A 121,896-nucleotide genomic window follows, 5' to 3' on the forward strand; every position below is an offset into this window, starting at 1 on the left:
TATGAAGTCACGCAGTCGGACTACTTACCCATTATAGAAGTGAGAAATAATAGAGAACGGGAACGTAAAGATTGTAATGGCTAAGTCAGCTGCCGCCAAATTTGCGATGAAGATGTTGGCAGTGGTTCGTAGTTTTTGGAATCGACAAATGACCACAATGGTAATTCCATTTCCAATCAGTGATAAAATCCCTGGAAAAAAAGTGCTGAATCAATAAAGGAAATGTATGTTTTTTTTCTCATGTCAAAAAATACTCCTTCAGAGAGAAGAAATCGTTAATTAAAAATAAAATATACAAGGTCAGGACATCTAATTTCAAAACATTACTTATGACATAACCATTCTTGGATTTAAGCATCGTAGAAGTCAAAACTACGTGGTCTGGTCAAAAACTTCGATATACTCTGTTACGTTGAACATGTAAAACTGACATTATTTTCAGTGCCATGTTAACTCGCAGGCAACCTTGTGTCAAGCATGATTTGTAATGTTTCTGCATGACAAAGTATCAGCCCTGACAATTTTACACTTCTAAACCCCCTGACATTAACCTTATCCAGATGACGTTTTTATAGTCCCCTATCGGTAAAGCCGGTGAGCTTTCCTCATCATCTGTCTGACTATCTGTCGCTCTGTCTATTGGTCAGTGGTGTTCCAGACTTTTTTTTACTAGACGTTTGCATATGTTGAGTTGGTTTTTTTGGTATGTGAGTCTATCTTGATAAGTAAAAGATCGAGTTTGTATTTCGTTCCGCTTTTCCCTCTTAAATCTTTCCTCCAGAAAAAATGGCTCTAGAATAGGACTTCCCGTGGGAAAAAAGTCTCTAATGTAGGATTTCCCCCATGGAAAAATGACTTAACCCCCCCCCCCCCGGGAAATTCGAAGGAGGGTGTGTATGTGAAAAGTGATTCTTTTATCACAGCGGCATCCATGAAATACCTAGTAAAATTTAGCAGATTTTAATCATAGGTTAGACAATAGATTAAGAAATTCAGAATTCGGATCATATCAATTTTTAATTATAAAACGAAATTATCATCGTACAGTCTACCTTCAGTAGTTTTCCCCGTTTCCTTTAATATTGCCACATGGGGGGGGGGGGGGGGAATACTGGTATATGTTTCTCAAGCCTTCTTGTTTGAAGAATGTTTTAAAAGTGTCGAAGAACTATTATTTTTCTTGACACCGGATAAGAGAAAGATTGATATATTGACTTCCAAGGTATTTTTTCCGAGATTGATCATAGGGGCTTGTCTCCCTAATTGTTAAACGTAAAATATTTTTTTTTAAAAATTTTGAATCTACTTTAAATACACTTAAAAGTTGTAACAATAAAGATTCTGACACTTTTAGTCAAGAAAAAAACCACGTTTAAAAAACACGTACCACACCTATATACATAAACTCTACAAGGGACGAAATACCCCTACCCATTTCAGCGCCTATTTCTGGACTCTAAAGCATTAATTTATTTCGTTGTCATGGTTCTGTACAGTGATGATTTTCCTAAATGTTGATGCGTTTGTCAGTCGTCAACACGCGTTTAATCAACAGAAAACGGATACAATTTCTTCGACTTGGGGCTCATTTTTCTACATCGACCTGGGGAGAACGGAAGTTTACATGGTTGCATGGTAACGATGCAAGGGCGATAATCGTGGTATAACATATAGCTTGTATAGCAAGTGTCCTGTAAATAATGTAACAAATTAGTTATACATTAAATGGAATGAGTCTTCCCGGTGCCGCCTTAGCCCGTGAAAACCAAACTTTAGCCAGTATGTATCATTTTCACTGCCTTTTCTTCTCGGTAAACATTTTTTTCCGCGAAGCTGGACCTCCTTGGGTGTTACCATTCGCTTTCGATTACCCTCTGAGTTTTCCCTATACATTGATTACCTGCCCTTGCGATTTTGTAAGCTTCCGTTCTTCCGAGGTCGATGAGCTTTCGTCCTTGTAGAGTTTATTGCTAGCGCTCTCGAGCGTTAGCAACTACGTTAGTCTATATTTCTGGAATACGCATGCTCGACTTCACGGTCGGGTATATTCTGGGAAAACTACTGAAGATAGACTGTACGATGATAATTTCGTTTTATAATTAAAAATTGATATGATCCGAATTCTGAATTTCTTAATCTATTGTCTAACTTATGATTAAAAGTACAAGAAAATTTAGGTCATATAATGCCAAGATTGTAGAGATCAACTGGTAAAACCTAGCTTTCCTTAAAGCTAACCATGGATACTACCTTCCTAGATAATTCCGGCAAGCTCAGAAAAAAACCCAGGAAATCTCTCAGAGTTTGTCGGAAAGACACGAGAAGCGATTGATACAATGCAGTAGCACTGGTATAATTATAATTCTTTAATTTTCCATTTTTCCTTTTTTGACGGAAAAGCCCGAGTAATGATCCGATTGTTATTGCTAGCGCTCTCGAGCTGTCTTCCTGGATCTTTCCGGCAAGCTCGGAATAACAACCTCGGATATGTTTTCCGAGCTTGCCGGAAAGGCCCGAAAGGATGCGATTGCTACAAAACAGTACCACACTGGAATATTTTTAAACTAGGTGTTCATTGGTTCTACTTATCTCTTATTTTTCACTTCAAAATTGAAATTACAGTAAACTACAGAACACACAGTTAATGATTCATGCCATTGCCAATGTGAAAACCCACTCTGGATATCCCGAATTTAATCCAACAATAGCTTTTTTTATAAATAGTCTGATGAATATTCTGTATTAAGCACTGAATAGCTGATACATTCACCATTCTGAATTAAGATACATCCCCCCAACATTACCTCCAGTGTACCACTGTGTCTTCCTATTAATAATTAGGGACGAACATTTGATTCTGAAGGGGGGAGGCTGGAAGATTTTGGAAATAAATAATCAGTCCTCAAAAAAGTTGAAAATAAATAACTGTCTTTCCACGACCGGCAAGAAAATAAATAATCTGTCATTGACTATTGCTACTTAACCCCCCCCCCCCTTCCGGTCCATCTTTATCTTTTTTTGTTTTTGATTTTTTTTTTTTTTTTTTTTTGGTCAAACTTTTTCAGTGAAGAAGAAAATAAATAATCTGTCCTTGATCATCTTGAAAATAAATAATCTGTCCTTGACTGGCATGAAAATAAATAATCTGACTCGAAAGATTTTGCCAGACCCCCCACCCGACCCCCTCCTCAGAATCAAATGGTCGTCCCTTTAATCGATTCAGCAAATTAATCCAATAATTCAGATATCTAATTCTGTGGTTTATGATAGGTATGTAGCGCTAGCTCACCTATATCTTTTTAAAAGATAAGCTTGTGTATATAGGTGTGGTACGTGTTTTTTGAACGTGGTTTTTCTTGACTGAAAGTGTCAGAATCTTTATTGTAACAACTTTTAAGTGTAATTAAAGTAGATTCAAAAATTTCGAAAATTTATTTACATGTAACAATCCGGAAGACAAGCCCCTATGATTGATACGGTTGAAAATATATATATGTGTCCATGTATTTGAATAAATGTCTTTCGCTCAGCACAACGTGACTTTACCTTTATACAAATGCTTGGCATTCTTATAATATTTAAGAAATGAATTTAATTTTTGAAGATTCATGAGGACATGAACTACGACGCTTCACGCCGGCATATTTCATGAAGCGCGTTAGCGCTTCATGATAGATATGCCGGTGGAACGACGAAAAGTGACCCCCGTAGAATATCGACCGGGGGGTCAAATTTCTCCGTAGAAAAATGACCCCCGGTCTAGGGCAAGTAGGGTCATTTTTCGACCGTAGAAAACCCTTCCAGACCGGTAATTCTACGACTCCACACACATTAAAAAATGACCCCCATAGAAATCTGACCCCCTACGTTTTCACTATATTTTATACATGTAATTTTAAAACCTTTAGAAATGAGATGTGATATGCGTTAATCCGATGTTGGAAAGGGTCGGTGAAGGCCCAGAGTCTCCTGATTTTTTTTCTTTCAAATGTAGTGGAGGAGGAGCAAAGTACCTCCCCCTCCTCAAAGCCACTTCTCAATACTAGCATGATATACAATGTACGTGGTATGGTTTTTTTGCTTGCATCCCATTTAGTATACATTATTGAGGAGCATAAATTCATAATTCACACACACACCCCCTCACACACACACACACCCCCTCACACACACACACACACACACACATATATATATATATATATATATATATATATATATATATATATATATATATATATATATATATATATATATATATATATATATATATATATATATATATATATATATATCCGTTGGTTTTTGGGGTTTTTTTCTCACAGGTTTTGTTCCGAAAATGACATGATATGTTTCTGACAACGATATACCTATTTAAAGGACAAGTTTGTGGCCTCATACTTCTAGCTTAAAATTTGTGCCCGCTTTCAACCTGCCTCCACCCCAGCTTTTGCATGTATCAGTTTCTGGATACACCATTTCATTGAAACAAAAAACGTATTGTATTATTATTTTTAGACAAGGAAAAAATTAGAGAAAGCACGACATATGAAGCGTCCAATATGGAGATGCTATCATTAACTGTAATTACTGCTTCATTTTTAATATCATGTAATATCTTTTTCCCTCTATTAGCTTCATTTATCCTTATTTATTACATGAATATTAATACCCCCGCTTCGAAGGAAATGGGGGTATATACCTTGTACCCTGCGGATCTCTCTGTTGTGTGTGCGGGGTGAGTGCTTGTTTCTGTCTGTCTGTCCGAAACATTTTTTTTTCGTTGCAGTTATCTCTGCAACAACTCATCGCAGATGCTTGAAATTTTAATACACTCTTTGGTTTGGCATGCTATACAGTGATATTCATTTTGGTACAAATCTTGTCCGTCTGTCTGTGCGGGTGGGGTATCACTAGAGAGCACTGGTCCATAGATTTCTTGTTTCCCCTGTAATCTGTATACTTACAATTATTGTCTGTAGAATTATATTATCTCTATTGTAGGGAAAAAACGAATGTATCTAAATAACGTTAACTATGAAACACTATATATATATATATATATACATATATATATTGTTTGTATCAGGATCGCTATATGAAAAACACTGATAGTCTCTAACAAAAAAAAAACATATAGTTTACCAAAGTTAACTATAGTTTAATGCAGTATCAAATTTTTTACTATAGTAAATCAAAGGATTTTTTAAATATATGATTGTGATATTTTATGTTCTTAAATTTATATGTGCACATTTTTTATATTTTAGGGAACTACGAGGGGTGATCAAAAAGTTCGTGAACTATCTCGTTATTTACAAAACCACAGTTCAGATCAAAATGAAATTTGGCACACATTTAGTCATAAACATGTTCTATAAATAGCAGATATTCGCTCCACGTTTGGACGTCACAATATAAAAATGACGCAATATGTAGATGATGTGACAAAAAATGGTTGACTCAGTCGTACTCGAGCAACGAACGGCTATAAAGTTTAACGTTTATCCTAGAAATTCCTTTTCAGTAGCACATAATAATTTGTACACGATTTATGAAGCCAAAAAGACATGGTAGAAGTTCAATCATTAATTGGATTGATTGTTTTAGTGAAGGAAGGGAGGTGGTTAAAATGATGTTTGTTCTGGAGCCCAGTGAAAGCAAGCTTTGGAAGATATGTGTCCTTAGTTGAGCAATCTGTAACGAAAGATCGCCAAATTACAGTTAGAAAAATAGTTGAATATCTTAACAATAATTTAATTATTGAATCCCTAAAATATCGTTTACCTTAGATTTTAAATATATCATATATGATAAAAAGAAGGCGCTTATTCTTTATCCATAATGGATAAACGACGCACCCCAATACAAAAGAGTCGGGTTGTGATGGTCACTATGCTCATTCTGGGAAAAGATATCCTAATCCACCAATCCTATTTGTGACAAATGGGCTATTCTTGTTAAAAAAAAATAACTTGCATAGTAAGAAATATAAGACTCAGAAAAATCTTTTAATTTCTGTGAACAGAACGCTACGGAGCATGTCACGTGAACGCCTGGATCACGTGATTCGCGCATGGGCAGGACGATGGCAGATGTGCATTCAAATTGGAGAGGACCACTTAAAAAAAATAATAAACATCGAAATCTGATTTTATTTCTTTTATGGAAGTAATTCAATTAGTTCGCGAACTTTTTGATTACCCCTCGTATATCTTGTTCATTAACATAGCATCCCAAGATATCAATTTAAGAAAGTTTCAGCTTTGGAATCTCAAAAAAGTTCCAAACAAAATTTCATTGTTAATCAAAGTATCAAAGTATTTACTATATTTAATAATAGTAAACTATAGTTAACTATAGTAAATTTTTGTTAGGAGTGCCCTTCGATTGTGATAGAAATACTGGCAATATACTCCCCTTCCTTGGTCATTATATAGATACATATATAATCTACATCATCATGCACATATGCATTATGTAACTGTTTATAAGTAGGATTTTTTGATGTAAGAAAAAAAGATTTTTGTTTACTTTTATCCTAAAAACTCTTATATTTTTATAACCTTGTATCACACAGCAAGATCGCTTAATTTGTGTATAGGAAAGATATGGCCAGATTTTTTTTCTATAGGCTAGCAAATTTAAAGAGTGGGTTACATCCTCGTTACGCACTCCCTCAAAACTTACCACTATAGATACGCTGACACAAATCACGTACTTGATTCGAACACAATATGTGTTACAATATTTTTTTGCACAGTTCTATGTAGTCTTGCAAATACAACTTCAATTGTGCTAATATTGCCAATCATACTTAGGAAAAATAATATGTAAATTAGGCAGAGAAGCTTTTTCATAATGCAACATTCGGTTTTTTCTATTGGTAAAAATCATTACTTGTAACTAGAAAGGGGAAATACGTACTACTGTGTATAAACTTGTGTCAATTCTTATTATACCAAACACCTCTTTTATTAATTAATCAATTTTTTTTATGTTAAAAAGCCTCATTTTGTCTATATAGGCTTTGTTGACACTAGCAAACGACAAAAGATATTGGTAAAGATTTTGAGCTAACCATTTTTTGTGTCTCTGAGATCGAATATCAGAGGAATTTTGATTTAGTCCCGTCTGTTATTTTTACACAAATTTAATCTTCCTCATATTTTCATCAGAAGTTTTTTTTTTTTTTACCAGAAAATCAAAGATAAATATGAGATCTAATTTTCTTAACAATTGTTCATTTTTTTCACGCAGATTTATTTGGATAGGGTTCGAAAACATTAATCTTTCTTGTAACTTCTGAAGAAAAAAACGCCTGAGACTTTATTTTCATTTTTTTTTAACATCATTTACCCAGGGTAAAATTTAAAGAGGATCAATACAATTATACACAGAAACCATGCATTTTTATTCATATATAAGTTTCTCTCTCTGACACCAGCTAAGTAAATAATCTTGTTTTTTTTTTTTTAAATGACGACTCTGGAAACTTTTTTTAAAAATAAAATTTGATAAAACAAAAATCTAAGAACACGTCGTGTATTTTTTCTCTTATAATCATCGAACAGCATAATAGCCTATAGTTATTTGTTTTCCTTTAATGGGATAAAACATCTTGTATTATTGATGTACATGTAAGGTATCGTGTAACCTTTTGTTACTTGAACTTTTAAGCTTTTAGGCTGCGTGATTTTACCTCTGCGTATTTGCCTAACAAGAATATTCCTACCAAAACCAGTTTTTGTATTAAAAAAAGAGACAGAGGGGCATTATTCTACGGGGTCATTTTTCTACAACCCACACGGAGAAAAATGACCCCCAGGCCATATTTTCTACGAAAAAATGGGTCATTTTTCTATGTAGAATATTGACCAGGGGGTCAAATTTCTACGTAGAAAAATGACCCCCGGTCAATATTCTACGGGGGTCACTTTTCGTCGTTACACCGGCGTGAAGCGTTGTAGTTCATGTACCTCATGAATCTTCAAAAATTAAATTCATTTCTTATATTTACATTATTTTTCTGATGATTTGCCACAAATAACGCCACTCAACTGTCATTTTTAAAGCAAAACAGTTTGCACTATAGTTTTGACGTCAAGTAAGGTATTATGGCGTAACAATAAAGATATTCATGCCCATGCATGGTAGTTCATGAGAAAATGAACTATATTCTTATTTGTAAAGAATTATAGGGGAAATTTATTGGAAATGTAAATAAATAAATTTCTTGTAGTAAACCAAGTATGGGATATGTGTTTAAGGTACATACCATCTCAGCAATTTCGACTACATTAGTTCTAAAACCAAACAGATACCAAAATGGTAATTATTTTTCACTACTTAACTGACTCGGTGAGGGATGAATATCAATATTTATCCGGAATCTACTGAGTACGTGTTATTTGACCAGAGTTAGTGATCTCTGATGACTTTGCAGTTGATCATTTGTGGTTTATAAGCATTATTCAGTGAAAAGCACGAAGATCCATTATACATGTATCAGTAAGTTTTATGCAATGGTGTTGAAATGAATAGACAGTTTGCATCTTTTGGAATTATCAATCTCACAATATAATGTGTTGACTTTACATCATATTAGAGAGAAATATCAGAATGAAATTAATGAAAAAGCAGATAATAGCTGGTGTATTTACGTCAGACTTGAGACGATTATGATCCTCAAGTCGATGGTCAGGGACGAAGGACGATCTCTTGTAAATAGGACAGTCGTATTTGCATATCTCTTGATCTGTTCTGGGAAAAGATGACATTTCTTATTTTACTGTAAAATGACCAATCATTTGCATTTATTGAATGGTGTAGAGTTCTTTCGCATCTTCATCTTTGTTTATCAACAGAATGCTTTTAACACAATAGTTCGTTGGACGGTCTAAATCCTGTCAAGGCTATATTGATTAAGATAAAGGCCGGATTGTTACATCTCTATACAATTCATTACAGTTGGATCAATCGCAACTTCTCGGGCCTTTTCGAAGATCCGAAAAGAGCAGTTGCAGTTGGGTTTATCATTTGGGAAGCTCTAAAGCAAAAAATGCATGTGTCAATTAAGACCTTTATTAGCTAGGATCACCGAAGTTCGTGAATGGTATTCCGAGACCCAAAGAAATATCGACTCTTATTTATTATTTTTCTACTCTAACATTTTTTTTTTTTAACTTTGAAAATTCTATTTTAAAAAATAAATAAAATTATTCAAAAAAAAAAAAAATAAAAAAAATAAAACCACACCCTGACTTATTGCTGCATTGACGTACTGTTGACAAATGCCAAAGCCATGGCATATACAAATATTTTTTTTTTTATTAAACCATCGAAGTCTAGAACTAGAGATTTATGAAAGAGTAAAGATACGCTATCTGGAGGTTTTATTTTTATTTGGCAGGGGTGGGATTATAACTCTCACCATTTACGAATACACTTATGTCCATTTTACGTTGGCATCTCTTTGCAATACGAGTACTTTTAAAATAATTGAATAGCACATAAAACCGTTATAATACCATACTTTATAGGTATATCGAATTTCAGTCAGCAGTGTGACTCCGAAGAACAAGAAAATGGACCAGTGCTAGAGACGTATATCTTGCATAATAAAATATCTGTAACTGCGTAAAATTCAATTTCGTGCGTAAGAATCTGAAGTCTACGATGGCTAATTATGAATGATATATGATGAAAGGAGCGTAAAGATTATGCCCCATAATGAGATTGATATTAAGAGGTTTAGTACATTTGAAAATATCTACACACGAGAGGAGTACCCAAAGAGATTGGCAAAGTTCGGTCACGCTTTCTAAGACAAACTAGAGGTACATGATAACCCCCACTCCCATATGAGTATAAAGACAAAGTCCTTTTTTTTTTTTTTTTTTTTTTTTTTTTTTTTTTTTTGCTGTATGGGAAACCTCAAACATCTGTCTTATCATAAAAGGAGGTGCACAATGGCAATATATATAGTAACGATTCCGTGAAAGTTGCGGATAAGAGATGGGTAACAACAACAACAAACACCCCCCTCCCTCCCCCATATTATAGAAAGAATGCCAGTGTCCATGTTTTGCTATGGGGAAACCCCAAATGTGTTTCCGATCGAAACATAAAATAGGAGGTGTACAAAAGCCCTTTAGTATCAATTAAAAAATATGTAAACGCAAAATTATTTCCTTAATACGAGATATTTTTTTTTGAATTACTAGAAAAGATCTCGTAATTAAAGGGAAAAATTTCGAAATTACAAGAAAAGATCTCGAAATAGCGAAAAAATTATCTCGTATTTACGTAAAAATATACATGTACATACATGTAAGTATGATTACAAAGAAAAAATGGTTAGACCATTTTATAAAATAGTTCACCTATCCATGCAGGGATTTCTCGCATGGACTTGACTAATTCTTAATGAGAACGTTTTCTTCACGATACAGATTCCTTGGAATATTTTTGTTTTACCCTTAATTGTCAGCCTCAACGAGGTTTTATTCTAGTATTGCTATACATTATAACCATAATCAAACCTTTTGAATATGATAATTTCCTCTTGTCATAAAGATCTATTACGGCTGGGGTGATTTCGTTTTTATTTTCCCCCATACAGTGGTCGTAAAGAGATTGGTAATATTATTTTAGTTTTTATTGTAATTAGGAATGAAATGTATAAAATGTGGAAAAATTGCTCTAGGAGAAAATCCATACACGAAGTAGATCTGTGTGCTATGTAAGGACGTGATTTTCCTCAATGGTAAAAAGAAGTCATCTAATTACAACAAAAACAAGGGCACCGCAAAGCGGAGCATCCCCTCGCAGAAGCGCATATCGATCCTGATATGAATTATTACTTGCTTAACTTTTGTTAAACACCCACTCATCCCCCCACCCCCCACCACACACACACACACCCGTACACACACACGAGCGTTACTATATCCTCTCCAACTTCGTTGCGAGGGGATATTTTTTTTCTCAAGGGAAACAATTTTACTTTTTATATTTTCCTTGGAGAACACTTTTATAATTCTAAGTAAATAAAAAGTCGACACTAGGTTTTGAATACTAAGCATGTTGAGTTTTGATATGTTCCATGTCATGAGGTATGTGGACCGCTGCTACAGTTTGATTTATTAATTAGTGTAAACTTCGTTGCGAGGGGATACTTTTTTTTCTCAAGGGAAACAATTTTACTTTTTATATTTTCCTTGGAGAACACTTTTATAATTCTAAGTAAATAAAAAGTCGACACTAGGTTTTGAATACTAAGCATGTTGAGTTTTGATATGTTCCATGTCATTAGGTATGTGGACCGCTGCTACAGTTTGATTTATTAATTAGTGTAAAAGTGTTTGAGCAGTGATGATTATGAATGATTTCTGCGTAATAACCGAATGCAAGTGCCATACCTTGCAGCTATTATTGATTAGCTACAAATTTTGCCTTGCTGCAGTGCACAAAAACGTTAATGTTGATTTTCAAAAATTTGTTATATCAGCCTTGCTGCAGTGAACAAAAACGTTAATGTTGACTTTAGATTACAGACAGAAACATCTATTCTTTACCAGTGTGTTTATTAATTTTTCTGTGTTTCAATTTAAACAATATGGCGTAAAATCGGAACTGAGACAACCCGTAATTGGCGACTTCAATGTACGTAGGTAATTCAAGCTACATGTATGTAGCTAAATATAGTGATTGGACAAGTGATGTTAAGAAGCAAATGTTTACATGCTTAAAAAATACCGACAATAATTGTGGATACGTAAATAATTGATGACTTCAAAATACGTAGGTAATTCAGGCTCCATAGCTAAATATGATGTTAACAAAAATATCGAACCCGATTGCACACCACTTAATTATAATTTACACTTGGAAAAGCAAAATACTGTATATTATATTTTATTATCCCCTCGTTCAATTTTATTTATGTGATTAGAATATGAGAAGATCAGACAATAGATGAATAAATAAATATATTTATATTTAAATCAAGGCAACATTTGATCCCGGTGCAAATAACGTCACTTCCGTTTCGCACATAGGGCAAACTAACCCACCCACAAACACACACACATAGCGCGTTACTACATCCCCTCCGCAACTCAAAACAAAAATTATAAATACTGTAATGTTGGAATTTGTGCGATGATTCCCATGTCTATAAAATATAAAGTACTGATAATAAATTGATACCTTTATAGACCTCGATTTTTTAAATAAATAAATTATTTGTTTATTTATTTATTTTGGATGTTAAGGTTGATTTTACATGTCTCCGTGCTACTTTTTTCCTCCTTGATACTTTAAAGAGCGACATTCCAACAAAACCAAATTTCTGTCCACCTCCCAATGCCATACTGTACATACATACTCTGTCGCTTTTAATTACCCACGGGGCGGACACATCTTAGATTGGAGCGACGTTTTCATTACATTAAAAAAAAAATCAATGATTATTTATAAATGTAATCAGGGCCGGCTGTTTTAGACTATCTATCGGTTCTGTGTTTAAATTCAATCATTGCTACTGTTCTAATTTATAAGGAATTCGGTTAAAATGTTTCATATCAATATTCTCAAAATTGAATCTATACTGCATTGTAAATGCCTTTTAAGCCCTTTTCTTATACAAATATTGTTATTTTGTATTGATTTCGAATTTCCTTGGAGACCATATGAGATGCGAGGTGAAATCTTTTTTTTTAATTTCAGAATATCGGTCAAAATATCCGTTTTTTATGTTTTAGAACGTAGATGAATTTTGCCTACCATACACCTTAAGAGCCACGAAACAAGAAATTCGCACACAGTGCATCAGTGTATATTCAAAATTATTTTGTCGTACTTTCGAAGAACACTTTTTTTTTATTTTGTCTAATTACGAACAAGTTCTTACATCTTAAAAAGTCTTTAATTATGGGCTTTTGTCCGGGATATGTTCTGCAATGGTCAATTATAGGACGTTAAATTCATTTGAAATACATTTATGGTATATCTTTTAAACTGAAATTTTGCACTAACGAATTAAAACACTTTCGCTAATCAAGGATCTTTCAATCATGGATTTCATCATCGTTTAAAAGTCAACTCAATAATAAACAACATGTTCTAAAAACTTGAGGGAAAAAAAAGTTAACAATGATCAAACTTCAGTATCTCGAACACCGATATCTCGAATATCGTGGATATGTTGGAAGTCCCAATCATGCACTTTTTCTCTATGCATCTAAAACTTCGATAACTCGAAGATTTTACTCGGATTCATCGAGTTCAAGATAACGAGGTTTGACTTTAAATGAATGAAAAAATAAATAAATAAATAAGAATCAGTAAATAAAATGAAATGAAACGAATTCTTAAAATCAATTAATACATAATTTATTTCCTTATCAAAAGTTTTCTTTAAATAAATTGTAAGATAATTTTAACAGACACTTACCAACAGCTGTAAGGTAAATAGCAATAATATTTCCTTGAATGGTTGACAGTTTCGGAGGGGAAAGAGACAATTCGACCATCGCTTCCGTTCCATTTGTCCAGGTAATATTCGAATAGTCCGTCATATCACACCCCTTGTCACGGCACTATGCTATCTACCAGCCGTACTCAGTTCCTAAAATCTTCCGTTTCGTCGAAGAAGTGTCAATTATCGCTTTCACAAACGAGGAACATCGATCTTGCGGATGAGAGGGGGACACTGTGCAGCAACTCTTTCTGTGGCCCTACCTGTAGTAATAAACCGATTTTCCACCAAGCATCCTTAATTACCAATTTCAATTTTTGTTGAAGTAATTTGCGGTTTAATTACCCTTTTACGCAGTGGTTTACGTTTTCTTTCCTCTTAAATCAAAGCAAACATTACAAAATAGCCAACACCTGGCAAGGTAATGGAAGAATCGGAGATTCTGCATACATGTATGTTTTTCATCCGTCAGGCGATGAATAATATTGGAGAGATAATTGATCGATTATTTATAGATATACTACCTTTCAATGTTAAGTAAATCATTAACCAATAGCGCTGATTCCTCCCGAAAGAATTCCCTGGGGTTGTCAATCAACAAATGAAATACATCTACTTTTTTAGTCCTTATTTCCGGCACACAGAGATACACACGGGAAACACCTTACTTATCTCACCAGAGGAACTCTAAGAATTTATTGGTATAGTGATTTTGAGCATACATTTTTCAAATGATGATAAACTCTGAAAATATTTGTTCTGAGATGTTCAAATTCTAAAAACTAGTACGCTGGATCTAATTTTAACAATTTTTGAAATGAGAGAGGGGAGAGAGGGAGGGAGAGAGTATAATTTGATCAGATACCCATGATGCTTATGAAGTAGCATTGGTTTTAGTTTTAAGTTTTGACATTAAATTTAAAAAAAAAGTGTACTGGCGCAACTCAAAATAATTAAGTATACGCCTTTTAATGAAATAGATAAATAAAACAGTCAAATATGGAATTAATTCTGAAAGCCCTTAACAATGATTCAGGATGATTCTGTTAGATTGTGTCGTTAGTTAAATGGTTTAACAGAAGAAGGAAATTCCTGTCAACTCCAGATACGCGTCAGTTTGTCTCCTTTTTAATTAAGACAGCATAAATGCAAGAGCTATAGAAAGAAGATCACAAACAGATCTAATAAGGATAAGACCTAGATTAAATAATAGGTCCCTGTCTTTGGTAGTTCATTACCGAAGCAGTGAAGAATTAATACTATAGAATTATAAATTAATCATGACAAATTACAGTGCTTTTACAGTTAATAGCGGTCACAACCTCACTTTGACATTTACAGTCTCAAACATCCTATAATTTTGAACAACAGATTACTTTAAATGACTACTAGCACCTTTGGGTTGATTTTTGATCGACAAATACTGATAGACATTTGGGATAAATTACCCACCCCCCTCCCCCAAAGAGTTTTCTTCGCGAACTACATTTTAACCGACATTGAGTTGAAAAATTAGGATGAAATGTGAAGATACCGAACAGTAATGCTCAAAAGACCAATTAAACAATAAGCAAACATGGACCCCTGAAACATTCAGAGTTGGGATCAGATGCCATGAAGGTGTAAGCATCCCCTGTCGACGGTACACCGCTTGTGAGAAGTAATCTGTAGACAATTTAGTATGAATATAATCGCCTAACAATTTGCATTAAAAAGTAGAGTCAACATTGGACCGAACGAAAGGTTGTATTTGCAAACAAGGTCATTATATCGACCATAGATTCTGAGAAATCTTGCCTTTTAAACAGAGATTGTTGATAATCTGAGCAACTGTAAGCTGATTGTTTAGAGTATTTTCGAATACATGTACCATGTATAGTTTTGGCAATAGTTATGTTTGGAATTCCATACATTACGTATGGAATTCCAGACACCGTCACGGTAGCTTAGTCGGTAGAGCGCTCGCTTCGTGATCGGAAGGTCGTGTGTACGAATCACGGTCGCGACTGACCTAAGTCGATAAAAAATAGGTAGCAACTGTTCCTTCGCCAAGCGCTCGGCACTTTGGAGTGAAAGTTGTGCGGGTCATTCGGATGAGACCTTAAAAACCAAGGCCCCGTGTCACGGTATGCGATGGCACGATAAAGAACCCTTCCTGTTCAATGGCCCAGAGTGCCGAGTAAAGGTCTAAATTTGAAGCCCTTCACCGGTATATGGTGAAGTCTCTGTATGAGTGAAAAATTCTCGAACGGGGCGTAAAACAACATACAATCAATCATACATGACAGTCATCTACCTATTGCCACTACTTACAGATGATATTGCCAGCTGTGTCATCCTTAATATATATTTTTAGAAGAGGGAGGCGGGAGAAGGAGCATTTCCTCTTGAAAACAAAATACATGTATCTAACTCCAAACTTTCCTTGTAAGCAAAATAATTTTTAAAAAAAATCTATTTTGACGGGAAGAGGATAAACACAAATATAACGTCAGAAGAATGGGGAGGGGAAAGTAAATTTAACTCCCTTTTTATGTCTGTAGGGAAAGCACCATTTTTAAGTAGGGGTAATAATAATAATATGGGTAACATATTAGCCGGTAAATTTATTTACATTAGAAATATTTCGGGAAAAAATCATAAATACTTGTGTTTAGGGTAAAATATCTTGTGGTATCTTAAAGTGTTTCCTTTTCCAAATACTATGTCATAAATCATAAGTCATCATACCCTATTTAAAAGTATTTATGATTTTTCAAGTAAGTCTTATTTTTAAAATTCATTTTAATTTTAAATGTCTGGCCTGAAGGAAACTCGGGCATGCCCCCTCCCCCATATGATTTTGCTTATACAATATACAATAGAATGCAATGCTAACAGCATCTATAAGTAGTGAGCAGTTGCCATTCTGTAATATGTTATGGACAAAGATGTAGTCGCAAAATGTATCTTTACAACATAGGAAACTGCAAGTAGAGGGATTTTTTTCAAATTCATAAAAATGTAGCTATTATTGTCAACTATTTTTATCTGACTTGAATATTTCTCTTAATGTATTTGAGAGATTTTGCTTTTGTTTCGCAAATGTAGATTGTATTTCTGAGTAAGGAAAAAAAAAAGAATGTACTACAGTCCCTGAAACGTTCTACTTTTCTATTTTCCGTTCGCTCACCGTTCAATCATCGCGTGCATTCAGAGTGCGCTCATCGTTCGCTCTCCGTTCACAATTTTACGTTATTGTTCACCTACCGATCGCGTTCACCGTTCACAAAGCGTTCAGCGTTCGCTCTCCGTTCGATCACATTGCGTTCAGCTTTGCTCACCGTTCGTTCAGCGTTCACTAATCGTTTAGCCTTCATTGTCATCCGGAATTTCAAAGTCAAAGGATCTGTCTCCACACTGTAGCGACGACAAAGTAAAGGAGGAAGGTGTGCGCAAGGGTGGAAGGAAACTTTCATATAACATCTGGAATATAATTATGAACTATTTAAACATCTACACTATCTATGTACAGTGAAATTTCAAAGAAATTGCAATCTACTCACCAATTTCTCGAGACAAGGCATACGAAATTTCATAATTATCCTGATAATATTTGTGTACACATATACTTACATATATAATAGCAGTGTGATGTGCTATGCATGTAATCAGACATAAATAACATTATTATCTACTGAATTCTCAGATTATGATGTAATGTGTAAATTTTAAACGTACATCTTATCTAAAGAAAAAGTGTTTAATTAGACATTACTAAATAAAAAAGTAAATGAATAATAAATAATTATTAATAATTAATAATTATTAATTAGCTTCTATTTATACTGTCACATACGATGAACGCAACCTTTAATTTCCCCCCGGGGAAGGTTTGCTAGTGTAAGCAAACATCTCCCGTGCATAAGAAATCATTCCCCCGGACATTTTGTTTTAAAGCAAACGTACCCCCTTTATTGGCATAATTTTTTATAATTCGGAATTCAGTGCATTAATCGTGTTTATATCTGATAACAATCAAATTCAACATGATGAATGAAGACTCGGTGTATTGCAAAACTAGCTAGCTTCATTCTGTTTAATTAAGGTTCGTCGATACTCTGATAAGAGAAATAAATCTTAATGACATATATGTCTATTATTCCTTTATAATCTTTTCAAGTTGAAGTGTCTTTTTTGTCCAATTTTGCCCCGCAAGCTATGCTATAATTGTTTGTATTTTTCTTAAAAAATACATTTCTTTTGGAAAATCATAAGAGTTAAACAAACATTTCATATGAGTGAGCGGAAGGGGTGGGGGTGGGGGTTATGAACCTTAAATACCTAAAATATGGAATTATGGCGAAAAGGAAGTACATGTATGTGTGTGGGTCTTTCATAGTTAAACCAAGCAATTGTGATTTATTTTCAAAGCCGCGAATTTTTCTTATAATTTGGCGCTGGGGTTTGTTATAAATGTGCTAGAAATGCATGTTCACAAAAATATGATCACAGATTACTTCAACAAAGCATCTCTGATCATCAATAATTTCACAGATATGAAACTCACTACGCAGAAGAAATTCCAGTACTGTCATGTTGTAAATTTTAAATTTACAAGGGGGAGGTAAATGCAAAATTTACAACAAGACAACTCAAATGTCATGTTGTAAATTTTGTATTTACCTCACCCTAGTAAATTCAAAATTTACAACATGACAGCACTATATAGTAAACCTAATCCTAATGGGGAAGAGTTCCTATATAGTAGATTTTTCGGGAGGCGGGGGGTGGGGGCTATTTTACTAATGGGGGAGGTTTACTTTATGACACCGTCTCAAGGGTGTGTCATTAGGGGTTGTTGTTTTACAAACGATATAGTGGTGAAAATTCTCCAGTCGACAATGCTTATGTCAACATTTATACCTAACTACATGTATCACCACAATTATATATAGATTCAAAATTATTCCAAATATATAAAATTAGAGTCAAAGGAGGGAGGGGATAAGATTGAAGGCTTTATTTTCAAAAGTAATCAAAAGACTGTCAAAAGAAATAGGGCTATTAAAAATGTATATAGGTTTTCTATGCATCCAATTTCATCAAAACATGAACCCTTTACTTGGTTCGTGAAATAGGTGTGAACAACCTGGTCACAAATTTATGATTCCGAACATTAGAGCAAACATTATAAAAAAGGTATAAGAATTATTCCATTCAGCTTACTTTCTCAAATTTCTGTTATAAAATTTGTATCAGTGAAAGTGTGAATTTTACCCAGATCTCTAGTTTAGTCTTGTGAAAATCCACTTTGAAATGCTGATGCTCATTGCAATATTAATACACAGTGCAATGCAGCGAATTTAGATAACAAAATAAAATTCTAATAATGTAATACATTTTTATCGAATTTATGTGTACAAACAATTGTGTCAATTTTCGAATATTGTTATTTTTTTAATCGAAAACAATTAAATAATTGAAATGCATAGATGATACTACAGGAGAAGGGGGGGGGTCTATACCCAATAAATAAAGATCAGTCTCAGAAATTTAATTTTTGACAACAGAAATAAGTAAATAAAATAATAATAATAATAATAAGCCAATTTTCTTCTTATATACAATCTTACCAACTTTCCGAGGTGTTCATGTTGTCAAGCACATGTTAGCGTTGATGTTAAAAACGTGCAAATACCTGATATTCCTCTTCATCCTCCCATTAAACTGTAGACAATGTCATTTTTTAGACACTGTGGTATTTTTTTTTAAAATAAAATCTGAAACATTATTCAGGCATATGCAAATTCAGTTGAAACACTGAAGAAAAATTAAATTACCAAAAATTTCTTGTGTAACAACCTACCCACCTAACTTCATCCTAGCAACGTCAAGGGTCCTGAGTCAACGCGTTACCGTTGGACCACAGCAAACTGCATGTAGACTGCAAATTTCTGGGTAAGAAAAAAAAGTTCTACTTTCCCATTTTCCGTTCGCTCATCGTTCGTTCATGGCGTGTATTCAGGGTGCGCTAACCGTTCGCTCTCCGTTCACAGTTTTGCGTTTATCGTTCACCTACCGCTCGCGTTCACCGTTCACAAAGCGTTCAGCGTTCGCTCTCCGTTCGCTCATCTTGCGTTCACCCTTGATCACCGTTCGTTCAGCGTTCGCTAATCGTTCAGCCTTCATTCTCATTCAGAACTCCATTCGATCTCTAGTGACGACAAAATAAAGAAGGAACGTGTGCGCAAGGGTGGAAGGAAACCTTCATATAACATCTGGAATATAATTATGAACTATTTAAGCATCTACACTATCTACAGTGAAAATTCAAAGAAAAATGCAATCTACTCACCAATTTCTCTATACAAGGCATACGAAATTTCATAATTATCCCAGTAATATTGAGATTTGTGTACACATATACTTACATATATAATAGCAATGTGATATGCTATGCATGTAATCAGACATAAATAACATTATTATCTACTGAATTCTTTGATTCTGATGTGTAAATTTTAAACATATATTTTATCTTAAGAAAAAGTGTTTTATTAGACAAAACTAAATAATAAATTAAATGAATATTAAGTAATTATTAATCAGTTTCTATTTATACTGCCCATAATGTAAAGCTCACTTTATTAATTACGATGAACGCAACCTTTAATTTTCCCCCGGGGAAGGTTTGCTACAAGCAAACATCCCCCGTGCATAGAAAATCATTCCCCTGACATTTTGTTATAAAGCAAAGGTACCCCCTTTGTTGGGATAATTTTTTTATAATTCGGAATTCGGTGGTGAAAATTCTCCAAATCGACAATGCTAATGTCTACATTTATACCTAACTATCACCACAATCAAATATAGATTCAAAATTGTTCGAGATATATAAAATAAGTGTCAAAGGAGGGTGGGGGATAAGATTGAAGGCTTTATTTTCAAAAGTAATCAATAGACTGTCAAAAGAAATAGGGCTATTAAATATGTATAAAAGTTTTCTATGCATGCAATTTCATCAAAACACGAACCCTTTACTTGGTCTGTGACATAGACATTATAAAAAAAGGTATAAGAATTATTCTATTTAGCTTACTTTCTCAAATTTCTGTTATAAAATTTGTATAAGTGAAAGTGTGAATTTTACCCTGATCTCTAGTTTGATCTTGTAAAAATTCATTTTGGTGTGACAATGAAATGCTGATGCTCATTGCAATATTTATATACACAGCGCAATGCAGCGAATTTCGATAACAAAATAAAATTCTAATAATGTAACTATGGCATGTCAAACGTTGCAATATGTTATCTTTTCCGTTTATATTGTATATTTTTTCATTTGTATTGTATAATTCTTATTTGTATTCTATAATTTTCCATTTGTATTCTATAATTTTCCATTTGTATTCTATAATTATCATTTGTATTGTATAATTTTACATTTGAATTGTATAATTTTTATTTGTATTCTATACTTTTCCATTTGTATTCTAAAATTTTCCATTTGAATTGTATAACTTTTTATTTGTATTCTAATTTCTTATTTGTATTGTATAATTTTTTATTTGTATTCGATGATTTTTCATTTGTATTCGATAATTTATCATTTGTATTCTGATATCAAAAAAAAAAAAAAAAAAAGAAACTCCTATTTAAAAATACTCCAGTTTTGTTTCATAAAAATATAGTAACTTAAAACAAAAGTCCATAGGTCTGGAATTGACAATATTTCGTTATCAACTAAGTATATATTTGGCATTCAAAGTATGAGACTCTTTTGAACTGCTTATGACAAGAAATTGAAATAATCACACATAAAACATTTGTTTGTTTGTTTTTATTTACATGTATTTAATTTTTTTGTATATGTTTTATTGTTCTTTTTTAATCAGAAAATACCTTTAGACTTTTTACTTAACGGAAAAAATATCAAGCAAGATTTTGGCGGAAATTTTAATTAATTCAAGTCACAAAAAGTTAGTTAGAACCCCCCCTCCCCCCTTTGATTTAGCTCGCCTCCCCAATATCAAATACTTGCGGACGCCTCTGGATGTCACATCGTCAGAACCCACGACTTTTCTCTCCGTTACACTTCATTCAACGTTGAATGTAGTGTAAAGGCCGTGTCACACTATCACGATTTATGCTACGATTAGACACGAATTAAAGTCATATATGGCGTATTTTTGATAAATTCAGACTAAAATTAAAAAAAGATCTTTCTATTTCTTTTATTACTTTCTATAAAGATAGGACTTTCCTGTAAATTACAAAATTTAATTCAATCGCATTTCATAGATATTAGAAATTTAAAACCATAACCGATTTATTTACCGACTCCGCATTTAAATATCAAGCACAGGTTAAAGTCAATTTGACAATAGAATCGTGGGGTTATTCAAGTTAAATTAAAACCGGTGAAAATTTTAATTTGAACGTAAATAACAAATATCATGTTCATCTACACTCAATCTCGTATTTTTATTTTTTAGCTCCGATACGCCATATATAGCTTTAAAATAAAAGTTGAAAAAAAAGTTGAAAATTGCCTTTCATCGCCAGGTTAGTCCTGTGATTTTTCCATAGCGTGTGGAAGTTTTTGCTGCGAGAACGGGGTGTCTACAATGTATGAGGTTTGTACGATTTAAGTACGAACTGAGGCGACAGCATTACGAACTGATTACGATATTTCCACGATTATGAGAAAAGCCGTCGGTTCCGACGATGATTGATCAATTGATCATATAAAATGTAATTTAATTGAATGTTGATTATCCCTATCTTGTCAAATTAACAATACCTGATACAATACTATACCATGATAATTTCTGTATTTTTTAATTTTTAAATCAAAGCTAATATCTGCATTTTCTTTTTTCATTTAATCATACATTTCCAATCAGGGGCCCAAAAGAAAGGCACAAAAGAGTTGCAATTAATTGTAGAAGGTGAAAGATAAAAAAAGTGGTGCCGGTTAAATTATTGAACAAAATAAATTGCATACAATGTTTATATATATACAGAACTGACAATTAAATGTGTAATTTCCAAGTCAAAATTAAACATTAATACTTTCATAGTTTAATTTAATGATGATTGATAAAATAAAACTTAGCCATTAATTAACATGATTAAAATTTATGTTTCTTTGATTGATTAAGTTTATTCTTTTTTCTCACCGTAAAATAGGACAGTCAGATAACACTACATTCAGCTTACATTTTCACATATCCCTTTTTATCAGTTTATTTCTTTCTATATGCCAACCTTTAATTAATTGTAGCATTATGCTTATCAGATTGAGCGCCCTCTCGTATGGAGCGTGTTCAACAAGGGCGAATAATCCAATCAGTAGTGTTGTAGCAAGACGGAAATGTGACATGCGTTTGGAGCTTGGTCAAGAAACGAGAGACGTTGTGTACATTCATAATATTGATCTGAGAAACATACCATGGCTGTGAAAAGATTATCAAAGGTAAATGTAGTTTCATTGAACGTGTGTGTAAATTACTAGAAAACAATGAGGTAAAACACTGCACATGTGGCGCCTGTATTCCAAGTTTTATAATTCTATTTTTAGGGGTCGAGGTAATCATTCATTTTGATATCAGAGAAAATATTATATATGAGAATTTAAAATATATCAAAAGTAAATTTGATAAAGAATTGATGTTTTATAATTAGTAGTTCTGTACTATTATCGTTTATACATGCAATGTGGTGGTTATAACTGGTTATTATGTTTCCTGGAATAGGCCTATACTGTCGCGACTTCATAGTACTGTTATTTATGTTTACATTTTTACTTCCCTGAGAAAATCAAAGAAAAATATGTTATGGACTAATTCGAATTGTCAATTAAATCTTTCTCTTTTTAAGGAAATACATTTATTGTTTTTAATGGATTGTTTCACTTTCGTTCTTTGATGAGAAACCACGCTCCGAATGACTCATCTTATATACCAGATTTGCCTATTCTATTGTTTTTCAAAACTAATTTTTTTCTTTACAGTTATTTGAATAATTTATGAATGTACAGTACATAATGTACATTTTGTTATCTTTACATCTTATAGAATAGAAAACCCTGTGCATTAAAGCAAACATTTTTAATTCTTTAATTAATTGAAATTATTTTTTAGGAGTTGAAAGATATAACATCAGACCCTCCTGCTGGATGCTCAGCTGGACCAGAGACAGAGGGGGATTGTAAGCTAATTCATTTATCATTTTTACATGCAAGGAACACACAAATAATGTAGTATACACAGAAATTATTATCAGGCTATAGAAATTATTGATTTAGGTACATTGGTGAATAACCAACTCTCCAGTCTTTTTATTTACTTTGAACTTTTTTTTCAGTATTCAATTGGAAAGCATCGATACAAGGACCAGTAAGTTAATAATCATAAAAATTTATAAATCTATTTGTCATACTTGTAGAGTTGCCTAAAGTCCTGAAGAAGGATTACTTTTTTACAGTAAAACTTATCTAATCTGGATGTTGTGTATTTCGAAATCTTGTCTAATACAACTTTAACTTTAAGTACTCCATTTCAGTAAATTCAATTGATTATTACCGGGTATGTTGTCTATCCAGAATGTTGTCTGATTCGGCCAATTTTTATGGAATCAGTTGTGTCCAGATTATACAAGTTTCGCTGTATATCTAATTAAAAAAAATGTGAAGCAAATACATGTACTGTATTAATTTATAACATTATTTTAACAGGAAGATAGCCCATACCAAGGAGGACTCTATTTTCTAAAAATACAGTTCCCAACTGATTATCCATTTAAACCTCCTAAAGTAAGTCTGTAGAAAAGGAGTTAGTAATTGGAAATTGCCAGACAGATTGTAAATAGAGAGTGCTTTATGTATTTTGACATTAAAGCTAGAGGGAAAAAAAACATTATATCAAATTAGAGTCAGTTAAATTGAAGGATAAATAGTAAGCAACTGATAAAATTTTAGTTAGTCCACTTGTGCACTTGTGGAAGTCTCAACTTTTTTTCATTTCAGCAAGGCTAACAAATAATGTTGTTAGAATGAGGCATCTATTTTTATCATCAAGAAAAATCTTATGAAATTCAACAAATGTATTTATAAGTAAACACATTTTTTAAATAGAATATTAAATTGACATTTTATAGAAAATTTGGTATTCACAGCTTCTTATGCTGTAAAAAGCCAAGCTGTGTTTATAAAAAAAAAAAAATGAAACAAGTCTTTCTTTTATTATCATGTGAAGTTAATTATGGTGGAAAGAAAATATTCTTGATGTCTTTTGTTTTAAACAGGTATCTTTTACAACTAAGATTTACCATCCAAACATTAACAGCAATGGTAGTATTTGTCTGGACATTCTCAGATCTCAGTGGTCACCAGCACTCACTGTATCTAAAGGTCAGTGAATTTATTTCAGCTCAGTGCTTGACCTTCATCCAATCAGGATTAAGGGTCAATATGACAAGCCCTCTGTTTCAGATAGGATTCACATTTAAACAGTTCAAAACAAAATTGCAGCTACTTTTCTTTAACTTTATGTTGTTCTAAGATAATCATAAAACAGAGACATGGATAATTGTAGTGTCATAGTTTTAGATCCAAAAAAAAAAAATGAAGATGAACATGGATTTACTGCAAAGTGAATATTTATGTCTGTTGGTATCTTTTCTTTTGTTTTTGATACACAAATGACTGACTTGTATTTGATTCCCATCCTTTTTGACATGGGGGAAAAAAAAATCTTAAACATTTTCTTTTTTTGCCTGTGTAGCTGGGCAAGAAACATTAGTATCACTGTATCTGGTGTCTGTCTGTCCGTCCATCTCTCTCTCTCTCTGGGAGGAATCATGCACTAAAATAGCAAAGAAATACAATGTATATCAATATATACACACACACAGTGTGGCACAGTGGTTAGAGCATATGCTCTAGAGTTGGCGAGTAAGGAGTTGATCCTTATGTCAAGGGTTCACATCCACTGTACAATAAGGAGACTGGTCCTACTGATGAGACTGTATGAACCGAGGTCCCATGTCACAGTAGGTGCAGATGTCTTTCTAAATTTACAATATTACTATGGATTACCTGCAGGCAACACTTGTTCCTTGAACACTCTAGTTCTAGCAAGTGAACCTATTCTTAAATTCTTGTTGACCATACATTCAATTTTACCTCCCCCTCCCACCACCAAATCACAATCACTCTGGATATCAATCCCTCAATCCTCTCTTTTACAGTCCTTTTGTCCATAAATGCTTTGATGACAGACCCAAACCCTGATGACCCACTAATGCCAGAAATAGCAAGGATCTACAAGACAGACCAAGCCAAGTACAACAAAATGGCTAGAGAGTGGACCAAAAAATATGCCAGTTAATGGAAAATGGACTAGTACAGCTCAGCTGCCTAGGACATAGACTTTGAACTGTGATATGAAAAAAACAAGCTTGTGGAAGATTGAAAGTATTTGTGTAGTCTTTTATATTAAGTACTCAAAGTAACAGTGTTTACTTTAAAAGCATGGTTATGTGTTGTCTTTTATTTGAAAGTAATCATTTCATTTGTTCCCACACTTTTCACTGATTTGCATGATTGACTTTCATGTGAACTTTAACTGATTCTTTTTTTTTTAATTTATTTGTTTTTGTTTTTAAGAAAAAAAGTGTTGCAATTTGTATATCTTTTTGTGCATTTTTGCAGAGTACCAAGATTTTCCTTAAAATTTTGTTCAGAAAGTACGAGTATTTTGATTGACAGAACTGTGAAATGTTATATTTGAGATCATGTGATTTGCATATTTTTTTTAATGTCGATTTGTTTTTACAGGTTTGCTGCAGTTTTGAATAAGCAATCAGGAATTTTTTGTTATTTGCTAAAGAAAAATTAATTTCATCATTTTTGCATAATACTGGTACTTAAATTATTCTCCTTTTGTGTGTGTGTTTGTATGTGTACAAATTGTTTGGAGTGCTTGGTTTTTTTTTTTTTTAGCCATGTTGATATAATTTATTGGCACTGTGAAAGAAATTGATACACTGATGTATGAAGATCATATTATGCTTGACTTTTCCTTTTCATGCTCAAGTTAGGAAAACAGATGAGTGTATATCTCTCAAAAGTTGATATGGCCCAGTATTGATTTCTGTCGATGTTTTCAGCAGAGAGAGAAAGACAGGGCCTTCTTAGCTTGAGTTCCAAGCAACAAATTTTTGGATATAGGAATGCAATTTAAAAAAGAGCAGATTCACCATTAAATTACTGTAGTTCTTTATGAATAAAAAATCTATATTCAATATACAAGAATCGGGGGGGGGGGGGGGGGGGGGGGGATAAACTCTTCAGAACAAACGAACAACCTGAATATACGGGTACATGTAATGTTGAAGACCCCCCCCCCCTTTTTTTGATAATAATGAGAATCCCAGAATTAACCCTTCAGGTAAATGTTTCAATATATATTGATTGAATTTTGTCCACAGCATCAATACTTAATGTACAACAACATTTTTGGTACAAGAATTTAATTATGATTCTGAGGAAAACTAGCATGTTAGTAGATCTTTGTGTGATACATTCATCAACACTTTGCTGAAGTTCTGAAATCCTTTGTTGTCATAATTAACTTCATTAAAAGTCATCAACTGAACAAAGTGTTAGAGTTTTATTTTTCATTTATTTATATACATGTATAACTTATATTTGAAGATATTTATGGATTTAATATTTTGATTTAAAAAAAGATGAATTGCATGTAGAAAGTAAACTAAAATACCATTAAGGTGAACATGCTACAAGTTCAGGAGCCATTACTGAGAATTTCTTGTGTGCATATTTATTAATCCCACTTCTTTTCTTCGAATGCAAATTTCTTGGTAAATGTTATGGCAGTGACGGATTTCCCGTTGATGTTGGAAACGACATGTTCTTTGCGTACAATAAAGTCATCCAAAGCCTTGAACAACCTCTCTTCAAACTCTACCATAGAAACTGTGGAGAAATTAGCCATTTCTACTTCTACCGTTGGTCTTTTCTTGTATTTCAGAAACGAAAATTTTTTCAACTTCCCAATGACAAACTCGGGTTCAGTCTTCTTGATTGTCTGCTTTTGCATGAGTCTCTCAAAAATAGATTTTCTACCTTTGCCCTTGGAGCCTTTCGGTGTTGTGAGAGCGTCTATGGTTTTCTGAACACGATAATACTTTTTAAGAATTTCGTAAAAGGCAGGTTTCTTCTTCTTCCCGCCTTTCGAACTTTTAAGTTTTTCAAAACTGTATCGGAAGTTGAGTTTCTTAGTGTCAAAACAAGTGGAGACTGTTGTATCATCTTCTTCAGATGTATCCGATTCTATGTACGATGGCGCTAGATTTGCTTTCCCCCTACTCTTTTTTCCTGAAGTAGACTTAGCTTTGGCTACCGACTTCTTTGACCCCGGTTTGCTCTCCTTCTTTCGAACCGACTTCTTCACGACGACTGATTTAAATTCCCTAGGTGAAGCACGAGACGGCGGTGACACGGCTTTGCCAATGGGAGAAACGACCTCAGATTTGACAGAGAGGTTACAAGACTGACCGGAAGGCGATGTTAAGACGATATCTGGAATAGTGCTGGGGGAATCGGGGGATGCTGTTTTAGGAGAGACAGGGGATATTGAAACCGACTTGGCTTTACTCTTTTTACGATCTTTACTTGGTTTCTTCTTTCCGCTATGATTTAGAACATGATTCTCGCACTCCCTGGAATCTGTCACACCCCTTACTTTCGTTGCCATTTCACCAATAGTGTCTTCAAACGTTTGAATGTTTGTGATAACAGGTTTTCCCTGTTTTGGCACGGCAATAGCAGATGATGCAGCATGCATCATATGTGATCGGCTTTTGGTTTCTTTGGCTTCTTTCTTTCCACCGCTGCCAAGTTTACCCAATATTTCAAACCTCTTCTTCAAGTTGGTGTTGAGTTCGGCTGTTTCCAAATTACGCTGATGTAAGGCATCTTTTGTAAGATTGTATCTGTTGGCTACCCTTTTACTTAATTGTTTTGAGCGGCGGTAGCGTGGATCACATCGATCTTCAGATTCCAAAATGGTTACTAACCTTTCAAAACTTGGAACTTCTTGTATCAAAAATTTAAACTTAAACGCTGGTCTATCGGTATTTGTTTTATCTAGCTGAATATGATCGATATCAAAACTCGGCATGGGAGGAAGACACGTGGTCTTTCTATTATTAAAAAACTCTTCTTGTTTCCTCTTTTCTTCTCTTCTTTTTTGCAGCTCTTCTTTGCATCTCGCTAATTTCTTGACCACAGACTCGTGGTCGATTTGAGTTGATGGTTCTCTCACTATATCTGACAAATAAAATTCTTCACCAAATCCGAGATCCTCCTTTTTCAATTCTATTTCCTCGGTGATGGTATCCAGATCATCTCCATAAATAATTCTTTCCGTGCATCTAAACTGCTTAAGGTTTATGGGTGGTGGTTGGGTTCTGTAATCGCTGTCGGAGCTTGCACTACTGATCTCTTTTGGAATGATCTCAAATGGTTGACGAATTGCTCTTTTTCCCTTGTCGCCAGATTTTACCCTCTCTGAGCCCTGGCCTCGTTCCCGAGATGCTGACCTTCTTCCTCTTGGCGCCTTTTTATCTGGAGTGGAATGTCTGCGTTTAATGGCCGGTAGATTTCGGGTTAAAACCCTGCCATCAAGGGAGGCTGAAAAGGATTCGTAATTGAAATTTCAAGGTGATGTTTCTATCAGTACATGATCTATGATTAAGTTAGAGTTATTGGTATCACTGTTTATGGACATTAAAAGCAAACTTCATGGCTTTAAAGATGAGTTTAAGGCGGGCATAGATCTAGAGCTAAGTGCTGATCTAAATGGCAGTACACATCTCTTTATTTTTATGTCGATGTACCTATAAAGATATAACTATAAACTAAACAATTTGTTTGATGTCGAAATGTCTCAAAAAAGGAAATGTTATGCAATCATTAACAAAGGGCCTATGAGCTACAACGCTCACCCGAGTCACCATTCTCTTCCTGACAAATAGATTTATACACTTAAACAAATGAAATCTCTAATTGTCGTCTTCAAGTCCATGACTTCATCCATTTTGGCTCATAGTACATTGAGGCTTGATGAACTTCATAATTGGTTGCCTTCTAATTCTTGTGGATAGAGATATATTTCTGTTTAAAACCCCTAATATGGACGCAAAATAGCCCCTGATTTTTCATAAATACTCCTAGGTAAAATATTGACTCTCTAATTTGGCCTCATTCTTGCTGGAGGGGCTTTAGGATTTGCAGGCTTTGCTATTTGTTTCATTAGTTTTACACTGGTATCCCTATGAATGTACAAGTATAATACATCTAAAAGTGACACCATACCCCCCTCCCCCCTGGGGGGGGGGGGGTCATGACTGAACAAAAATGAATCTTCACTACACCAGGATGCTTGCATATCTAATTAAATGACTAATAGTGTCTCTTCTGTACTTAAGAAGAGAATTCTAAAATATTTTCCCAATATTAGATGATTCCCATTTCCTAAACTTTGACCCTCTCCCATCCTAGTTCAAGAAGCCATGATTTGTACAAACTTGATTGGCTACTTATTTATTAAGAATCATTATTCATTTTCACCTTAGTTGTGTCTTTTCTTGCTCAATGGTTCTTGAGAAGAAATTTTTAAAAAGTGAACTAACCATATTTTCACTATTTCTTCATTATTTCCCCTTGAAAAAGGGTATGCTTAATCCTCCATTTGAAGAGAATTGAAATCCTTTCAACCAAAATTTTATGTGCCACGATTGAGTGAATATAGTGCACTGGAAAAAAGTCGAAATGTGGGGGTGGGAAGGGTTATAAAACACACACACTACAGATGGACGCCGGACATTGTTCAATCAGAAAAGCTCATTTTAGCCCTTAGCGAGGTGAACTGAAATAATTTTATAAGACAATAAAATAAAACCTCTTCTGATTAATGGATTGAATTCTTCTTCTCTCTCGCTTGGAGGAGGAGATCGCTGTGGGGTTATTCCAGATGTCGTGGTACTGATTCCTGGATAGGAACTGCAGGTGGATCCATACTGGCGGATAGGTTCAACACGACGGCCATAATAAATGAACTCCAACAGAAGGATTTCTTCTATTTCCCCACAGCCCTACAATTAAACCACGATTTACTAAGTAGTTTTTACTGTGTACCATTTTTGCTAGCCAAAGGTTTCTGATGCGCTCCACTCCTCACAATTTTTGTGAGGTGTGGAACGGATTAGAAACCTTGGCTAGCGAAGACTATGGACTATAGCAGGTATAGTTTCTGCAATGACTCGGCTTGATTTGAAGAAAGAGTGTAGTCTTGTCCAAATTAGATTGCTATGTTGTGTATGTGAGCGGATCAGAGGATCTAATTTTAATTTGATTTCAGGAAAGACAATAAATACAACTAACATAACATTTTCGTGACTACGTATATTCAAGAAATTCTAAAAGTATAATATATCAAACCTTTTCGTTCGCTAATTTATAACATCCTCGCTTTTCTCTTTTGTTTCTGGCAAAAGCAAAGGTACGATGATGAACGATCATTTGTTTCTTTAACAGGATGTGGAGTTTAGTCTGTAATAGGTCGAAGAGTTGACCCTCGAGAATTCTTATCGAACACCCGTGTTCCCATTTGTCAGAATACAGATAGTCCCAAAACTCACCTGCAGAAAGAGAAAAGAGATCAGCATTATTTTTCTGTACAACTAACCATTTATGTTCAATTGAAGTGGGATATTTTAAGGCTCATCGTCCATTTGTTCGGTCATATATCATTATAGTGAATGCATCTAAGTTTAGAAAAGAAAAAAAACGTACATGTAACCTTCATATAATGATTTAGTACTGAGTGTGCATTCATCATTTCATTTAGTTTATGAATACTTGCACGTGTAATTTCAAAAAAAATGTGCATAAATACTTAGTGACAAAACTTGGAATATGTTGAGGAGTATTATCTATAAGCGTCATTATACTTTATTCACTTCCTCTTTCTTCAATGTAGGAAATGGATGACGATTTTAACCAACATTCACTATGACAAGAATTATGTTCCTCCTTTATAAAATTCTTCCTATTTTGTTACAATTTTACCACATACTTGTATATTTAATTCTAGAGTTTTATAACAAAACAAATTGTTGAAATTAGTTTGCTGTATAATAATAAATCGACTGGACTAACCTTATTTGTATTAACAAAATAAATGACAGTTCAATATAAAAACACTTCCATAATTTCCGAATCAAGCACAGTGTGTTTAGAAAATAGGAAATATGTGGAACATCAATATTTTAATTTTGTTTTTCTTACCAACTTGCAGTTCTTGTTCTTTTCGATCTATATCTCCAGAAAAACTGAGTTTTTCACATAAAACCGTTGATTGTTGAGGTTGGATAAATTCGCTTGGATCAGTTTCATCTTTCTTCTTCTTCTCCAAAAAGGGATTGATCTTAAACCATAACCGTTTAACGTTATAATTCAACACATTGCGTGCTTGGCTGTAAAAGAGATCGTGTCGTTCTTTATTCGACATTTTTATCCTCTTTTTTTTCCCAACAGCTATTGTTACGTCATAATATGACTGCGCTGACAAACGCAATTGGCCGTGACGTCACAAACACTTTTATACATGTACATGTACCAACGGCATTTTAAAAAAAAAACTAACAGAAACACATTTCTTGCTATGGTTTATTCGTTTCTAAGACAGAAGAGCCTACAACAGAATATTACGAACAGTACATTTTAATTAAAGTTATGCATATATAATATACATTTATCAAATTTACAACATCCCACTCACTTTGAATAACAAGTTTTTTTTCCAGATGTAATTCATCTTAAAATATTTATCCACACAAAAACAACCTGAAAAATACCAGTCACCATCATACTTATATGAAAGTTTCAGTCAAAACACAGGGAAATCTTTGAATTTAGCATTTCTGTTAATAACAAAACTTTTTTTTGCTTTTAAAATGGAATACGTTCAAAGAATATAAGATTAAAGATCAATCTATAAGGCATTAAAAACCATTGTAATGTACAAATGGTTCACTGCTTATGTTATACAATAATCACCTATAGCTGAAACACAAGAATATACCGTCAGACTTTTTCTATGGATATGAAATTGAAAAAAAAAATAAGTACAAAAATTACATGCTTTACTAATATTCATTACCGGTGTTAAATTTGTAAAATGCAGTTTAATTTCACTGCGGTGTACATTCTTGTAACAGAAAGTGCCCCCCCCCCCCCCCGCCCCAATCTTCCAAACAGAATATTTAAATAAATGTTGATAATTAAACTTATAACTCAATTTCCTTAACTCCACATAGTTCTTACCTACATATTTGAAAAGATTATCCAACAATATAACAAATTATGGCACAAATACTTCTGGTCAAACAAATAAAATTTTCTACTATAAGAAAACATAATCTTTTCAAATACCAGCTATGAACTATCCAATTCAAATGCTCTCCTACAATTTCCATGGCATTGGGTGAACCATAAATGAATGGTTTACACTTAATTCAATTTAGGGGTAGGTGGTTAATCTTAAAACAAAATTAAAACAATTAACAAAAAATTTACTTGTGAGCACTTTTTCATTTGAAAATCATCCACTCCAATTAGTTCAGTATAAGAAGCCTGTGTCACTTGAACAAAACTCGCAAGAAATTTTATGTATTACCAGTTTTAATTTCAAGATGGTGAATGATATAATATTTAGAACAGGAAAACAGACAACACATGATAATATTTAAATCACTACATCATATATGTATGTAGAAAAACAAATACTATATCGCTTGTTCATTTAACGTCTCTCTTTCTGATGTACTCCAGCACGTGAAGTTACACTAAAAAATGTGTACCAACTCTCTACTACTAAAACTTAATTCTGTCCAAAACTTTGGTCAAAATCCATTGCTTGCTACTAGTTAAATTTTGCAAGTGCCACATTTTCTTCCCATGACAAGTCATTCAAGTCCCGAAGCACTTTCATTCTCATTCACATTAAAAAAAATATGTAAACATTTCATATGTGCCACATACAGAAATGATGGTAAAACAGGACACTCCAGGCTACAAGCTTTGCTACAATATAATTTTTCAATTCTGAATGAAACCATGCAATAATCAATAAATAAAAGAGTGCATGTATTAGAGACATCAGTGATATTTTTTTCATACGATGCTTATTCAGTACTGCGCACACCATCAATCATCATAATCTTTGTAATTACAACAATACCCTGGGTAAATTGACATTTGATCTTACACTGCTAGCTGAAATCAATAATTTCTAAAACATAAAGAACATCTTATACAGCTGTGACAAAACTTAATTAAAAGAAAAAAAATTCTCACAAGAACTGGAAAGAAAAAAAAAACTTTCTATTAAGAATGAATATTAATAGATATTTGACATTCTTCCTTAAACATATATCACAATAAAGATTCAAATATAAATAAAAACCTGTTAGTCACAAGAAACAGGAAAAAAAGCTTACAAGCATGGTGGGTTTTATTGTACATTGTATTAAAATAATAATATCATTGAAAGGCACAGTACTGATGTTTGTATATAAAAAATAAATTGTGAAATAAAATTAACAAAAATCAAACTGGAAGTTAGCATTTACAACTAATTTAATACTTTGCAAGCATTTAGATAATGAATGTACTTTCTAAATTATGAAATAAAAATCTAAATTTATCTTTTTATTTTAATTATTTTGAACAGGGTTCTTTAATTCAAGAGTTAATATTCAAAGTATGATTAATGAAAAGTGAAAGTCTTCAATTCATAGGTTTAACACTAAATTACCAACACAGTAGTTTATCCCCTATATGTATGTATTTATATTAATTTTCATCAACCAAAACTACACTCAAGAGTGAAATGTCACAAGAAGAAAGTGCAGAAAAAACATTGCAAAAAGGGAACTATAAATACTCTGTATGATCCAAGAACACTATCTGCATTTTCAATACCAAAGTTCATTATAGCACAACACAAAGATAAAGAGAATGCTGTATATATTTAGTACAAGAGTAACAACAAATCTCGAAACATACATATTACTGTACAATGAAAAAAATATAAAAATGGGCCAAAAGTTCTTGAAAAAAAATGCGTTGGCTAGCAAGGTGCACGTTAATAGTAATTACTGTATCAATGTCAAATGACATTCAGTAAATGCTGCAAATGATGTAGTGATGTCACATTCAGTGCTGGAGAATAGCTGATCTGAAACCTATGGTTTATTTGGGGTGAGCTTCCAAGTCTGGACTGCTATCCCATTTCTCATGAGAGACACCTGGTGCAAGGTGAGTAATTTTGACATGCACTGCTTGCTTCTTCTCCATCTTGGGGGGTATCAAGATATCCTTGTAAGTAACTTCATCGCCAGGTTTTGGGACATACTCACCCTCAATACTGCAAAAGAAAAATTTATTAGTTAGGTTACCTCTTATTTATATAATAAATGATACTTCATCTCATGTAAGCGAGAAGCTTAAAGATTGTTTTGTAAAACTTTGTGTTTATTCTTGTACAGTTATCAAAAAAAAAAAGTAGACACCTATTAAAGAGATTCAAACTTTGCACCCCACTATACCCCCCCTCCCCCCCCCCCCCCCCACACACACACACAAACACACAACAGACTGGGATGCACAAAAATCAACTCTGGAAGAAACATTATGATTACATTTCACTTTATGAACTGCATGGATACCTCACATACTTACTCAGAAATATGAACAAAGATAGGGTGTTTTCCATCCTCTGGTATAATAAAGCCATGTCCTTTTTGCCTACAAAATTCCTTCACTTTCCCTCTGTAGACTGGTCCAACTTTAGCCCTTTCTGACCTGAAAAAAAACCCATGACAGTGTAAGACCTGACTGGAAAAATTTTAGGTATGCTCATTTTAACATATGCATTTCTCGGTAATATAATACAGTTCTGTTAAATATTCAATAATTTTACACACCTATTACTTATTGTGAATGTTATCATCTTAAAAAATACAAGTAAGTAAAATACAGTTAAACCTCATTATCCCAAACTCAAGATTGGACTGATAAAAACCTATGGGATATCCAACAGTTAAAAAATTGAGGATTAAATACTTAAAGAAAAAGTGCTTGGGACTTCCAAATCACTTCCACATATCCATGGTATTCACGATATGGGTGTTCAAGATATCAAAGTTCAGCTGTATGATTAAAATCAGCTATAGTTGGAATGACTTGACTTTCATTTCTTAGTCACTAAATCTAGAAGAAGTCAAGCACCACAGTTAACATGCAAGTCGAGACAGGATGAAGACTTACTGAGAAAAAGTCCTGTTCCTGCGCGTGGGTACTGGACTGGGAACGAGAAAGTGATGGTGATCGTTCGGTGAGCCAGATATCACTGCATTGTTCATAGCCTGTGTCTGAGGGATGTCTGTCGGGGAACTCATGGCTGACAAAGAAAAATTATCACATTATTATCACATCTTATTTTTTGAGGACAAATTGTTTGTGCATTAAATTGTACTGTTGATAGGCACTAGATTTAGACTTCTTTGTCGATTCTTTTAATGTCTATTTACAAAGAATCAAACATTTACCAATCTTATTGAAAAAAAATTGGATTTATCTGTCGTTGTGTAAAATTTAGTGATAAAACTTCATATTGTGCATGCGGGATATTAAAACTTAAGTCTTAAAGCACATTACCAAGAGCACATTTTTTTTGGGATGATATACCTGAAATACCTTGGCCTTAGCAAGTTTATATCATTGTAAGAATATCATCGAATCATCGTAGAATAAAAAGTGTAAGACTTTTAGTTTTGTATATTGATTTGAAACAGCATCAATAAATCACCAGGTGTCTCTGTGATACAGTTAATCAATCTAAAGGCTTACTCTAAGCCTAAGCTAGACATAATTGATGTGCTTTGTTACATATATTAATTGAAAAATTTTCTTATGAAACAAGTATTTTCCTAATATTGATACCACTGAACACAGCATTATCTCATTAAATCAGAATCATACATTAATTTACTGACAAAGATGAGACAGCCCAAAGTATCTTGTCAGACGCCTAAATTAAAATATCAATGCTGATCGACAATTCATATGCTGAATAATGAAGTGTAATAATTATGAAACTTTTGAACACATTCCTGAATCTTTTCTAAAAAGCTGGCAAAACTTTATTTATAAAAAAAAATAACAATATACGGTAAGCTACAGGAACAAAAATTAGTAGAGGTCTATTGATATTATGTTTGTTTCCTGTAATGCTCACCGAATTTAATCTAAATGCTTTTTTAAACAAAATTCGTCGAATCTGAGAGAAAGAAATTGGGATTATTAAATTTTTTTTTTAAATATGGATAAGTTCAGATGAAGGTGTGCTTGTATCATTATCAGATCTTCTTAAAACTATTTATAGTATGGAATAGTTTTAGGAGCAGTCTAATTTACAGTGATTAATATTTACTCTATCAATGGTGACCAAAGATTGGTATTCAAATTGAGCCTTCATTCAGTTAATAATGATGAAATAAAAAAGAATAAGAAAACCAAAACAACTTTTTTTAAACACGGTACAGGAAACATCAACAAATATTTGTTTGACTTGATCAAGTTGATGAATGCAGAATGGTAATACACTAGTAGTTAATTTTTTAATCTCCTGTAGCCCTTTTTCACAAAAAATCTTGAGATTAAGATTAAAATTAGACATCTCTGTGATTTCTTTAATAAAGATAATAATTTTTCATAGATTTTTTTCACAATATATACAACTGTACATGATATATTCTAATGTAATAGAAATATAAAATGTTTTGTGACCCACTATAGCTTTTTTGAAAACTGAATTATTTTTGTCTTTTAATATAGTCATAACATATTTTGTAAAAAAGGTCCACTCTGACATCAATGAACCCAAGAAGACCTTACAAGTAAATAAGCTGCAAAATAACTTAATGAATAGTATACTGAAAAGAGTTCAAGTATTCAAACACTGTGCATACACATTGCACATCACTGCACATGCACCTGACATATAGACTGTGTAACCCTAAAGTCGGGAGGTCATGATGTACAGATTTGTTTTGCACAATGGAAAATCATGAGATTAGATTGATAGTCAATTAGAACTCCTCAGACATCTTAAACACTCAATAATCACAACCTCCTAATTCACTGCAAGTGGAAGGAGAATAATTGCTAATTTAGGACTAACAAAACATTTTGACCAGGTATGCATTGAAGGGAACATCATATCCCTGAACATCTCCCTTATACTGGTGCCTCAATTTGCTTACAGAGTTTTGTTTCTTAAGTATTTTAAATTTTTACATACCAGTATATACCGGTCTCTAAAACTTAAGAAAGACAAAAATTGATATCAGATATCAAAGGTGCGCATGATATGTTTGGAGCTCATGTACTTTTGATGATTTGTTGTGTTTTAAAAATTATGGGGATAGGGTTACACCATGACCATAAATATGTCATGTGCCTGTGCATCCCTGCACTTGTCATGGGTAAAACTATAGAAACTAAAAATTTCATCGGACCCTTTTTATTTCCATAGAATTTGTTTTTCTAAAAAAAAAATTATACAATAAGTAATAAAACAGAAGCTAAAGACGTCAATGCCATGAAATATGCGCTATATTAACCTTTTTTACCTTAACTTATTTTAATGAGGAAATTCGAACTCATCAAGTGTTTTTGTCTTGTTCGCTCCTTATTAGGCTAAAACACTCACTTAAATGTTTTCCAAAAACCCTTATTATACTTAATGACAGAAAACATTTATTAAAAATACTCATTTGGACATTAAAAATGAGTGTAACTTACTTTTTTCTTATCTTCAATATTCCGTGCCAGATCAGAAATTTTGGTAAGTCGTACGTGGTATAGTTTTATTAGAGTCGATCCTTTGTTTATTCTAGGTGCATAGCAACTGGTTAGTGCTTGAGAAAGCAGTTGAATAGTTTACACCACTATAATCATATTTTTATAAATTTATTCTCTTAAAGTTACAATAGAATAATTTGGGTTTAACTTTAATTTAACTTTGAACAAACTTTTTTTTTCTTCATACATCAATATACAACTATCGGAAGTGAGGAAAGCGTCCTGTCTTGAATTGATTTTTTTTTTCACAGCATCACATATAACATACACAGAAGATATTTAGTACATTGGTCAATTTTGTAATTAATCATAGAAAATATATCAACGGGGTCAAATGTGGATAAGTTTTGCGCAAAATCCCCAAAAATATTCGTAGATCTAGTAGTATTAATTAACGTTGGTAATTTAATGTGTTGAAAATATAAAAGCTTATTTAAATTTGTTCACATAGAGACAAGAATTATAGATTTGCTGCAAGGAAGAACAGGGGAGGGGGATGTAAACTATGCGTAGCAAATAGTAGTTGTGAGTGAACATACATTGTATTTTGGGCACCGTTGCACCTATGGAGTTTTCAGGGTTCGTGTTTTTCGCCATATTCACAATAAGTATATTCTTTACATTCTTAACAGGACGTATTGGTTTGATCACTGCACTGTTCATAATCATGGCCGTAGGAACCGGGGGGAGGGCCCCCCGATAATTTTGCCGATATATAGAATACTATAGAAAACATAGCTACTTTATGCTTGTGCCCCCTCAATGACGTCTGATGACTTTTTTTTAACTTGTCAAGGAATTTTTGCAGTTGATAGTGCCCCCGACTGAAAATGTATGGTTGAGCCCCCCCCCCCATAAAATTGCTTTTTTTTTTACTTATCATTCAAGCCCCCTTTTTGTTCATTATGTTCACTGTTCATTACATCCACTTTTTTCATTCTAGCCTCTTTTTTTTGCTTAATGCTCTAAATGTGTGCATTTTTAAAAAAATTTCTCTGAAATTTAAAGACAATCTTGGAGCACAGAAACGAAACAAATTCGGGCTCGTAGAAATTCTGGGGGGGGGGGGGGTAGTATACTATATAGAAAACAAGGTGGGGTTTTTTTTATCCTTTTCAATTTTCAAGAAATTTTTGTTTGGTAGTGCACCTAAAGCTGAAAATGTTTTGTTGCCCCCACCCCCATCCCCACCCCGAAATTGCTTCCCACGAGCATGGAATTTAAAGAATCTCACGAGGTTCCGATGTTGGGCCATCTAACAGGATATTCTTTCAAGTTTATGTTGATGCTGTGGTAGACGACACTAAGATTAACATCTGCATACACAGTCATATGTCATGCCCCATGAGGCCCTAATTTGGAAATACGTTCTATTTTCTTCTATTCTATAGGATCTCAAAAGTGGTCATTCAAATTCACCCCATTAACTATTGTATTTAGTATTTCTCAACTCAAAAACTCAAAAAAAAAAATGCATACCAAAATACATGTACGTATTGGACGGAATAAAGTGCCTCCGCTGTTTACAGGTAGAACGGGATGGGGGGGGGGGGGGAGTGGCGTTGGCGTAAGGTAAACGAGGTAGCTGTGTGACCGAACGGTATAAACGAAGTATACAGGTGTGCCGTATTCCTTATGTCATCCAAGATTAAAAAAAAATGATAAAGGTTTACAGTTTATATTATTCAACAAACAGACGTGTCTTAACCGTGAGTCGGATAGTACATGTATTACAGACTCCTGGCCGCAGGCGAGTAATATAGCAAGCAATTTACCCCTTCCGCTCAGGCTACAAAATCAATAATTATTTCCCTATTCTACATCGTGCGCCTTTAATGTCAAGCCCGCACGGGGGGGGGGGGGTGTTATACACACAACTAAACATTTTCAGTTCGGGGGCACGAACTTATTGGGGAGGGGTTTGCCTCCCGAAACCGACGGGCCTGAATGTAGCATTGCTCATTTGATACCCCGGCAGTGAAGTCGAGGAATACTTGACTTTATTTCAAATGATGATAAAGCTTTTGAAAATGATTTGCAAACACTGGGTAAATAGTGAAAATAATAAGGTTTTCCAAAGAAATTGTCAATCAATATGATATGATATGTTTATTCAATATTTACTTATGCTTTTAAAAACTAGTACACAGAACACAACTAAAGAAGTCTGTAAGCTAATTATATACATAAAAGTTTTAAATTTTAATTTTCTAAATGTGTCCAATAAGTTATATGGTAATCACACACACACACACACATATACATGTGAAAGGTGTCAAACGGGGACAGGGGTTAAAGACTGTCAAAGTGGGGACTTCTTTATTTTTATTATTTCATTGACTTATGACAAAAAATATTAGTCCTCCTAAAACTCTGATGGCGAATATAATGAGAATATGTCAATATCTTTAATTTTAAGCCAAGCACTTTTTACAGCACAAACGGGGACCTATTTCACACTCATTAATATTCACACACCAGTACTTGATTCATTGTATCTAATCGGGGACATTTTCAAAAAAGAATGCAAAATACTCCCTTTTATGCCTTTTTTTCATTAATTACTACCGTTCTCATCACTGATTAGGATTCTTGTCTTCACAGGTACTTGAATGTTTTATATTTTAAATCAAATACTGAGATAACGAACAGTAATAAGCCCCAAAAGTCCACTGAAACCCATAGGCACTCCCCAGCTTAATTGTTAAAAAATATATATCTACTATACTACATGTATAAACATGTTATGTTTATAGTATAGTAGATATATTTTTTTTAACAATTAAGCTGGGGAGTGCCTATGTTGAAAGCGTACAAACCGTGAGCAGGGCATACACGGACGTTAAAAACACTCGAGTTCACTGTACCATGGAGGATATTTGGTCCGCCTCGTTTAAAGGTCGGGGGGTTGGGGGGGGAGGGGGCTAATGCCATAACATATAAGGTCTGCCTTTTATAAGAAAAGGTCCGGCCCGTATAAGAAAAGGTCTGCCTACGTTTAAAGGTCCGGGTAGTGCAAAGGGTTTTAATATTGATTTAAACACATAAAATTAAAGATAGTTTGTACAATATATCTCTAGAGCAGGAATTCTACTCCTTATTTAGTTGCTTTTAGCAGTGCCGTTTATTTTGTTTTAACATTTCCATGCTTGTGGTGTAAAAACTGCATACAAGAATCTCCTTGGACTACAGATGACATTACAAATGTAGTTTTTTTAATTACCTTTATATTTTTATGATCGATGATTTTAGCATTTCAGAAGAAAATCCAGGTTTATATATTAACACTACCCCCTCCCCCTCCCCACCCCCCCACCCCCCCCCCCCAAAAAAAAAGAGAACCCAGACAAGAGATATTAATTATTTTGTTTTGTGTCTTTCTAAAAATTTTTTTAAAATCTTTTTTAAGCTTATTTCTAAATTTATTTTTCTTGTTGGTCACATTTTATTGTGCCTTTTTACGATGTACAGTTATAAAATCTTGGCGGAAAACTCAGATTCATCTAATACTAGAGGCTTTTATGCCCCCTCCCCCAATCCCCTTTAAAAAAAAGTTACACAGTTCAGATTTAATTGTTTGTTTGTATGTTTTTTTTCTCTGTTTCAAAAGTTTTATTCTACGATTTTATGATCGATAATTGAACAATTTCAGAGAAAACTTAAATATTTACAATAAATGATCCCCACCCTATTCCAGAGAGAGAGAGAGAGAGAGAGAGAGAGAGAGAGAGAGGTTAATCAATATAATAAACCACATATAAATTAAATCAAGCCGTTCGTCTAAAATACTTTCAGTCCTGGTGATTTTTCCCAAATGATAATTATGTTCCGGAATTTATTCCTTTTTGGAACAGTTTGGAGGAGCAGTTTCGATTGCACCTTTCCTCGCACACATGACCCGAAGAACTAAATAAAGAAATCATCCTCTCCAGCCGCCACTACACTTCTCACAGGAAGCAGATACACGAGATTTGCTGAAGAAACACTGCATCAATAACGCAAATAATACTTATCGCTGTAATATGATTTTAATCCAGTGATCATTTCGGCACTGAACTCCGTTTTCTCATAAACGAAAGGAAGCCCCCACCCCTCACTCCCTGTCTCCATGTATCTGCTGAAAATGCGACTTTCTTAGACAAAGCGCTCTTCCTTGCAGTGGAAAGCAAGCTCACAGAGTAATCATCTTTACTCCGTCTTTACTGTTTCCTTATTAAAGCAATCCCAGAATCCACAAACTTTTATCATGGTACATGACTTGCAAATGAAGAAAAGTTTTTGACCGTTATATTCTCCATGATAAATAAGTACCTATTCTTAGGAAAATAAGGATTAATTTTTTGAAAAAAAAAAATAATACCAGTGTGTTTATTCCTGCTTGATTATAGCTGACAATTTTGCATAAGTTAAGATAAAATTAAAATTTGATTACACGTATTTTTTTCCGCTACGCAGATAATAGTGCATTACCACAAGAAGTGAATTCGGAATTTGCAGTGTGGTTAGGGTCCATATTTTTTAATGAATAAATACATACAATTTATCAGGATGAAGATTTCTGCAGAGGATAAAGGTGTTCATGATCAAACATAAAATTTAGAGACCAATCATTGGGGGGGGGGATTTCTGCTACTTTCTCTTTTAAGCATACATTTTGTGCACCCCTCCTTCAGGTGTGACGTACATTTTTATATTTAAAAGAAATTAACCTCACGCATTGTCACAACAACACAACTGTATTTTTAAATAAAATTCGATTTCGCGTTATGTAAAGAGTTTTCCATGTGATACATCGTCGGAGACCATAATGGTTTGGATTTAATTCTTTCTTATAACGTTTCAGTCTAATTTCAGATCAATTGAAAAAATATTTATCTCTCAATAAGCGCTGATAATTTATTTTGGTCATTTATGGACATTGGCAAGTCACGGTTATCCGGAGGAAAAAAGTTTAATTCATAGGTTTTTCCACTTATAAAACTGATTTAACCCCCTCCCCCTCTTCCTCGCTTGAGATGCATTGTACTTCCGGAAATTTCTCCAGCCAATACCGAAAATATCCATATAATCATTATTAAAAATTTTGTTCGGTAATATTCGAAACATACGGAAGCCGGTAGGTGCCAGGTAGAAAAATATTTTTCTGGCGGCCGCCAGATAACTTATCTGGCGGCCACCTGAAAATTATATGGCGACCGTCAAATATTTATCTGGCTGCCGCCAAATATTTATCTGGCAATCTATACTTATAAATTAATAAATTTTGCAAATAAACTCCGAAACGGCTGCACCAGAGTTCTTACTTACTCCTCTAAGAATAAACTAGATACAAGATGACGTCCGTAAACTATATTTAGATTTCACTCGCATAGTAAGTATCGTACATTAAATTAAAAGTCTACTTTCATTTTCTATAAACAGCCATGAAATAGCAAAAACGTGAGTACGGTGGCGTTTCCGGTTGGCGGATCTAAGTTACTGGCAATTTTTAATGAAACTGACAACAAGCAATCGTTTATTTATTTCATAAAAAGTCATCACTGCATTATTCAATCAAAACTTGATTTAAATGATATAAAAGAAATAAGTTGTGATAACCGATTAAAAAGGGAAATGTGCAAATTATTTTCATCATTCACCGATCTTGATATTGACGGAAGCTTCTAGAACATCATAAGGCATCGAGCCCGATGGTATAAAGAAAAACGCTGCGTGAACATTAAAAAAGCTTTTGTGTGAATGGTCATTGAAATAATGGTAAATCGTTGATAACACTATAAGTTGTGAATTAATTTTGTATCTCGAAAGACTATTACATATATGTAGTAAGTTTTCCTAATTAATTTATCGGTAAAATGTGTGTATATTCTCACTGAGAGCTTTGTGGCAACGAACCCGAAGTACAATTTGTACTTCGTGATAAACTAGCTTACATGAAAAGAGAAAATTAATGAATAAGGTACTGTTCAGATACAATTAAAGCTGTAAAACTTTTTGCATTAATCAATATATTTCAGTTTTTTTTCTGAATACGATCTTTTGTATCAAATATTCGGCCTATTCATAGGGCGTTAAAAGCTAATTTTTACACAGGTACTTGGGTCTTGGGTTATAAAAATGTATGTACCTTATTCATATGTAAAAGAAAGTACATTATTTACTTACCAATAAAGTACATACATATTTACAAACCAAGACCCAAGTACCGGTTAATTTTTACGCTCCCCCCCCCCAAATCAATTTATCAGTAAAATGTACATATTCGCTGCTTTATCCTTGACGGAAATGAAATAAGAGCATCAGAAGTACAATATCAATAACATAGTATAGCAGGTTTAACAATAAAAGTCAATTAATGAAATTGTTATTTTTCGAGTTTTTACAAAGGGGGGTGGGGGTGAGACGTACATCTACTTCATGCGGGATTTTTTTCCTGATATAATCCTGTAGGTTGTCACTGGAAACTACAATATATTTTATATCGGAAGTGGTATAAATTTAATTTCCCGCGCTTGCGCGGGATTTCATCTAGTATAAATAATAAGAAAGCGAAAATTTTGGACAGGGTTCTTTTCTTTAGCATAAAAATTAGAGAAAGGGGCAATGCGGACCTTTAACGCAGTATAGTAAAAGGTCCGCCCTTTTTATTTCAGATATCTTACTATTACAAATTTAAAGCGATAATTTTGGACAGTGCTTGATTCCTTAACATAACTAGTCAAAATAGCAGGGCGGACCTTAAAACGCAGCAATAATAAAAGGTCCGCCCTCTGTCTTTCAGATATCTTACAAATGTTGAACAGGGTTTATTTTCGTAGCATACAAATTATAGAAAATGGCAAGTGGACCTTAAACCATCCCATATAAAAGTTTCGTCCTCTGTATTTCAACTATCTACATTTTACAAAGCAAAAATTTCAGACATGGTTTATTTACGACAGTAGCATAAAAGCTGTAGAAAGTGGCAGGGCGGACCTTAAAACTCAACATAAAGAAAGGTCTTCCCTCTATATTTCAGATATCTTACTATTACAAAGCAAAAATTTTGTACAGGGTTTATTTTCGTAGCATAAAAATAAGAGAAAGAGGCAAGGCGGACCTTAAAACGCAGTATAATAAAAGGTCCGCCCTCTGTACTATTACAAAGCGAAATTTTGTACAAGGTTTATTTTCGTAGCATAAAAAATAAGAGAAAGAGGCAAGGTGGACCTTAAAACGCAGTAAAATAAAAGGTCCGCCCTCTGTATTCAGTGGTATTTCATATATTTTACTGTTAGAAAGCAAAAATTATGGACAGGGTTCTTTACTGTAGCATTAAAACTAGTTGTTCTCACAGTGATCAATCGTCTTTTTGTATATATACTGAAACGCAAAAGAAACGCAAAAAGCAGCAATCTACAAATATTTCAATTTTTTATCTAATGATTTTCAAGAATGAATACACTTAGGTAAAACTTGATTTGAAAACATCAAAGATTTGATGAAAATGTTAAATGATTATCTTTTAACTTTAGGAAGTAACACATGACTGTTAAAACATGACTGTTGAAAATCATTCAATTGTTACCGATAGTTACAAAATTGAAGAAGTCCTTACTTTTTAGATACAAAATTATATCCTATATGTAATATTTCCCCCTAAAATATGATGTTGCGTTTCTTTTGCGTTTCAGTATATATCAGTTTTGACTGAATCACTAGGCTACCTTTATGGTATCTGTTCTATTTTTTGTCAGTTTGTTTCCTTTTTTCAGTTTTGCTGCAGGGGTGTGCAATTAAAAAAATTAAGCACTAGCCCACGGGCTAGTGGCAGCAATAAAGTTACTAGCCCAAATGTAGGGGGCCCGGGGGGGGGGGGAGTAACAACTAATATTAAAAGAAAATAGTTTATTGTTGAAAAAGTCAGGGGTTTAATGTCATTCTTTTAAAATTAAAGTTTAATTCTCACTAAGTTTACATTGTATGTACATTGGTACATAAATTGCACACGGGAGACAACAGACGTATGCATGTGGTCACACTATAAATACCTGTCCTATCAAAGACCCGGCAGACCAACAGAATTTAACGTCTCAGTCCTTTAATTGTTTTCAAAACTTACAGTGACATAATTAAGTATAATTAAATCAATTAAGCATGTAAAGAGCATAAATATCAAATTTGAAGATTACGGTAAATAAAAAAAAATTCTGTAGTAACATTTGGAAAAAAAAAAACACCAAGTCGTAAAATATTGAATAAAATTAATAATAAATGTTGATATTTATTATTTACTGTATATATAATAGGGCGAACGAGATATAGGGCGAACAAGAATAATGGCGAACGGACCTTGCGCGAACGGACTCGTGCGAACAGGTAGATAGGGCGAACGAACCCGATACCGAGATATCTGCATGTGTATTTACCATAAACAGAGGAATAGAGAAATTCGGATTAGATAAAAGCGATCGTTTTTGAAAGTAAATAGTAAGTCATGTGGTACTGCAAAATTGATAAGATTATGGAGATTTTCGAAAAATAGGAGCATACTGACGAAAATTTTTCATTGCTTGAGAATTTAATAGCAAAAAATGAGTGAAAATACCGATATTGATTTTCATGTATTACATTGGTAGTTTTAATTTTTGCTAGCCCAAGGGGCTACCTCCGTGCAGAAAACTACTAGCCCGACCCCAAAAAATGGTAGCCCCGGGCCTCGAGCGATGCTAATTGCACACCCCTGTGCTGTTTTTTTTTTCCATACACATCTAATAATCATAATTATTTAAATTGAAGATTCCTGCACTTCCCGTTCACTCGGCATTTCAGTTGCGACTGCTGAAAATGGGGTACTAAACCAATTTTCTGCAAAATCATTTGATTGGTTGAGACCAAAATACGCATGTAAATAAGTGAGTTCATAAGAAAGGTCATGACACAAATCATTTGGAATACGTTTTCTACTGTATCGGAGACAAATGGAGGGGTGCGGCTCGAGCTCTCGCCCTTGTCTTAAGACCCACCCTGTATCTCCGATAGAGTAGGAAACTCGTGCCCTAAATATAACCAAGAGTGGAACGTTTATCATAATACAATCGGGGAAATGTATATTTGAATTATCTGGATACATTTACGGGGGACATTTTTTGTATTAATTATTACAATACAATAAGGGATTATACACATGTATACATTTGTATTACATTTGTACAATACAGTTACTGTAGAGGAATTATTGTTAAGAATTGTCGCAAAACAGTAGGGAATATTATGTATTACATGTAAGTATAGCAGTAAACTAGAGAAGAAATGGATAAAGCAGAGAAGTAAGCTATAGGGACATTTGTGGATAAATTATCCCGATTCTGTAGGGAGATCTTTGTAATTTATAACAAAACAACAGAAAACATTTGTGTATAAATCTTAGAAAACAATAAAAAAAAAATGCCTTAATCAAAACAATACAATCGGGGAACTCTGTGTTTGAGTTATCACAATACAATGGGGGGGGGGGGGGGGGAGGGCATTTGGGTATAAAAACTACAATACAATAGGGGACATATATATGTGTATAAAAAATCACAATACAATAGGGGACATATGTGTATAAAAAATCACAATACAATAGGGGACATATATATGTGTATAAAAAATCGCAATACAATAGGGGACATTTGTGTATAAAAAATCACAATACAACAGGGGACATTGTGGGTATTAAAAATCACAATACGAAAGGCGACATTCCTGCATAAATCATTACAATACAATAGAAATTTTTTTATAAATCAGTGCGAATCATAACGGACATGTACGTGTACCTGATCATAATTCAAGAAGGGACGTATTTATAAATTATTCTAAAACCAATGGAGGAAATTTGAGTAAAAATTATCACAAAACAATAGGGGACATTTGTGTATAAATAATCACAATACAATAGGGGACATTGTGAGTATAAATAATAAAAGTGCAATTTCTTGATCTTGGAAAGCACAAAGCAACTGCGCGAAAGTGCTGGTGAATTTCAAAATACGAAGTATTTAAAAAATAATGATATAATAATGAAAGTTTTTTCTGATCCAATTTCTTTTGATTCTATTTTGTTTAATTTGCTCCAATGAAAGCTTGAAATTGAGCTTGAATTTTGTTTAGGGATAAAATACAGTTACTGATACAGGATACAGGAACCCCCACCCAACTGACTTTACCTCCAAGAGCATATGTCAATATCAAAGAAAAACAATAAATACATCGACAATAGTATACTTATTCATAAAAATAGGAAACAAAAGAAACAATATATAGATTAGACTGGAAAGAAATTATTTACTTCCGTTAAATGACGACGTCTTTTGATAGAAAAAGTATTAGTAATAACTAACATGCATATGTGGTCAGAGGTGGGGTTTCACTTAAAACGTTATAAAAATTTTCAAAATCATCAACCAAATGAACATCAATCGCAAGCTCAACAAAGACAATAAATAAATCTGCATTACTGAAAAGATGAAAAACAAGCGCACGTGTTAAGCGAAAAAAGAGAGAATTTACATATAACTTTGGAGTTGCTGATTTGTAGCTCGTTGATCTGCCAGAGGAAATTGGAATAGAGAAGTATAGCCCCCCCCCCCCCCCTCCAACTTGACCAAAATTGACAAGAAAAAGTACATATTAATTGCGCACAAAAGAGTGAACTGTTTCTTGATTTATTTCTCTGTATATTTAAGCTGCCATCTCAAAAAATTACAAACAATGAAGTCTTAACGTGCATTATATTTTTGTGCATGATCGTCTGCGAAATATGAGGATTAAATCATTCCCCGATGGTTTTCCCGGGGGAAATGGATTTTATTGGCTGGATAAATTTTCGTATTTCCCTCGTGATAATGAGATGAATCGTTTGCGGTATTATACCGAAAAAGCCAAGCCTTTGTAAATAACATTCAATTTAGGCTCCACTTTCTAATTCACTTTTAAAAAAGTCTATTGTCTTCCGTATCTTTTTTCCCCTTTTTCAAAACACCCTTATTGGAAAGAAGATAATTGCTAATTTCGTCACTGTTTGGCAGATGAACCCTTTCTAATATTATTAATTTTGCAACTCTCGGAATTTTTAGTTTAAGGATATGTATTGCAAAGGGGAAAATGTACGATGTTTTCGATGTGGTTTAGCATAACGGCGACAGGGAAATATGATGTTTTATGACCCTGTCAAGTGACTGTATTGGACCAATCAGTTAACGCGTTGTATAGAACAGTTATAATGAGGTGTAATAAATTCTTTTAAATTATTTTACTACTTCTTCTAACAACTTTGAATACTCTGAATTATGTAAGAACGAATTTTTGTTAATAAATGACTGTACATGTAAGAAAAAAAATAATAAAAACAATTTCAGCTTTTATTAGCTGAACATGATGCGTGACTGTCAAAAAAATATTTCCATGTCCGACATTTGAGAATTTATATCTGGCAATATGATCGCACATTGCCAAATCAATATTCGACACAATAAGGAATCATTTATTACAGAAACCAATCTCCCGAATGTTTTCTTTTTGAAATTACATTAGCGGCCCTTTTAAGAAATGAGATGTCATTTGTTGTGTACATGTCTATTAGCCTCAAAAGGAGGAAACGTTTGAAATTAAACTGTATCATTTAAAAATTGCAAAGGTGAAAAAAGAAAGAAAGAAGTTTTTATAAAGGACAGAATCAATTATAACCGCTTTTGATAAAATGTAATTTACTTCTGAAAACAAAAGTATCAATTTTCCTTTACTAAATTAACTTTTATAAGATAATCCTAAGATATTATTATGTGCCTCTTTTTCCTGTTTCTAATCCAACTAAGATAAGCGCAGAAGCAGACTTCTTTAACACTGAAAACATACTTATTTTTTTCAGTGTATACAAAAAATGCGCTTGGAAATTTAAATTTTTTTTTAAAAATATATGAACTTTTACGTACTACGTAATAAACTATTTTGAAACAATTTTATACACCATGACGTGTGTGGATATTTGTTCCCATTAGTATTTATCGTTGATACAGAAAATACATGGTTTTATTTGGGGTGGATTTCCCCTTTTTTCGGGACATCTGTGTAGTTTTTTTTTATATATATATTTTGATGTACAAGTGCTTTATATATATATTTTTTATATTGAGCTAGAATATCAAATACAAAAAAAATGCCTAGTGTGGAATTGTACATTATATGTATCATATTTTCGAATTAATACAATCCGTTTCTAGAACATGTCTAACCGCCCTCCTTTTCAAAATTACTGGATCTGCCTCTGGAATTGTACACATGTAAAAACAAAGGCAACTTCAGAATATATTAACAATTTAGGAGCTTTGGAGAAGACATATATATAAAACATCGTCTAGACTTTATATGTGTAATGAAACTTATAATTTGAATAATTAGAAACTTAAAATGTTATTTGATGGAAGAAATTTTTTTTTGAAAAATCATACCCCAAAGGCAAAAAAAAAAAAATAAAAATATTCTGCACACACTGATCAATTCGCCGTGACATATGGACAGCGTAAGACTGCCCCCTCTCTCTGCTCATTCAACACCACATAGAACTCTTTTCTTGTTCAAAGCAAAGTATTCATTGATATTTTGATATTTCTTTACGTATCTCTCCCCTTAAGAAATCTCAGTCTGTCGAAATGATATGGAACTTTAATTTAAAGTTAAATCATTTAACATGCATTTGTTATTCTACTAATGAGGCACGTTTTAGGAATTTCAATCTAGTCCCATGCATAGATATGGATATGTTTACCGTCCTTAGCCAAGCAAATAACAGATTATAAATAAAATGGTAAACACACTGTAACACCCCCATACCACCTCCGCACTACTCCTCCCCCATCTTCAAAAATAAATAAAAATGCATGATAAAGTTCAGATCTGGTAAAGTGTATATTTACATGTAGTATTAAATTAACTCTGCAAATTATACATAAAACTCATATTAATCTAAATGAGTATTATTTTGCCACGAAAGCAAGAACAAGTTTAAGAAAATCGACCCGACTGCAAAATTCAAACGCAATGTTAACAATATAATTTCGAATTGATACCTAATTTTAATCTCAAGAATAAAACAATTTTAAGCATAGAATACTACCATACGATTGATAAAATTGAATGACGATGAAAATTTTCAGTGCGGAAATAAGGCTATAGTAATAAAAAAATGTTCTTTTGGATGAAACCTTTACATTCAAGAAAACACTTGTTCTAAAAAAAAATGAAGTCATAATCAAAACTGGACATTTAATGTTATTCTTTCTTTATTTGGTACTGGTGAAGTAAGATTTAATGAAAACATAATGTGATATATCGCGACTGCTGATTCTTCAATCATCATACTGTAATAATTTCAATAAATTCCGAGAGAACCCGAACAGAAAAATTAAGAATGAAGCCAAAGCGTGTGAGAATCCTGTACAAAGTGCAGCCCTTCATGTAAACCGAGTAGCATTCCGTGTGAACTGCTTTGTGCAATCTGTGTACGCTTCGTTCAGGTGGCAGAGGATAGTTTTTTTTAATGCCAAACATGTGCCGAGGGGGTATACATATACATGCGATCCATAAAAACATGTACATGGGGACAGTTTTCCAGGGGCTAATTAATTACACTTCATATGCCCATGGCTCACAAATTATGTCAACAAATTACATGTAATCTGCGTATTAGAGTGCACATTTACCAAAAATGCACCTGGGGACTCCCCACATTTTGGCTTGTTTTTCCAAGATTTGGGCCTCATTCACACCCATACAACCCACCCCCAGGCCCGAGCGAGCAGGATAAAACTCCCAGTAGTCTGTAAATCAATGCAAGCCCTAATAAAAATTCACCAATTGATATGGGGTCATTCACCTTCCCTCTGAGATACACACCTTCTTCTTAGGCCCACTGCTTTTCAGCTGAATTTCCTCTGCAACTGACCACGTGTCTTAGTTTCGCATTTACAACTCTGTATATGATAAGCGTCATAGTGACACCTACATGTTGCACATCATTTTTTTCAGCAAGCACTCTGCTACACTGCAAATGTGTCCCATAATTATTCTAATCATTTTTCTACATAAAATATCACATCAAACGGGGGATATCTCAATTTTTTAAGAAATTTGACCGGGTCTTTAGTACGAAACTATCCCCTGCCACCTTTAAGTTCAAACCATGTAGCGTTTTGCTAAACTATTAGGCGTATATGTTTTGTGCAGTGTGCGACTGGGTTAGTAACGATAACCGTCATGAAGTTGTCTGGTGGAGCACTTTCTTATGTATTGTTAAAGACTCAAAAACCTAATGGTGATGAATAAATATAAAGAAAAATATATTTTGGAATAGAGTTCTACTGAACAATAGGATGTCAAATATTCGGAAACACGGTGTATGGAAAAGGCCAAGGGATTAATCAGAAGACTTCAAGACGGTCATAACTGTAAGCTGTCACACCATATGTCCATCAGTCAAAATGTAATAAATAAATACAAAAAAGAGAAACTACTCTGTAATGACGGGGCGTTACTAAAAACAAATGACAAATTGGAAACGTGCGGACCAACATAATTTTTCTAACGGAAATAATTGCATGCAGATAGATGGATAGGTAGACAAATGTTAAACAGTAATTTAATAATAAGATGCGTGCTTATCAAGGACACCTGTATTCTCCGTTTTCAAATTAGATCATTCCTGTGTTGGAAACAACCCCATAGAACGGGGGGCGGGGGGGGGCTTGTCCCCTCACTTTTTTTTTTGAGTATAATTTTTTTCTAGTGTAATCTTCATTTAGATGCAGGTTGCCATCCTCTTTTTTGTTGCTGTAAGATAGAACAAATTTCAAGAATTTTTTAAAAATTTTGTACCAAAATGTAACGGAAATGTCCATCATCACCCCTCCCCCTTCCCCTTTTCGAGTTTGGACGGTTTAGTTTTTTTTTTCTTTGTCAATTTTTTTGGGAGATGCCCCCTTTTAAAACCATTGCTACGGGTTGCTTTAAAATAATTGGGCATGAAAAGTAGACTACTAATTTAAATCATGTACAAACTTTCTTTTATGAAGGAACAAGTGAAAATAACGAGTGATTTCCGAATGATAACTTAAGATCGGTGACAACTTTGGACAGAAAACGTTAGCACGCTTCAGATTCTGTAATCGAAACGAAATCGGACACAAATTTTATGCTGTAAAAAACAAGGTATCGGAGACATCACTGTGTAAAGAACAGGGAAAATAGTAACTTAGCAATGAAATTCAAAGTCGGAATTCACAGTGAAACAGATTGCACAGGTGTCAGATTACAAAGTATACTAAACAGCGCTTCCTAGCCATACGTTCAGTTTACATGCTTCTTCAAGATGGGCAGAAAAATTGATGAAGATTTTCTGAGATTGATTAAATTTTCACTGTATAACAGTCTTTGCCCTTCAGTGAAGACAGAACCCCTGAATTTAACATTCTTAGTAGAGTGCTTTATGCATATTCCACTTGTAAATACTAAAACATTGCCTAGATTCTTACATAAATAAATGATTGGGAAATACGCATCAATTAATTCTTTTCTGGCAGCAAATTTGAGTCAATCGAATTAAACATTTTTTTTTCTTAAGTGACATCACAAGGATAAAATATAACATTGATGGTCCCAAAGGTATCGATATCAATTTATAGGACAGTTTTGCTTGCCTGTTTGTTTATTTTTATATAACGTCCCTTCCGAATGTTGAGACGCCACCATTTGCTGGTGTAGGGGTGCAAACTTGGACTTATACTATGCGCTCAAGGCCATTGAGCAGTTAGGGATCCTTTTGGTGTCAGCATATACTGCGACAGGCCTCGGTTTATGCGGTCTCATCCTAAGGACCAGTCTCCATGTCCTGCAGTGGGATTTGAACCGTAAGGCCACGCGGGCGACTTTAGAAAGGTTACTTAGGTAATTTAATTTACTTTGCCTGCAATCACATCAAAGTTCCATCTCCCATAGTGCTTATTTATTCCGAGTTTCTGGCTTGGCACAGTGGTGGTTGGAGAGTTTTAGAGTGTTTGCTTTAGAGTCGGGGGGGGGGGGGGGGGTAAGAAGTTGATCCTTACGTCGCAGGTTCGGATCCCGCTGAGGGACGTTGAAACCGGTCCTTTGGATGAGACCATATTAACCGAGGCTTTGTGTCGCAGTAGGAGCTGGCACGAAAAAGATCTCTAACTGCTCAATGGCCTTGCGTAAATATATACTTTTTTTTGTTAACGAAACATCGATCAGCTATACCTGAAAAATACTTTTATGACAAAACGTTAGTATCTTTCCAAGAAATACTTCAAGTCCATTTAGTCAATGTTCATATCACAAACATGATTTAAATGTCATTATTCGTCCAGAATTGTGAAGTCTAGCGTTTAGCGTGTAAGTCTAAAAAGAAAGTGATACTCGGGATTTTAGTACTGGTAATAGAATAACTTTTTTATCAAATACGTTTTGCTTGTCAAAATTTAAAAATTACAATTATGAGGACTTTATTCTTAATAATTAATTCACAAATTTAATATGATTTTTATGTATCTAATGCAATAGGCATTCTGCAAGCCTTGTTCGCCCATCTCCTTTATATAGAAAAAAATCATAAGGAGCAATTTCGTATAATTCATCTTTAATGTTTAAAATATTTAAATTAAATGTTCATGTGTTTGACCTATTTGTAAAAATTAAGACTACTCTCATTGATATCTTTTAGTAAAAAATTATGTATCGATTCAAAGCAAATTTTGCGCTCTTTTGTGTGTTAATTGCAGCCGAAATCTTTAAAATTTTCTCCCAATAAATAAATAAATGAATAAATGAATAAAAAAAAGATAAAAAAGGGAAGACAATCGAGTACAGAATTGCCAATCTGTAAACCGCAAAATGAGTATATTACTATGATAAACTGAGAACATTCAGTAACAAAAGCATACGTCACAAGCATACATGTAAATGCTAAGTCGATCATAAATCTGTAACCCAGATGTTCCATTGACATGAACGTTTGTCACAAGGACTGATGTTCATACACGAGTAAGGATAAATTATATATAAATTCTCTCTCAAAAAGAAAAAAAAATACGGATATAAAAGGCAAGAATGAGATCTCAATGTAATGTTTGTTTCAGAAAAGTCACGTGACAAGTTTTTCACTATACAAACGGGGACACGTGTGTAACCTCCAAATAAGAATCCTCGGTAATTGTGAAAAGTTCACACTCACACACATGTTTCAATCCTAACTAACCGGGGACATTTTTTCAACATGTTGAAAAATGGATCTTTTCGGCTTTTTGGGGTAATTAGACATCCCTGATTTCGAATTTGGCGCTAATTTTAATCGAAGACAACCGGGGACGTCCCCGGTTGGGAGGTTGTCCCCGGTTGGAAGGTGTGTAAACAAACAATTGTCCCCGTTTGACACCTTTCACGCACGCACCCTTACTCTCTCACACACACACACACACACACACACACACAAATAGTAGCATAAATTCGTATATATAAATACCACCGAACACGGATCATCCTCAAAACGCATCATCGGCGTTTCCGAGATCAAGCTCAATACACATTCTGATAAAATTATCAAGAAAATCTGCAATCGGCGCTTACATTATTTTTTCCGTGATGTTTTGAGATACTGCAGGAGAATTAATTTTTTGATTTTATTATTCTTACGTCAATCAATAACACTGACCACAGTACTAACCAAGAGTCAAGGTGACTAATTAAGCATGCATAATTAATGGACAGGTAGAAAATAAAAAGAACCCGAGTTCTCTTTATGATTCCCTGGTGTAAACGGGATGATTTCTTGGCTTAATCAAATCAAGCCATCTCATATCGATTTATTAAATTATTCAACCATGTAGATTTCCCCCCAAGTTCTTTTTAAGTTTTTCCCTCACAGAGAACAGTTTTAAGAAAGTTCATCATAAGAAAGATCATGTTCCGAAATGAATGACAATAAGGCAGCAAGACTTTGGTTTATTTTAACTTCTTGTCATATCGCAAGTGAGTATTTTTAAGGTCTTCCGTCTTCACGGAAGACCTTATAGTGATTCTACTGTTTCTTATTATTATTATTATTATTATTCTTTTTTTTGACAAAATTTTGTGCACGCGATTTCTCGAAAAGTATTCAGTCGTTTTCAATGAAACTTTCAGGAAAAATCAGTCATTGTATGAACTTTGTTCATCACAAGGAAAATTTGGAAAATTCCATTTTGGTTCCAAGTTACGGGCAATTTCCTGATTTTAAAATGAAATTTTGTCGCCCCTTTTTCTCAAGAATGGCTAATGATATGAACTGGAGACTTATTGGAGAGCATAGAACGTGACTTCTAAATTTGCAGAATCGCATTTTCGTTCGTCGTCGGCACTTCCGGTCGATTACGGAAGTGATCAAAGAAATCGTAAAATTTCAACTTTCTTTTTTTAAATCAATACTTACATCACATTATTGCATCTCTTTTGTAGTTTCGAAATATGTTGGTCCCACCGGAAACAAAAACGTCAGCTTCCGGTTATAAGAGAAAAACTACATAATTTGAGTATTTTTCTTTCCCATTAATATCCTTTGTAGATAAAGTATTTGAAATGAATTTTAAATATTTTATTTAGACTGCATATATCTAGAGTAACGTCAAATATCTTTGTAAAATTCACTTCCGGTCGCGTGTTTTCCTGTCCTCAAAATGAGAAGTTGTCTGAGCAAGATCTCGGAAACGCTGAGAGATTAAGACACCAAAGTTATATGGGCAACAGACCTTAAGATGTAGGCAAAACCATTTGGGTTAAGAGCGTCAGCCGTCACTTCCGGTCGTAACAGGAAGTGATCAAAGAAATCGAAAATTTCAACTTTTCTTTTTTTAATTAAAAATTGCATCACTTTATTGCATCTTTTTCTCAGATTCGAAAGATGTTGGTCCCACCGGAAATAAAAACGACAACTTCCGGTTATAAGAGAAAAACTACATAATTTGAATATTTTTCTTTCCCATCAATATCCTTTGTAGATAAAGTATTTGAAATGAATTTTAAATATGTTATTTAGACTACAAATATCTAGAGTAACATCAAATATCTTTGTAAAATTCACTCCGGGTCGCGTGTTTTCCTGTCCTCAAAATGAGAAGTTGTCTGAGCAAGATCTCGGAAACGGTGAGAGATTAAGACACCAAACTTATTTGAACAACAGACCTTAAGATGAAGGCAAAACCATTTGGGTTAAGAGCGTCAGCCGTCACTTCCGGTCGTAACAGGAAGTGATCAAAGAAATCGAAAATTTCAACTTTTCTTTTTTTAATTAAAAATTGCATCACTTTATTGCATCTTTTTCTCAGATTCGAAAGATGTTGGTCCCACCGGAAATAAAAACGTCAACTTCTGGTTTTAGGAGATAAACTACGTTATTTTGATATTTAACATTCTCATAAATATTGCTTATCGATAAAGTACTTGAAATAATTTTATGTATGTTGAAGATACTGCAAATGTCTAGAGAAGAGTCAGAGATTTTATAAAATTCACTTTCGGTCGCGTGTTTACCTGTCCTCAAAATTAGAATTTGTTCTAACAATATTGCTCGGCCACAATAAAGGACTGAAGTCTAAAACTTTCAGGACTGATAGTCAGTCATCAGTTTATTTGAATCGTGAGAAAATCTTGTATCGCCGTTACTTCCGATCGTGACAGGAAGTGATGCAAAAAGGTGAATGGTTAATGGTTAGCACGTTGGATTTTCACGCTGACGACCAGGGTTAAATCTCCAGGATGTCTGAATTTCTTTTATCACTTTTTAAGCTTGAATTTTCGTTTTTATTTTCAGAATTGGACGGAAGACCTCTCATTGCTCGCAATGAGTTTCTAGTTTGTCTTATATTTTTCACAAAAAGGACAAAAATTGAAATTATGAAACATTTCACTTATTTTGTTGCATTGTTGAAGTAACTGTCTCGCCGAAAAATTTTTTATCACGATATATCACGATTTAAAAAAAAAATATCACGATGATATCATGATATTTTTTCACATAATTTTTACTACGATTTTAAATGAATTTCCATGATTTTTCTAACAAAGATAGTATGAAAACAAAACTTTTTCATTTTGTTTTTCTGTTATTAAAGCATGGTTGGATGCTAGGATGTCATTGTTTTTCTTAGATTCCCGTAATTGTAATTCTCGAGTTTGAACAAAAAATTAATTATTTCCCGAATTTACAATTACATACTAAATACCGGTAGTTTAGTTTCCGTATCACATTTACGTATTGCGCAAAAAAAAAAAAAAAAAAAAAAAAAAAAAAAAAAAAAAAATCAAAACAAAAAAAAAACACTTATAAACAACAACAACAAAAATCACAATATACAGGTATACCGATAAAATCGCACATCCCTAACCGCGACTATGAATAACAATAATTTTGATTTTTTTTCTTAATGTTTGAAACCTAGGGAAAAAACATTTGGATTCTATGAATTACAGAATTATACATATAATGATTTTTTAGTGACAAGACTACACTTAACTGTAATGTATTAGAAAAATTACTTTTTATGTTTTTCGTTACATACATATTTCCTACAATAAATATTTGGCATATTGATAGACATAATAAATAATTAAATTAATTTTAAAAAATAAAGTTATTGAAATTAACGAAGATAATAAATGACAGAAAAAAATAATTAAGATAGGTTAATCCAACGGTACACGTATGTCAAATAAGTTGACTGGTATAATATCAATGAAATTAATCGGTATGTCAATGAAGCTGACGTTGTAATGTAGAAAAAAAATGCCCTCTGTGAGTTCATTTACGTCAAAAACAACTCGTGTTTGACATCGGGGTATGGAAATTTTTCAGAAATACACGATATTGCTTATGAATTAAACAAAAGACAGAATTTTGTTTAAAAATTCCTTCAGTATAATCCAACAGCAGATTCAATTTTTATAGATGCAGAGCGTTAATGAAAACCAATATATCAAACGGATATATTTCTGTCATTGATGTATAATGCTGTTAATATGAAATTGAGTTTTATTTTTAACGCCAATCCAATGTATTAGAAAAAAATATACAATATTAACATTATGAAAATAATGCATATATATTGTTTGAATAACACTGAACATTTTCACGCCAAGAAAACCAATGTCAACCACAGCTGCGCCTCGGTTGACAGTGGTTTTCGATGTTACCCTTACCAATGCAAAATTTGTTATATTATTATACTGAAAATATTAAACTACATGTATACAATTATTACTATTTTTTAGGTCAATACAATGATTTGGCCACCTGAAGAGCACAATTTACTGAGTCCGAAGGGCGAGGTGAATATTGTACTTCAAGGGTCTAATTATCGTATGGACTAAAAAAAATGGCAATGATTGTTTTATTATATCATTCAATGATAAATGGCACAAACTAGTTCAATAAACCTTACCATCTTTCTTACATGTAATTGTTTACATTCGTCGAATTCCTGGCGAACACCGTGAGAGAAGTACGTATTAATTCGGAGTTTCTTGATCTTTTTTCGTCCATTGTAGAAACAAATAAATGTTATGTTCACCTGGTAGTTCAGGTATAAGTTAACACAATTTTTCATAACTAATTACATCAATTTGGAAATTATAGATCTACTTTTTGTCGTTCATCTGGAATTAGGTCTCGTGCAGGTGAACATAACTTATATATGAGTTCTACAATGTTGCATCTCATTAAATCAGAGAGCCAGGAATTATACAGTCATATACATGTAATACAAATACATAAAACGGTGAACCGTGCGCGCATAGATTCCGCGCAGTCAAAATTTTTATTTGAAATACCTCCCGTCGTCAAGAAGTGTTAACTTTTGCTATGTTCTATCAAGCTGGAGGGCGTGGTTTCATCACTCAAAGGGTAATAGCATTTTTTTTTTTACCAAATGTTTCTCGATGAATCAGATTAAACTAATTCACATGGAAGTACGTCAAAATGTAAAATGGATGGAAATGCATTGCCACCGTTGCAAAACTCTTCCAATAAAATATGACGTGTCAATCAATATATCAAAAAAAACTTTTTCCCCTTTGCACTGTATCATAACTCACAGGAGACGTGCATCTTTTTATTTTTCACAATATTAATACTTATATTTGCAATATTTTACCACTTTATACTTAAAAGCTCTTTAATCCATTTTCTTTATTTTCTAAGCCAAATTATCATTGTGACACCTCGCTTTGTGTTTCGTTGACATGCATGAAATGTAATTTGTTTTGCAAGGTGTAACATAAGGAAAACAAGAAGGGAATGTACATACATGATAATTATATTACAGTCCTATCCATTTCCCCTGTCTTGGCAAATGATGTTCACTTGACGTACATAGAGGATGACGTCACTCTAATCACAGGAGTATCTCCAAAAGTTGGCTCCAACGTCAATTTCGGAATTTACTCACATTGGTGTCTAGGAAATATCAACAAATGCTCGAGTGGTATAACTATCTCTTTCTTTCTCAAACCGAGGCCAGCAAATGAAACCTCATCGGAGGTTGTCGTTATAACATCTGGGGGACATTCGTACCTTTCTGAAGGGTTTTACCTGAAGCAAAGATACGGCGATCAGTATGAATTTGGGATTTCTAAATCGGAAAAAGTATGGAAACAGAGTTTCCGACTTCTCCCAAATCTGTGGAGCAACATCTTCGCCTCCTGGAACGACAGTGCAGGGTTGCAGATCTACGTAGACAAACATCTTCTGAAAAAGGATGTACCCGAAAAGAGAGAATACGAAGGAGACAGTTTCGACCCCTTTTCCGAGATTGTTATCGGACAGAATACAGAGGGAAACGCCATTGTAGACCAAGACTTGTTTGATGTCCAGGATATTGTCATTTATGATTCCGCGAAAACCATTGAGGATTACCCTATAGGTGACAACGATTTCTATTATCACATATTATATTTCATAAACAATATTGAAAAAAAAAAGAAAATTAAAACAGAAATTTTCATTTATGCCGGTAACAATCATTTGTAAAACAATTTTTACAAAAAAAAACAAAAAAACAAAAAAAAAAAAAAAAACAAACAAACAAACAAACAACAAGGCCAAAATAAAAAATATCTTTGTTTCCCTTAACGCGACCGACCCAATTGAAACGCGCCGACTGGAAAGTTTTTTTCATAAGATTATTCCAATAATTTTTTTTATGTTTATCAACTTTTATAAAATAGAATTCCATCAAAATCCGTTTTTATCAGAAATTCTGATTTTATTCTGTGATTGTCAAGCGTTTGTTGGAAATAAAATGGCGCCCACAATATGTGGTCACGGAGGGTTAGTTCGTGTTTTAAAAGAAAGGTGACGTATCAACCTTATGCCTTTAGCATATAAGAATCCTACACTCTTGAAACACTTTGTTAATAAAGTGTAATATACAATGACCTATGAAGAGTGTGTTGGTTGTATTTACTAACCTGTCTTAAAATTAAGGTACGTAAGACCCGTAGGCCCTCCTCATGACACCCCTCATGTGCAGACAAGGGCCCACATTGTGAACACACCAATCAATTTTACTGCGTTTTATTTAATTTGAGCTTTGATCTTATAAACAGTTCATCAATGTTCCTTAATCCTATATTTACAATATGGGACAAATTAAAGGAGTTGTAATTATGTCTGCATATTTCATCCTAATATAGAATTCAAACGTCCTTTCTCCATGCCTTTTATTCATGGGTTAAACTTCAAGACTTTGACGTTGTGTATGACATTTTATCATTTTTAAATATGGTTTGTCTCAATTAAATAGTGTTAACATACTTTTTCCAAATAGATTTGAAATTATGATACAAGCTCTGTGTATTTTTCTTCAAGGCTCTTGAAGATTGGTTGTTCCTTTGATTTGAATTCCTTTGATAATTATTGGGACAACAGCATTTATTTAAACATTTGTCTAGTGAAGGGCTCCAAATTTAGAGTTGTACGCGGCACTTTAGGCCATTGAGCTGTAAGGGATCTTTTTTGTGCCAGTATCTACTGCGACATTGGACCTAATTTTTTTGGTCTCACTTAAAGAACAGGTCTCAACGTCCCCCATTGGGATTTGAACCTGCAACTTAGAAATACTCCTTACTTCGAGACTCCACAACGAAATGCTCTGGAACCACTGCATATTTTGAAGCCCTGAAAAACTACGTATACACTCTGATGTCCAGTCTTTGCGTACCCGAGAATCTTTTAAACAGATGTATTCAATTTCAACAAATTTACTCTGGTATGAGATATTTCGATTGAATACTAGTAATAGCTGTGAATAAATTCATCTTAAATGTTGAGTCTAAACGGCATCTGTATGGTATTCTAGCTGTTAACAATTCGCTCTCTTTTTTAAAGTATCATTCCATTCAATTTTATGTATTTTCAAAGCTGCTGTCAAAAAAAATTATTTGCCTACCTACCTACCCAACTTGGGATTTTTGGGTCGGGTTAGGGGAAACAAGATATTTTTAATGATGGCCCAACAAAACATTAATAAGTTATAAAACTCTGATAATAATCCATTAATTGCAGATGATAACAGTTATTACCTAGGATGTCGACTACAAACAACAGATGAGGGTTCATATCTAGATTTGTCAGCATCTAAAACTGCAGTTAACGACTGCAGGGCACATTGCGAAAGTCCTGTTATAGAAATAAGCCCAACTAAAAAGTGCAGATGCTTGAGTCTTGGTGTTTTAGAGTTGGCTGTCACAGACGAACGATGTACTTCCGGGTCAGAGGTCGGTAAACTATATTCCGTGTCGGGATGGACAACAAAGCACGACTATCGCATGTCGGTTACAGTAGAACCACTTCATAATCGTTCATATACCAAACCATTTGAAACTGTTCGCATTGAAATTGAAACAAACTTTCAAATTTTACAAAATTTTCAAGTTCAATTTGGAGATGGTGTAAGATTAAACACAAAACAAAAGGTTTTAAGTCATTTTTGGAATTCTCAAGGTGTTTTCAATATCAGTGTTTCCGCATCCATTGGTAAAATATCGTTGACAGAAAATATATCCTTTGAGGTGAAAAATGTGGATGAAGGAATACCTCCAGAAATGACAGTTGTATCGGCGACTCATTCGAAATCTCAATTATCAGCTGAATATGAACTATTAGTATTCGATAATTACGACACAAAATGTACATTGTCATTCGGAGACGAAAATTACTTCAGTAGACAACCCCAACATGGTTACCTTTCCGCAACACATGTAAACCATACGTATACCTATTATGGGCAATACCTCATCAATTTCAACTGCTCAAATAACTACGGAGAAACAACAAATTCGACTGCATTTATTTCCGAGTTATTTGACATTCCATTTTTATACCACAACAGAGAAGACTCTTTTTTGTTCAGAATACACGGTCAGAAAAAGTACCTGGAGACTCTTACTGTTCTTCGCAATCAAGAACAAAGACTGGAATCCACAGTTGAGACAATTGGAATTCTGGTTAAATCCTCAGATTTATTACCATACGAAAACCTAATCACCATTAAAAGTGGAGACAGGACCCTTATTAATCGTATCTTCTATGTACAACATCTAGTAGAAGAGGCAACAATAACACCAGTAAAAAGAAATAATGCCTGGCATCTTACAACGAATATAACTGTTCAAATCCCTGCCGGATTGGAAACATTTATAAATTGTTCCTTTGGTGTTGGTGAAAACTTTATGTTTTACGTTGCTCAATCAGAACAATCACTTGGGATGATGTTTGAAGTGGAGTATCCTTCTCTCGGATACTATCCTCTCATTGTGGACTTGTCCAATGACATTAGTGTATCGCGCGCCGAAGACCTGATATCGGTCGAGGTTCCTATAGTATCCATGAAACTGACCACAAGTCAATTAATAGACAAAACTCTCCCAGTGGTATTAAATGTGGATCTGAATGATAAAATGTTAGGGCCAGATAAAGTAGATTTCATAATTCGACACGATGACGGATATACTGATGACATCAGCTACAGAAGTCCGACACAGAGTTTCACAACTTTTCAAAATAAACATATATATGAACACTGGGGGATATACACGATCTGTGTAACAGCAAAAAATCAAATAAGCGAGGTCTTCCAGTGTGTTGTAGTCCAAGTTGGACAGAATCTTACGCATGTAGACTTACAGACTTCCACATATGGTCGTGTTTTCATGAATACCTATGCAAAAGTTAACATCACTAGTTATACTGGATCCGATGTTACATACGAAGTAGATTTTGGTGATGAAAAATTTACATTTACAGATCGTCAATTGGAAAATGGAACTGTTACAGGAGGGGGAAGTGATTCAAATACAAATGATAAAAGTTTAGAATCAAACAGTACATTGACAAATGCAACATCTCTGGAAGATTCCAAAAACAGCACAGATATTTTAGGAAGGGTCGTCACTGCGATTATTGATGTCATTTCTACAACTATGTCAACACCATCTAAATCACTGACAGAAGGAACAACACCGACCCCTACAAAAAGTCCTATTCGCAAGAAAAAGTTTGTAGAGTCACCAAAATTCTTTGCTGTTCGAGGTTCAGATGAGGTCATAACTGTTGGTCACTTATATTCAAAAAGCGGAAGATATCGTGTGAAAGTAAAAGTGATGAATGCTTTCTCCACGGTAAAGGCGGAACTTTGTCAAAGAATAATAGTTGATGACGTGGACGATAAGAACTGTGAAAAGCCAAAAATAGATTTTGCAAACATCCAGTCTACCTTTGCACGTCCCATACAAAGAATTCGCTCTGAAGAATTCAACATTACAGTTACGTCAGAATCCTCTTGCGTATCGAGTGGCCAGTTCACGTATTCTTGGAAAGCTGAGAAATTCAACAAAGGAAAAAAGGAACCAATCAAGGAAGTTTGTTCTATGGAATCTACCGACAATGTTTTGGTTATTCCGGCAGTATATTTATCTTATGGTCTCTATCGACTAACAGTCTCTGTGGCGCCAATCGGTCATAGTCTCAGAGTAGCAGAAAAGTCTGTATTCCTTTCTATTGAAGCTTCAAATCCCTACGCCGAAATAGCTGGAGAAAAAGAAACCGATTTCCTTATATACGCCAATGCTGTTTTTGATTTGAATCCTTCTCGTGATCCAGATTTGGTTACAAACAACACAGCTGGGTTAGAGTATGATCTACTCTGCATAGCAAGCGACGACTTTAAAGAGGCAAATGGTCTTCCATTCCAGCAGATAGAATCACGATCGACAATGATTTACCAAGATATAATTTTCAAAGAGACTACAACCAATCCTATAAGGCTGTACGATTATAAGGACTGCTTTATAAATGTTGAAAATATGACAAATTCCATTTCAGTCTTTGATGGACGCTTGTCTTTTCCAGCAATATATTTCGCTTCAGAGGAGTTTGTATTCAAATTGTTTGTTTCAAAAGAAGGTCGAATGAATACTACGACGCAAAGAGTGAAGATCAAATTGACCAACTCCACGGACATTTCTGGCCAGTTAAAAGCCATGGAAAGCATCAAGGACGCTGGTAGTTTACTGAGGGCTGTTGCCGTAGTGTCTGGAGAGTTTCTGTCTGGCGGGGTTAGTAGCTGTCGATGCATTGCTTGCTTACATATGCTATTTATGAGTTATCGTAACAAAATTCGTATATAACTCAGTTATATATGCCATTTACGAGGGTCATTCAAAAAGTTCGTAGACTTTTGTCATAACATTTTTATTTAATGTGATATTATAACCAAAATTTGTAGACATACTTTAACAATAAATCCAAGTTATTTGAATTAAAAAATTCAACTATACTAGTATCTTGATAAATATCCAAATTGTTTAAACTTTAAAACTGCGAAAATAGGGTTACGGAGCACGGTCAAAATTGAGTAATTCTCTAACAATACACTTAATTATGCCAATATTTATATCTCTAACAAATGACGCTTAAACGAAATAAAATTTAAACGTTCAAATATACTTTTGTTTTATAATGTTAAGTACCAAATTGTAACGTTTGAGAGAAATTAATTTCAGGAGACAGATAGACCTCTTTGAAAAAAGCGAAAAAAGGTGAGGTTAAAGGACGTCACAGAGCAGCAAGTAGCGATATAATTTTGTTTCGCACTCCGGAAACCTCTAAATAAACTCTTGAAATGCTGGAAAAACCAAGAAATATAGCAGAAGTGAGTCGTGCATTTGTATATTAATGGTAAAGCCAGTGTTCGGGTGCTAGAGATTTTGACATCGGATAAGGTACGGTCTGTGAGGAAACAGATTTTCATTAAAGATCTGGTCAAAAGACTTAGTAATGTCATTGAAAGTGATATGTGGCATCATTGTTTTGGAACTTATAAAAGCAGAGTTACACAGTAAAGAATTTGAAAAGACTGACAAACTAACTTATGCTACTCGAACAATTGTTAGCAAACTATGTGTCAAGTATTATGGAGGCCTTTTTAATGAGTTAATAAGGCGCTACAAACCTTGTGAGAAATGTCAAATGACGAGGGAGAGTAATAGAGTAACTTTTACGACTTTTTTTGACAATACAATTTAGTTAAGAGTGCTCCGTGGTGACACAGCATGCTGAATTCAAATTAAATAATATGAGTTCTATGGAATTAAATGGAATGAAACTTAACACAACGACAAAATAAATATGTTTGCACTTGAAAATGCGTTGATTATAAATCTTGTAAAACTTATATCAGGCGATATTGTCTACGTATTTTTTGAATGACATGAACTTGAATTAAAATTATTTTAAAAGTAGATAGAAGAACATGTTGACGTGTTCTCTTCACTTTCCTATTTAAAAAAATATTTGGAAAAAAGTTTGAAACAAACTAGCAAATTTGTTGTAAAACTATTACAAAGTTTCAAGTTGATATATATGTATACAACATACACATTCAACGTCTGAAACAAAGGATTACTAAGAATTGATGTTATTGATTAGGGTAATGACACCAGTGACGACAAAGAAGAAGAATTGACAGAGGTAAGGATTTTACTTTACAAAATGTAATTTCAAATACACAAGTAAATGTTATTGTTTTTATTCTTTAGAACTAATGCCTGATACTTTTTTTATACGCATCTTTGAACTTTCATAATTTTATTCTCTAGGTCCGTGCATTTATGACAAATTTGATCGATAAATTGGCTGATAAGGCAGAGAATCTTGACCAGTGCAAAGGAATGGCAAGTGCAGTGGCTGATCTAACGTCAAATCCTGACCAGACCAGTTCTACCGCTAGGGTAACAATTAATTTAATTTTAACCATGAATATATACTAGTATACGTTGAAAATAATGATTGGTTTGATTTGACAATGTTATTCATTTTTCAGGCGTCTGGAGGCAGTGCTGTCAATAAAAGTATGAGTACGATGAAAGGCAAATTTGGAAACGCCAATTATGATGCTGTAAAAGATGCCTCAGCAAGTAGGTCTACACATAAAAATCTTTTGATGTACATGGATTTCTAAAGGAACAATGTATTTCAAAGGATTTAACATAATACTGTTTTATGTTTTCCATAGGCGCTGTATCCGGAATGAGCAATTTGTTACCAGTGGAAGATAAAGCGGAAGTAGCAGCAAAGAATCGTAGAAAGAAGCGAGAAGCATCTCAGAATCCCTCACCACTCATAGGAGACGGCAACACTCAAGAACTCGACTCATATGACCTTATAATGAAGGAAGAAGACGCAAATCTTCATCGATTCTTTGACGATTTGTATGAATTCGTGTTCATATTCAAAAAGGCCTTCCGGCGAGCCGTTAAAAATTTCTTTGAAATAATGTGGATCAACAAGGAAGCAACTTTGACCGACGCAGAGAAGTTTTTTCGGAATGTTATAATCGAATGGGAACCATTTGACGTCGAGAAATATTTGCTAAAGTATTGTAGACATGAAAAATCCGAACTTGATAAAGAAAAATTACGGGCAGTATGTATAATATTCTTCCTTCTTTAATTTGTTTTAAATTCGAAATTTTTATCTCAACATCAAACAAATGTTTTGCAATTTTTTGCCGAACATTGAGCCCGATATCTCTTGCACATTTAGGATAAAGATGTTGCAACTGCTAGCACTGGAGCTGTTGATTCTATATCGGGACTTTTGCTGAATAAGATGGAAGCATCCAGAAGACGTAGACGAAGAAGATCGCTTCCAGGAAATGGAACACAAGAGGAAGCGGAAATAGAGGGAGAGGACAACCTCGAACAAGAATGTGCAATAAATGCCCCAGGAATGGGACTTGGTTTAAAAAACATAGATCCTGATAAACCAGGTTTGCACTTTAAAGAATCATCTAGATAGACGTTTACAGAAATTAAAACTTAATTTAGATTAGCGATCGATGTCAGTGAAGTAATTAATACCTCACACTGGTTTTAGTTTTATACAGATTTTAAAACATGAATGTTAAAAGAAAACACGAACGATAAATCTAACAAAAAGACTTTAAATCATATTATTGTCGTTTTTTTAGGCCCAGCACAAATGTCCTCAAGTTTTGGAAGTTTTGAGATACCAGAAGGAGTTATACCAAAGTCAGCAGATGGCGAGGGAGTTGGCACTACTGTAAGCGCGTCTTTATCAAACTCTGTTTTTTCTCAAATTCATTGGTTAAAATTTCTATAAAATATTTTTTTTATTTTATAGCTCGTCACCACCAAGAATAATCCAAAGACCTGGGGCTCTAACTCCAATGGAATTCAATCTTCTGTCCTATCCCTAGATCTGTCCGGAAGTGGCGGAGGAAGTAAAATGAAAGTAAACAACACGAAGGCACCGATGAGACTTATGATTCAGGGTGAAAATCAAAATGTTACATTCCATTCTTGATTTCAGATATCGGTTTTAAGCCTGTTAATTTAGATTTAATAAACATAAAATGATGAATAAATTGAATTATATTATACGGTATATGAACATCAGTCTATGCGGGTAATGCTTCATTCTGTAATTCTACTTTAAAAAGGCAAAGCGGAAGATGTGCCAGAGCCAAGCCAATGGATGTTGTGCGTTCCAAGGGGTGTTTCTCCGTTAGATGCAACTCAGTGGAATAATCATCCCATACCAATTACCGAGAATGACACAGCACTTCACTTCCTGTTGTGGCCTGATAATAAAGGAGACAGATTCAATGTCTATTTTAAGCACGAAAATCCACCAAATGCTACTCATTATGACTTCAAGACTTCAATGCCTCACGATCCCAGCGATTTCCCGGGTGTTAAAGATCCGCAAGTGTTAAATCAACTGATTCATACATTCTACCCTCCACAAAATATGACAAAATTGAATGGTTCCTACTGGGTTAGCATTGGCATCGCAAGTAAGAGATATTTATGTCCTCAAGTTAATATATAAATGCGAGTAGTCCTAGAGACGTGATTTTAGCATACTACATTTTTTGCTTCGTGTAGAAACTGACGTCGATTTTGGAAACAGTGAGACGTGTTTGAACTACTCAACACAAAGTTTTGTGCCGAGTTGTAAATTCTGGGATGAAGAAACAGAGACATGGAAAGGAGATGGCTGCAAGGTACTTACCAAAATTTATTAAAATGGTCACTGATACGAGAAATTATGTTAGTAGTATACGTTCTAAATTGCCTCTTTGTCTAGAACGTCCTCATTTGCTTTATACTTTATTTGGATTAAAAGTAATGAATTCGTTGCAGGTTGGTAATGGTACCACAAAGTGGAATACCGAATGCTTGTGTACACATCTGACTTCTTTTGGTGGAGATTTTGCAGTACCTCCCAACACGATTGACTTTTCCAATGTCTGGGCCAAATTTGCCAATTTGAACGAGAATGCTGCTGTTTTCTCCACTGTCGTAGCCCTTATTGGTGTTTACATTATTTTGCTGATCTGGTCCCGGTATATGGATAAGAGGGATATTATAAAGGTATCAAAGAAGATTTATTCAGGATTTGTAAAGAGTTACGAACAAATTTATGCTGCAAAAGAACCAAACTATTATTACTTGTATATTATGCTCAATGCATGGACCTTTTTCCCCGTTTGGGCAATTGTACTGTATTCAGGGTTATTTTCGCCCTGTTTTTTGGGCCAGTTTTAAATTCACACAAACACAGTTTTGTCAACAAAATCTTGTGTCTTTTTGAATTAATTTGCCCTCTTGTGACGAAGGCGAAAATTTCCCTGTAACCAGTATTTACTCAACCCATTGGTATATTTCTACAATGGAGATTACTTACAACCCTTTTTGTAGCAAATAATGTGAAGTTGTAGTACATGAAGCGTTATACAACCATTTTTCGTCACCACAATCAATCAGAGGTTCGCTATGGTGTTTTGGCATCTAATAGAGAAATAAAAATCTCTGTGTGAGAGTGATTAAACTTAGAGCAATAATGGCAGAGAAATACATATAATTTCAATATTTGTTATTTAATTCTATCCTCATTAATAACAAGTAAGTGTTCTCTAAATCAGTTTTTGTTTATTTATTGTTTAACGTCCCTCTCGAGAATTTTTCACTCTTATGGAGACGCCACCACTTGTCGGTGGAGAGCTACAAATTTTGACCTATACTCGGCACTGAGGGCCATTGAGCAGTGAGGGATCTTTTTCGTGCCAGCACCTACTGCCACACGGGACCTCGGTTTATACGGTCTCATCAGAAGGACCGGTCTCTACGTCCCACAGTGGGATTCGAACCCGCGACGTAAGGATCAACTCCTTACTCCGCGACTCTTCTCTAGATCAGTAAAACCTTTATTACTACACATGATTACTACATTCAATAATTAGTTGAATGAAATACATATTTAACATTGACATTTAAAATTTTGGTATCAGTGGGGCGCAACACCATTAGAAGATAATCTTCCTTCGGATAATTATCACTACCAGATGACAGTGCAGACAGGAGTTCGTAAAAACGCATCTACAACATCCAAAGTCAGCTTCATAGTCTCAGGGGAGAATGGCGATAGTGGTGTAAGAAGGTTATATGATGGTCATAGAAAGGTAGGTAATTAGGATTTCAGGCAGTTGACCTAGGGCAAATAAGCTCACACAATTTCTACCTTTGCATATTTTTTTTTTTTAAAAACTCTTGAAACTTTATAAAAGAATTTAGTGCAAGTCTTGATTTAAAACATTTTACATATTTTTTTTCTTTCAGGAACTAGAGAGTGGAAGTATTCTTAACTATATCTGTAGTGTTGAGAGGCCTCTTGGGCCTCTAACTTTCATGAGGATCTGGCACGACAACAGTGGCAAAGGGAAAAAGAAAAGTTGGTTTCTGGATCAAGTTCAGATAACAGATCTTCAGACTGGTGACAGGTACATAGAAGGCTACAAAATAATGAATCAATAAACTTAAGATTTTGCGTGTTATATCCCTTTAATTTATAAACATGTTATTCTTATGAATTTTTATCGAATCGAAACAAGGTATATTACATCACACATTACATCACATGGAACAAGGTAAACTAATTTCAAGTCAAACTCAGATGAAAAATGATTTACAACACAAAGTCTTTGAATTTTAAATTCGTCTTTGAATTTTTTTTTCTAGATACATATTCCTGTGTGACAGATGGCTAGCGTTGGAGCAGGATGACGGAATGGTAGACAGGATCCTTCCTGTGGCGGGTTTGGAAGATCTAGTGGCGTTCAAACAACTCTTCAACACTAATGTCCGCAAAAAACTCTCCAATGAACATCTTTGGTTTTCTGTCTTCTCCAGACCCACGAAAAGCAGTTTCACACGCGCACAACGTATTTCCTGTTGCATGTCACTCCTGTTCATGACGATGATTACAAATGCTATGTGGTTCAAATCTGATGATAATGCCAAACAATCACAAGCTCTTAAAGTTGGCCCATTGTCATTTACTGTTCAGCAGGTACGTTGTAATTAGATGCTTAGTAACATCGTTATAAATTTAAAAAGGTTGATAGTGGATCAACAATTTTCCTTCCTTTACAGTTCTTTGTGAGTTTTGCCAGTACAATGCTAGTGTTTCCTGTGAACTTCATCCTTATCACATTCTTTAAAAAATGTCGTCCAAAACAAAATGCCGTGATAGGCAGGCATCAACAACAACCCAAGCGTGGTAAATGGAAAAACGTCACAAACGGGTCACAAATCTGGGGCAATGCGGCAATGCCTAGTCGCTGGAAGAGATTCAAGGATTACATTTCAGATCTCGTGAATTTCAAGCAAAAGGCTAAATATGGAGCAGAAGATGATGATCCAGACGAGGATGAAGCACCCAAAACACGAATTGTTGGTGTCCCAGAAGATGAAAAGGAGAAAAAGAAGAAGAAAAAGAAGCCTGGAACTCTTCCACATTGGTGTCTCTATATTGCTTGGGTTTGTAAGTATTTACATTGTATTTTGATGTCATATTTTATTCATATTAAAGTATATTATTATATAAAATCAACTCATATTTATTTGAGCTGATTTTACGTTTTATATTTTTTTCTGCCAAAGAAGGCTAATCTTGATTTACTTTTTCTACTAGTGTGTTTCCTAAGTATCACCACGGCTGGATTCTTCACCATCCTCTACAGTTTAGAATGGGGCAAAGAGAAGGCAAACGAGTGGCTTACAACCTTCCTTTTGTCATTCTTCCAATCTGTTATAGTTGTTCAACCAATAAAGGTATACTTCTGTTATGAAAAACTTTTTATATATTTGTTGTACAAATCTAAACCCGAAAATTTGGACAAATCTGTAAAAAATTGAGTTAAAAACTTTTGTTTTTTTTTTTCACAGGTTATGTTTCTCGTGGCTTTTATAGCCTGTATATTAAAGAAGCCTGCATTAGATGAAGAGGACACAAATGAAGATTTGAACAACGTGATAGCAGCCCACGACGAGGAATTCATCGGAAAAGACAATGGGACAATAGAAGGTTTGATTAATTAACAAATACCATTTTACTTTACTTATTTATTTACTTTTTTTGCAGTAGTATCCGTATCCGAAAAAAACCCTTTCTTGTGAATACTTTATGACAAGAAGATATAGCAGACACATGTGAATATATGTGGATAATATTTGGCTATCCTTACTTATTTCAGAAATTGCAGCAAAGCGAAAAGAGGCAAACGCAGAATTTCAGCCTCCAGACCCCGCCACGCTAGAGGAGGCGAGACAACAACGGCTTCTGGAAATTAAAATGGAAGAAGTTTTGAAGGAATTGACTGCTTATATATTTTTTGTTATTATTCTATTCTTTTTGTCTTACCAGCAAAGGGACTCGGCCTCTTTCACGTATGCAACGAATCTCAAAAACACATTTACCCACAATTTTGAATCGGTAAATATTATTTTATTCTCTTAAGTAACAATAACAATAAAAGAAATCTAGTACTTTTTATAATAAAAATAATTAAGACAGCAATTTGTCTCCAAATTCTGGTTTTGGTCTTCAGATTTCTACAGTTGATCAGTATTGGGTTTGGCTTGAAACCAAATTCATTCCCTCCCTGTATGCTACTCATTACCACAACGGAACCAGAATTAGGCGCTGGTGGGAGAAGAGGTGTATCAAAGACATGACATCAAGGCGTGTCGGTATTCCTCGCCTACGTCAGCTCCGCGTTAAACCTGGTACATAGTCTATTAAACATTTGAATTGAACAGAATAATCTTTCATCAATTCCAAAGCAAGATTGTGATATTTTGAAGTTTCATTGTTTAACAATGCCAGCATTGGCATGTGCAGTCAACATTGACATGTGCAGTCGACATTGACATGGGCAGTCAACACTGACATGTACAGTCAACATTGACATGTGCAAACACTACATCTTATTTCTAAATATCAAAATTACTTCTTAATGTCTACAAAAGAACATAAATTTCCAAGTCTAAATTAAAAATTTAATGTTGAGTTCTACTTTATTTTTTCAATAGACACATGCAAAGTCAATAAATACATGCGTACCTTGATACACCATTGTCGAGATGAGTATGGATGGACGGACGACGACGCCAAAGTTTACCTTCCAGGATGGATAAAGCCCGATCCCGACAATATTACAGAACTTGTCAAACCTAAAAATCCTGGACCATGGGTATATCAAAGCTCTGTAAAACTAGCCAATGCACCGTACATGGCTACCATGTCAACATACAAAGGTGGAGGTTATGTGTATATGTTTGAGAGAAACGTAGAAAGGACCAAAAGCAAACTTAATGAATTGAAAAATCTCATTTGGATGGATGCTCATACAAGAGCAATTTTTGTAGAATTCACCGTATACAACCCAAACATTAACTTGTTTGGTTCCATGATAATGGTGATCGAGTTCTTGTCCTCTGGTGGAGCTGTAGCTAGATTGGAGTGTAAGGTATGCAGCCCCAAAACAAGAAGAATTGCTTAAAATCCTTGCATGAAAGGTAGATGAAAACTTACGTCTTATTTTAACAGCCTTGCTTCAACTCAGCATTATCATTTTATACTTCATTATAGGTGTTCCGCCTGTTAAGTTACGTTGGAGGTCTGGGCATAATGGTTCTCATTGCAGAGGTCATTTATGCTATCTTCAGTTTGTATTTCTTCATACGTTGTATCAGAAAAGTGAAGAAACAGAAGATGAAATATTTTAAGGAATTTTGGAACAAGCTGGAGTTTGCTTTACTCTGCTTCTGCATCGCTGTCATTGCTATGTATGCATTGAAACAAATACTCACCACGTTGGCCATGAAGGCATTACAAGATCCAGAAAAGGGTAAGAATTAAATATCCATTTTTGTTTATTTATATGCTCTTTCATCTTCTTTCGTAAACATGCAAACAGTATCCGATCAAAATATGATGATTTTTGATATTGTTTATATTAGTCCATACTGATAGGAAAAGTGAAAATTTTATTTAGCACAAAAATGTACCTTGTGGTTGTTTTATTTGATACTGTTGTCACTAACTATGATTAACTACAATCTTCTGATTTGCAGCGGACTATGTGAATTTCCAGTCTTTAGCTCTTTATGATGAAATGTACGGATTTATGTGTGGTTTTGTGGTATTCTTAGCCACAGTCCAATTCCTGAAACTCTTACAATTCAATAAGAAGATGGGGATGTTGGGCGAGACAGTCCAGTATGCTACGAAAGACCTCAAAGTATTCAGCATCGCTTTCTTACTTTATTTCTGGACATTCACGGCAACAGGTTTCCTCCTCTTCAGCAACGCAATGATCTCATACAGCAATGTAGTAGGCGCAGCAGAGTCCATGTTCGCGTTCACATTGGGCAGCTTTGATTTTGTTGCTATGCAAAACGCACAACCTGTGCTGGGTCCCATATTTTTCTTCATGTTTATTCTTGTTGTGTACGTGGGCTTGATGAGTATATTTTTGACCATAATTGCCGATGCATTCTCGACTGTTAAGGAAAATATGGAAGGGAAGCAAAATGAGTATGAGTTCATCGACTACTTTACCAAGAGGTTTAAACAAGTTATGGGGTTTGCTTAGAAGTCACAGGTACTGCGCATGATTCAAACAGTCAGGTTTTTTATTTCAAGAGGCTCTTTACAGATGGATCTTTGTTTTTGATTTTTAAAGCAAACAAGTCTCTAAAATGGTTGAAATGTCTCAATCTTTGTTTAAAAAATTGAAAATATAAAAAAAAACCAATTTGATTTTTTTTCCAGTTATAGCATGATAAATAAATCTTTTAATTCAAACCTTCCATGATTATATTAGCCAGATGCTGGAAAGTGTATTTTGCGTATTACTGATGCACTTTTGGTTTGTCATTTCCTCCGTTTGAATTACAAAAACAATGTTCAAGTCTGTTTAAAGCCTCCTTTAATTTTTATAGCGAAACTATTTTGTTTGCAGAAACTTAGACGACCGGCATATTTGCTGATGAAACTGGCCAACGATATTAGTATTATAATAGCTCTATTTATACATTTGTTACTTTTGTTAATTTATTGAACTGTCATATTGTTGTTGTTGTAATTAATGCCTGGAACTTCAAATAAAAATTAAGTGTATCACCTGCACATTTATTTTTCATCATTCCAAAATGACAAAAAAAAATTGCTTGTAGGATAGTCAAGGATGGATTAATTTTAAGGTCCTCCTTAAGGAGGAAACGCATCCTCATTATTATTCTTTTTAATAAACTTCTCGACTTAGTAAATCAGGACTTTGATTATAGCTAAGCTTTATTTTTTTCCTCTATTTTACACCGTAATGTAATATACAGTGTTTATGTTATCTAACAATTAAGATTAAATAATTTAATAATCTAAGTCATGAAATTTTTGATAATTCAGATCCATACATACAGTCTGTTTATCGATGTAACTCTAGTCTGTTAACATTAAATCAGGCATATAAACCTTAAATGTACCATAATAACGCCAATTATCGATTCTTTGATCTTTTAATGATATCTCAACTAGCAACAATTTATTGATTACTCTAACACAAATGATTAAAGATTTGAATGAACTATACAATATAATTTCAAGAAACATCACCATATTTAAAAATTTGATAACTCTAACATAAATCATGAAATAATTGAACGAACTATACAATACAATGTTAATTTCAAGAAAATCACCATATTTTAAAATCAAAAATAAACTGTTTATTAGATCTTTTATCAGCTATCGTAACATGCTCATAAAAGAATAGCAGTATTCATAATGGCCTTTGCGGGTATTCGATTGTCATTATTCAGACTTAACCTTTTTCTTTGGGCAATAAAATCTCTGCCAGTGACAGTCATCTTAAGACATTTACACATTTGACTAATTTTTTAAATGTTAACATGGCGTATAACATATGAAAGTATGTGACGGGAGAGCTGTTAACATTGTAAAGTGATAAATTGGATTAAAAGTTGTAACCATAAAATATGCTATTTTCAACAAAACTGAATTTGACCTAATTTTACACCTAGATTTGGGCCATCAAGAAGCATCAGTACAACATTAGTAGCATGTTGCTTAAAGCTGAACACGATTCGTAAAAGGCAGAGATCTATGTTTGTCTGCTATATTACTCTGCATTTTCTTTAGCTGTACGACCCCTATATAAGCCGTTCACTTAGTGTCGGGTTCAGTATAATCAGTTTTCACGGGTGTGGACTGAGGTATTCTATATAGCTATTGTAAAACTCTCGTAAGCGACAAAAGTAACTATGCGCTTTTTCCAAAACAGAAGAGAAAGATACCAAGGAAACTTACCTCAGTTGCACAGGTCAGTGCAGTACATACAAATACAAATACACGTAAGCAGTAACATGTAAACAAAGATAATGTAAGATAACCAACAAGAACTCATGTAGTCCATTTCACGCAGGCACTTGTGACAAGAAAGCAGTCAGGTGTAATGAATTCGAAGGGTATACCACAGTGCTGATATCAGAGACAGGAAAACTAATATGGCATGTGCCTTTTTACGAGTAGTGTTCAGCTTTAAATGAGTAATGATTATAAATTTTAAATATATTTAAAATACAGCAACAAGTATTTCTCAATTTATCCGTGGCCCAACTTTTAATAATATTCAGTCTAAACAGCGCTCTTTAACTAACAACTATAATCACAGATAAGTTTAACAACTGTAAAACTAAGTAATGTAAAATATATGTTTATCTCAAAGACATATACATAAAATATAATACATTACATTTGTTTCAATCATAACAATTCAAACAGATTATTTTAATTTAATGAATGTTCAATTAAGTTTCTTCCAACACTTTAAATTGGATCAGTTTCTTTTTTACGCATCTCTTGGAACGAGACTTTCATTAATGAAGAGTAATCTTCTGGTGTTTCATAGTTGGAAAGAGTCGCGTGAAGAGCAGTTCTTTTGTGACGTCATCCATTTGTCTCGAGCTCATATCCGGGGGTGGATGGTCCGTTCTTGATGCGTCGTATTTACCCAGCTGTTCTAGCCGCTTTGAAATATCTCTAAGTTTTTCTTCAATGTCTTCCGCCTTTTCTTTCTTCTTTCTTTTTCCAGAACCTAAAGGGAAATTTCACTTTTCATTATTCACTTATTTCTTGTTGTTTTTTTATCCATTAAAAAAATTTATGGCATCTTAAACATAAAATCTATATTTGGCATATTGTTAATTTTGTCCATAACATTTTGTCTACCATTTTAATCTTTATCTTCTCATCATTGAAAATTAAAACAAAGATACAGAAGTCACCAATTTAAACCTATACCGACTCTTAAGTATTTACCAAGCATATATTTTCTTTTGACTTCAGCGAAGAATTTATCAAAGTCAACGCCAATCCAGTCTTTGAAACGGCCCCAAATGAATGCAACAATTTCGTGCTCATTGGATTGTTTGGAAATGTCGGATTTTACAGCCGAAATAGATTCGTTGAGAATTGTAACAAAAACGTTTAACAAAACAATCATGATGCATAGAATAAATGTAAAAAAGTATATTGGTCCAAACACGCGATTGACTCTCTCCAAGGCCAGGTAATCAAAGTCTCCCAGCGCAAAAGCCAACATTGTTTCGATTGATTGGAACATATTTCTGTACTGAAACATCTTTGGACCAAACATAATGTATCCCCACGATGCAAAAGCAACGATCAGAATAATAATGACAACAGAGAAAGCTGAAAGTTCTTTTGTTGAGTACTTCAATGTTCCTGCGATCATAGACATCCTTTTGTTAAAACGAAATAAGTGAAGAAGTTTGATGATGGATACGAAAATTGTAAAAGCCATGAAATATCCGAAGACCTCGTCCCACATAGCAACTTTTTGAAAGTTGTAAAACTTGTCTGGAAGAGATACAGAGAACATTGTTAATACAGAATAAAGTCCGTTTTAATCTGTGTATCTTATAAATCTATGTTTCTTGAAGGTATGCAATAGAAAAGAAAGTTTGGCCGATTATTCCAATTGAAATGACATAGAATTAAAATACATCTAACATCTTTACCTCTTAATTTCTTCACTGAATGCATTGCGAGTTGTGTTATCATATGCCGGACAATGTACATGGACACAGCTACCACGGCGCAAATCATATTAAAGATCTCGAGACAATTCCAGAAACTCTTTAAATATCTCTTTCTTTGCTGTTTAATAACTTTTACTTCTCTAACAATGAAGTAGATCACGATGGCCAATGTAGAGAGCTCACAAAGCACAACAAATACCCCGTATCCTCCAAGATAAGAAAACAAACGAAATGTTTTAACAGATTCCTTTATCATCATCTTTCCCATTGTCGGCATCTCGAATGCGATAAATACGTTGGAAAACATATTAACATAAGGGTTATAAACGGTAAATTCTATAAAAATTGCTCTTGTATATTGATTGATCCAATTATTCAACATTAAACCTTCGGCAATCTTCATAGCTCTTTCTCGATCTCCAATCAAATCAGCGATATATCCTCCTCCTGTGTAAATACCAAATTCTCCCGAAAAGGGAAGTCCAGCATCATCAAACAGGGAGCGGTGCTTCCAGGGGTAGTTTATAAGCATGGTGGAATGATTGGCCTTTGAACTCGTCCAGCCTTCCATGTATGTTGCATCGTCTTCCATCGTCACTGACCATTCCTGGCTGCATGTTTCGATAAATTTATACATCATTGGAACAGCATTGCATTCCTCTAAAATAGAACAAAAATATACATGTAACTTTCTGACTGCTTCTAAATATTGCCTGAATTCGGTGGCAACACGCGTTTTATTGGACCCAAGAAACTAACTGCCGTTAGGCTGAAAACAGCTATTTTGTTCGAGGGTTCAGTAAATCGCATTTTGCCCGAGAACCTAGTCATCAAATGTTTTGATATACCTTTAAAAATTGTTTCCAATACAAATCTTGCTTCTGTGTTTGCGGTTCGGATGACAAAATTTTTTTTGGTGTAAATTTTATTTAACCAAAATACAGATTTAATCAGGTTAATTCCGTAGCTATCGAACACTAATAAATGCGAATTAGACGGGGCTTGTTGACTCGTTTCAGATGATCCCGTTCAAGGTGAGGATTAACGAATGAAAATTAACTGTTGACGTAAAAAAAAACCCTTCAAAGCGGTTAAACATCTCACCAACCGGTGAGTGGGAACTCAGCAAAAATATTGGAAAGGTTAGACGAATTTTAGTATTGATTTACATGTACAATTTATATAGGAAATAATTTCTAGTTATTCTAATATTCCTTGAATTCAAAGACGAAAAATAAAAACAAACGAAGCTACTACAGGTTCGAACGACCAAATATGGATTACTCATATCTCTTTTTCTTAAGAATTATGTTTCCAGATGTGTTTGAAGGGAAATCTTGCATATGAAATGTTCATGAATAGTACATAAAAGCTTTAGACCTTGTCGTACGCGTTGTTGGCGAATACGCACTGGACCAACTCTGTATGCTACCCTTGTTGCTATCATACGTCTTTCACTATCATCAACAGGCATATTGTTCCACTGTTTTGAAATGTACAGTCTGGGTAACAGTATTTCAAGTAACCATTTCCAAAAGTCTGGCACATGGCTTCGCTGAAGAAAAAAGAATTCTCTCAAAATCTTGTCTTTTATATCTTAGTCCTACAATATTTTTTTTGTTTTTTTTTTACTGAAACTTAAATATGAATTTTAAGATAATCTTACTTTGTTAACTTTGTTGATAGATATTATATTATCCAGAGCCTCTTTCAATGGGTACGCCTTCTTATCTCTGTTATGACTAGCCACCAGTACAATAAGAGCCACAAACACAAAGTAGAAGGCAATTTCCCGAACAATCTCAAACATTGCAATCTCCTTCATTCTTTTCTCTCTGGCTTCGGCCAGTTTTTCTTTGTCAGGTGGTTCAATTTTTAATGCCGGTCTCTCAGCTGAAATGGTGATTGATAATTGTAGCAATGAAAACCAAAGACATGTTTTTTACACATGTACTTTATGATTTTCAAAAGAAAAACATCTCATACTATCCTATTTGAAAAGAAGCACTTGACTTTGTTTATTATCGTTACTTAATCCAGTTGAAGCAAACATTTTAAATATAATTTAATATACATACATTTGACATGATTCTTATACAACAGTTCTTCATCAGACAGTAACTGGTTGTTCATCTGAGATTCTTCACTCGTTTCTGTTTCCTCTTCAATATCTGGTTTCTTCAGTATGATTGATAATAGCATGGCAACAAGAATGATCTGAAAAAGAAATCAGACTTACAAAATCCCTTACATTGAAAAATCATTGCAGAAAACAATTATTATTTTTTTTATTTTTATATTCAATAGTTTAATTCAATCATATATAGTTTCTTTGAAATAAATACAAAATGGTAAGAACCTTAAATGGTTGGATCACTATCACAGATTCACAAATGGATAACAGAATTGATGACAACCAGCTTAAAGATTTTTCCTTCCCCCACTCAATGCTGTACAGAAATGTAATAAATGATGACAGTAATGCCGAGATGTAAACAAGTGTATAAGCCACATAAACACACGAATGTGGCAGCATGAATTTCTTGGATTTTTTCTTAGAAGGTTTTATATGTGGATTGCTTATAACAGCAATTTCACTATTTTTCTTTCTTTTTTCTATGAGAGCAGAATCGGAATGCATGGAATAAGTACTGTTTGCACTGTCTGGTCGCAAGTATGGTTTATCAGTGTAGTCTTCTAATTTTGTCTCATCTGGAGGAGACCACGGTCGCAGTTTGATTTGTGATAGAGCTGCCAGTGGCTGAACATTTTTACCCATAAACGCATTGGTGATTCTGTTCCGCTTCGGTTTCGATTTTCGGAACAACTGATCAATAATAATATTTATTGGTAGAACAATCATACTACTGACAAAGCTTATGTATATTCCACTCAAAGAAAATTCAAATGGTCCGAATGACAAGTATTCTTTATTTTTCACTTTATCTTCCGCTTGATAAAACATGGCATTCACCATCAGGGTAGTCATGACAAGTGATAGAATGCAAGACAATCTCTGTACGCGCGTGAAAGTGCTTCGATGAGGTCGACTAAATACGGAGATCCAAAGATGAGAATCGGTGAAGCTTTTCTTGGTTTTTGTCATAAAGAGGTTTTGAAAGTTGGTCATATCCTCTTTGCTTGCAACCGGAAGAAGCCTGTCAACCATACCGTCGTCTTCCTCTACTGCCAACCAACGATTACATAAAAAACAGTATCTGCAAATATGGTCATAAGAATACACGCAAATAAGCAAGATTACCGGTAAAAAAAAAATGACAAGTTTCATGAAAAAAATTAATTCCGGATAAAGAGTTGATTATATTGATAGCCAGAGAAACAAGTATGATTCAAGAAAAATTCTTATCAAATTTAAAAATCAGAGTTACGCACGTTTCCGATGTTTGAAGATCAGTTACAATAACTTTACTGAGGTACCATCCTTGATACTTTCCTTCCCCGCTATTGTCATGCCAGATCCTTATAAAAGTTAAAGGACCCAGCCACTCAGATGTTGACAGAACGAAGTTGTTTATACTACCGCGACTGCATGTCTAAAAGAGATATATAACTCCTCATATTTAAGTCTGCTTGAAACTGATAACAACAATTAAGAAAATATGCTGGCCATCAAAGTGAATGAATGCGTATTCCTCTATGCAATGTTAGAAATTTGAGTACCTTAATGCCCTTTTCGTCTATAAGTTCCCTAACCCCAGTATCCTGAGTTTCACCAGCTAAAACAAAACTGATTTTTGATTTAGTACCAGCTCCTCGGCGCATCCCTGTGCAAACAGTCAGCTGATAGAAGAATTTGTCACACACAACATTATCAGCTAACGGTGCTATACCCCACTAAAAGAAGAAAACGGATGCTTTTTGCGGTACAAAACATTGCAATTCGTCTTCTATAATTTGCTATCAACTCCATGATGTTAATATATTGAATTTAAAGAAAAACAAAAACAAAAGCAAAACATAAAAACAAATTGTAAATACGCTTCTTAATATCTGTTCATTAATGCAATAATTGAACCTAAATTGAACATTAAATAATACCTTTATGACATCTCTTTTATCTTTATACCGAGCCCAGATTAATCCAACCGTGTAAAGGAAATACATCAAGCAAAGCACAGCTAAAACTGCCCAGTTGTCCCTCAATTTTGCCTCAAAGTCGTTAAAAACTGTCATGAAGTTTATTGTATTTGGAGGAACAAAGAAATCAGAGCCAAATGACGTCAGATGGTTACATAAACATCTGGTGTAGTTGGAGTTTGAAAGATAACTGACCTAATGAATCAAAATAATCGCAAAAATATTTACGTATTTATCCCATTTTATTTCTTTTCAATATCAATTGAGAATTTTCCAAGTACATTTTCACCAAGCCAATATGTTAGTGACTAAAGCCTACATATTAAATATACATTAAATAGAATTACTACTGAACTTAAAATATTCCTATATAGAATAGTTTGTATTTTACTGTTAACGCCATATACATGTAATATGAATAAGTTTTACTAAGCTTTACCTGACATCCGTCTGACACCCATTTATCGAAATCAACATCCCAATAAAAACACCCCGAAGTAACAAAACTAATGGTATAGTTCAGAAGATCCGGCGGTGTTACTATCCCGTAATCTGAATAATAGTCGTCATAATTAGGGTACTCCTCCTCTTCTGTTTCATTGTCTGCAAAAATACTTTATATTTAAATACTTAATATTTAAATATATACATGTATGTAACATTTACGTATTACTCAAATCCCTCGCTACTAACTTACCGAGCCACGGACAATCATAATTTCATTTCCCCACCAAAATAAAATCCACCAGACGCTAAAACCTGACTATTCAGCAAATTCAGAAAAAATCTTGTAACAGGTATTTAAAACAAGTAGAGAGTGGTTTGCTTTTCTCAAAAATACTTACAAACAGGGCGCACTCCAAGATAGTAATCACCAATGCCTCGTTCTTGGACATACTCAGGAGAGAGAAATATCGTATGTTCCAGTTCATGTCTCAAATGAGCATCCGGAACACTGTAGGTCAGCTCTCTTGGAATCGTGAAGTTAGAATCATAATTGTCTATTGTCGGCTGCCTACTGACACCTACGTAGCATTCTAACTTCGTTTCAGAGTCTTCTGGTTTTACGACAATGTGAACAGAAGACATATTGGACCTAACAGTAAAGTAATGGTAGGACAATTTCTCCCTTGAAGTCAGCGGAAAGTTAATTTGTGATATTTTCAGTTTTGAGGAATCAACACTGATATCAATCATAATGCTGTCATTAAGATTTTTCACAGCTATTTCTTTTCCCTCGCTGTCATATAAGTTTAAAGTCAGGACCGGGGTGTTGATGAATTTTGCAGAATTGTCCCACACATATGGGTTTGTTTTGGAGCTCAGAACCTACGATAAAATTATTTTAGATTAATTTATTGTGAGTAATGTCAAATTACAGAAAGATAAAACCATTTGTTTCTTCCACAAACCTTTGAATCTACGTATGAAGTGTTCTGAGATAATATCGTGTCCATTGTGGGCATCTGGAAAGATCCTGTGGAGGTATCCAGATGAGTGTTGTTAACAGCATTTACGGCCAGTCTTTCAGCTACTATAGTGAACAGCTGGGACTCCAGAACAACAGGAGGCTCCCCAGGGACACGGTCTTGAATGATGGTTTTGTAAACTACCTCCGCAACATCAAACACCTTGGTTGCCAATGATCGAACCTGTTAATATGTATGCATGTAAAATATTGCTTTTATCCTTAAGTCTAAAGAAAAATAGTTGACATCTTTCTCAATTGTGTTATTCAGTGACGTAACAATAATAATCATTCAGAGTTTCAGTTTCATATGAAATTTCAATTCACCCACGAAAAAGATATTATACAGTCAATGTTAGTACAGTCATGTATTCATTGTACGCAGCATAAGAAAATATGCCTTAATTTAGATGTATCTTATATCTTATCTTGTATCTTAAGATATTACTTTTTGTTTCGTTTCCAGTTTTATTTGCTCTGGGGATTTCGTTGTCCCCGGTGCCTCTGTGGTTCCAATGTTTGGTGATGGTGTAGTGGTGGTGGTAGTAGTTGTGGTTTGTTGGACTGTTAAGTCACCCTGCTCCTCCTCCAGAAGCCCTTCTTTTTCATTTATCTTCTGAATCTCTGATAATTCGTCTCCAGTGGCAGCAATAATAACAGAGCTCAAGCAAGCCAGAATATCTTTAAAAAAAACATTGAAAAAGTAATATATTAATCACACATAAAAAAAAACATTGAAAAAGTAATATATTAATCATACACAAAATACAGTACCACAGGTCTTCCATTCTGCTTCCAATTATAAAATAGATCTTCTTAACATTAATGATTTTAAAAATGGGCGAAAAGAAATCGTTAAGAAAATAATTTTATTTTACCTTCTGCAGCACTATATTTTTGAATTGTAGAATCTGTTTGCGATTGACTGACAATTTTTTGGAAAGAGTTGGCTACATTTGACATCGCGTTTACTGCTATATCCTAAAAAGAAAGTGTTGATTAACAGGAACATGCCATGATAAATTGAAAAAAAAATCGATAAGGTTTATAAAGATTTCTTTTTTCACAATGTTGTCTGCAATCTTCAAACTCTCTTGTTGACTGATAAAGAAGGGTATGACACAAGATCTTATTTTACTTATGACACAAGGTCACAAATATAGAGTGAGTGACATTCATTCCATATTGATTTATTTTTGTTTGAAGTTAAACTTTGATCTTTCTAGACTATCTAGAATGCTGCTCAAATCCAATTTTTTTTTTTTGGAAAATACTTTTTTAAAACAATTAAATCTTACTTGTGATGTTTCAGACAACTCAGATGATTCGTGGGTTACAACTCTGAAGCAAAGGGCCGTTTGCTGTAAAGAATCCAAAGTTAAGGACGTCGTCTCGGTGGAGAGTGTTGTCAAGAGTGACTCTCGAAGCTAGAAATATAATGTTCAGAAACGTCTCATTAAAGCCCTCTTATAATTTACAAATACACCATTCTTTGAAAAATATAGTTTACCTGTATCCTTTTCTTCTTTTCTTCTTCCTCTTTTCTCTGTCTTTCAGCTTCGACCTCTACCGGATCTACAGTCGTTCCAACAATGTAGGTGGTGAGGTGTTCAGTTGATGTTGGTAATGTTGTGGATATTGTAATTGTTGACGTTATTTTCAGTGTCGTAGTTTTTGGAGTTGTGCTTGAAAGTGTTGGCATAACTGTAGTAATATTTTCATACTCTTCAGTAAGTGGTAGATCTGAAGAAACAATCGTGGTACCCGGAATTGGTGTTGTTGTTTTTGTCGTGACGCTTGTGGTAGTGGTTGAAATAACTTTGTCATTAGATTTTATGACCGACGCTCGCGATATTCCAATCTTCAAATGAGAACAAAGGTTGTCAAATTATTTTTTTTTCAAATGTCGGATATTTATCGACAAATAAAAGAAAACCTTAACTCAGCATTTAAAAGAAAATTTAAACGATTTTTTTTATTAAATGGAAAGTATGAATAGCCTAAGAATACCATACCTCTGTTGGAGAAGTATTAATCAATGATGCTACAGCTACAATGACTTGTTTGGCCTCTTGTGTTTTTCCAGAAGAAAGAAGATTTTCGAGCGTACTATCCTGTCCTGATGTGAGTGAAATAAGCTCACTTACTTCGTTTTTTATTATAGGTTTTGATACCTTCACACTGAGCCATGTTTCAACGTACTCTCCGATTGGATTTGCTATTCGTACAACCACATCATGTAAGAAGTCACTTTCCTCTGGACCAAGAGGAAATTTAGTATCCGGAGTGTACGGATCTGTGCCATAGTACAAAAGCTGAGTGTCCAGACGACCACGAAGCTTTGACCAGAATCGATAAAGTAGTCCTGCTCCTTTGCTTTCTTCTTCACCAGGGTTCACCCAATCATTACAGCTTATAATAAATTCTGTTTCCAAAGCATACCCTGTATAATTTAAAAAGGATTTTTACAAACAGATAACAATAATACACTTCTTTTTGTTTTATGTAAATGTTCTCAGATGTTATGTTGTTCTGTTTCAAAATAATATCAGTCTTACCAGACGTCGGATTAATACCACATGATCCCCCATAGGGCGGTAGGTTTGTTATGAATTCATATTCAGTGAAACTCTTAGTATATCCATAGACACTCGCCGATAATCGTAGTCGGTATGTTCTCCCACCAACCAGAGTGGACGATTTGAAAACAAGAACTGATGATTTTGTATCTAGAAAATTAATCAAGGGTCTTCCTAAGATATTTTTTCATATAAAAATACTTGATATTATTGCATTTAACAGTAGATGAATGTAAATTACCTGTAACCAAGAGCGAGTCCAGTTCATCGACATCTTGAAACTCTTCAGACTCCTCAAGCAATAAAGACCATTTATATTCAACTTTTTCGTATAAATTACATGAGAGACATTTTCCTTGGACACTGAAGGGACTCGAAGGATTCATTTTGGAATTACAGTTCTCCACACATCTGTAGTACAAATTGAATGATAAATAAAGTAATTCTATACATTTATCATTGTTTAAAATGTGTTAAATCGTTTTTGTTTAAATTTTATAATTAACAGAAGGAAAACTTACAAAATCTGAATGAGTGGAGGATCTCCTTCAATAACTTCCACCATCTGTTGAAATGTGCCTTCCCGTGTATCTTTCTTAACATGTACTTCAAAGACATTTTTCGAATGCGGATCAAGAAGCAATGTTGATACTTTGATTATTCCAGATGAAATGGGAAGTTTTCCTATACCTGTTCCAAAACATCCACTATGTCTTGTCTGATTTAAAGCTTCGTCTAAAGTTGGAATGGCCACATAATCCATCACCGAAGGGTAAACCTCATTTTCCTTTCGACATCTCCATTCATATGTAAAATTTGAAGTTGTTGGTGAATCTGGATCGTATGTCATTTCATACGCATTAAGTATCAAACTTGAATCATATCCAATGTTTCTTGCTGTTCCACCGGAAATTCGTACGACAAGGGGAGTTTTTGTAATGTTCAGATATGTGTAGTGTTCAGAAAACATACCCGGGATCCCAATCATGGAAACGTTTAAGCTTATTCGGTAAAGCCCTGGTGAAAATGTTATAGGCGGAAATAATATTTTGAAATGATCAGTAGAAATGAAAGTAGAAACTTCATATGAATTAAACACTCTATTGAGGTACGTATCTCCCTGCTGTATTTTAAATATTTTCCAGTGATATTCTGGACCACTAGACGCGGGGCAGTTAATTTCTGCGGAACTTTCTAGATTGATCCATTCTGATCTGTACATAGCGACAGGTTCATCTATTCTTTGTCCACCACCAATGATATGAACAATAGGGTAATAACAATTGACGCCTGTGATCACACCTATGTCGTTGATGCTCTGACTAGATACAAGATTAAAGCCTGTAACCTTCACACTGAAAGTTCCATTTGATTTGTACATGTGCTGATGGCGTATTTCATTGGAAACGTTCCACGGTCTATATTCATAGTTATTTAATGCAGCTTTTTCCTTACATACAGTCTCACCATAAATGATTATGGTTGAAAAATCCCCCATAAACCAAAGATAGCAAGGGTTTGTTCCCGGGTTTGACAGCTTCAAAGTAAATGTCATCAGATCAAATGCCATCTTTGGTCCATTGTTTTTCAATGAATATGGATTCACAATTTCTTCAAGAGTAATATTGAATTCTTCATATTCAAAATACAAACCATTGCTTACGTTAACAGATATCAGGTGAGATCCCACATATTGAAATTTGTACATTACTTTAGCATCACTGGTGACATATCCGTTTTCTGATCCAAATGTCCAAGTGTAAATTATTTCGTTTCCACTACTGACTATGGCTTCGAAAATAACAGGACGCTCCAAAGGAAAGATATCACCGTCTGAACCATGTCCATGATGTGTGGTTTCAGTCAAATCGGATACTTTGTAATATCGGGATAATTTCAAACCTTTAATTTCCTCCAAAACTTTGACTTTTACATTCTTTATAACGGAGGAAACAAGGTTGCTTACATTGAATTTTATTTCATATACGCCCATTTGTTGATAGCTGGAAGTCACACTTACCGAATGGTTTGTAACGAGGCTACTTGGGAGGTTAACACTGTCCTTAATACCATTTCCTAAGTTGTACTGATACTGAATGTGAGATCCTATACCGATGTCAAATTTAACACTTATGCTCCCACCAACACGAATGGATGTTTGGCTTGTACTTATGTAAACCTGTTCAATCTTTCTTTGAAAGGTTGTCCACGTTTTAAAGGTCTTATTCCCTAACTTATTTTTACAAAAAACCTCTATATCTGTTGTGCCAACATCACTGTCATCTTGCCAAACAACTGATATTTCTGTCGGTTTGTCTTTTTCAATCAGAGCTATTTCATCTATTCGCTGATAAATGCCCTTTATGTAAGTGCTACAATTCATACAACATGGTTCCAACTCACTTCCGGTAAAGGATAACAAAAGTTTTACTTGTCCTGATGGCAAGGCCACAACACTTTCGGTCGACAGAAGAAGATTATTTATGGGAGTTTCTACATAAATGTAGGGAGATGTAACATTCATTTCAGAATAAGTATTCCAGACCCTCACTGAAACATTGTATTTCCCAACATTTGAATAAACAAAGGGATAGTAATTCGTAAATTCGCCCCTCAATTTGTTATTGAGAACTGATTGTAATTCATTTCCGTCTCCATAACTTATGTGCACAGTCACATTCGACCCTGTTTGAAATCTTACTTTTAAATGTAGACTTTTCAGGGGTTCTGTGATGTAAGAACTACAGGTGACTTCTAAACCGGAGATTTTCTCCTCGATGTAAAATTTTTCCTCGATCACTTGGTTAGTTCTTTCATTCGATATATTTACTTTTACAAATCTGTAACCAACGCTGTAGTAATGATCCACTGTCAATGGAAGAGAACTAGAAAACACTGACATTGGCTTCTGTTGTTCAAATCCATTTCCAAAGTCCCATTCTACTTTTATATTTCGTAGGGTTTTTGGTGTTTTCAGTTCAAATCTCTTTTGTCCATCATATGTAGAATTTGTGGACGTGTGCGTCAAATTTAAATTTTTTATATCATCAACGACTGTGATTATTACCGATTGTCTTTCATGGCTTACATCGTTTACTGCCAAAACAGACGAATTGTACATTCCAGCAGTAGTATATCTGCAGTAAAGTAAATGAAATTATATCATGATAACATTTATCATCATTCTTCATTTTCATTTTAAAAATAGAGAAAATGGAAACTTACTCATGAGTAAAAACAGATGTTGAGAGAAAAGACAATATTTCACTATAAGCACGTCGCTCTGTCGAGCCATCTCCGTAAGAAATATTGTAGGTCACATGGGAACCACGGGACAAGCGAATAGTAAAAACGGCAGTTTCCGATGCTATATAATGAGTTCTATCAATTTCCACCACTAGACCACGGATAGGATCCCTATTTTGGTCACTGATTGCTGAAATAAATGTGAGAAGTCATACTCTTTTACTTATCATATCTATATTACAGAGCCTTTGTTTTTTATATAACACCGAGTTGTCTCCCATTAGCTCTTATATTACCAGCACATATTCTTCCTGGTTTTGTAGAATCTTTTGATATGTCCAGATATTGGGAGAAGCAGGTGCAATTATACTTTCCAGGTGTGTTTGTACAATTTGCATATTCAGAGCAGTCATTTAAATCCTGGTCCAAACATTCATTAACATCTAAATAAAAAGGGAAATTTTACATAAAAAGCTATTTAAAAATAATTTAAGTGTTAAGTTAAGGAGTTCCTGAATTTCAAATAATCAAGCAATGCCAGAAATAATTTATCTTAAATCAAATACCTGTTAAATTAAGCTCAGTTAACTCAACTGAATATTGTAGATAAGCTGAGGTGGAATTGGAGGCAAAAATATCAGTTTCAGCAGAGGATAATATGATTCCCGGTTCGTAGTATAAATTGCCGTGGGATACAATGCTTCCTGGTTCAAACATATAAAATGAAGTTCCCAGGTAACCTTGATGTATAGGTGAATCTAGTATAACATGATCAGTCTGAAATAAATTGAAATCATCATGCATATGCATTTTCTCTTATTCATTGTTGGTTATAAATCACATTTTAATACAATTTTAAATAAATGTACTTACTACTTGTGCGAGACTCGCTGCCATTGTTTTGAATTCATTTGTGCTGGAGTCATTCAATAAGGTTGAATATCCAGCTTCACTTCCATTCACTTTTTGTACTCTCATGTCAAGATTATAGATACTGCTCTCTATAAAACATGTTACTTTTTAAAATAAGTAAAAAGAAACAGACACAAGTATATCTATTTTTTGCATTAAAAGATAAGATTTCAATGGAAATTGTCAAATTTTCTACAGAAAAAGAAAAATTTAGATTTTAATTTTCAGACAGCTTTAGTTGTTTACAGTCTATTTAGTTGTATTTTTCAAAGCGTTTCTTTGGGTTGGAGCAGCTACCTGTACAAGATTGAAGTCCAGACTGGAAGTAACCTTCATTGCACCTGCAGTGGTACGACCCTTCAGTGTTCATACATGTCGACATCGCAGGACAGCTGTGGAGATCGTTGATACATTCATTCACGTCTAAATACAGAGAACAATACTAAAGCTCGTGATTTTCTTTGAGTTCAGTTACTATCAAACAGAGTTTTTTTTTCAATGTATACGTACCTTGACAGATACCTTTTGTCATTACATAGCCTGGGTCACAGGTGCATTTATAACTGCCAACTGTGTTTTTGCACACAGAGTGATCAGGGCACACATTATTGTTGCATTCATTTATATCTTTAAAAAAAATAATGCTTATTTAACAGATGGAGTCTAATTCAAATAATTCCTCGTAAAACCGGGTATACTTTTTATCATTCTTAAAAAATAATTTAATCCATATATGATTCCACTTATGAATAACACATGTTAATAACAATGTTCTGGTATTCAAATATAAAAGTCAACACTAACCAATACATGTCGCATTCTCCATTGTATAGCCAACAATGCAGTCACACAAATAACTACCATCGGTGTTGGTACACACCGAGAGGTCTGGACATTTTCCGAGATCGCATTCATTTATATCTGTAAGTAGATATGCAATGATGTTTCCAATCTTTAAAATGTACATACATTCAATGTACAGAGAAACTAGAAAAATATATTAAAGAAAAGTATAGTAAGAGAATACGATATATACATAGTGAACTGTCCAAATTTAAATGTCTTTTAAAACACATTTGTGAAAAACAAAATTAGTCCAAGGAAAATTAATATTTTTCTCAACAATTGCAAAAGACAAACATAATATGTTTTATGGTGCGACCGTTGCAGCGAGCACAGTTGAATTTATTACTGGATACCATCAGGTGACATTTTTAACTTCGATCCGCATCTTAAAACAACATTAGACTCGGTCTAAACTGTGACGCGTCGTCACATGACGTCGTATGTTAGTTTCAATTCCACAATGGAGTCTAAATTGTGATTTTTTAATGAAAGGCATTGCAGAGAGATATAATTATTTTTTTTAATTTCTTTTTAAGCTCTCTGTAAGAACTAAATATTCACGATAACTGTGGCATTGATATATTTGCCATCACCGTATGGAATTATGGTAGTGAAAAAATTCTGGGAAGATTTCACACCAAAATTTGCTTGACGAATGTACAGATTTCAGTTCGAATTTCCACACATTTGTCTATAGAGCTTGCTGTGCTCGCCATAACACAATACTAAAAATAATAGTATGCATCTACATTACCTTTACAGGATTCCCCGGTGTCAACGTATCCTAGAATGCACGTGCACTGGAAACTACCAATGGTATTTATGCACACACTGTTCTCTTTGCAAGGATTTGGTATAACAGAGCATTCATCAATGTCTTAAAAAATACATATACGCAAGATTCTTATTCTAGTTGACTATCTTTTATTAATTAAGTAAAAAGTTATTTATCATTTCTCGCTGTTCAATTTTCAATGTAGCTAACGTATGTTTTCCAATATGATTTCGATAATTACATTTCTTTATGTTTTTTTAAATACACCTTGAAAAGTATTCTACATAAAAACAACGGGAAAATGGTATAATTTATTGAAAATAGATTAAATTGACGGGAACTGCACAAAATACAAAAAAGCCAACAAACCCCTCTGATCTTATAGGAATTACTATTGAATGAAAGCAGGTGCTTAAAAAAAACAATGGTGGGCGACATTTTTTGTGATTGTCGTAATTTTTTTTCGGATGTCGTTAATTTTTTGCACAGTCACTTTTATGCTCATTCATCTGATAAGTGTGTTGACCTAGACTAGAAGCGAGACATTCATCATAATATTGAACTGCAGATGAAAACTGCGCTTTTCTACATGTTTATCAATGGAAAGCTACGATCAAATTTCACACAATTAACGATCATTATAACCATCTGTAACTGATAGTCTCCCATTTGGGTTCAAAATTTCTTGTGATAAATAGCCTTAAGTAATGAAAATCAATATTTATGAATATTACAAGATTGACAAAGATACGCATTTGTCTCATAAAAATAAGCTTAGAACAAACATTGTTCCCTCAATTTTCAGGTATTTTTCTTACCTACGCATTGGGTTCCATTTTTTGAAAAGCCAGATTTGCAGAAGCATATATAACTTCCTAATTTATTTTCACAATTGGAGTTTTCAGGACACACATTCGTTAAACACTCGTTATTGTCTGGAAAAAAAATCAAAGAAAACACCATTAAAGTATTGAAATACAAAATTAACACATAATTATAAGTAGGTAATCGGTTTCATCAAAACTCTAGGTCTTTAAGTTCAGAAGTTCAAAGTGAGTCTTATCTCCCTCATCCAAAAAATAAAAAATGAATGAAAATTGCACATGGGCAACAGACATTTCCTGTAAATGTGTCTATTTCAGGAAATTTCATGAGAAAGGTCATTACACTTTGAGATCAATTTTTAAGCAATAAAAATAAGAGTGGCGCTACTGAAAATTAGCCCATTGCAATTTATATTACCAACACAGACACCATTGCTGCTGACAAATCCTGTCTCACAATTACAGATGTAGCTTCCTTCCGTGTTGTGACAAACAGAATGTTCTGGACAGACATTCCCTTCACATTCATTTACATCTATATAAGAAACATAATCAGTACAATTGCAAAAAATACAATTTTTGCTGGTCGACATAAATAAAGTTGACGATATGAAGTTGCATTTTTCTATAAATATCACGCATGTTGAAATAAATGTCCTACTTTGCACATAAGATATCACACCAGGGTACAATTTATCTTTATAATGAAAGACTAATTTAAATGTTTAGTTGCATGTTAACATAATCTGTAGAAAATTAGCTTTAATAAAGGATGCATGAAATATATGTATATATTAAATGTGATCATGAAAATTCACGGCTTAATATTATTATATATTATATATACATATAATTTTTTTTAACAAAATAATCAATTTTTTTTTAACAAAATAAACAATTCCCTTCTGTCACTTTTACCTATACAAAGGTCATTCTTCTTTGTAAATCCACTGTTACAAGCACACACATAGCTGCCTTCTAGGTTGATGCAGTTTGAGTTTTGAGGACAAGCATCATTTACCAAACACTCGTCGATATCTAAATTCACATTATTTCTTCTTTAATACTCTTATTTAAAATGCAATCCATTTTTATAAAAAAAAAATGATCATTTATATGGTTTGATTAAAATTACCTTCTGTTATATTTTTCAGCTTTAGCTTTACAATGTTCAATCAGAGGGCATTTTTCACCATTCAATGATATCAGCTACATAAACTAAGAGGAGTTTGACTCTTTTCAGGTTTTAGAATAGGTTTGTGTCTTCTTTGAATGAGTTACCTTCGCATCTGTCTCCAGTGAGGATGAAGCCTTTCTCACAAGAACATGAGTAACGTCCTATCGTGTTGTTACAGATAAAGTGTGTACCGCATGGGAATTCTATACATTCATTCACGTCTTTAAATAAAAGAGAAACATTCAGTATTTTTATACAAGTGACTACAAGATTTACACTACACAAAATTATTTTTGCACCGATAACTACGATTAAGGCTTAAACAAATATTAACGCTGTAAGTTTAAGTCTTTTTGTAATTGCGTTACTGTAACTTTGGACTGTCTACGTTTGAATTATTTTTCTAAAAAAAATCCTTTTTGATTCTGAAAGAAAAAAAAACCTTTGGAGGCCAAACCAATTATCTGAGTATCTTTCTTTCCGTTTTTTGTTTTTTTTTCCATTAGCTGCTTTTTTGCAGAATAATTTCACAACATACCAACATAAGGTCTTTGTCTAAACTTCAGCATAAAATGTTGATTTATGGCAAATGATCTCTAAGAGTAATTTACAGACAAAGGACTCTACCTTGGCACTGATTGTTACTGAGAACGTAACCTTCAGGACAGAGGCATTGATAGCTGGTGGAGAGACTCTTACACGTAGCCAAGGACGAACATGGATTACCGAGGCAATGGTCAATTGCTGGAAATCACAATTCTGATATATTTAAATAAATAGATAACGGAATACTTCCTAACACATCAAAATTTTTAAATAATGTCCGTTATAATTTTTAACCTCATATTGCCCATCTTATACTTGATTATTTACAAAATGTCTTATTTGAAATTTCTGATAAATTCCCAAATCAATACACACCAATTACACATAACCTCTCCAATAAAAATAAAAAAAAACTGTTGAAATATTTCCTCAGTCTTACCACTTGTTGTAGTTTCAGTCTGTCCCAATATAGTTTCAAATCCACCGTCAACTGAAAAAAATAAAAATTATAACAGGCTCACCTTTCTAGATTTTTTGGTGGGAGTCTTGATAAACAATAATGATTGGGAGAATAATGAAGCTGACAACATTTATATTCTCTCGGATACTAAATAGAGATAATTGCAAATTCACACAAATCTATGGAAAGCAAAAATGCATTTGGACAGGATAAAATTGTTTGGTTTGTATTGAATTATGAAATCCAATTCCTATATAATTGTATGAACATAAAACGGATTATTAACAATACAAAATGTATTTATAATTTTCAAACGACCTTGCGACGATAGCGCTTATGAAAAGATAAAAATACACATACTCGTTGATATTGTTAAGTCTATTTAACGTAATTAATCATTTCACGTATGAATTAAATCAATGAAGTAATATTTACAGAATCTTAAGCAGTTCAAAAACCTAAAGCAAGTATTTAAACTCTTTACTACAGCAACTATTGCATATTGGGAAATTTAGCAAATGTAGTAAATTTTGTTGACTAAAAAAAGTATACTTAACGTATATAATGCAAAGTTTTACATGGAAAAAATTCCCTGAGTAACCATAGTTACATTTGCAAGCATAATTTCTTGCCGAAAAGAACTAACAAAAAACATAGGTGGCATGTGTTGATCTTCTTCTGGGGATTTGAATCGGCTGAATAAATGAATATATTGTCATTCTTAAAACAATCACTCACGTTGCCAGAACACTATATTTCGGATGCCATCTTTGTATATATATATATATATATATATATATATATATATATATATATATATATATATATATAAAAACAGAAATATCACATTATCTTATTAAATTAATATATAGTTTAAAAGTGTACAAAAATGGCAGATTGTGGTGCGTAAAAGACAGAGTTTGGAAAAACACACAATAACATCATTTATGTTTATAGAAGCATTCTGATATTGGGGAAAAAAATTCTTTGCATTTGAACGAATGTTTTAAAACAAACGTATTTTGTCTTTTATCCTGAATGAGTATTCGCCTCTGAAAGTTTTTTTCAGTCTATAAGAAGAGCAATACCATCCGATTGTCAATGATTACGAGACATGTAATCTAGTTATAGAGCTCTACGTTTAGCTCTCTATATATGTATATCTTCCATTTATAAACAAAAAGGACTCAGTTGATACTTTGAAATAAAATAAGCATAAATTAACATCCATATTTTAAAGGCTTTAAATTCACTTTATAACCATAGTTACATTTGCAAGCATAATTTCTTGCCGAAAAGAACTAACAAAAAACATAGGTGGCATGTGTTGATCTTCTTCTGGGGATTTGAATCGGCTGAATAAATGAATATATTTTTGATCATTATCATGTATAAACTTCACGGAGAGAATATGCTGAAAAACTACATTCAAAAGAATGTATTATGTTTGTTACCTGAAAACTGTGTAAACTCATCTCTAAGTTTATATTGAGGTTCGAAGACTGAATAGTAAGCAGTATTCAGCGTTGTCTTCAGATAGGAAGCATCAAAATGGACACTTATGAAGGCCACCTTAAACTTCACGATGAGACTGCCCTCTCTGTAAGAAGAATATGATAGTTTTCCCCTGAAATCTAAATCAACTAGACGGTAATTCGCTTATTCTATTAGATATGGCTAGAGTACTTACATAAAGCCCTCTATTCTTATGTTGGCGATATATTGGGAAATATCAGCGATTGCAAAAAGTTTCTGTAACTAAAAAGAGTACACTTATGTTAATTGATATACTTTTATCAATCATTTTAAAAGAATTTCTGTGCTACCAAGTCGTTTGAAATGATATGTACAAATGTATGTTTATACATTTATTTTCATTTAAGGTTCATGATGTTTTCAAAAATTAATAACAACGGATTATTGTAGACAATTAACACCAACAAAATTAATATAACTCGGTTTAACGAGTCCTACCAGTGCTAATATTTCTGCAACTTTCTTTTGATAAGCATCAGATGTGGGGTCGAGCAATGCCTGGTCGAACTCCTCGTCAATCTTTATCACACCTGCTACTTCATCTTCCTCTTCAATCACAGTAGGGGCCTTCGTCGTCGTTGTCGTCAAAACTCCAAGTGTTGTGGCCTTCCCTCTGCTGGCTGATGTGGTTAATACATTGCTAACCATGGATGTAAGGAGATTCTGAATCGTCGTAGGTTCTTCTTGTTTTGAAGTTGTTGTGGTGACAATAGTAGTGGTGGATATAAGTGGTATCGATGTCGTAGAAGCATTTGTAGTTGTTGGTGTGGAATCTGTGGTGAATAAAGATTCCTTTGTTGATACTGTAGACACTTTTTCAGTTGTGGTAGACACATTTGGAGTTTCTGTCTCTGAAAATGAATGGATGTTCCTTTTAAATTTTTTATTACTCATCGAAAACATATAAATTATTATCTGCAATTTAAAGTTATAAAATAGATTTAGCATTTAATTAAATTTCAAAATGAATTGAGTCTATTTTCACAAACTCAATATTCAACACTAGCTTTTGTTATTTTTTCGGCTACAGTAATCGTCATTAGATATAATATCAAGGTGGAAGTTACGAGTATCTTTAATGCATTAATCATAAATTGGTAGGAACTTATGAATTGAAGAATTATGACCAACTTATTGTTTGATGTACCTCTGGTACTTGTAGTATCAAACAATTTTGAACTGGGCGTTTCCGTAGTCGAAAACCAATTTTCAGTGGAATCCGTTTCATTAGTAGGCTTTAGAGTGCCGTTGAGTACCACTGTCGCTATCGTTGAAAACGTCTGACTTTCAAGAGTGGTTGGGTTGACCTTGTTCGAGCTTTCGCTTGTAAAAATAGATTCCGGTGTTTTTGTTCTTTCGTTAGTTGTTTTTTCGAAAGAATCTCCTCCCGTTGTACCCTCTAATGTCTGTGTTGAACCTGTATTATGTGTATTAATGCTTTCTGTATTATTTGTTGTTGTTGTGCTAACAATGATTTCCATGCTATCAGTGTTTGTTTTTATATCTTTGGTGGTGGTTGGTTCGTATGTTGTCGAACTAAGAACATCACTGCCTGTTCTTTCATCAGTTATAGTTCTTTTCTCTGTGGTTGTAGCGGGTGTTTGTGTTGGTGTGATATCAACATGGGTTGTCATATTGTTTTGGATTTGCTCCATCTTGGTGGTACCTGTGCCTATGTTAGTTGTTGATGAATGTGTTGATTTACGCTGAATATCAGTTGTCATGCTCCCTATTGTTGTCATTCCATCTATGTTTGACTCTGTGTCAGTGACCTTTGCTGGTGTTTGTGTGAGCATACTATCAGTAGTGGATATCACACTATCAGTATTTATAATATCTGTCCTTGTGTTTAATATGCTATCACTATTAGAGGTTTCCATAACAGTAGTTGTTTTATGGTCTTTGACTGATGAACTATATACCGGTAAGTCTGTATGCAATGTGGTATGTTTGTTAATTGAAGATGTAGTTTTATAAGGAGTCGTGGATGTTTCTTTTGTTATATCTGTGGTTGTTAATATTTTTGTCATTGTGTTCGTGTCGTGTGTAATGTCGGTCGATTTAAATTTTGGTGAGTTCTCTGTGGGTATATAAGTTGAAGTTATTGTCGCTGAACTTGACAAATGGTTAGGAGAATTGCTAGTGAAATCCGTAGAAAGACTACTGGCAGAAGAAGAAGAAGACGTAGTTGTTGACTCCTGATCCATATGGGTTGTGGATGTCGTTTTGTCTGCTGCTGGACTATGTGAAAGTATCGTACTTTGTAATGTTGGAGTGGTTGAAAGATCTGTACTCTCAAATGTTCTACTGTTTATGACACTTTCTGATGTTTTTTCATCACTGTTTGAGTCTCTTGTTGACATTTTTGATTCAAAACCTATTGTTGTTGAACTTTGAACAGTGGTTATAGGACCGGACAAAGTTGTTTTGGTTGTAGATGAGGGTGAATCCGTTGTGCTAAACGGATTATTTTCCATTGGCGTTGTTGATTTATACATATATGTACTATCGTCACTTATTGATGAAGCTGTATTGTCGCTTATTTCTTCCACCAATGAACTTCCGGTTGTAATTTCAGACACAATTGGAGTAATGTCTTCAGAATTTGTTGAGTGGAACGTAGTTGTAGAACTTTCTAAAGTTATTCTTTCTTCAGCAATTGAAGTAAGTGCTATATTTTCAGATATTGTCGAACTGACCAAAGTAGTTTTTTGATTGTCAACGGAGGATGTTGTACTCTCGGTATTTATGTTAGCTAAAGAACTGACAGATGGTGTCTGTGATGATGTTTCACTTTTAACTGAGAATGTCTTACCTTCAGTGGTGGAGATAGTCGGTTGTATGTCATCCATTTCAAACGTAGTCGAAGGGTAACTTGATGTTCTATCAGCAAGGGTCATGGTGTTTGATAAATCTGTGCTATCAAAAGTATTCTTCCTTGTTGACATCAAAGTTGTGGTTGAATCTTCTGGTACCGCTAAACTTTCTGTTGCACCTGAAGTTGAAACAGGTGCTATTACATCAACTGAACTGCCACTACCTGTGGTAGATGATTGCCTTGTTGAGGATATTGTGTTTGTATTATCTTCTATTGTAAAATGATCTCTACTATCAGTTGTTAAATGAGTTAACGGCTGAGTTTCTGTTTTTAATTCTGTTCCTAATGTTGTAAATTCCTCAGTCAAATCGGGGTTAGAGGTTGACATGTCTGTGAATGAGAAGGCACTTGTAATATTATGAGTTAAGAGTGTCTCAGTAGAAGTACTTGTTTCAAATGTTTCTTCCATACCTTTGGACGTTAATCTAAAAGTATTCTCTTGAGTAGTACTTTTGACCGTAGTAGTCGGTGTTGCCAATTCTTTTGTATGGTCTGTTGGAGTGGAACTTCTTGCTTCGTCTGTTGTTGTTATAATTGAACTTTCAGTATTGTTTATTGGACTTTTTGTAAAAGTTGTTGACTTTACTGTTGAATCACTCTCTGTGAAATCTGTTGGTCTGTTAGTTATTGTATTTATTGTAGTAGAAGCAGGGTCTGATGAATGTAGTTGCATTTTTGTAGTGTAATTCTCAGATGTATCTGAAAAATCCAGTTTGACTGTACTATCTGTGTTCTTCATTGTGGATGATGTGAAAGTCTTGGTTATTTCATCTCCAGTGGAAGTTGTTTTGGGAATCGATGATGTGAAAGTCTCATCAACTTTTCTGTTTGTAGATATGTCTTCTACCACTGATGTGCTTTCTGTGGCTAAATTGTCAGTGAATTCAGCAGTAGTAATTATGGTCGAAGTTACAGAGCTACCTGAATCGGATGCTGGATTTATTGTGGTTGATTCACTTTCTTTAATAGTTGCCACATTAGATGTAGTATCCGTTGCTGCCGTTTGTGTTGATGTTACAGTGTTTGCTGAAACACTTTCTATTGATGTTAGGACATTACTAGTGGTAGACATTGCAGAACTTGTCATTGATTTAGAAGTTGTTATTCCATTAATATTTGTGACATCTAGCAAGGTAATTGCTTCTGTTGAAGACATGTCTTCTTTCTTTGTGTTCTCTGAAAAGAAACAGTCAAATATACTTCATAATTTGAAGTCACAGGATTCAAATTTCAAATTATTTTTTACAAAATGAAAGAATACTTAAATTAAGAAGCAGACAGTTTTTTTTAATTTCATTTACAATTTAATTAACTTATTTCATTTCTAGTGCTTTTTCTGTTTTCCATTATTCTCTGGTTGAAGCTAAAAGCTGTTGGCCGGTGATATGTGCATAATCTATTTTCAATATTGAATTAGTAAGACGGGTCCCATTATCATTGATAACGATATTGAAAATGTTCCTTTGTATTTAAATGCTTCATCTTTTTCTTAATTATATACGTTCATAAATCCCTATGAAAGTCTTTGAATAATCATTTTTGTATCTTTGACATTCATCTTATTTTAAAATCCATTGATAGTGTTACAAAAACAAAAGTTTTAATAAAGCCGGTACAAATTTTAATTATGCTGTCACGCACTTTTGATATAGATTGCTCTGTACACGAAGTTTGATTATATGATATAGTTTTTTTTTTACTTTGTTAACTGGTTGTTTTTAAAAAAAATTGCATAAAGTTAGAAATAAATTGCCAAAAGCTCAAACTTTACGATCCTGTCTTGGGTATATTCCTCATTCTCGTTGAATCGTTGTAAATTTCATCATCTCAGTTTTACATTCTGTTGACATATTCTTATCCGCATTTAATTCTTCATGCATTTCTTATATCGATAAGAAATTATGCATCCATAGTTTAGGAAAAACAGTTGAAGAAACTTCTGTCCGTTTGCAAATTATAGATTTTCTTTTACACTTTTTTTAGTTTCAGAAATTCACATTCTAAACTACTTTACTAGAAAACAATTATTTGTACCTTTAAAACTTCTTTTACTGGATGGGTCTCTTACCTCCTATAAAAGCTCTGGTGTCTGCATCAGTACTTGTTGATGTGGTTCTGTCGATAGAATCACTTATGCTTGTCATATGATCCGGTGCTAACGTAGTGGGAACTGTGAAAGTCGCTGTAATGGTAGATTTTACATCTGATGATGCAGTTGTAGGAGATTCTATAGAAATTGTAGTTTTAAATACCTCAGTTATTATATCAGATTGATTTAACATTGCTGTCATAGTTGTAGATTCTTGTTCTTCTTTAGGTTTTGACTTAGTTGAAGGATTTTTTGATGTTGTCATTGGATTAGTTTCTGTCAATGGTGTTGAGTAAGTTGCTGAAGCTTGCTGAATACTGGACTCATGTGTTGTTGAATTGGCTAAAGTTGTGGTTGTCTGTGAATCATGTGTGGTTGATGGGTTCGTTAAAAGTGTTGCTAACTGTGCTTTATTAGATGTACTTGAGGTGTCTTTTTGTGTTGATGTTATGGTTGAAACTATTTCCTTTGAGGTAATAGTTGTTTCTGTCGAACCTCTTTTTGTATCTCCTGTTGTAGATTCAATTGAATTTGTTGACTTCGTTGTTATTGTCGATTCTATCAAAGGTGTATTGGTAGACCTTTCTGTTGAAGCAGTTGTTGATGATTCAGTAAAGGTTGACGTTGAAAATATTTGATTTGAAAGGTATAAACTTTAAGTGAATGTTTCAGTTAGTATCTTTGTTGTTGTCGATGGTGCATTTGTTATATTGTTATTCATAAATACATTTATCGTGTTAGATTGTGTAAATGCCATAATTGTATGCTTACCTTCTTGATAAGAATCAACAGTTGAATGGCCTTCTATCACTGTAGTTGTTTCTGTTGTTGTTATAATTGAACTTTCTGTCAGTGTAGTCATAGGTACATCTGTTGATGAAGATGGTGATTCTGGCTGTTCTGTTGATGTTGTTGTTTCTGTTAATGTTATACCGGATCTTTCTTCTGCTGATGTAGTAGAATGTGTTTCAGAAGATTTTGTTGAGGTGGATAAGTGGAGTTCTACTGAGGTTATGGCTGAGGGTGCTTCTGTTGATTCAGTAATTGGTACTTCCTTCAATGCTGTGGTTTTCGAAGCTTCTGTTGGCGTTGAGGTTGTTGTTGCATCTGTCGACATTGTGGGCGTCCAGGCTTCTGTGGAGGTAGTAGTTGACAATGACTCTTTAAAAAGTGTTGTTTCTGCTTTTGTTGACTCTGTGGTTGTGGGTCCTTCTGTCGTCTTTTTTGTGGGTGTCAGTGCTTCGGTCGATATTGAGATTGTTAATGGCTCTGTGGAAAATTTGGTTCTTGGTGCTTCTGATGATACTGTAGATGAATCTACTTCTTTAGTTGTTCTAGGTGATCCTGCTTCTGTAGATGTCACTGAAATACCAGCTTCTGACACAGATTTAGATGTAAGTGCTTCAGTCGGCGTTGTGATTTTCCTTGCATCTGTAGTGCCTATACTTGTAAGCATTTCTGATGATGATGTGGTTACCTCAGTTTCTGTCGACAATTTTGATGCTTCTGTTGTTGCTATAGTCGTTGTTTCTTCTGTTGATGGAGTTTTACCGTATACTTCAGTGGTTGTGGATGTCTTTGTAAATAACGTGATTTTTGGTGCCTCTGTTGACGATAGAAATATCGTTGTAGCTGTTACTGGATTTGTTAATATTGGTGTTGCAGATGTTTCTATCGACGATGCTGTTGTCGATTCTTCTGAAGAAGTTGTGAATGTCTGTGCTTCTCTCGCTGCCGTAGTCGTCTGTGTTTCAGTCGACAATATAGAAGTGGAGGTCTCTTTGGAGGCTTCTACCGATGCTGCCGCAGATGTTGTACTTGTTGGTGTTTCTTCCAACTTTGAAATTGTAGACGCTTCTGTTGACGACACGGCTGTTGGTGCTTTCGTCGATGTTGTAGTTTTTAGTGCCTCTGATGACGTTATGATTGTATGTGCTTCTGTCGATGAGGTATTTTTGAGCGCTTTCATCGACGTTGTACTTGCTTGTGCTTCTGTTGATGTACTTGTTGTTGCTTCTGTTGATGTACTTGTTGTTACTTCTTTTGATGTTGTGGTGGATGTTTCTGTGGATGGAGTCGTTGTGTGTGTTTCTATTGAGGTTGAACTTGTTGTTGTCTCTGTTAACTTTGTAATTGTTGGTATCTTTGTTAATGTACTTTTTGATGCCTCTGACAACGTCGTAGATGTGTGTGCTTCTGTTGCCTTTGTGGTTGACGGTTCTCTTGTTACAGCTGTGATTGTTTTTGCTTCTGTTGATGTGATACTTGTTGATGCATCTTTCGATGTTGTAGTTGTTGGTGATTCTGTTGACGTTATGATTGTTGGTGCCTCTATTGCCGCTGTTGTAGTAGCTGCTTCTGTAGACGTTGTGTTTGTTGGTGCTTCTTTTGTTGATGTTGTGCTCATGTATACAGCATCTGTGGATGCTTCCGTTGAACTTGTACTTTCTGATGATTTTGTCGACATTGTATTCGTTAGAAATCCTGATAATGTTGTACTTTTTGGTCCTTCTGTTAAATTTGCAATTTTGGGTGTCTCTGTTTCCATTGTTGTAGTGGTTGCTTTCTTCGTAGAAGTTTTGGTTGTTGTCTGTGTGTGTACTTCTGTTGACGTTGTACTTTGTGCGTCTGTTGGCAGTGTGGTATTTGGTTGTTTTATTGTCAGTGAGGTTGTGGGAATTTCTGTAGACGATGATTTTGCTTCTACTTCCATCGCCTTTGTACTTGTTTGTCCTTCATTTGCCGTTGTGGTTGATTCTATATCTGTTGACATTGCGATTTTGGGTGTCTCCGTTGCTACTGTAGAAAAGGTTGATTCAATAGACGTTGTGGTCGGGGTTGCTTCTTTTGACGTTGTAGTTTTGTGCATATCTTTGGATGTTTTACTAAGTCCATCTGTTGACAATGTGGTATTTGGTAGTTCTGTTGACATTATGGTTGTTGGAACTTCTGTAGAGGTTGTCTTTGTTTGTACTTCTATTACTTTTGTGGTTGTTAGTCCTTCTGTTGACGTTGTAGTTGTGGGTGATTTTGTTGATACTGTAGTTGTTGGTGCTTCTGTTGTTGTTGTGCTTGGCGTTTTTGTTGAGGTTGTGGGTTTTAGTGATTCTTTTAATATCGTGGTTTGATGAACTTCTGTAGATATCATATTTGTTTGTGCTTCTGTCGACACTGAGGTTATGGGTACTTCTGTTGATGTATACGGTGCTTCAGTTGACCTTGTAGTGGAAGCTTCGTTGGACATAGTGAATTTGGGTGCTTCTGTTGACATTATGTTTGATGTTGCTTCTGAAAAAGTTGTGGTGGTTTCTCTCAACGTTGATATTATTGGTTTCCCTGTAGATGTTGTTTTAGTAGCTTCATTTGGCGTTGTGGTTGATGCTTCTGCAGATTTTATTCCTGTTGAAGCTTCTGTCGACGCTCTAATTGTGGGTGCATCTGTCGATATCGTTGTGTATGCATCTTTTGACGTTGGTGTGGGTACTTCCGTAGCCATTGCATTTGTTGACGCGTCTGTTGACCTTGAAATTTTTGGTCCATCTGTTGATATTGAGGATGTGGATGCTTCAGTTGATGCTGTGGTAGTTTGTGCTTTTGTTGACATTGTCGTTGCTGGTACTTCTGTTGAAGAAATAAAAGAATCCTGCTCTTCTGTTGAACTTGTTATTGGATTTGTAGAGGCTGGTTCCTCTTTTAATGTGGTTGGGATTGATTCTGTCGTTGATCTAGTCGGAATTTCTGTTGTTATCATCATTGGCTCTGTTTCTGTAGCAGTGCTATGTGTTTCAGTCAAAGTTGAGATTGTGGGTAATTCTGTTGATGCTGCTTTTGATTCTACTGTAGTTTTTTGTGTTTGTTCCCATGATGTCATAGTGGTTGATTGGTCTTGTATCTGTGTCGCTGTGTTAGTTTCTGTTAATGTTTTAGGAGTTTGAAATTCTGTTGTTCTGGCGTTAGCAGGTGCTTCTGTTGATGATTTAGTGGTAACAAATGATTCTATTAATCTTTTTGTGGTTGAATCTTCTATTTTTGCAGTGGTTTCATGTGGTTCTGTTGATTTTGATGTAGTTTCAGGTGGACTTGTTAATTCTTTGGTGGATGATACTTCTATTTTTGCAGTGGTTTCATGAGGTTCTGTTGATTTCGATGTAGTTTTAGGTGGACTTGTTAATTCTTTGGTGGATGCTTCTTCTATTTTTGTAGAAGTTTTTGGTGGTTCTGTTGATGTTGTGATGGGTGAAACTTCTATGCTTGGTGTCTCTGTTGATGTGGTTGTTGCTACTTCTATCGATGTAGTAGTTTCTGGCGTTTCTGTTGATGGTGTAGTGGCTGATACCTCTATGCTTGGTGGTTCTGTTGATGGTGTGTTGGTTGGTACTTCTATCCATGTGGTAGTTTCTGGTATTCCTGTTGATGATGTGGTGGTTGGTACTTCTATCACTGTAGTAGTATTTGGTGTTTCTATTGATGTTGTGGTGGTTGGTTCTTCTATCCTTGTGGTAGTTTCTGGTGTTCCAGCTGATGGTGTGTTGGTTGGTACTTCTATCGTTGTAGTAGTTTCTGGTGTTTCTGTTGATGTTGTGGTGGTTGATAACTTAATGCTTTGTGTTTCTGTTGATGTTGTGGTTGTTGGTACTCCTATCGTTGTACTAGTTCCTGGTGTTTCTGTTGATGGTGTAGTGGTTGGTATTTCTATCGTTGTAGTAGTTTCTGGTGTTTCTGTTGATGGTGTGGTAGTTGGTATTTCTATCGTTGTAGTGGTTTCTGGTGTTTCTGTTAATGTGGTGGTTGGTACTTCTATTTTTGTGGTAGAAACAGGTGGTTCCGTTGATGTTGTGATGGTTTGTACTTCTAATTTTGTCATAGTACCAGGTGACTCTGATGATGGTGTAGTACTTACTTCTTTTAATGTAGAAATTACAGGTATTTCTGTTGATGACGTGCTGGTTGGTAATTCTTTTGTAGTAGAAATCACAGGTTGCTCTATTGATGAAGTGGTAGTTAGCTCTTCAATTTTTGTGGTAGTTTCAGGTGACTCTGTTGATGATTTAGTGGCTTGATCTTCTTTGGAAAGAGAAGATTTTGGTGTTTCTGTGAATGGTGTTGAGGTTGGCATTTCTTTTATCGAAGTAGTTAACGGTGGTTCAGTCGATGTTACGCTGGTTTGATCTTCTTTTATTATAGTAGTTTCTAGTGTTTCTGTTGATGGTGTAGTGATTAATACCTCTACATTTGAAGTTGTTACGAGTGGTTCTGATGATGTTGTGGTGGTTTGATCTTCTTTTATTGTAGTAGTTTCTGGAGTTTCTGATGATGGTGTAGTGGTTGAAACTTCTATTTTTGAAGTTGTTACGAGTGGTTCTGATGACGTTGTGGTGGTTTGATCTTCTTTTAATGTAGTAGTTTCTGGAGTTTCTGTTGATGGTGTAGTGGTTGATACCTCTGTTTTTGAAGTTGTTACGCGTGGTTCTGGTGATGTAGTGGTGGTTTGATCTTCTTTTATTGTAGTAGTTTCTGGAGTTTCTGTTGATGGTGTAGTGGTTGATATCTCTGTTTTTGAAGTTGTTAAGTGTGGTTCTGGTGATGTTGTGGTGGTCTGATCTTCTTTTATTGTAGTAGTTTCTGGAGATTCTGTTGATGGTGCAGTGGTTGATACCTCTGTTTTTGAAGTTGATAAGTGTGGTTCTGGTGATGTTGTGGTGGTTTGATCTTCTTTTATTGTAGTAGTTTCGGTTGATGGTGTAGTGGTTGATACCTCTGTTTTTAAAGTTGTTACGTGTGGTTCTGGTGATGTTGTGGTTGTTTGATCTTCTTTCATTGTAGTAGTTTCTGGAGTTTTTGTCGATGGTTTAGTGGTTGATACCTCTGTTTTTGAAGTTGTTACGTGTGGTTCTGATGATATTGTGGTGGTTTGATATTCTTTTATTGTAGTAGTTTCTGGAGTTTCTATTGATTGTGCAGTGGTTGAAACCTCTATTTTCGAAGTTGTCACGTGTGGTTCTGGCGATGTAGTGGTGGGTAGTTCTTCTTTTGTTGTAGTAGTTTCTGGCGTGTATGTTGGTGGTGTGGTGGTTGATACCTCAATTTTTAAAGTGGGTACGGGTGATTCTGATGATGTTGTGGTGGTTTGTTCTTCTTCTGTTGTATGAGTTTCTGAAGTTTCTGTGGTGGTTGATACTTTTAAATTTGTAGTAAAAGTTGGATCCGTTGATGTTATGTTGGTTTGTTTTTCTTTCGTTGTAGTAGATTCTGATGTTTGGGTTGTGGTTGATACTTCTGTTTTTGAAGTTGTTAAAGGTGGATCTATTGATGTGGTTGTTGGTAATTCTTTCGCTGTGGTAGTTACAGGTTGTTCTATTGAAATTGTGCTGATTGGTACTTCTGTTGTTGAACTGCTGACAATTGATTCTTTTGATATTGTAACAATTGGTACTTCTGGTGCTGTAGTGCTTACATGTGGTTCTTTTGATGTTGTAGTGGTTTGTAATTTTGTAACTGCACTTGTTTCTGTGGATTCTTTAGATATTTCTGTTGCTTCATGTGCCTCAGCTGGTGTGGATAAAATAGCTTCTGTTGTGGCTTTTGTTGTTGTAGATGATTTTGCTGTTGGTGTTGTTGCTGAATTTGTTGTTCTTGTTGTAGATTCAATTATTTGAGTGCTTTGGTGTCCCTCTGTCGATGTTGCTAAGGGTGCATTTGTTTGGGATGTGGGTGGTTCGTATAATTCCTTTGTTGTTAATGAAATTGTTGTTGAAGGCTCTTCAGATGAAGTAATAACACCAGGTTCTTCTGTTGATATTTCATTTATGGTTGATGTTGTTGACAGAGTTGGCAATATATCTGATGTGGATTCTGCTTCATCTCCTGCTGTAACTGCTTCCGCTGCCTCTGAAGTTGATGTTTGGCTAAACTGTGTATTAGTGGTAAGAACATCTGTTGATGTTGAGGATTTAATTGGTTGTTGTGTTGTCGTTGAATCTATATTATTATCTGTTGTAGTGCTTTCTACCTCTATTGAAGTGGGTGACTCTGATAAAAATTCTGAGGTCGAGGAAGTTGCTGAAAAGTAGCGAGATAAGAAGGCATCATATTAGTACATACAGAATAGATACTACCTTAATTGTTCATAAGAGTTCATCAAATAGGGACTGAAGATTATACAGATAAATTATATAAAGATATTCATTTTATTTAAAAAGAAAATCAATAAAAATTAAAATTCCTGCATATATTCAATCGATTATTTATATAGTATTTATAAGATATCACTGAGTACGTCGTTTAAAATTTCATTCATAAAAGTTAATACGCATATACATATGTAATGTTGGTACAACAATATTTTTATCAGCATTTGCAATGATCTTTCTTATTGGTGAATACTTATGGTTAACCATTTAAATAATCCGTTTTCGACCACGCAAAATCCATCGTTAAACAATTTGAAATAATGAACAAGGTCAAAAAATTCGCAAATAATAACACGTGGAAAATACAAAAAGCGCACTAAAAATGGGAAAAGCACCCAGCGAAAGGATGATAATGGTGCAACATGGTTTTACCTTAGAAATAATGTTTCTTGTCAACAGATACAATCACCAATCATTTTAATTAGCGGAAGATAATGACGTCTGAAATGGATTGTCGCAGCGAAGAAACAAGAGCTCTCGCAATCCTCTCTAGCTGAATTCTGATGCTCTCCGATACGCAGATATTAAGTCGTGTGAAGCACTTTTTAACTAGACTGGGGCATTATTTTCACATTTTCCATTTACAGAAAGTCGAAAAGTAATAATATTCTTGAAAGTGACAGGTTTGAATTTTGTTTAAAAAAAATGACTATTAATCGAGTATCGATTACATATAAAACATAGTCATTTCATGGTAATTTGATTCTTTGGGATTTTGTGGCAGTTTACTTTCAAACCATTTAATACTGCAAAAGAGATATTCATAATTGCAATTTAAAAAGTTAGAAAAGTAACCACAAAAGAAAACGATTAAGATTGATGTACATGTATATGTCATTATATTTTTTTTAATTCTTTTTATCATTGCATTAGTTTTTCTCATTTGTCCAGGTGGTTTCTCCAACCACAAGAAACTGTAGAAACTTTGAGTAACAAAAAACAAGACTTAAATCAAAATTATTGAAACAAGTCTTAAAAACATCTTTTGCATGTTGCTGAGAAGATAGCTGTGTGGGAGAAAATACAAGATTCACTTGGGGTCTTGTTTGACCCCAAAAAATTCTGAAAAATCAAAATTGTTCAATTTTAATTGAAAATACATGTACTCTAAAATATCATTTAGACCCATTGTTATTACATATCTATCAAAATGACGTAATTTTTTGGTAACTATATTGCCATGAATTGCTTCATAATTTTCATTCCCTCGAATTTTGCTAAAATGGCTAATATTTGAAGCTGGTTTTATTCAATACATTTCGAATATAGTAAAATCTCCGATCCAGAAAATACAAGTATATCTTGATAGAAGGTTACTGGGTTTTTTTGTTAAATATGTTTTATTTTATTTTCTGGATCCAGGGATGTTTCTCATATTTTCTTTCTTTGTTGAAAGGACTCTAATACACCAGTTCTCCATAAAAATTCAAAATCTTTCACAAAGCCGTTTTAAATAACGTGAATTATTAGAAGGAACTTTCTCATAGGTAATGAAAGTATTAAATATTTAAGTTATGTATATGTTTAAAAAACACATAGGGTTAAATCAATAAATTGCTCTATAGTGGATTCATTTCACGCAAAAAATAAACCTAGTCCTTTTTCAGATTTTTTTTCTGTCAACTATCTTAAAAGGTACTTTTAATCCAATTCAATTTTTTTAATTTTGTTTATCCAACATTCTTTTTCGTGTAAGAATTAATTAGCGTCATCTATTGATATTCCGCCCAATCGATAAACCATGGTCCAAAAGAGGAATTCTTCCGCCATCTATTTATGGCATTTCCGGTTTCAGCTTCTTGACCTATTTGACGTTCTTTCTCTTTTCTCGCGATTGATTTCGTTCACTAACTAATGAGATCAAATGTCAAATTAGCATTTATTACACTCCGTAACAGATTGAGATAGCAAGAAAGTTATTTCTCCATAGATTGAAGATAAAACTTGGTGTGAAAACAAGTATTGTAATGGATAATAAAACAGAAATGGAGTCGAACAAGTGATTACATTCAAGTTAAAAAAATTACAATAACAAGGTGTTTATTACAAATTAGAAGGGCGTCAGATGTGGAAAATCATCAAAATTGTTTAAAATACAACATGATAGGTGTATTTTGTAACATTTGTAAAGTGGAGTAAGAATCTTTTAAAAAGGCGGTTGCTAGGAAGATTGATTGGCGAATTTACTATTTCATTTAATAAGTATTAATGTAAGTGAATTGTTTTCTTTAAATTGATAAAATGTCTCACAACCAAAAATATATACGTATATATATATATTTCTTTGTTTCTGTTTTGACTTAAGAACGTTTTGAAATAATCGCTGTAAAATTCCACATTATATAAAAAAATTTTACTTTCTGTGAGGGTATGAATTACAATAAAAACTAAGAACTAGCGAAACGTTGTATGTAAATAAGCACGCACGACCACTCTGTTGTATTATCTGATAGAGTAAAGCTGTTTTATTCAAATCAGATAACTTAAGGCCCAGGACAAGTTTGACATTGAGTTTTTATCCATGCTCTTACGTTAAAGCCAATGCTATAACATTCAATTGATATACTAGTTTATCATTGCCTATCAAGCTAGCATTGTTTCCATGAACTAAATTTGGATTATTTGAAGTCATTATGTAAAAATCAGCCTTGGGTAAAGAAATGAAATCAAAACATATTACATTGCTTAAATGTACCTTTTTATTTCATACATAGGTTTTGCGATACATATAGGATAGTTAAAAAAAAGTTTCTAGTACAGTACAACCTCGTAAGTACGGACGCTTGTGTTCCCGAGCAAATCGTCCGGATTAACGAAGCGTCCGGACTACTGAAACATACTTGGTATATTTAAATATAAATTGTTCATCACAAATTTCGTCCAGAAGGTGAAACGTCTGAATATTGTCGTCCGGATCAACGAGGCTCCACTGTATTATAAACATACAAAATCTCTTCAAGGTTTTCATAATACTGCTAAGTGATACAGTTTTAAAGGTTCAGATAGAGAAAATACCTTCCTTAATTTGTGAAATACTCGAGTTCTACACTATCTAAAACAGTACTTAGAAATACACAATAACTGAGAAGCTCAACTAAAGACTGGAGTAATGACATATCCCTGATAAGCTACCATGTCCTAAGAAAAGCCTTTTTTAAAAATAATTCTTCATGTCAAAATCAAAGACTAGATATAGATTTTGCATTTTCAATCCATGTGGCGCTGACATTGTATAAATGGTTTTGGGGCAGAGTCTTCACATACCCTCTGGTCATAAACTCTGTGCTAAATATAATCTTTGAACCTTTCTTTGCAGGACTAGACAAGGATTTCCTTCGACTATGGCCTTTGTTCAAATAACATTTGTTCAAATTAGTGACTTAGAATGTCCTCAACTAAACTTTACATTAACATGAACGACAGATCTAGCTCAAGAATAGGGAACTTCTCAATTTTCGATTTTGTGTTGTTATAAAGATCGTCACACTAAAAGTTTTTTTTTTAATAAGACTAGAATAATTTTTTTTAAATTTTCTTTTTAAAACACTTTGAAGGTTCCTTGTGTTTTTTATCTGCATATTTAGCTTTCATTTTTAGGAACTGGTGTTTTAACTTCAAGATTTAAACGAATAAAGTAAAGATCAACATGACAAAACATCTACTTTATACTAGGAATGCCGAAGATTGAGATAAGGTATCATACAGCAATACCTTATTAAAGTAAAATGTTAAAGTAACCTTAATCAGAATGTTTAATTTGTTTTCTGTATATTGAAAGAAACATCGATGAAAGTCATTTTGTGTATTCATTAGAAATTCAAGGAAAAAATGTCATCTTTAATCCAATCTAGTGCCATTTTGAACTGCTGTTGACTAAGGAGATTAAAGATGCTTAATGACAAAAAAAGGAGGTTAACCTGCGTAATGGAATTCATCTTTATTCAAAATTTTAAATCCTAGATAAATGTGCGTATTTCAAATCAAAAGCAACAGACTTGATTAAATGAGTTAAATTGGGTGCTTTTTTCAAGACACAGAAAAGAAAATGAAAATATACCATTTCATTTTTTTTATTTCTTTTATTTTTCTTCTATTTATTTTGATATGACTAAGAAAAAAATATAGAAATAAATATTCCATGATGAAACCTGTACATTTTGTATTATTTCTTTGTTTGTAGTACCTTCGTACATTTGGCAATGTACGTTTTGTTTCTTCATGTGTCCAATATTTATTCAACGGAAATGTTCAAGTACTTGTATCTTAATTAATACCACTCTTGAGTGCGTGGGTATATTTTCTTATTTTAAAATTTCAAAGATTTTATTGCAGCATTAAAAGTGATCAAAAACATTTTTGACAACTTTCATGGAAGAGTTTATATAAAAAATGATGACATAATAGTGATATCAATGGTGATTACTATTCACATGGGAATAAAAGGGGATTATCATATTTATCTTGTCCACTTTTGCAATACCATCATGGTATACGATTATTATAGCCAAAGTTCTAAATATCAGTAGAAAACAAACATGACCCATCCAAGGTCATCTGTAAATAATCAAAGGACTAAAAAAAAAAGGTGTTGAACTTATGTAAACAGGACCTGACAAACAAATATTCATGATAAAACTATATATGCAAACGGACAAATAAAGATACGTGAATGTATATAAATATTTAATTTCAGGAAAATGGCAATATTGCGTTTCAGTCAAAGGGGGAATAATAAGGGGTCAGACAAGGTGAAATATAAAATAGAGCCTAAATAAAATATAGCAATTGCATATTTCGCCATTTCAGTTAAGAAGGAGAATGAGCATGGCGAATTGGTTCCCAATCAATTAAGATAATGTAGTTTCTCTTGTTATTCCACTGAGCATGAGTATTCAACAATTTTTTTGGCTAAAGAAAAGGTGATTTCTCTTATTAAGATTTTAGATACATGAATTACTCAACAATAAATAAGCCTTTGGAAAAAAAAAATGCATTAAATCAATGTTTCTTCGTGAAACATGGACATCTATCTGAGTGAAATCCAAACAAAAGTGTTTTAAATATGTCGTAAAATTACCAATAAAGATACATCTTTAGTTTCCGAGTCGCAACTGACTCTAATATGTCATTAAATTGTAGTAACGTGTACTTTGTCGTAACCAAACCAAGAAATATATGCAAACGATAAGAGTAATTGCTTTCAACGGCTGCCATTAATTCCATTGTTGTAAGTGCCAGTATGAAATAATGCATTGAAATCAAATGTTATCACCGCCATTCCATGCAAACTGTACAAGAGTTTTGATATAATTAAGGAACGTGAATTTGATACTAATTAGCATAATTCTTTTTCTTTTTTCCAGTCGGTTTTCTGTTGACATTTGAATGATATATTCTGTGTTACCTTTTTTATTTTTGTATCGACTTATATACTTTAGGCATTTCATTTTGTAATCAAAAAAACATTCATGTTTCATAACTTTCAGCCAAAGCTTAAAATGTTAACATATACCTCTTACACACTAGTCATCCCCTGAGAGTGATCGAATATATTATAGGTTTTGAGTCCCGGAAGTCTGTATATCCTTAAAATTAATCATGTTTTTGTACATTAAATATCATTATTATTTTTTGAAATTATTGTCCAAAATATTCAATGCTAGTTTTTAACTTTTTCAATACTCATGCATATTATGCTTTTGAGTTTTAAGGTCCAAAACATTTGTATTTTTTGTTATTGTCATCTTTATTTCAATCCCTGTTCTTTAACAGTTTGCTTTCCATCACTATTATCTATGCCCTTTTTATAGATATACAAAATAATGTTGTTTCATTCATTTAATAACAAAAAATCTTCCAAAAGAATAAAAATCCTTGAACATTCAGAATTAATGCTTTACACATGTATGCTTACTATTAATAAAACCTCGAGTGCCCAAATGAAAAACCGGATGAAATGTGCTATAGACGACTTTTCATTTAGTTTATTTATACAGTCCGTTTTATTGAGTCCAGTGTGTTCCCGTATATTTAAACTGTTTAAAATGTTTAAACTTCGATGATTTAAATACCGAAAAAATGTATTTTGTATTTAACTTAGTAATTTCTGGTAATTAACCAGTCTACATAAGAAAAATAGATTTGTTTTATCAAGTTTATTTATTTATTTATTTTGTTTATCGATAAATAAGCAGACTTACTAATTAAACCGCACTTAAAAGTTTCGGTCTTGGAATAAAGAATTACTGATTAGTCTGAGATAGAAACAACTCAGTTCGATATATCTAAAATAAAAACCCTTGAATAAATATGAAATGGTTGTTGTGAATTTGTACTTAAATTGCTTGTTTGATAAAATAGCATATAATAGGAAAAACTTGAATGCAATAAAACTCGACGTACTAGTATTTTGGTGCCTTAACATCAATACAATGCATTAAAACAATATTTCTGCATATTTTGTCACCAAACTTAGTTTATATCCATTAAGATATTACAAAATATTTTGATGAATCATTTTTTTTCTTTTTTGCCTATTTAAATCGTAATAATTCAGATAAGGCAATCTAACAACGTTGAGCGTTCCACCTTGATCTTCCTAACCGAATAAAACTAACGGATATCCTTCTGTGAGATGAAGCCGGTCATAATTCTTGTAATTACTTGTCATTATATTTTTATGACAATGGGAGACAAAAAAGACTTTGGCATCAGCTATCTGTGCTGTGGGGTAGAACAGCTGATAATCTACTGAAAAAGTCATAAAGACTTGGAACTGTCTGTGAAACTGTCTGTCACAATTTTTGACCTATATGAATTAATGTCTTGAATATATCGATATTCATCTATTCCCTTAAAATGACAATGGTAGTCTATTTGTTTTTTTTGTTTTTTTTTTTTTTGTTTTTTGTTTTTTTTTTTTGTTTTTTTTTTTTTTTACGCAAAACCTCTAGTAGAATTATATATATATACTTTCAAACTCTTATTTCACAGTTTTGAAATTTGATTTTGTGGAACAGGATCCCGAAATCTTAGTAACTTTTTGTACGCAATATGAAAAATTACTCACCTAATTCTGTCGTGGTGGATGGTCTAGTTGTGGTCTCTGGGTCAAGATTGCCTGTATGCATATTAAAGAAGATTAAGTTTTCGTCTTGGTATATAATCAGCAAAATTGTATGATTTGGAATAGTCAGAATAATATGTTTATTTCGTTTTTTTTTCATGACTAAGAGTTGTTACTTGATTTCATTTACAGGACTATATTAGTACTGTGTGAAACTGTTTATTGTTTGTACTATATTTAGTTTTAACGACGACATCGAAATATGTTGTTTGTCGTTAAAACCTCGTTTATTTTTTCCATTATTGATTAAGAAAAACAGGTATTGGGAAAGTAGGCGGTATCACACATTTCATCTTAATCAAAACTGGCAATTATGAACTGCCAAAGAACTATCCGACAAAACAAATTACTGGTAATGGTTGAAAAAGAAATAAAATGTAATGCGAATGATCAGATAGATCGAACCTTAACTGTAAGTGACAGTATTATATTGACAACTAGTCGTTTTCTTTATTTCCTTTCTGTAAAATTTATCAGTAATTGTTCGTGTTTATTTATACCCTTTCTTTTGGAACAAAGAAAATGGAAGAAAAAAAGAGAAGCTTTGTGCCACATTGTTCATGTGGCTTATCGTGTATTTATATGATTATTTTAATACTCTTATTGATGCACATTGACATTATTATCAATGAAGGTCGAAAAGGCATATGGTGATAAAACATGGAATTTGTCGAAAATTAGAAAATATCGTCTTATTTTACACTCCTGTCAATTTTTTTTTTATTCATTCAACCATTTTTTTTTTCTTAAAAAAAAAATATTTCGATATGTCGAAAAATTTACACTGTGCATTCTACGTTCATTTTTAGTTTCATAATTTTCAAATTTTGATAAACCAAAGAAAATTTTGGTCACTTCTATCAGACAATTTTTCAGAATTCTTGTGGCACTAATGAGCCCTCTTTACTTAATACTGGTTGCATCTTCCAGTATATGTTTATCATTCTCCGTGCATGAAACATTTTTTAAAGATGTGACAATGTACTGCACTTTTTAATTTTATCAAATATCGATATTTTTTTTCTCTAAAACCACTAACCACCGATCGCTTGCAGTCAATCTTCTTCAATGTTTGCATGTCTAATGTTACTTTCTTAACAATATCCGCTTGTTATATCGCCCTCCACTTAGCAAGGTATAGCGATAATCATGTTACATGCGCAACTGAAACAAAATTAGCATTGCACTTATATGGGTTTTTTTTTTTTTAGTCTTGGCATCTTTAAAAATGAAAAATCACTAGAAGATCTGTATAATAAAAGGCACGAATTTTAATGGTACTCTATAAATTGAAATTATGTGTGCTGTTGCTTAAAATAATCTCTTCCAAAAAAGCAATTCAGCAGATGAAGAAAAAAAAACTATAAATCATACATACTTCAACTAAATTTTTGCTACAAATTTTAAATGCTAATTTCAAACAAATGTAATAATTACTAAGAACTATTGATACTAAATGTTTTTATACATGAAATAGGCCATGGACTTTTTTTTATCATATAAAGACCATAATATCAACACTTCAGCGTTGGTGCCATTTCGCATTATACACAACCAAAACAATTTTTGCAAAGGTTATTCCTCAATTATAAAAGGACTTCTCTTCAGTATAACCCCCACCCCCCCCCCCCCAGCACACATAATCACTTCCGATAGATCTACCAGTTAGTATACAAGTATCCACTTTTCTAAATGTGGCGATAGAGAGACAGAGAGAGAGAGAGAGAAAGGGATGTCCTCAAATATAGGTTCTTAAAGTTGCTTTACCTATCTTAGAGTTGTTGACATCTAAAGTAAGGTTAGTAAAAGCGCTAGCGTTCAGCAGGGCCTGGTGGAAGGCTGTGTTGATGGTTTCATCCGAATGTGTGATGTTTGTGTCATTTTTAAATTCTATAGAAAAAAGCACTATCACACTGCCTTTCCTGAAAAAAGACGATAAATACTTAAATACCATGTACAATGTGGACACCAATGCAAATGTATTCTGAACTTGCTCCCAGAATTGATGATATTATTGCAATAAAATTTTAATTGTTCTATGCATAAAAAATACGATGTGCTTTTGTTATACATATGGACTTAAGCTGATAATGTCGACAAAGATTCTCAAAATCACATTCAATGCAAATATCTTACTTGAACTGCTTAATGTAGGAACCATAAAAGTAACTGGAAATGGGTCCGTTCTTAAAAAGTGAGTCAATCTGAAGGAAAATAAAAATAATTCAAACGTTCAGTGACAAAAAAAAAACCCGCACATTATTTAATAATGTTATTTTTCCTGTAAGAAGCTTTGTTGCTAGATAAAGCCCGTTTTCGAAAACAAGTTTCATTGACGAAAGTATGGTGAATATCATCAACTTTTTAAAATTTAATTCTTGTCATAACTTATTACCACAGAGAGGACTATTTCCTCCACTTGTTGATACGCTCTTGACGACTTATTTAGGAAATCGTCCGTCCATTCTATGCCATCAGTAATTTTCATAATCCCCTCTCTAACTAGAATTGAGTCAAACACATCACGGCGCATGCGCTTTTTAATTCTGTATATTTCTTCACTCCTCTCATTTTGCGATGTTTTATAACGGGTTTCCTCGGGACTTCTTTCTATATTTTGCTTTGTTTTTTCTTCAGTCGCAAGTTCTTTGATATTCGTAAAATCTGGATTAAAGGATGACTCTTCGATCTCTTTATCTTTGTACTCATTTTGTAAGATCGGCAATCTCCAAGCTCCTTTGTCTGCTTCTTTCAGAAGTAGTTTGTCATTTTCAGATACATCATAAGTTTCAAAACTGAACAATCTCCTGGCCTGAATATGAACACTGTCATATTTTGCTGTCTTGTTAAAATAGCATTCCAACCAGTGGCGTGATAGTGCTCTGAGAGCGTTGTCGATTAGATACCCTCCGGAACTCGATCCATCGTCAAACCTATCTGTATTTTTCCCGCCATTTTGGGCGGGCGTCTGGCTCCGTCCACGAGAGACAAATCCTCCGGAAACAAATATTCCTGTCAACAAATTTTCTGACGTCAAAGACCGTAATTTTTATAATTTTCTATAAGATTAACAGATGACGCAAATATCTAAAACAAGCAACTTTAGGCGCTAAAGGCACACTCACTATTCTTGTCTTCTCTTTGTTTGAATAGAAATCAAAATAAGGGAATATATTTTACATTCTTATAACAAATAAAATACTCTTTTTCATGTCTGAGGATCAACTTATTGGGTACCAACACACAGAGGCTTGTTGCAAGGTGAAGCACTTTACCTATATCTATTTCTACTATTTGTCAATGCACATGTACCAACTTTCGTGCAAGTTTATTTCTAATCTAATGTCATTTTTATATACATTGTACCATAATTTTATAGTGATTATTTCCAGAAAATGCTTGATTTACAGAATATGCTGGACACATTATAATTATTTGTTTGTAAATACTGGAAAATATACATCAATGTGTGCAAAACCAAGAATATCGTGTGCGGGTCTAGAGGGGAGTCACAGCCGCCCCCCCCCCCGAATTTTAGGAGGTATTAAATGTACATGGTAAAGTAACCAAAAAATGACTTCGGAACATACCCATCCATCCCCCAAAATACGTTGATTGGAAGAACCATACTTATAAAGCTTAAGAAGTGAAGGAAAGCGGCTCAAACAGCCCCCCCCCTTTCTAAAGAAGTGAAGACGAAACAGTTTTGGGGTAGGAGTTTACGGGGGGTTTTTTTGATTGAAAGGGAGGTATTTTTGTTGTTGTTGTTGTTGCTTATTTGTCAAGAAATTTCTGGGTTAAATTTTTTTGGACTGGGATGGAAACCACACACCCCTCCCCGGAAAAATTCCTGGATCCGCACCTTAACATGTTTTCCAGAAACGAAAGGACAAATACTTTTTGAGTGTCAAACAATTCGAAAGTTAAGAGATCATATATTTTTAATGACATGGACAAGAAAAATATAAGAAGAACGATTTTGAAACATGGCGATCAGGACAGGAATAAAAAATTATCCAGATTTGTATAGAATGAATTCTTAGATTTTGATTTCTTGAGAATTTTCTCACATCTCAAAGTTTGAAAAATGTTTTTTATTTATTTATTTTTTATTTTTTTTTATTTATTTATCTATTTTGTGCCAAAAATATTATATTTGGAAACTCTTTATAAGTTTACAATACTGACTTAACTTTTTTTTCTATTTGGCTGAGTTAATTGAAAACAATTTCATTAATTTTAATAATCCCTGCTTACGCTCTGCATAACTTCATCCTTTCTGTTAGACAATATCATGTTGCAATAATTCACAAGGCATGATTTTCGCATCACTTCCCAATGAAAAAAAATGAGAGTTTCTTTCTATCATTACTCAAAGGTACTTAATTATTATGTCCAAAAAAGAAAAAAAAAAAGAAATATTACGAAATTACTCGTCAATGGTATTACGAATAGAATGTATTTTATATTAAATTTTAGTAAACACTGTTCAAAGTATTTAAGAAGTCAGTTTGGTAATCTTTTTCATTCTGTAGCTTTGAATTTACTCTGAAGGTGTGAATGAAAATTAAATAACAGCTGGATAACTAC

At 33.8% G+C, this 121,896-nt stretch overlaps 5 protein-coding genes across 5 annotated transcripts; 2 read left to right on the forward strand and 3 right to left on the reverse strand.

Moving 5' to 3' along the window:
- The first annotated feature begins 22,843 nt into the window (after positions 1-22,843).
- On the forward strand, positions 22,844-26,788 carry LOC133190433 (ubiquitin-conjugating enzyme E2-17 kDa-like). The gene is made up of 6 exons (XM_061326071.1): positions 22,844-22,943; positions 23,611-23,677; positions 23,834-23,865; positions 24,204-24,281; positions 24,773-24,878; positions 25,718-26,788. Exons 1-6 carry the CDS (start codon positions 22,920-22,922, stop codon positions 25,855-25,857), a joined length of 447 nt encoding a protein of 148 aa, XP_061182055.1. The 5' UTR covers positions 22,844-22,919; the 3' UTR covers positions 25,858-26,788.
- Positions 26,789-27,172: 384 nt separating this feature from the next.
- Positions 27,173-32,067, reverse strand: LOC133190434 (uncharacterized). Its single transcript, XM_061326072.1, has 4 exons — positions 31,845-32,067; positions 30,996-31,195; positions 30,457-30,649; positions 27,173-29,186 (listed from the first exon to the last, which is right to left on the reverse strand). Exons 1-4 carry the CDS (start codon positions 32,065-32,067, stop codon positions 27,316-27,318), a joined length of 2,487 nt encoding a protein of 828 aa, XP_061182056.1. The 3' UTR covers positions 27,173-27,315.
- A 2,444-nt stretch (positions 32,068-34,511) lies between these two features.
- Positions 34,512-38,472, reverse strand: LOC133190933 (calcium-regulated heat stable protein 1-like). Its single transcript, XM_061326615.1, has 4 exons — positions 38,427-38,472; positions 35,889-36,021; positions 35,301-35,423; positions 34,512-34,986 (listed from the first exon to the last, which is right to left on the reverse strand). Exons 2-4 carry the CDS (start codon positions 36,017-36,019, stop codon positions 34,812-34,814), a joined length of 429 nt encoding a protein of 142 aa, XP_061182599.1. The 5' UTR covers positions 36,020-36,021; positions 38,427-38,472; the 3' UTR covers positions 34,512-34,811.
- Positions 38,473-60,843: 22,371 nt separating this feature from the next.
- LOC133190726 (uncharacterized) lies at positions 60,844-76,605 on the forward strand. The gene is made up of 23 exons (XM_061326412.1): positions 60,844-61,468; positions 63,112-66,161; positions 67,534-67,575; positions 67,704-67,835; positions 67,928-68,021; positions 68,120-68,529; positions 68,650-68,875; positions 69,077-69,168; positions 69,250-69,400; positions 69,569-69,925; positions 70,017-70,135; positions 70,275-70,505; positions 71,423-71,593; positions 71,751-71,911; positions 72,150-72,480; positions 72,564-72,954; positions 73,105-73,244; positions 73,359-73,497; positions 73,667-73,905; positions 74,021-74,198; positions 74,505-74,941; positions 75,064-75,322; positions 75,549-76,605. The coding sequence occupies exons 1-23, from the start codon at positions 60,844-60,846 to the stop codon at positions 76,067-76,069; spliced, it is 8,496 nt and encodes a 2,831-aa protein (XP_061182396.1). The 3' UTR covers positions 76,070-76,605.
- Positions 76,606-77,094: 489 nt separating this feature from the next.
- LOC133190728 (uncharacterized) lies at positions 77,095-120,900 on the reverse strand. The gene is given in 39 exon segments (XM_061326413.1): positions 77,095-78,589; positions 78,814-79,374; positions 79,536-80,216; positions 80,937-81,111; positions 81,223-81,449; positions 81,635-81,773; positions 81,916-82,774; positions 82,950-83,110; positions 83,238-83,411; positions 83,616-83,849; positions 84,094-84,257; positions 84,500-84,983; positions 85,067-85,306; positions 85,571-85,803; positions 86,001-86,103; positions 86,421-86,549; positions 86,633-86,983; positions 87,138-87,565; positions 87,681-87,851; positions 87,943-88,112; positions 88,223-90,838; positions 90,927-91,137; positions 91,244-91,390; positions 91,514-91,724; positions 91,821-91,948; positions 92,157-92,486; positions 93,460-93,582; positions 94,723-94,839; positions 95,223-95,342; positions 95,586-95,702; positions 96,109-96,225; positions 97,942-98,087; positions 98,178-98,245; positions 107,423-110,049; positions 117,250-117,300; positions 119,074-119,228; positions 119,443-119,510; positions 119,702-120,318; positions 120,897-120,900. Coding segments are annotated over 39 exon segments (13,875 nt in total). The 3' UTR covers positions 77,095-78,371.
- Between the last annotated feature and the right edge of the window lie 996 nt (positions 120,901-121,896).

The sequence above is a fragment of the Saccostrea echinata genome, unplaced genomic scaffold (genome assembly GCF_033153115.1).
Source record: "Saccostrea echinata isolate AGI-Se365-2 ecotype Australia unplaced genomic scaffold, CSIRO_AGI_Sech_v1 ptg000022l, whole genome shotgun sequence".
In the NCBI taxonomy this organism is placed as follows: domain Eukaryota; kingdom Metazoa; phylum Mollusca; class Bivalvia; order Ostreida; family Ostreidae; genus Saccostrea; species Saccostrea echinata.

What these genes read in the sequence shown, in the direction of transcription:
- LOC133190434 (XM_061326072.1), bottom strand. Translation starts at nt 32,067, where the DNA reads ATGTCGAATAAAGAACGACACGATCTCTTTTACAGCCAAGCACGCAAT. An exon ending in AGAACAAGAACTGCAAGTTG is followed by an intron (nt 31,196 to 31,844) that starts GTAAGAAAAACA and finishes CTCTTTCTGCAG; the next exon opens with GTGAGTTTTGGGACTATCTG. An exon ending in CAATCCATTAATCAGAAGAG is followed by an intron (nt 29,187 to 30,456) that starts GTTTTATTTTAT and finishes AATCCTTTTCAG; the next exon opens with CCTCCCTTGATGGCAGGGTT.
- LOC133190726 (XM_061326412.1), top strand. Translation starts at nt 60,844, where the DNA reads ATGTACATACATGATAATTATATTACAGTCCTATCCATTTCCCCTGTC. An exon ending in AAGAAGAAGAATTGACAGAG is followed by an intron (nt 67,576 to 67,703) that starts GTAAGGATTTTA and finishes TTTATTCTCTAG; the next exon opens with GTCCGTGCATTTATGACAAA. An exon ending in TGTCATTTACTGTTCAGCAG is followed by an intron (nt 72,481 to 72,563) that starts GTACGTTGTAAT and finishes CTTCCTTTACAG; the next exon opens with TTCTTTGTGAGTTTTGCCAG.
- LOC133190933 (XM_061326615.1), bottom strand. Translation starts at nt 36,019, where the DNA reads ATGAGTTCCCCGACAGACATCCCTCAGACACAGGCTATGAACAATGCA. An exon ending in AGGAACAGGACTTTTTCTCA is followed by an intron (nt 35,424 to 35,888) that starts GTAAGTCTTCAT and finishes GTTTTTTTTCAG; the next exon opens with GTCAGAAAGGGCTAAAGTTG. An exon ending in ATCTTTGTTCATATTTCTGA is followed by an intron (nt 34,987 to 35,300) that starts GTAAGTATGTGA and finishes TTTCTTTTGCAG; the next exon opens with TATTGAGGGTGAGTATGTCC.
- LOC133190433 (XM_061326071.1), top strand. Translation starts at nt 22,920, where the DNA reads ATGGCTGTGAAAAGATTATCAAAG. An exon ending in CTGTGAAAAGATTATCAAAG is followed by an intron (nt 22,944 to 23,610) that starts GTAAATGTAGTT and finishes ATTATTTTTTAG; the next exon opens with GAGTTGAAAGATATAACATC. An exon ending in AAGCATCGATACAAGGACCA is followed by an intron (nt 23,866 to 24,203) that starts GTAAGTTAATAA and finishes TTATTTTAACAG; the next exon opens with GAAGATAGCCCATACCAAGG.